This window comes from Cherax quadricarinatus, chromosome 69 (genome assembly GCF_038502225.1).
Source record: "Cherax quadricarinatus isolate ZL_2023a chromosome 69, ASM3850222v1, whole genome shotgun sequence".
NCBI classification, from domain to species: domain Eukaryota; kingdom Metazoa; phylum Arthropoda; class Malacostraca; order Decapoda; family Parastacidae; genus Cherax; species Cherax quadricarinatus.
The window spans coordinates 10402213-10546391 of NC_091360.1; positions in this window are offsets into that span (position 1 = coordinate 10402213).

Consider the following 144179-nt stretch of genomic DNA (forward strand, 5'->3'; position numbering starts at 1 on the left):
GGCTCTGGCAGAAATTTCTTCGAAAATATGGTATTTAAGAGCTCATTAATTTGTGAAACTTAAAAACTCCATAAAGATGCGAGGGTTCAATATTTTTCATCTTATTTTGAAGTTCGTCGATTTATAATTTTATACAATGAAATAAAAAATATTTAATTTGTGCTTTTTAAGACAGTCCAATGACTTTTCTGTACAACTGGTAAAATGGCGCCTACACAGCCAAAATTTAATGAGCACGTTTGTCTAAGACACACCAGTGCTTAATGTTTATAGCCGAGCAGAAGCGGATTTCTCTAGTTATTACACAGGAACCAATTTATGAAAAGTAGCAAATTAAAATTTAGGCAGCTCAAAGTGAATGCCAAACTTCCTTGTAATAAAACACTAATACAAAATTTGATGCCTTTCAGAAGCAACATTAAAGTAATTGCTGTAGAATAAAGCGATTTCAAGTTCAACAATACGAATAAAATGTTAAATTTGCACCTACGCAAACTAGACTTTTGGGTCATCTTTTCAAACGCAAATTAAGACCAATACAGCGCAATGACAACATGATCTTGCCACGCAACGAAACACTAGTGATTTTTTTTATTCCACAAAACTGGATACATCAACAGTGTGCTGTACCATATTCTGCATGACAGTTACACAGTGGGAATAAAGCTGGTTTCTCTCCCTCCCTCTCCAATCGTCATATTCCATCACGCACGCTGGAGCTCATTGAAGATGACTCAAGAAATCGTAATGACACGATTGCAAATAAACCATACCCCCGGCCGGGATTGAACCCGCGGTCATAGAGTCTCAAAACTCCAGCTAACGCGACGGGCTGGAGTTTTGAGACTATGACCGCGGGTTCAATCCCGGCCGGGGGTATGGCTCATTGAAGAGGATTTACGTTACCCTGACCTGGGAGACTTCAATAGGGCAATGAAGATATCGTCAAGTTTTTCATTAAAGATTCATCAATGACGGGAATTTCAAAAGTTTCGTGACTGAATAGTTGGTGTTACCGTCTCTCAGTATAGCCTATCCCAAGCAAGGGAGAAACGCAGTTTTTACGAAAACATCTCAACCATCCCAGAGCGTTGGCAAGATAACTTATACATAGGAAACGGGAGAGAGGGAGAGGGACTTGGAGAGAAAGAGAAATCTGGACTCACGAAATCGTAATGACACGATTGCAAACAAACCAATCCGCGAGTTCTTACCGCACCCGTGGTATGGTTAGAAATTTGGAAATCATATTATATCTAATTATAGAGAACGAAGAACATTAGTTACTATACCGTGACTAGAACAATACATAAATAATCCACACATGGGAGAAACTTAGGATGATGTTTCGGCCCGACTTCAACCATTAACTGAAGTTAATGCCAAAATCGGTCCGAAACGTCGTCCTACGTTTCTTAAGGCCCACGTCAGGAAACACTTGTCCTTTTTCCTGACGATCCTTACCTAACCACTATTACTTGACTATAACCACCACTACAAGTACTACCAGCAATTCAACAACGGCTACAACTTCGTATAGTAACATTGCAACAACCATGACAATTATCATTAATACAAACACTGCTTCTACCGTCAATACCACTACAACCACGACCACTAACACTACTAGTGTGATACATACTACTTGCCTTTCTCAGGTATGAACGTGTATGACACGCATCATGCACGCATCCTTCAGTGTTCCTTCATAAATATATAAATAATAAAATAAATTTCGAAAGGTAACCATAAATTTTAAAGGGATGGACTGGCAAGCCATTGGAACACCTCGGCCATATGGCCAAAAGCCGAGTCATCATGTGACTAAAACCCATATCAGGAGACATTTGGTCATTTTCCTGACTAATCTTATATAACATAACTACTGAATGCCATGAGTGTAATAGCAATCGAGTACCCCTAACGGAGTTCTTTCAGCTCTTTGCTGAGAGACATCCGTCATATGCCCCCCCCCCTCTCACACACACACAATTGTGTGGCACATCCGACATGTGCCACACATTTATTTTCCTGTATGTGGTCTTGGCGAGCGAAGTGAACACTCGCCAGGGCTAGGATGAGTGCACCTTCCTGGTATGGTGTGACTAACAAGGTACGTAGGGTGATCTGACGCTTCAGAGGAAGAGTGGAATGGCATAAAGTAGGTTACCATGATTTTAGGAATACCTAAAACTATCAGATCCTCTTAAGTGTTTGATGGGCACCTCCATAACAGTTCTATATTCCTTATTGGTAGGCTATAGCTACATAGCCAGTGTTCCTTTACTCTCATCAAAATTCTATTCATTATTAGGTTTAACTAGCCCCTGAATTCTGAACATAGCTGTAAGTAGCCTGTACATAAGCTGAAGCGGTAGAAACACATGTTAACCAAAAATTATTCTGTTTATGTTACTGCTCAGTTTTGATAAAAATTTGACTGCGCTAAAAAACACTACGTGTAATCTTCAGATTAAGTACTTTCACATTCTCCGTGCGTCATTAGGAGCTATGCAATGTTGCAAGAGTAACAACAGGAAAAATGAGGTGAAGTTTTCTCACAGAAGGGCAGGGCGGTGACACCAGCTACTGCTGAGAGTCGCTGTACCTGGTGTCCCTTCTCTGCCCTACTCTGAGACAGCTTCATTTATATATAAAATGGCAAAATTATTATTAAATATGATAAAACAAATCTATAATATTTCATGGCTTGAAAACTTTTTTATTACTCCTAGCGAAAAAAGGGCATTTATATTTTTTTGCATTTCATAACAAACAAGATTAAAAGAATCAGGATGAATCTGTACAAAAAACAACTTTTATTGTCTCTTTGTGGAAATAAAGAGCTCAGAGAGGAGGAAATAAGAAGCACGAGGGGAATCTAATAAAGAGAAGGTAATTAAGTTTGTGGAGTGTGTAAAGTTTTGGAGAGGGAGTTGCCCGACGAGGGAGTTGCAGCCTGCCCACCTGCATACCTGAGACGTTGCTACCATGTACTACCACCACCACTCATCCACCAGGACTACCACCCTATCCTCGTTACAGTCACCTTCAACACTACTACCATCACCAATACCACCCAAAACCACCACAGACAATTAACCACCAACACAACTACCACTACTAAGATTATTAACATTACCACCACCGCCTCCATTTTCACCGCCCCCACTATCAGTACTTTCCCTCCCCCCACCACCACCAAAACTAAGACTCAACCATCACTTACCTACCCTCCATCACCCTCATCACCAATCTTCATTACTACCATTACCACCAGTTTCTACAACCAGTACAGCCACCACGACCCTCGACATCGCCACCAACAAGAGCCAATAAGACCATTTTTCTCGTAAATGTTAGCAGAATATCCGAGACCATAATAATAACAATAATAGAAGTAGTACTAGCATAGCAGTAATAGTAAAAGTATAGGGGTAATAGTAGTAATAGTATAGTAAGAACAGCATAGTACATAGCAATAAGCAGTAGCAATACAGCAGCATAGCAACAGCATGTACAGCATGCAGTAGCAACAGTACAACAGCAGCAGTACAGCAAGCAGCAGCAACAGCAGCAGCAGCACAGCACAGCAGCAGCACAGCAAACAGCAGCATAGAAACAGCAGCAGCATAGCAACAGCAGTAGCAACAGCAGCAGCATAGCAACAGCAGCATGCATAGCACGGCAGCAGCAACAGCAGCAGTACAAAGCAAGGCAGCATACAGCAGTACAGCACAGCACAGCAGCAGCAGCAGCATAGCAACAGTAGCAGCAGTACAGCAATGGCAGTAGCACAGCAACAGCAGCAGTACAGCAACAGCAGCAGCACAGCAACAGCAGCAGCATACAACAGCAGCACAGCAGCAGCATAGCACCAGCAAGCAGCATAGCAAATCAGCAGCAACATGGCAGCAGTACAGCATGCAGTAGCATAGCAACAGCAGTAGCATAGCAACAGCAGTAGCAGCATACAGCAGCAGCATAGCAATAGCAGCATAGCACAGCGGTAGCATGCAATAGCAGCAGCATAGCAATGGCAGTAGCATAGCAATGGCAGCAGTACAGTAATGGCAGCAGCATAGCAAGGCAGTAGCATAGCAAGGCAGCAGTATAGTAAATGGCAGCAGTAGCAATAACAGCAGCATAGCAACGCAGCAGCATAGTGTACAAGGCAGTGCAGTATAGCATGCAGTAGCATATAGTAATGGCAGTATAGCAGCAACGGCAGTAGCATAGCATGCAGCATAGCAACGGCATAGCAATGGCAGTAGTATAGCAATGGCAGCATAGCAACGCAGCAGTGCAGTATAGCAACAGCAGTACAGCAACAGCAGCAGCATAGTAACAGAACAGCAGCATAGCAACGGCAGTAGCATAGCAATGGCAGCAGCATAGCAATGGCAGCATTAGCAGCAATAGCAGTAGAACAAGGCAGCAGTATAGCACGCAAGCAGTACAGCAACAGCACGCAGCAGCAAGCATGCAGTAGCAAGGCAGTATAGCAAATGGCAGAGTGAAGCATAGCAATGGCAGTAGCAGCATGCAACAGCAGTACAGCAATAGCAAGCAGCATGCAACAGCAACAGCAGCAGTACAGCAACAGCAGCAGTATAACGGGCACAGCAGCAGTAACAGCAGTACAAGCAACAGCAGTACAGCAACAGCAGCAGCATAGCAAAAGTACAGCAACAGCAGCACAGCAACAGCAGCAGCATAGTAACAGCAGCAGCACAGCAACAGCAGCAGACAGAACAAGCAGCAGCAATAGCATAGACAGCAGCATACAGCAGTAGCAAGCAATAGCAGCAGCATAGCAAAAGCAGAGCAAATAGCAGCAGTACAGCAACAGCAGCAGTACAGAATAAGCAGCACAGCAACAGCCAGATAGCAACAAGCAGCATAGCACAGCAGATAGCAACAGCAGCAGCACAGCATACAGTACAGACAGTAGCATAGCAACAGCAGTAGCATAGCAACAGCAGCAGTACAGCAACAGCAGCAGCATAGCAACAGTAGCAGTATACAATAGCAGCAGTACAAGCAACAGCAGTATGCAGCAGTAGCAACAGCAGCAGTATAAACACAGTAGCATAGCAACAGCACAGCAATAGCTAACAGCAGTACAGCAACAGCAGCAGACAGAGCATGTACAGCAACAGCAGCATAGCAACAGCAGCATAGCAACAGCAGCAGCATAGCAACAGTAGCAGTACAGCAACAGCAGCATAGCAACAGCAGCATGACATAGCAACAGCAGCAGCACAGCAACAGCAGCAGCACAGCAACAGCAGAATAGCACAGCAATAGCAGCAGCAGCAACAGCACAGCACAGCAACAGCAGCAGCAGTGAACAGCAGCAGCATACAACAGCAGCAGCACAGCAACAGCAGCAGCACAGCAACAGCAGCATAGCAACAGCAGCAGTAACAGCAGCAGCATAGCATAGCAACAGCATAGCATAATAGTAATAGCAGTAGTATAGTAATAGCAGTAGTATAGTAATGGCAGTAGTATAGTAATGGCAGTAGTATAGTAATGGCAGTAGTATAGTAATGGCAGTAGTATAGTAATGGCAGTAGTATAGTAATGGCAGTAGTATAGTAATAGCAGTAGTATAGTAATAGCAGTAGTATAGTAATAGCAGTAGTATAGTAATAGTAGTATAGCAGTAGTATAGTAATAGCAGTAGTATAGTAATAGCAGTAGTATAGTAATAGCAGTAGTATAGTAATAGCAGTAGTATAGTAATAGCAGTAGTATAGTAATAGCAGTAGTATAGTAATAGCAGTAGTATAGTAATAGCAGTAGTATAGTAATAGCAGTAGTATAGTAATAGCAGTAGTATAGTAATAGCAGTAGTATAGTAATAGCAGTAGTATAGTAATAGCAGTAGTATAGCAGTAGTATAGCAATAGCAGTATAGTAATAGCAGTAGTATAGCAATAGCAGTAGTATAGCAATAGCAGTAGTATAGCAATAGCAGTAGTATAGTAATAGCAGTAGTATAGTAATAGCAGTAGTATAGCAATAGCAGTAGTATAGCAATAGCAGTAGTATAGCAATAGCAGTAGTATAGCAATAGCAGTAGTATAGCAATAGCAGTAGTATAGCAATAGCAGTAGTATAGCAATAGCAGTAGTATAGCAATAGTAGTAGTATAGCAATAGTAGTAGTAGTATAGCAATAGTAGTAGTAGTATAGCAATAGTAGTAGTATAGCAATAGTAGTAGTATAGCAATAGTAGTAGTATAGCAATAGTAGTAGTAGTATAGCAATAGTAGTAGTAGTATAGCAATAGTAGTAGTATAGCAATAGTAGTAGTATAGCAATAGTAGTATAGCAATAGTAGTAGTATAGCAATAGTAGTAGTATAGCAATAGTAGTAGTATAGCAATAGTAGTAGTATAGTAGTATAGTAATGGCAGTAGTATAGTAATAGCAGTAGTATAGTAATAGCAGTAGTATAGTAATAGCAGTAGTATAGTAATAGCAGTAGTATAGTAATAGCAGTAGTATAGTAATAGCAGTAGTATAGTAATAGCAGTAGTAGTATAGTAGCAGTAGTAAAATTCGTGGGGATTCACTCAGTATGGGTGTTGTGATGCCTGAGATGCGAGAGAATCATGTTTGATCCACGAAAGGGATGGGCAGTTCTTATTTACACGAGTTCTTGACTGCCATCACAGCACCACGTTGGTGGGGCCCAATCTCAGAGAGCAGCCCATCTCTGAGTAGCACTTCTAGCGGCCCATCTCTCCAGATTAATGTTAGGAGGATCGAGTCTTCACCACACCTTACGATGAATTACCACAGCTGGTCAGTGGTTGGTCAAACAGTAATAGCTATACATATTCATGAGGAAGCGTTAAACCCGTAGAGATCTATGGAATGGGAGATAATCAAACTAAGTTGCCTGGCCCCAATTCCTTGGATCAAAAGTGTTTTCCAAGCACCGAGGTAACATCAGTAAAGGTTATGTTAATATTATACGTTATGTTACTATTGTTTAAATGCAATATATTTTATGTGACTATTTGCATTCCTGATTAAATCCTCCATTAAATTAATATGTTTAAATACTCCTATTTTACCTGGCTTTTTTTGCTTTATTGGATTATTCCAAATTTATTACCAATGAAGTCTTCACTGGAAGAATTATTTAATAATTCAGGAGAAACCTGCTTGAGAAAGTATGGTTAATGCCTCGTGATTAACGGACGTAGTATCGAGCCTCCACCATTGTGGTGAATAACCCACACTTGTTTACAGCATCAAATAAATATAATAATAATTATAGCTATTCATAAATGGATTTCAGAATATCATAGTAGAACTCCAAACAGGTTTTTGTAAAATGTATTTTGGTCACTTGTTCGGTCTTGATGGGCGAGTCTTGACGTTGTAATTTTTCACATGTTAACATGCGAGTCGCTCTTGTTAATTCCTCCTCAGATGGGCCTTAGTGCCTGCATACGACTTAATCGAGCACCAACAGCCTAATAAATAGGGACTGGGATGAGGGGGCTATGACTCCAGAATCCATTATAGGTATAAGGAACACACGGGCTTTTAAAAGGCCTGCTTTCAAAGCAGTCAAATGTCAGTCAAATAATGAAAAATAAAAGCAAACGCAGAGGAAATACTTTTCGTTTAACGTATATTCCGACCACCAGACGTATGTACAATTATATACACTACGTACTCAGTTCACTAATCAGTTAAACCTGATAGTTGATAAGTTTGGACAGAGAGAATGAAAACTCTTGTTGTTGATGTGCTAGACAATCTAAGGCAGGAGAGGGTCTGACTTTCTGGACTCTTACTAGAAGTAGAGAAACCTCACTCAGACAATACATCAATCTCTATGAAACGGCAAATATCCCTAACACCTAGTTAACCACCTCGTAAGAGGATAGTGCACACATCCAGGCAAATAATAAGTAACCGAGTCTGAGGCTGGTTAAGATGACATGCAGGGAAGTGCTTTTATCTGACGTACACAGGTGAATGCCCTCAGACAGAACTGGATTACTTGCATGTCCCCAGAAACACCCGTCAGATGCACTTGGCACGGTTTACAAGAGGTAACTCACAGGCAGAAGATATCTTAGTTGTAAAAAAGCACGTTCAGAAGCCAAATGATTTACAGAGATAATATAAAAAAACTGATTCTATCATGTGTCTGAGATTAATTTCTCTGTTTCTAAAGTGAGACAAACATTCCATATTCAGATGTAATATTTTGGTGTTATTGATGCCTGAGTCGCCATCTTCATATCTAGAAAAAGACTTATCTTCCTGGCCTTGAATCTTTTTAGGTACGTTCCTTGATGTCGGTGAAGGATTTTTAATCGAAGGAGCTGAAACTGTATTCCCTTTCCTGGGATCGAATATGATTGCCTCCCCTTCCAGGCGTTATTTAGCCTCTATTTTGCGTTCTCTCTAAGAGTAATAAAAATAATTCCATTAATGGACAATGCACAAGCTTCTTGTTATTCTCCAATAAATTCACATTATAGTGGCTAGAACAATTGACCAAAATCCCTCGCTTAGATGAGGAATCCTATGACGAAATTTCGGTCCTCCCTGGACCGGTGAGTTGTGACTTGACAATAGTCCTAAGGTTAATCCCCTAAGTGCGCAGTTTTGGTGAATCCATCATTAGCGAGTTTCCAAGAATCAGGCCTATATTTTTTCTTCTGCATTACTGGTTACTGTGTCTACAGTACATATAATCATACTTTTACCTCCACTGACTTCACCACCGCTTGTCTAGAAAATAGGATGCTTGTATGCTTCATAAAGCGGCATACTTTACTTAGAACCCCATAGATGTAAAGTCGTATAATAAAGTTTTCCCCTGTTAAAAATTATCTTTAAAATGCCTTCAGCATTATGTATCGATCATAAACGAGGGCTAATGATTGTATCGCTCTCTCATTCCCCTACCAAGAACTCAACAGGTACGTATAGCTAGCAGGTTATTTTTACAGTGCATCTATCATTTAGAAGCACAATGTGCACTAATTAGCTACGTACTGGTGTTCCCACAATGTATCAATCACATAGAATATCCCACAAAGCAACTACATACTGTGGGTGTTCCCACAAAGTGTCAGTCATATATAGTGTACTCCTAATCCCTAACACTGCTAGATTTATTACCAAATGCAATAAAACGCCAATACCTATATAATGGGAAAAGGCTCATACAGCCTGGTTCACTGAATGCCACCACCACCAGGATGGTCACCACCACCACCAGAATGGTGCTCTCTATCACCAGAACCACCACAAATAGGCCAATGCTCTCCACTATCCCCACCACTTCTGGTAGGTCAGTCGTCTCCACTCTCCCCCCCCTTTCCTCCCCACACACCACTTCCAGTGGTCAATCTTTACCACCACCACTAGGTCAGCCCTCTCCACCATCACGAGTAGGTCAGTCCTCTCCATCCTCACGAGTAGGTCAGTTCTCTCCTCCATCACCACCACGACCATTAGGTCAGTCAGGGCCTCTCCAGCACTGACCCAAAGAAACTCCATAACCTTGCTGGACTCTTGTGTTTAGAGACCTGGAACTTTAAGAGATGCAGCGAGCTGAGAGAGTCTTCAGTGATCCCTGGAGCGGCCAGCGGTACGGCATCCACTGCTTTATTCAGTACCTCCAGCCTCCCGGGGCCGCCGCCGCCGCCGCCTCCTCCACCCTTCCTTCAGCCACTCTCCTTCAGTGCCTTGATGCTGAAGTGCTCTTTATCCAAAGAGTTGGAGCTACTCTTCTTCTTGGAGTGAAATGGCAAATAATACTGGTACGATGGGAAAACAGACGCTAATGCAGAATAATATGATCTTTATTGATGACGTTTCGTCCACTCACTGGGTATTATCACGTCAGAAACAATATCACGTCATGTTTCGCTTACCGTATAGGTGAAACATCGTCAGTAAAGGATAGCATTTTACTACATTTGTCATTTTTTCTGCTCTTTTTTCTTTGCCTTTATTATCTTCCCATTTTCCATCTACATGACCCTCTAAGTTCAGCACCTCCCCATGAGCAGAATAATTAAAAAATCTTGTTTCTCTTTATTATGAAATTTTATTCAGTGCAAAACTTTGTACAAATAAAGGTTTGTTCTGCTACATGTATTATTGTCTTCATTCCTCTCGACTTTGCTACTTTAGAAAACCAATATATTATTCTCAGTGCCTCGTCTACTCCTGCCTCCTCCAGCCTTGCATCCTTCCCTTGTTTACCCTCGCTCTACCTTCTCTTCGACGATGCCTCATCTACCCCTGCCTCCTCCAGCTTCCCCCAGTAATGCTCTGCCTTTGTTTACCTCCACCCCTCCCCTCCTCCGATGCCTCTTGTACGCCTGCCTCCTCCAGCAATGTTCTGCCTTTGTTTACTTTTACTCTCTCTTCCCTCCCCCGATGCCTCTCCTACTCCTGCCTCCTCTAGCAATACTCTTCCTTTGTTTACCTTCACTCTTCCATTCCCTCCCCGGATGCCTCTCCTACCCATGCCTCATCCGGCCTCTCGGCCTTTGTTTAGATGCACCCTTCCTACCCACACTGAAGCCTCTGCTACCCTTGCCACCTAATGTTTATGCCAGAAGCGTAATTCTACCAGCTGCGACTTGGGTATTGCAATATTTAAAGAGGAAACGCAGAGAGTTGCTTTCCTCAGGGCTGTTGCTACTTCCAAATTTAGTCAGAAGGTCTCGTCTTGACCACCGTACCTAGCTTATTTGCATTAATATCTTGCTGCAAAGAGGGTTAAATGGCAATTACACGGGTTCCCAGCTTGTTAAGGATTTTATTAGTAAAGATTTTCAGCTGGCTACTGAGCCAGGAAGCCTAAGTGAGAAGTCTTTTTTGCGGTAAAGCTCTCGCATCACACACGGAGGGCCCGGGTTCGATTCCCGCCGGGGTGAAAACATTTCGACGCGTTTCCTTACACCTGCTGTCCTATTCACCTAGCAGCAAATAGGTGCCTGGGTGTTAGTCGACTGGTGTGGGTCACATCCTGGGAGACAAGACTGAAGACCCCACTGGAAATAACAGTCCTCGATGACATATTGCCTTTCATGGGTTATGTTGGGTGACTAACCTTCAGGGATTAAAAATCCGAACCAAATCTTATACTTGCAGTTTTACGGAGGAGACTTTCTCCACGAGTGGCTTCTCCAGTCTTAAGCCACTCGTGACGAGCGCATATCCTGACTATATTTCTTTCCCATTTAATAACAAGTTAGGCCAGGGTGGGTCAGCTAAAAGGATTTCTCGTTGCCTTGATATGGAGACTGAAGCACTTTGAGAAGAAACGGTATAAAATACGAACACAATAGAAAAAAAGAGAAACGCATCAAAATGCAATCCTTTATTGACAACGTTTCGCCCACACAGCGGGTTTTGACAAGTCACAAACACTTTCTCTCTCTCTCTCTCTCTCAGCTGATCTGCTTGTGACTTAATAAAGCCCATTGTGTGGGCGAAACATCATCAACCAAGGACTGAATAGTTTATCTGTACCTCCATTGACACATTGTCTGAACTGCATCCCACTAGGAAGGTACCTCAGTGCCGGCAAAGAGCTCTTGTTCCAAGGAATTCGACTTATCTTTTCCTCAAACTATGGAATGAGCCCGAGTACCTCCCATTTCCCAGCTATTGTACAGCCCTACGTACCTAGCGGCTCCACATGATAATAATAATGGCAATAATAGTTATAACAATATAATGCTTATAATAATAATGCTTATAATAAGGATTATGATAATAAATCAAACTGTACTCACGCGCCTCAGTGTAAATAAACAGATGTGAATCACAGAATGGTTATTGATCATAATAAGAAATACTAATTCTTCTGATTAACATCGTTGAATTCATAGGTTTTGAGTTGCAATCTTCGACTCGTTTCAATGCCCAGTACTGTGTGGTCCTTGCCACCGGCCTGCAGGAGGCGACCCACAACAGCCTACCGACATATAAACACAGGAAATGACAAGCACTGCAGCAGGACTATTAGCCTGTGCTAGGTAAGTCCTCCTCAAACTCCGGCGTCTGTTTACTTCCATTTGAACTTGGGGGGTAGATATCAAAAGCGTTCTTCATACTTCTTGCCCACCTTACGAAAATGATCTGGGTCCTTCACTCCTACTGCAACTCCTACTACTACAACAACTCCTACTACTCCTACTATTACTATAAGCTAGGGTAAAAGTCTCTGAGTCCATGTCGGAGTTCATTGATTTGAACCTATAGCGTTTCACATACAACTGCTACAAGCACTACTATTACTACTACTAGTACCGCTACTACTACTAATAATACCAATAATAATACAATCAAAAATAGATGTAAAGCAGTTCAAAAAATTGTTTTTACTATTTTCTGCGCTCATCCCATTTTTGCTTCACTTACATCCTACCATAAACATTTTCCATCTTTATTTATCTTTATCCCTTTTCATAATTCTTCTCTCTCAAGTTCTCTCCCATCTCCAACTTTTTACTATCATTAACTATATTTTTCTTTATTCTTTACTCTCTTTCCTATCTCTCTTGCTCTTTTACGCATTTCTCTAACGTTTCTACAGCTCTTCCCAAGCTATAACTCTTCTCTCTTCCTCGTTCTCCGCTCTCAATCTCTCTCCAATCTATATTTTCCTCCCCTCTCGATCTCTCTTCTCTGGTTCTCTTCAAATTATTTCTAATATATCCCTATCTCTCTTCCTTCTCCCCATCTCTTCCATATCGAAGAGTAATCGCCAACGCTTCCCATCAAATGAATCAAAAGTCTGGTAAGGTATGAGCAGCCTACTGAGAACACTTGGGAAGTCCTGCTACTGCCGAAGGAATATATCTGGCGGACGCCACCTCTGCAACTCCCTAAAGTGACTCACTAGATCTTTTACGAGGTTCTTTTTCTCTCTTGGGTGTAGCAAATCGTGGCCCCTCGACTCCACCCTTAAAGAAGTGTGTGTGTGTGTGTGTGTGTGTGTGTGTGTGTGTGTGTGTGTGTGTGTGTGTGTGTGTGTGTGTGTGTGTGTGTGTGTGTGTGTGTGTGTGTACTCACGAATTTGTGGTTGCAGGGGTCGATTCGTAGCTCCTGGCTCCTCTTCACCGATCGCTATTAGGTCCTCTCTCTCCCTGCTCCATGAACTTCATCAAACCTCTTCTTAAAACTATGTATGGTTCCTGCCTCCACTTTGTCACTTTCCGGACTATTTCACTTCTTGACAACTCTATGACTAAAGAAATACTTCCTAACATCCCTTTGGCTCATCTGAAGCTTCAACTTCCAATTGTGGCCCCTTGTTTCTGTGTCCCATCTCTGGAACATCCTGTTTGTCTACCTTGTCAATTCCTCGCAGTATTTTATATGCCTTTATGTCTCCCCGAAACCTCCTGTCCTCCAATGTCGTCCGGCTGATTTGCCTTAATCCACTGGACCACACAATCCTTAAGAGTAGCGCATCCACCAGAACTGGATGTTTTACTCGCTACCCAAGGACCTACGGTGGTGTGGATGACTCTAGAATGACCCTAGGATAAAGGGGTGGGGTGAAACGGGAAGGAATGAAAGAGGGAGGAGTGGGGTGAAGGTAGAGGGAGGAGTTGGGGCGAGGTTGGAAAGTGGCGGGAGATCGTGAAGAATGTCTCCTGGTGGGAGTATTTACTTGAAGATAAACTTAATGGTCAACTTAACCTTCGTAAAATAAGTTGTGTGTATGGTGCTGGTTTTGGTTGTGTTGATAACGGTAGAACAGATGGCTGTTGTACATGTGGTTGTGGAATTGTGTTGGTACTGGTAGTGCTGGAGGTGCTAGTAGTTGCTGATGTAGTAGTGGTTGTAGTTTAGTGCTGGTGGTGTTGGTGGTTGTTGCAGATGAAGTATTGTTAATGGTTGTCTCCAGTGAATAGTAGTGTTCCATGAAGAATTTTTCAGCAGTTGTACCGTCATGTTAAGTGCTGGAGGAAGATAGAAAGGAAATACTGTTTCCTAGAGAGGAAAAAACAGGATTCATTCATGCATGAAATGAAAAATGTTGAGAAAGAGACAGCTGAAGATGATGAAGGTTGAAGACAAAGCAGATGAGACTGTCAACTTCTCCAAATATTACCAGACGAATGTGGTTTAGCCACTGAAGACAATGAAACCCAATGAAAATCAACTAATGAAAAATATTCATGTAGTTGGGGATTTGCAGATTAAATTTGTGTACTGGTCTTTAAAGAGAGAGAGAGAGAGAGAGAGAGAGAGAGAGAGAGAGAGAGAGAGAGAGAGAGAGAGAGGAAATGTTTGCCTTAGGGTGGTATAGAGAATATAGTTAGTAAAGGAAATATGACTGAATAAGAACATCCCAATAATCCGTCCAGTTTCCGGAACGAATTAGATAAGAACGAAGGGCTTGAGCCCAATTAGATGTAATTTTATGTCATAGAGGAGTCGAGATCAAGTGATTTTATAGGGATAGTGGTGTTAGCTGCTGGTTTACCTATTACTACAGAAAAATTGCAGTACCATTCAATAACTAGGTCCACTTAAACTGTGGTATGAGTGATATGTATGCCATGGATAGGGCGCCTTCATCTAAGGTGTGTATAGCAGTATTAGATAATTCAGTCGGGGAGGCCATTGTTGCAGTGTGTTCACCTTTAAACTGAAAAAAAGTTTGAAGCGTGCGTGTGTAGTGTGTGTGTGTGTGTGTGTGTGTGTGTGTGTGTGTGTGTGTGTGTGTGTGTGTGTGTGTGTGTGTGTGTGTGTGTGTACACTTGCCTAACTGTGGTTGCAGGAAGAGTCTCAGCTCCTGACCCCGCCTCTCTGCTGGCCGTTATCGATTATTTTCCTGGCTGCGTGAGCCCTGTCATAATTCTCAAAGTTAAATGTCTATTTTGCCTATGCGTGCGCGCGCGCGCGAGCCTGTGTAAAGAGGAAAATATGGCACCATGAATTCAAAAATAATTATACAAGTTAGAGAAACATTTAATAATATCTTTATTTACTACAAGCATTTCGGGCAAATTAGGTCAGTATCCCAGGATGCGACCCACATCAGTCGACTAACACCCAGGTACCTATTTTACTGATGGGTGAACATAGACAACCGATGCAAGGAAACAGGCCCAATGTTTCCACTCCTTCGCCGGGAATCGAACCCGGACCCTCCCTGTGTGAGGCGAGAGCTTTTGCCACCAGGCCACGGGGCACGGTAGATTTAATACAATGTCAAGACATTAGGAAACAACTGAAAAAACATTAATTACGGATAAAGAAAACTAAATCTGAGGATAAACGAGAGGAAAATAGAGAAGAAAGACTTTCTTAGCATCTATTATACAAATATATGTAGCAATAGAAACATAATAAATAGAGGTTTAATTGCATTTGCAAGAAACGTCGATAATTTTGAAAAACGGAAACAGATTAATTTGACGAGTTAAATCATAACTAAGTCACATGAACGACGGTGATACCGAGCCTTCTAGGTACTATATAAATTAAACATTAAGAAATCCACAATTCTAGCTGAAATTACAGCTGGAATTTATTCCACACGGTGGCAAGAATGCAAGAAAATACAGGATGTTTCAAAAGGATGGACCCAATTTCAAAATAGTACATACTAAAATTGGGTCCATCTTTTTGTAACACCCAGTCTATGTGGGAGCGACGACCTGGGACTCGCCAGTGTCAATGGGCAGAAATGTATCTGCCTTACACTGACACTGTGAATAATACATTTGCTTTTCAGAGGATTAGCTACGACAACTTAATGCGATGGAATGATACTAAATTTATTATCAAGGAGGATGATTTACTTAAACGACGACGTTGTTGAGAGATCATTTGTCTAGACAACAGAGTTTATAACAAAGGAAGGGTTAACTTCTCCATCACTGACAATACTGTGCACCTCACCTGCACTTCAACTCGCCTCCACTCTACAATATATTATATATTGCACTGTTTTTCTATCTAAATTGAATTGCAAAAATCATAAGCTCGTATTTGTGTGTCAGTAGTAGTACCAGCTAACAATGGCACTGCAGTCTACTCTCAGTACTTTTTCCATCCACTAATTAGCACCAATTCCTCAGGACAACTATTCATTGATGGGGTGGTAGTCGTGACTTACACAAATAACCCACACATAGAAGAGAGGAACTAACTATACCATGTTGACGGCTTTGAGGGGACTTGAGCTAGAGTTCGTCACGGCCACGCTAGCTGGAGATTCGTCTGTAAAAACTTGCATTTGTGGTCACAGAGGTGCCTATGCTAACTTTCCTGTGGTGTAGAAATATACCTAGTTGGACGAATCTTATTGTGGCTAGCTGGTCCAGTGGCTAACGCGACGGTCTGGAGTTTCGAGACTCTCTGATCGCGGGTTCTATCCCCACCCGTGATATGGTTTGTTTGCAATCTTGTCATTACGATTTCGTGAGTCTGAGAGGAACTTACTACGAAGTTTCGGTCCGACTTGGACTATTTACAAAGTCAGTGTGACTTTGTAATGGGTTCAAGTCGGATTGAAACGTTATTGTAAGCTGCTCTCTCCTATGTGCGGGTTATTTGTGTATTGTTCAAGTCATGGCATTGTGGCCTTTTGTTCCTTGTTGTGACTGCCTGGAGTGGTGGCGATAACGATACTGCCTTGTTTATTCTTACTTCAATAACTTTTCTTCTTTTCTCACTATGCTGACAGTATTGAGAAGTACCTCGGTGATATCTTAAGATGTCAAAAGTCTTTTTGAAATCTAAAACCATTGCGAGAAACTATGGCGAGGCAATAACCCTAGCGAGGCACTACAACACCAGCGAGGCACTATAGCCATAAGGAGGCACTACAGTCATAGCGAGGCACTACAGTCATAGCGAGGCACTACAACCCCAGCGAGGCACTACAACCACAGTGAAGTACTACAACCACAGCGAGGTACAACCACAGCGAGGCACTACAGCCACAGCGAGGTACAACCACAGCGAGGCACTACAGCCACAGCGAGGCACTACAGCCACAGCGAGGCACTACTGACATAGCAAGACACTACAGACACAGCAAGGCACTACAGACACAGCAAGGTACTACAGACACAGCAAGGCACTACAGACACAGCAAGGCACTACAGACACAGCAAGGCACTACAACACTAACGAAGCACTATTACCCCAGCGAGGCACTACAACGTGGCACAAACACAGTGAGGCACAACAACCACAGTGAGGCACTACAGCCACAACGAGGCACCTCGATATTCGACAACAATTGCTAACACATAAACATAACTCAGCTACAGATTCTGGACACAAGTCTGGACTTCATCTTCTGATCTCCATTAAAAACTTCCATCATGGAGGAAAGTACACAAAAATCCAAGTGATTATTTTTTATTGCCTGGTTATTCCACTGTGGCAGAGTGATGAAAGATATTTTTGAGTCAAAAAGCATGTCCCGCTCTGCCTTAATTTATATGATCAAGACAGTGATGGAGCGAGTGTTGGTGAAAGCGTTTCTTCTTTGGGTCACCTGCCTCGGCAGGAGACGACCTGTTTGTTAAAACTAGGGATTAATCTTACGCAGATACAAATAAACAAATATTTAACCAAACTAAACATTACCTAATCATATTTTTTTCCGTTGTATCTATTGGGTAGAATTCAGTGAAAGTAATATATGAAAAAAAATCATCTGTCATCTGCCCTTTTTGGAGGAAACGTTGAACAACGGCATGAAGCTATCAGCGTAGGCATTCAGTTCTCGGGCTGCCAATACAGCCTGGATATAACAGATCCTGGTAAACGCAACAGCTGAATGATGCATTCTCATGCTTCAAGCGCCTGGGAAAGGGGACGGGAAAGTCGTGAGGCAGAATAGACGTTGTTAGCGACAGGGAACGAGCAACAGTGCGAGGCGTGTAAGGTAAACTATACAATAGAGCCACACTAATAACAGCATTCACCCGGCGCTGCACCAGCTCAGGGAAGTCTTAAACACCTTACACATCCACGCCAGCCAAGCCTTAACCTCCTGTCGCCTAGTGCAAGTCTCTCTTTCACGTACATCTTCTGTTATTGATTTAGTCTTGAGGGAAAATGATCTGACACGGCTCTCATTGGTCTACCGTTCACTGGTGCAGGCCCTATAGTGGAAGTGCAACTATACTGTTTCAAAGAACACTCATCAAGTTGTTTGCTTTTATGGCATGCCAAGGCAAAACCACTATTAGATTACCAATTAAAATCAGCGATATCAGAATCCTGCTTATATAGCGGATTGTAAATTCTTGCAATACAAATATTGAAATATATACATAATTGGGCTTCGTTGGAATGTATTTCATTATCAGCCTCCGACCATTCTGGCCCCTCTGCCTGAACACGTCTAATCTATAGTGTCTGGTTGCGACATAAAACATTCACTGTTAACTTAGCTAGGTTTTGCCTTAGAATAATCAGATACCCACAAACATTGTTCTCCAAAATTGGCAACAATAGTAATCTGTCCCTGTGCTTGGCGCAAGGTGTGGGCGGAGATGGACCTAGTGAAAGGGAGTCATATCTGAAACACAATTTGCATGCTATATGTAACCTGGATGAGTGTGTGCAGGAGATAATGGGGGACACAGTGCCTCCTCCATCCTAGCCACCTCGCCTCGCCGTCAACGACCAGGAAGAACTTATTCTACTTTACGACGTTTTAATGGCTCATTACCTGGTTAATTGGTGCACAGTTTGTGGCGTCGGCTGCTCCTCTCCCCGCAGAAATGAAAACAAACTGGCCATCAGCGTCTCTTTCGTTGCGCCACTTGTCTGTGAGCGCGAGAAGACTAAACAATTTGAAAGTGTTAAAGACAAAATAAAAATATATAGTGGATCTAATACTGTCCTGTGTGTGTCTCCGGAAACACGCATCCCTTTATGCCGAGTGAATATTTGTTTGTAACCATGGTAAGATTTTGCTATTAATAAAAGAACACGTTTGTTGCGTTTAAGAGAATAGCAGGTGGCATACATTTGTGGTTTTGCTGGTTTAAAGCCTCACTGAGAGCGAGGATAAAATAGTTCAAAATAACTGTGATAATCAAGAGAGGTTGGAGATACAACTTCTTAGATACAGAAGATTAATATATTCGTCCCAAACTTCATAGAAAATGGAGAGAGAGAATTAAATGAAACGAATGGTAAATGATGGAATAAAAAAAATCAATTGAAGATTTGCAAAGGTAACGAAACAGCTGTTTATATAACAAATTCATTTTATAACTGACTTTGTAAATGGTCTAAGTTGGACCGAAACGTCCTCGTAAGCTCCTCTCTTCTATGTGCGGGTTATTTGTGCAAAATCCATTTTGCCATCTCTCATGAGGAATGTGGTTTAGCAACAGAGATGGACACATGGATAAGAAAAAACAGCGAAGTTAAGAATTTTTTCATTATGTGGTTTTCTAAGGTTTGATATCCCCTCAAGCGAGGTTCCTTGACGCTGGTGAGGGGCTCTTGACCTAGGGAATTGGATCTGTGCTCCAGTTCCCTGAATTGAGCCTGAATACCTTCAATCCCTCCCCCCACATGCGCTGTATAATCCTACGGGTTTAGCGCTCCCCCGTGATTATAATAACCCAGGTTTAATACATGGACAGGGTTTTTCAGTAGCAAAGGTAGGAAGAGGCAGAGTTTTTTTTCTATTGGGTAGGAAAGATTTAGTTAGCAAATTAGGATTTTTTACAACAAAAATTAGACACAACATCATGCTATCTTATTCTATATCATTGTTACACAGTGGTGACACAGTATGTTAGACTTACCTGTAACCTAAGATGGTGATCATGAAATGTGTTGAAATCTGCCAGCTGAGGTTAGGTTAGGTAAGGTCTGTTAGGTTAGGCTAGGTAAGGTCTGTTAGGTTAGGCTAGGTAAGGTCTGTTAGGTTAGGCTGGGTAAGGTCTGTTAGGTTAGGCTAGGTAAGGTCTGTTAGGTTAGGCTAGGTAAGGTCTGTTAGGTTAGGCTAGGTAAGGTCTGTTAGGTTAGGCTAGGTAAGGTCTGTTAGGTTAGGCTAGGCTAGGTAAGGCCTGTTAGGTTAGGCTAAGTAAGGTCTGTTAGGTTAGGTAAGGCCTACTAGGCTAAGTAAGGTCTGTTAGGTTAGGTAATGCCTGTTAGGTTAGGCTAGGTAAGGTCTGTTAGGAAACAGGGTAAGTGTTTCCTCACGCGGGTCTTAGTCATATGATAAATGACAGCTGAAGCTTCTGGACTACATACCGAAGCCTTCCGCTGGCTTATCCCTGCACTCCCTTAAAAATTATGGTTATGATTATAACTATTATGTGTCAGCCAGGACTGATATACTTCAGTAGGTCAATGAGGATATCGTCAAGTATTCCAGAAAGGGATCATCAGCCACAGCAGCTTCAGAAGTTTCATTCCAGCAGAGCTGAATTACTATCACTTGGAAACTACCATCTCAGGATAGTAAATCCAGTACACAATGCAAATGGATTTTTTTTACGATATCTCCAGCCCAAATTGAAAGCAAGAGAAAGTATATGTGGGATACAGAGGAAAGAGGAAGGAAGAGGAACATGACTATCAAAATAGAGTATATCTTACTAAAAGATAAAGCTGAAATTAAATATAGAGGAAATTTCGATATTATTGCAGAACAACGATATGATTTAATGTGAAGAGCAGAGAAATACTTTTCATATACAACGTACAAAGGTTTAAATAATTTCAAATTAATGCAAATAAGAGGCTGGGCTGCGTTATGACAGAACATTTTAAGTGCTGCAAATAGAATTTATATATCTGAAATTTCTTGAAGGATGTGAACAGCTCATTTTATTGATGCCAGAGAGGAGCTCTTGCCCTTTCTTGGATCAAATCTGATTGCCTTCAATTCTCATTCCTCTATGGGTTTAGTGCTTCTTCTGATTATAATGACTGAAGAATGCTATACTGATCTGTGAGTTTAGACAGCGACCAAGGTTAAGGTTTCAAGACGTGGGGAAGCACTATACCCGTAGGTGTGATACAGAGTTCAGGAGGAAATGGAAGGCATTCAGGTTCACTCCAAGGAAGCGCAAGTTCAGTTCCAAAGATCAAGAGACATTATCTAATGTTAATTCAAAGAAATTTTAATTACAGTTACATTGGCTGGAACTGAATCCAGAATCCAATGACTCTCAAAAGGCTTCCAGGGATTACTGTTTTAAAGCTGAGCGTGAGAGCAATAGCTAGACGAAATAACCTGATTGACTTGGCTCTAGTAAATGATTATATCAGCTAAAATAATCTAGAGCTCAAAGAAGAGCTTGCACAGGTGATAAATCTATTGTGAATTAAACGAAAGTATAAAGGATATTAAGGATAATGTAATTGTAGCTGATGATTCAGATGGCAATGCCACAGATTTCGCACGAATAAGACAGTCAACCCTCTGCAACAAACTCAGACTTATGGTAACACACTGGATTACCATTCATGAAGATTACCTCGATTCCCATCAAGTTTCACACGAATATATTACACGTACAAAAATTCTGGCCACAAAATAGGGCGAAAAACCAACGTCAAAGACCTGGGAGTGATCATGTCGGAGGATCTCACCTTCAAGAACCATAACATCGTATCAATCGCATCTGCTAGAAAAATGACAGGATGGATAATGAGAACCTTCAAAACTAGGGATGCAAAGCCCATGATGACACTCTTCAGGTCACTTGTTCTATCTAGGCTGGAATATTGCTGCACACTAACAGCACCTTTCAAGGCAGGTGAAATTGCTGACCTAGAAAATGTACAGAGAACCTTCAAGGCGCGCATAACGGAGATAAAACACCTCAATTACTGGGAGCGCTTGAGGTTCCTGAACCTGTATTCCCTGGAACGCAGGCGGGAGAGATACATGATTATATACACCTGGAAAATCCTAGAGGGACTAGTACCGAACTTGCACACGAAAATCACTCACTACGAAAGCAAAAGACTTGGCAGACGATGCAACATCCCCCCCCCCCCAATGAAAAGCAGGGGTGTCACTAGCACGTTAAGAGACCATACAATAAGTGTCAGGGGCCCGAGACTGTTCAACTGCCTCCCAGCATACATAATGGGGATTACCAACAGACCCCTGGCAGTCTTCAAGCTGGCACTGGACAAGCACCTAAAGTCGGTTCCTGATCAGCCGGGCTGTGGCTAGTACGTTGGTTTGCGTGCAGCCAGCAGTAACAGCCTGGTTGATCAAGCTCTGATCCACCAGGAGGCCTGGTCACAGACCGGGCCGCGGGGGCGCTGACCCCCGGAACTCTCTCCAGGTAAACTCCAGGTAAACGTTAACATTTACATATTATGTATATATTATCAACATTATATATATATTAATACATACATATCAAGGTAGTATGATGTGGAACCTGTAATTATTTTACACAATGGGAGGAATGCTAGAGTCTGTCTGCCTCATAAACATGCAAGAAAACAGGTACGTCTTGCTACTTCCACATAAGTCACACTACATGTACATGCACACGTATATGTATACATACTGATTTGAATTTTCTCTTATTATTCTAAATAGTTCTTGTTCTTATATTCCTTTCATCTCCATGGAAAAGTGGAAAAGAATCTTTCCTCTGTAAGCCATACGTGTGTTAAGAGGCTACTAAAATGTTGGGAGCAATGGGCTAGTAACTATTTTTTTTTTATTATCACACTGGCCGATTCCCACCAAGGCAGGGTGGCCCGAAAAAGAAAAACTTTCACCATCATTCACTCCATCACTGTCTTGCCAGAAGGGTGCTTTACACTACAGTTTTTAAGCTGCAACATTAACACCCCTCCTTCAGAGTGCAGGCACTGTACTTCCCATCTCCAGGACTCAAGTCCGGCCTGCCGGTTTCCCTGAACCCCTTCATAAATGTTACTTTGCTCACACTCCAACAGCACGTCAAGTATTAAAAACCATTTGTCTCCATTCACTCCTATCAAACACGCTCATGCATACCTGCTGGAAGTCCAAGCCCCTCGCGCACAAAACCTCCTTTACCCCCTCTCTCCATCCTTTCCTAGGCCGACCCCTACCCCGCCTTCCTTCCACTACAGACTGATACACTCTTGAAGTCATTCTGTTTCGCTCCATTCTCTCTACATGTCCGAACCACCTCAACAACCCTTCCTCAGCCCTCTGGACAACAGTTTTGGTAATCCCGCACCTCCTCCTAACTTCCAAACTACGAATTCTCTGCATTATATTCACACCACACATTGCCCTCAGACATGACATCTCCACTGCCTCCAGCCTTCTCCTCGCTGCAACATTCATCACCCATGCTTCACACCCATATAAGAGCGTTGGTAAAACTATACTCTCATACATTCCCCTCTTTGCCTCCAAGGACAAAGTTCTTTGTCTCCACAGACTCCTAAGTGCACCACTCACTCTTTTTCCCTCATCAATTCTATGATTCACCTCATCTTTCATAGACCCATCCGCTGACACGTCCACTCCCAAATATCTGAATACATTCACCTCCTCCATACTCTCTCCCTCCAATCTGATATTCAATCTTTCATCACCTAATCTTTTTGTTATCCTCATAACCTTACTCTTTCCTGTATTCACCTTTAATTTTCTTCTTTTGCACACCCTACCAAATTCATCCACCAATCTCTGCAACTTCTCTTCAGAATCTCCCATGAGCACAGTGTCATCAGCAAAGAGCAGCTGTGACAACTCCCACTTTGTGTGTGATTCTTTATCTTTTAACTCCACGCCTCTTGTCAAGACCCTCGCATTTACTTCTCTTACATCCCCATCTATAAATATATTAAACAACCACGGTGACATCACACATCCTTGTCTAAGGCCTACTTTTACTGGGAAATAAATTACTAAAAATAAGAAGAAAACCTTTATGAAGCTGGAATGTTTGAATGTGCGTGGATGCAATGCAGATAATAGGAAAGAGATGATTGCCAATGTTATGAATGATAAGTTGAATGTCCTGGCTCAAAGTGAAAGCTGCAGGGTGGGGAGGGGGTAGGAGTGTTTCAGTGGGGAGAAATAAATAGGATTAAGTCGGGAGTATCAGAGAGTTAGATCTAAGGAAGAGATATCAATAATGATGAAGGATCAAATTTGGAAGGAGAAGAAATATAAATGTATAAATTCAAGGATTATGTGGATTATATTAAGGGTCGGATGTAAAAAAGTGGGTTATAATAAGTGTGCATGTACCTGGAGATAAGAGGAATGCAGAGAGAGAGAGAGAGAGAGAGAGAGAGAGAGAGAGAGAGAGAGAGAGAGAGAGAGAGAGAGAGAGATTGATTTTGGGAGATGTTAAGTGTTCAGGAACTTTTGAATTAAGTGAGAGAGAAACTGTGATAGGGGACCTAAATACTAAGTGGGAGAAACGGTTAGAGAGTGTGGCAGGTAAGTTTCTGGTGGCCAGGTCTAAATGATAAAGGGGGGGGGGGGGCCTTGATTGATAAGCATACAACATATGATATAATAACAGTAGTTTGTTGGACTATGTATTGGTAGATAGGAGGAGCCAGAGATATATCAGATCATTTTTAAGATGTAGCTAGAGAGTTAAAGGTAGATGGGATACAGGGAGAATGGTATCAGCTAGTAAGAGCGAGGTGAATGTTTGTAACTAAAGGAGGTAATTAGGGTTAGATATGAATAACTACTGAAAGGAAGATGGGCTAGTGAGAGTACAGACAATGAGATCGAAGAAGTATGCAGTAGATTTGAGAATGTGGTGTTAGTGTGTTCAGCAGAAGTTTGTGGTTACAGGATAGTGGGTGCGAGAGGGAAGAAGAGCGATTGGTGAAAAGATGGAAAGAGTAGCAAGAGAGAAAAACTTAGCGTATGAGAGGATTTACAAAGCAAAAGTGATACAAGGAGGGAGGAGTATATGGAGAGAAAAAAAAAGAGGTTGAGAGAGTCGTGAACGAAGAGCAAATAAGAGTGGGTGAGATACTACCAACAAATTTTGAGAATAAAAAAAACTTATGGAGTGAGATTAATAAGCTGAGAAAGCCTAGTGAACGGATGGATTTGACAGTTAAAAATAGGAGAGAAAAAAGTTATTAGATACAGAGTTAGAGGTATTGGGAAGATGGAGTAATTATTTTGAGAAACTGTTGAATGTTGAGGAAAAGGAAGCTGTGATTTTGTGCATTGGGCAGGGAGGTATAACATCTTGTAGGAGTGAGAAACAGCTAGTTTTGAGTGTAGGGGAGGTATGTGAGGCAGTGGGTAGAATAAAAGGGAGTAAAGCAGCTGGGATTGATGGGAAAAAGACAAATGTTAAAACCATTTAGAGATATAGTTTTGGAGGGGTTAGTGCTTTTATTTAATAAATGTATGGAACAGGGTAAGGTACCTAGGAATTAACATAGTTCCTTTGTATAAAGACATAGGGGAGAAAAAAAAGTGTAGATATTATAAGGGAATAAGCTTGTTGAATGTACGTGGAAAAGTATATGGTAGAGCTATTATTGAAAGAATTAAAAATAAGATGGAGAGCAGGATAGCACATATACAAGGAAGCTTTAGGAAGGGTAGGGGTGTGTGGACCAAGTGTTTACAGTGAAACATATAGGTGAACAGTATTTAGATAAGAGTATTTATGGATTTGAAACACGCGTATGATAGAGAGGAAATGTGGTAGATGTTGCAAATGTATGGAATATGAGGTAGGTTACAAAGCAGTGAAGAGTTTTTGCGAGGATTGTGAGGCTCAGGTTAGAGTATATAGGAGAGAGGGAAATTATTTTTCAGTAAAAGTAGGGCTTAGACAAGGATGTGTAATGTCACCATTTTTATTCAATATATTTATAGAGTGGAGTTGTAAGAGAAGTGAATGCTCGGGTGTTGTCACGTGGTGTCGGATTACAAAATAATCTAACACATAGTGGGAGTTGTCACAGTTTCTTCTTGCTGATGACACTACTTTTGCGAGATTTTGAACAGTCGTTTCAGAAACTGGTGGAAGAGCTTGGTAGGGTATTTAAAAGGAAATTAAAGGTGAACATAGGAAATAGTATGGTGATGAGAATAACAAAAAAACTTTAGGTTATAAAAGATTGGATATCAGATTGGAGGAAGTGAGAGTATTCAGATATTTGGGAGTGGTTTTGTCAGCAGATGGATCTATGAAAGATGAGGTGAATCATAGAACTGACGAGGGGAAAAAGGTGAGTGGTGCACTGAGGAGCCTGTGGAGATAAAGAACGTTATCCATGGAAGCAAAGAGGGGAATGTTTGAGATATAGTTACACCAATGCTCTTATATGCATGCGAAGCATGGGTGGTGAATGTTGCGAGAAGGCGGCTGGAGGGAGATGTGTCTAAAGGCAATGTGAGGTCTGAATATGATGCAGAGAATCCGTAGTTCGGAAATTAGAGGTGCGGGGTTACTAAAAGTATTATCCAGAGAGCTGAGGAGGAGTTGTTGAAGTGGTTCGGACATTTAGAGAGGTTGGAACGAAATAGGATGACTTGGTGAGCATATAAATCTGTAATGGAAGGAAGGAAGGCAGGGTGGGGGCCGGCCTAGGAAAGGTTGGAGTTAGGGGGTAAAGGAAGTTTCGTGTGCGAGGGGCTTGGACTTCCAGCAAACATGCGTGAGCGTGTTAGATAAAAGCGAGTGGAGACAAGTAGTTTTTGTGATTTGACATGCTGTTGGAGTGTCAGCAAGGTAACATTTATGAAGGGATTCAAGGAAACCGGTAGGCCGGACTCGAGTCCTGGATGTTGCACTCTGAAGGAGGGTTGTTGTTGTTGTAGTTTTTTTAACTGTAGTGTAGGCACACCTCTGCCAAAACAGTGGAGTGAATATTGATTAAAGTGTTTCTTCTATTCCGAGTCACCCTGCCTTTGTGGGAAACGGCCAGTGTGTTATGCATATATGTATATATTTGTACTATCAACCCTCAAAAACTAAAATAAGTTGCAAATAGAAAGACAGTCTAGGTGCTAGTTCCAGAAGAACAAAATTTTGACCAGGGAGAATTTCATTGCACATCCGTGAATTTTTGAAGAGATCTATGACGACTGCCTTGACGAAGGGTGGTAGTACTTCCTCCGTCCAGCGACATTTCCTCTCCTTTCATGCAGAATTTGCGACTGAGTTTCAAATGTTAACTTTTTTATTTTCGGTAATTTTAATTTAGTCCTTGGAATTTACACATTTAAGGACCTTTTAATGTTCTTGTAAAAAGTTAAATTTCAATTTTTTTTCAAGTCTTTCATTTACACTCCCTATTTTTCCCTCACTTTTAGCTTTCCTACGAGTTATTTGACCATTGATCTTTCAGTCATTGGTCTCACTCGCCCCTCCATTATTAACTTCTAGATCCCTTTATCAGGTACTTTCGATATTTTAAGTTGTATTTTTACGACCTATTTTCGCTTTCTCCCTTTGCTATATATTAAATACTAAATAAGGGCTAGTACCGAGCCCTGTGGCACCGCGATAGTGGCATAACTCAACATAGACACTTTTCCTCTCATTGATGGCATTTCTCTCTCCAAAACTTCATTTTTCCTAATAATTTGATTTTTATTCATTGTACTCGGAGCAGTTTCAAAATTAGTCTCTCAGTTGGAACCCTTGTCATTATTTCATCCACCATGACCACTAAGCCCGTTGGGATCATACAGCGTCTGTGAGAATATGAGAGACTTAAATTCGAACCATTCTTTCTTCAAAAATTTTCATAACTCTTTCATAATGTCGTAAGTGATTTAAAATACTTGAATTTGTATAAATAAAATGTTTATCCATGGGTGTGTGTGAGAGAGTGAGAGAGAGAGAGAGAGAGAGAGAGAGAGACGCAGAAAGACACAGAAAGTGCGCGTGCGCGCGCGTGTGTGTGTGTGTGTGTGTGTGTGTGTGTGTGTGTGTGTGTGTGTGTGTGTGTGTGTGTGTGTGTGTGTGTGTGTGTGTGTGTAAAGGAATCTCTGGAACACTAGGCAAGAGCGGCGCCACACCACCAAGATCCAGGGATACTCGAGCCTCGGCAGATTAGCCACTATGAAAAGAAAGAGGAAGAGATCGAGGCCCAGGCCAAGCCTATAAGCTCTCGCAGCTCTCAACAGAGGAAAAAGAATATCTGGAACTTAGACACTGGAAACTATAGCCAGAGGCAGCGGCTTTTACCCCTCTGACCTCAGGACAAGGAAGGAGATGGTTATTCAGGATATCTTTCAGTAAGATTTTTTAGGGGATAAAAATTATATATATATATATATATATATATATATATATATATATATATATATAATATAATAATTTTTTTACAAAATACATAGCACTTTTCTAACAAAATACCCAGTACCTCTCTATGAAAGTACTCCACTTCCTCTAGGAAAATACACAGCATTTTCCAAAGAAAATACCCAGTATTTTGCTAAAAAAATACCCAGTATTTTCCTAAGATAATACCCAGTATTTTCCTATGATAATACCCAGTATTTTCCTAAGATAATACCCAGTATTTTCCTATGATAATACCCAGTATTTTCCTATGATAATACCCAGTATTTCACAAAGAAAATGTATTGTGTACTATTTAGAAATCGTTTTCCTGGTGGGTGACTTTTATCGAACTGGAAATTTTCCTTGAAATATAATTATGAAGCCCTAAACCCGTGGGGATCCTGCAGCGCCTGAGGAATAATTAAGTTTGATCCGTGGAAGGGTATTGAATCTAGGTACTGGATCATGATCCCATCACTGGTCATCTAGGTACCGCCACAGTACTGAAGGTTCATCAGGGTAATAATTATTATAATCATAACTAAGCGCTAAACCCACAAGGGTTACACACCGCTGCACTAAGTTACTAAGCTTAGGGACTGATTATCGTATTTCGCGGCTAATTAGAAGATCAATGACGGGAGCTACAAGTCTTGGGTGGGGGTGGGGGGTTGCAGCTCTCCCTGTTACGTCCGATGCCGAGTCACTGAGATTAAAACAAGTCTTGTAAGCCGCGAAATACAGTACCTCATCTTTCTACAGTCTCCTGTACATGCCTCTCTTTTGTATTGAAAGTAGCCACTGCCTGGCGAAACGTCTGTAAAAATTAAGATACCCAGGTGTTGCACAGGAGCAAGTTAAATTACGCAGGTTTCACCCCGATTTACCCAGGTACAAAAAATTCGTAGTTATTAATTGTGAGGTTGACGGTAATTAACCTGTAATTACGAATGGTTAACAAACAACGAATTTATTCAAACGAGGTATTTATTCCTGTCAGCGCCAGACAAATTATAGAGTCTTAGTTTTAGCAGAGGTCAGTCATGAGGGGCGAGATGACAGCAGAGGTCAGTCATGAGGGGCGAGATGACAGCAGAGGTCAGTCATGAGGGGCGAGATGACAGCAGAGGTCAGTCATGAGGGGCGAGATGACAGCAGAGGTCAGTCATGAGGGGCGAGATGACAGCAGAGGTCAGTCATGAGGGGCGAGATGACAGCAGAGGTCAGTCATGAGGGGCGAGATGACAGCAGAGGTCAGTCATGAGGGGGCGAGATGACAGCATAGGTCAGTCATGAGGGGCGAGATGACAGCAGAGGTCAGTCATGAGAGGCGAGATGACAGCAGAGGTCAGTCATGAGGGGGCGAGATGACAGCAGAGGTCAGTCATGAGGGGGCGAGATGACAGCAGAGGTCAGTCATGAGGGGGCGAGATGACAGCATAGGTCAGTCATGAGAGGCGAGATGACAGCAGAGGTCAGTCATGAGGGGCGAGATGACAGCAGAGGTCAGTCATGAGGGGCGAGATGACAGCAGAGGTCAGTCATGAGGGGCGAGATGACAGCAGAGGTCAGTCATGAGGGGCGAGATGACAGCAGAGGTCAGTCATGAGGGGCGAGATGACAGCAGAGGTCAGTCATGAGGGGCGAGATGACAGCAGAGGTCAGTCATGAGGGGCGAGATGACAGCAGAGGTCAGTCATGAGGGGCGAGATGACAGCAGAGGTCAGTCATGAGGGGCGAGATGACAGCAGAGGTCAGTCATGAGAGGCGAGATGACAGCAGAGGTCAGTCATGAGGGGCGAGATGACAGCAGAGGTCAGTCATGAGAGGCGAGATGACAGCAGAGGTCAGTCATGAGAGGCGAGATAACAGCCAAGGTCAATCAGACAGGCGATGACAACCAGGGTCAGGCCAAGTCATTATATGTGAGGAGACAATCCAGGTCAAGTCATGAGAGGTGAAGAGATAATGTCACTTAATGACAGAAGACGTGCCGAGGTCAAATACGGTAGCAATGATGATATACAACACAGAGATGAATACGACACATGTACAACACCTGGATATCTTCATTATGAAGACATTTCTGCAGTCACTGGCTTTATCAGTTCAGTACCAATGCTATTTGAAAGTTTTTATTCCATAAATGGTTCAGAAAACTGACACACTGATGGATGAGACACTTGTGTATCATTACTGTGGAAACGTTTCGACAGCCAGTGGCCTCATTAGCATAAATAGAGAAAAGAACAGTGGAAGAGGAGGAGCTTGAGGAAATCAGTCCCCCAATCTAGAGTCGATATGATCAGCCCATCAGCCTTGATGAAAGCTCACTACATGTACTTTTCTCTCATTCATCATTATTTTAAGGTGTTGAAATTGGAGACAGTAGAGGCCAAGGTAATCAGTCCATGAGCCTAAATGAAGGCATACATCATTGTAGTCATCAAAGATGAGGTGAAAACTAATGCGAATACAGGCGCACACAGGTCAGTGATCCCTAGCTCAGTGATAGTTTGCCTGTTGCTTGTAAACTAAGTAAAGAGATGTCACTCACTGATGTTTGTTTTTTGAGTAACCATATATTTCCACCACAAATATCAGATACAAATATGTATAATAGAAGGAAAGAAAGAAATAGCCAGGATAATGAATATCATCTCCTTGGTGATCACTAGAAGCAAAATTGGTTGTAATGCGAGGTGCTCCAGATGTAATCAGATTTTAGAATAATTACTACATTTGAAGAACTTAGCAGATACCATACCCTTAGTATCTCGTAGCTCGTACGCTAGTGCACTCAGCTCACACACTGGTCCCCGGGTCGATCCCCGATACGGCTGGAAACTTTAGGACGTGTTTCCGTAAAGACACCTGCTGTCCAATGCTCATCCATCCGTAAAATGGCTACCTGTATGTTAGCCGAAATGCTCTGCATAACAAGGGGCTTTCTAAGTAGTAGTATGTCACTGATGTCAGCTAGGCCTGTATACCTTATACATGTACTTGTAGAAATAATTATTATTATTATACTTGTGAGAAAAGTAATGAAGAGTAAGAAGCAAACGCTCTGTGCCTATGGGTCGTTTACAAACAGGGGGAGAGCCTTAAGCTAGAGAGAGACTGATCTCCGAACCTGGAAGTGTGTATGAAGTTAATTAGCTCGGAGTTCAACCCCTCTCTGACTGGCTGACGCTTGTAACTGGTATTATATCCTTGGTATTGGCGCTGGGCCCTGTCACATCACAGCTATAACTACCGGACTTTGATATGATGGTGTGTGATGTGTTTGATTGTACGAGGTACACCGAATGAAAATGACATACTTTGTGCACGACAAAACCAAGGTCAGATCATGGGAAACGAGTTGACACCTATCTTTAGGTCATGAGGAGTGAGGTAACAAGGTCAGGTCATGAGGGGTGCGTTGACAAGGTCAGGTTATGAAAAGTGTGGTGACATGCTAGGTCAGACCTTGAGAGACGAGGTGGCAGCCAAGGTTAGGTTAAGAGAGGTGGGTCCAGCTGGTGTGACAACTAATCATGAGAAGTAGGGTGACAAGAAAGGTCAAATTATGAGAGAGAGGATGATAAAGGTCAGGTTATGAACAGTGAGGGGATAAATAAGATCATGTCATGAAAATGAAATGACAAATAAGGTCATGTCACGAGTGTCCCTGAGTTGTGGGTTGGTAGGGAAGACTCGATTAATTTTATAATTGTAACCGCAGTGTCGAGAGAGAGAGAGAGAGAGAGAGAGAGAGAGAGAGAGAGAGAGAGAGAGAGAGAGAGAGAGAGAGTACTCACCTATTTGTACTCACTGATTTGTGGTTGCAGGGGTCGAGACTCAGCTCTTGGCCCCGCTTCTTCACTGAAAGCTAGTAGGTCCTCTCTCTTCCTGCTCCATGAGCTTTATCATACCTCGTCTTTAAACTATGTATGGTTCCTGCCTCCACTACATTTATTATAATCAAGGGGGAAGCGCTAAACCCGGAGGATTATACAGCGCCTGGGGGGGGGATGTGGAAGGCATTCAGGCTTAATTCGGGGAACTGGAGCACAGATCCAATTCCCTAAATCAAGAGCCCCTCACCAACATCAAGGAACCTTCCTTGAGGGGCCCTCCACTACATCACTTGCCAGACTATTCCACTTCCTGACAACTCTATGACTGAAGAAATACTTCTTAACATCCCTGTGACTCATCCGAGTCTTCAACTTCCAATTGTGACCCCTTGTTTCTGTGTCCCATCTCTGGAACATCCTGTCTCTGTCCACCTTTATGTGTGTGTGTGTGTGTGTGTGTGTGTGTGTGTGTCAATGTATTTGAAAGGTATAGATGACGAAATTGTGTCCTGGAAGAAACAAGTAAAGTCTTACCATCTCATACCTATCCTAATAAATGCTATTTTGGTCATTACTGTATACAGATACTTCGCATTATAAATAGCATAGACCAGCGCATTCTTAGCTACTTAACGATCATAAGCGAATGATCGTGTCAGGAGACACTGTCCTCTTTCCTGACGAACAAAACACCACCACCATCAACAATACTTATCGACAGTTACTAGATTGTGAAGGCTTACTCAGCCCTGTAACAACTTCAGACAGTATTACCCAGACTGGCTCCTTCTCAGGAAAATTAATGAATAGAAAAAGAAATAATAGACAAACATAAACACTTTATTATATAGAAAATATAAAATATAAAACACTTAAATATGAAATATTAATCCTACATTAAAGAAAATGAAAAATGAAAAATATAAATGATAACTGAATTCAACGCTAATATAAAACTTGGGTGTCTGGTGTTGGTGACACTGTGTTGTTGAAATCGTAGCCGTTGCTGATGATGGGGGGGGGAGGCAGGTGTTGGTTACAAACCACCGGTTCGTTCTTCACAGTATAGCCGTGAGTATTATATCCCGATGACAGAAAAGCAGGTTCTTTACCGCTGCAATGATGAGGGGTTACGTCCTGCAATTTCATACAGGTGCACAGGTAATTAAATCCAAAAAGGGGAAGTCTCAGGACGTTAGTCCATCTCCATCAGTTCTACTCGTTGATTGGCAGGTGACCCTCTCTGTCATCCAAGCTGGAAAGATAGACAGGTTACCCACTGCTTAAGAAATCACTCTCCATGATAAGTACAATACCTAAAAGATGTGGTGATTATTACAACGGTCAACCTAGAGCAAGACTGAAAGGACTAAGTTTATTATTGGTCAAAAGTGAAGCTTTCAACCAATAAATCCACTAGAATACAAGGCAGGCATGCACTTACAGTAGTGCTGGGAGCTGTGAGTCTAGTGATTACTGTTTGGACCGGAGCCCCACACGTCACCTTTGGGGGGGGGAGGAGGGGAAGGGATAGCGGGAGCTTGACTTACCCTACCTTAACAAGCAGCCGGCAATGAAACTATTGTTACTATATACTCCCTCACTACTCCTATCTATTGAACTTTTCCCTCACAAGATATAACTCATCAACTCTTTCTTGTCATTACATGGATCTATGACCTCACTAGAACGTGTCATGAAAAATAAAACAATAGCAAAATGCAGCGCATACTAATGGCATTTTTGCCTATTATATGTAAACTGCATTATCTGTATATTACAGAAAATAAACTATTTGTGTATGGAGGAATCTGCCCAAAACCCGCACAAAACCTTTATGACGACGTTTCGGTGCGTCTGAGCAACTTGTAACCAAACAGCGCTCAAGAAGGGACAAAAACATCGTTATGAATTCCTCATTTGAGTGCTGGTTTTTGGTAGATAGTTCATTAATATTCCAGAAACTTGTTAATTTCCTGGTCTTTCTAATCAAAGCTATAAGGGCTCTATGTATCGCGACCAACAGACGGAGTATGGAGCCTCCACTACCTGCACTGACTTGACCTCGCATGTCCAGTGTTTCACACATCTGCATTGATTTCACTGAGGGAAACGTGCGTCGTATTCATCCAACTCTCTGACCCTGCCTTTTAAGGTGTCAAACTTTAGAAAAGAAAACATGAGATTAGTTCCTGAAGTTGACGTGAGAGCTGGGGCACGCCATACCTTGCCACATGTAACCATGCCCTTCGATACGCCAACAGTGCCATGAAACTCCCCAGTTAAAGTTGCCACTCCCCCAACTGAGTGCCACGCCCCGAGCTGTGGGTGCCATGCCCCAATTGTTGGTGCCACGTGTGGGAAATTAAAGGAGTGTCCACTAGGGTGAGAGGAGAGAGAGCGAGCCGCACTCAGAGCCTCAGTGACCGTGTCTGGATGATCTGAGGAGCCACTGAGTGAGGTTTCGTGAGTAGATCTATCCCCACCTAGCAGTGTCCTGGCTACGTCTATCAGTTTCTCGTAGTGACCTGGCTGGGGCTATTCCCACCTAGCAGTGACCTAGCTACGTCTATCCCCACATAGCAGTGATCTGGCTAGGTCTATCCTCACCTAGCAATGGTCTGGCTAGGCCTATCCCCACCTAGCAGTGGCCTGGCTACACCTATCCCCACCCAGCAGTGGCCTGGTTACATCTATCCCCACCTAGCAGTGGCCTGGCTACATCTATCCCCACCTAGCAGTGGCCTGGCTACATCTATCCCCACCTAGCAGTGGCCTGGCTACATCTATCCCCACCTAGCAGTGGCCTGGCTACATCTATCCCCACCTAGCAGTGGCCTGGCTACATCTATCCCCACCTAGCAGTGGCCTGGCTACATCTATCCCCACCTAGCAGTGGCCTGGCTACATCTATCCCCACCTAGCAGTGGCCTGGCTACATCTATCCCCACCTAGCAGTGGCCTGGCTACATCTATCCCCACCTAAGAGTGGCCTGGCTACATCTATTCCCACCTAGCAGTGGCCTGACTTCGTTTGGGTAAGTCTCTCTTCTTCTCACGATTAACAAGATACGTTTCTCCTTCAGTGTGGAAGGCGCTGGAACAGGACAAAGGAAACGGGGCAGAGAGAAGGAAACAACTGATATTATATTCTGTCAGCTAATTAAACCTAAGAAAACCATACTACTGAGACAGCCTTTATAATGTACTAAATAAAACCTTGAATATCGGGAAATACAAGAACAATACCAGAAGAAAACAAGAGTAATACCTTGGAATTAAGCAAATACCAGAGAAAAACCAGGGTAATACTTTTAGTTTACCAGGGAATAACATGAATAATGGAATTATCAGCAGATTACCTTCGTTATATCACGATAGCCCAAAGAAATACACAGGAATTATCATTGGAAAACATGGGTAATACCGTAATTGCTTTGAAACACCATAAATGCCAGTATCATTCTAGGTAAAGATCAGCGGAATTCTAGGAAAGGGGAATTCTAGGCAAATGAGTGGAAAAAGAGAATTACGACGGAAATGCTAAGGTAATATAAAGGAATAATGAAATGTTAATGTAACACGAGGGTAATAAGAGAAAGTGGTGATAACCAATCGATAAAGAGCAGGAAAAGAATACAAATACGAGAAATGAACAGTGATATATATATATATATATATATATATATATATATATATATATATATATATATATATATATATATATATATATATATAAATGTCGTGCCGAATAGGCAGAACTTGCGATCTTGGCTTAAATAGCAACGCTCATCTTGCCATATAGGACAAGCGAAAATTTGTGTATGTAATAATTTCGTCATAATCATTCTGAACCTAACGAAAAAAATATACTTCACTGTGTTCTTGTTATAAGGTTAGGTAAGTTTTCTAAGATTCTTTTGTAGCAAAATTAAAAAAATTTCAACTAACATTAATGAAAAAATATACCTTCAAACGTATAAGAGAAAATTTTAGAAAGGATTTAATTTTAAAAGAGTTCTTGTTAATTGACCAGTTTTACATATTCGCCACGACATTATATATATATATATATATATATATATATATATATATATATATATATATATATATATATATATATATATATATATATATATAATATATATATATATTAGTGCTCGTCACGGCATTATGCCGGGTTAGCGCCACCGCATAATGCTGTGACGAAAATCAAAGGCCTACCATACAGGGGGATCTTTTTTCGTCAGTGCATTTTGCTTCTTTAACACAGTTAAGCGACGAACAGATGTCTTCTTGGAGGGGCCAGGCCGAGGTTTGGCAGACCAGCCTTGAAACGCTGCACCCAGTTCATCACTGAACGCTCACACACACTAACATTCTCCACTATTTCTTTCGTCTGGTGCCCAGCTTCGTGAAGCCCTATGATTTTAGCTACAGTTTCAGGTGTTAAAGACTTCCTTTACCCATATTCAAACATGTACAGCCTCAAAACCAAAAGGAACACCGGGCAAAAGATGAGGCGGATGAGGGACAACAGTGCAACACTCCCTCTCACCACGGCAACCACGTGAGCAATGAGAAGTCACTGTGAAGTGTGGCGGCAAGCCAAGACATACTAATGGCTGCTATCCAGCAGAATGCACTGATGAAAAATGACCCCCTGTATTGTAGGCCTTTAATTTTCGTCACGGCATAATGCCTTGACGATCACTGAAATTATATATATGTCGTTCCGAATAGGTAAAACTTGTCAATTAGCAAGAATTCATTTATAATTAAGTTCTTTCTAAAAATTTCTTTTATACGCTTAAAGACTGTTTTTTCATTTATGTTAAAGTAAAAATTAATAATTTTGTACCAAAAGTACCTTTGAAAACTTACCTAACTTTGAAATAACAAGCGCAGTTTAATTTATCCTATTCGAACTAAATATCTTTTAGATAAGTTTACAATAGTTTAATAATAAACAAACACAATGACATTTTATTCGTTAGGTTCAGAATGATTTTTGCGAAATTACTACATACACAGATTTTCGCTTGCCTAATTCAGCAAGAAGAGAGTTGCTCTTTAAGCCAAAATACCAAGTTTCACCTATTCGGCACGACATGTATAACTACAGAGGGGGGGGAGGGGGGGAGGGGGGGAGGGGGGGAGGGGGGGAGGGAGAGAGGGAGCGAGGGAGAGAGAGAGAGAGAGAGAGAGAGAGAGAGAGAGAGAGAGAGAGAGAGAGAGCAAGAGAGAGAGAGCAAGAGAGAAAGGGGAAGATAATAGGATGGAAATAAGAATCACAAAGGGTGGTGAGAGAAGAAGTGAGAAGTATAGTGTTGAAAGATTAGAATGAAGAGGAGAGAATAACAGAGGCAATCAGTGGGTAGAAAAGAAAATAACATGATGAATTACGTATTAAAAAAAGCACCTGTCAATTATATAAAGACGTACAAAGATAATAGAGAGGGAGTGTGGGAAAATAATGATTAGTAACTGAGGGAAGAACACACTAAAGAGGAAAAAAAATGTAATGCTGAAGAGGTACAAGAAAGATAATAACCAATACATTAGATGAGATAGGGCAATGATATGGAAGAGAAGACTGAGTAAACAATGAGGTAAGAGAAGACTGAGTAAACAATGAGGTAAGAGAAGACTGAGTAAACAATGAGGTAAGAGAAGACTGAGTAAACAATGAGGTAAGAGAAGACTGAGCAAACAATGAGGTACATTGAAATACAAGGGCATGCATCTGAGCACATGAGAGCACTTCTGAGAACACATGGCAGTACACCTGAGAGAACATGGGAGTATATCAGAGCACATGGAATGGGCAAATAGCATAAATCCTTACAATAGCCATCCAGACTATCTGCTGAGAAAGACTAACTACATCCTGTTTATCAGTACTTGTGTCCAGCTTCTTGATGGAGGGATGATATAGCTTATGACTTTCCTTCCCTTCTGCTTGCTTGAAATAGATATTATAAAGTAACTCATGCTGCATTAAAAAAAAAAACATTGTAATACGAAAAACGACAATAGAGATGTCGACAAAAACGTGAAATAGAGATGCCGAAAAAAGAAGACACATCGGGAAGCGAGAGCTGAGAAGATATCAACTGTTATAAATACCACTACTGTTGCTACTATTACAACTACCACTATTACTATTAATTATACTACCACCAGTACTATGCCGTAAATACTTCATGTTCATCCAGTATCACTGAAATAATTACTGCTCTGACGGAATGGTTCTAATGTCCACATCACTGTATCCTATTACCTCTTCCTTTATCTGTCCATCCCTTGTATTGCATCCAGTCAGCCCCTGCATTACATCTAGCCAAATTTGATATTTTCAATGAGCTTGCCGACCCTGTTTGCAATATAATAAATTATGTAAGTACTTTTATCTACAGAGAGAAGCCTGTTTCACTTTTCTGTGAGACAGTACGAGTGCTATCTCAACCAAATAACCATATCACAGACATTATCACGGGGGAGCGCTAAACATGTAGGGTTTATACAGCACCTGTGGGAAGGGGGGTATTCATGTTTAATTCAGGGAATTGGAGCACAGATCCAATTCCCTAGGTCAAGAGCCCCTCACTAGCATCAAGGAACCTCCCTCATGGGGTCTATAATAGAAAAATAACAGATATTCACATGTTTAATAAATCTTGAAGTAAAAGACAAAATCATGTGTTTTAATGAGAAAAGTTGGATGGAAAAATCTAGTGGTAAAGTAAGAGCGAGGTAAGCAGGTGTGTCAGACGCCGCCTCATCTCTCTAATGCAAGTTAACGTCGTTATTCTCCCTTCACAGTAACTCTTCAACGGAGGCGCTTTGATGCAGTGAAGGGACCATTATTCACTGAGTGAGAACTTCCTCCTTTTTTTCGGATCAAACCCGATTACCTGCAGTTCCCATGGCACTGTACGAGCTTGGTAAACAACCTTCTGGAACAGTAATAACGAAAGTAATATGGCCATTGTCTACATTTTTGGGTTCAAATGTGATAATTATATTCGAGATCAATGAACTACTATGGGAGGAAATTGTTAAGGCCACAAGGCACGATAATGTAGTAATTCTAGGAGACTTTAACTTTAGTCATGTTGATTGGAATTTCTTGACTGGGAATTTAGAATCGTACGACTTCTTAGAAGTATTTCAGGATTGTTTTTTGAAGCAGTTTGTGACAGAACCTACAAGGGGAAATAACCTGCTTGACTTAGTTATGGCAAACAATGAATCCCTTGTTAATAATTTAGAAATTTCAGAGGAACTGGGTGCTAGCGACCACAAATCAATTACATTTAGCATTGAATGGAAGTACGATAGTAGCGATAACTCAGTAACAGTCCCAGATTTTCGCTTAGCAGATTACGATGGGCTTAGAGAACACTTATCATCTGTTGACTGGGGTAACGAAGAGAGCTATCAATATGACAGTTTTCTGAACACTATACATGCTGCTCAAAGAGCGTTTATCCCATATAAAGAAATTAGATCAAATAGAAATGACCCAAAATGGATGAATAATAGGCTCAAATATCTACTAGGGCATAAGAAAGGAATTTATAGGCGTATCAAAAGAGGTGAGGGTCATCTTATGAATCAGTATATTGACATTAAGAGGGACATTAAAAAGGGGATAAGAAAAGCTAAAAGGGACTATGAAATTAAAGTTGCTAGGGATTCTAAAACTAACCCAAAAAGTTTTTTCCAGGTCTATAGAACAAAAGTTAGAGATAAGATAGGTCCCCTTAAAAATAACTATGGGCACCTTACTGACAATGAGAATGAAATGTGCTTGATTTTAAATAATTATTTTCTCTCAGTTTTTACACAGGAAGACACTAACAATATTCCAGTAATTAATTTTTACAGTGGGCTAGAAGAAGATAAATTATGTAACATCACAGTCACTAGTGAGATGGTTGTGAGGCAGATAGACAGACTGAAGCAAAATAAGTCGCCGGGTCCTGATGAGGTTTTTTCAAGGGTTCTTAAGGAATGCAAAATGGAACTCTGTGAACCATTAACTAATATTTTTAATTTATCTCTTCAAACAGGTGTAGTGTCTGATATGTGGAAGATGGCTAATGTAATTCCTATTTTTAAAACAGGGGACAAGTCGTTACCGTCAAATTACCGCCCAATAAGCCTGACCTCAATTGTAGGCAAATTACTAGAGTCAATTATAGCTGAGATTATAAGAAGCCATCTCGATAAGCATAGCTTGATTAATGATACTCAGCATGGATTCACAAGAGGCCGGTCTTGTCTAACTAATTTATTAACTTTCTTCAGTAAAGCTTTTGAGGCTGTTGACCACAATAAAGAATTTGATATTATTTACTTAGATTTTAGTAAGGCTTTTGATAGAGTTCCGCACCATAGACTGTTAAAGAAAGTGGCAGCTCATGGCATTGGGGGAAAAGTGCTCTCGTGGATCGAGTCATGGCTCACTGACAGGAAGCAGAGAGTGTCCATAAATGGGGTTAAATCCGAGTGGGGATCTGTAACAAGTGGCGTTCCACAGGGATCAGTCTTGGGCCCGTTGTTATTTATAATATATATCAATGATCTTGATGAGGGAATTACTAGTGATATGAGCAAATTCGCCGATGACACAAAGATAGGTAGGATAATTGATTCAAACGTAGATGTTAGGGAACTTCAGGAGGATTTAAACAAACTCTATTCTTGGTCAGAAAAGTGGCAGATGCAGTTCAATGTAGATAAATGCAAGGTTCTGAAGCTTGGGAGTGCCCATAACCCTAGTACTTATAAATTAAATGATGTAGAACTTAGCCATACAGATTACGAAAAGGACTTGGGGGTTATGGTGAGCAGCAACCTTAAACCAAGACAGCAATGCCTAAGCGTACGTAATAAGGCAAATAGATTACTGGGATTTATATCAAGAAGTGTAAGCAACAGAAGTCCAGAGGTCATACTGCAGCTTTATACATCATTAGTAAGGCCTCACCTTGATTATGCAGCTCAGTTCTGGTCTCCGTATTACAAAATGGACATAAATTCGTTAGAAAACATTCAGCGTAGGATGACTAAATTAATACATAGCATCAGAAATCTTCCTTATGAAGAAAGATTGAAGACTCTTAAGTTACATTCACTTGTTAGACGAAGAATGAGAGGAGACCTGATCGAAGTGTATAAGTGGAAGATAGGTATTAATAAAGGGGATATTAATAAGGTCTTGAGGATGTCTCTCCAAGAGAGAACGCGCAGTAATGGATTTAAATTAGATAAGTTTAGATTTAGAAAGGACATCGGAAAGTATTGGTTTGGAAATAGGGTAGTTGATGAGTGGAACAGTCTACCTAGTTGGGTTATTGAGGCTGGGACTTTGGGTAGTTTCAAATCTAGGTTGGATAAGTACATGAGTGGGATGGGTTGGATTTGAGTGGGACTTTCACATCAGAGCTTATTTCTTGGGTGGCATTGAAAATTGGGTAGGGCAAATGTTTTGTTAGTGGGATGAATTGTAAAGGACCTGCCTAGTATGGGCCAGCAGGCCTCCTGCAGTGTTCCTCCTTTCTTATGTTCTTATGTTGAACCCTTGAAGACCAGGAGGTATACAGGTCTGATCCAAGGAAGAGGACAGTATTATTACATTTATGAGGGGAGTGTTAGACTCGTAGAGGTCATACAGCTCCTGGGGGAATAGGAGGCATTCAGATAATGAGCTCCTCACCAGCATGAAGTTAAGAGCGAGCGAAGACGAAGAGAAGGGAAGGAGAAAACAGGAGGGGGGGGGGTGAACAAATAATGACTACTAACATCCGTTACTTTCCTGTATGTAGAAGGATAGTGAAGGTTATGAGAGAGGACAAAATAACGGAGGCAATTGTCTTTCACCAGACTTTCTGTAGTCTGATACTTCATTGTACCTACATGGCTCCCATATTCATGAACTTGATACGGTCAGATTTCCCGGCCTTCTGTTTCATCGCCGGCTGTCCTGGAAACCTCACATTACCTTTCTGAAAGCAACTTGCCCTAACCGGCTGAACCTCATTAAAACCTTCGCTCATCCTTCCGTGGGTTGGAGGGGGGAGGGTTGGATCATCGGTCAAGGATGGAACAGTCGCCTCTGCATATAGGCTCTCGACAGGGAAGAAAAGAAAAGCACCTAGACATAAACGTAATCTTTGATGATGGATGGCATAAAGTCCAGAAAGAATTGCAGGAGAGGCCGCAGAATATATATGGTTGCTATAGTCTAGTATCAACAAAATTAGGGCTGATCGTAGTGGAAGGAGAGTTCGATGATCCAAGCTCTTCTCCCCAACCCACGAAAGGATAAGGGAGGGTTTTGAGGTGGTTCAGCCGGTTAGGGCAAGTTGCTTTCAGAAAGGTAATGTGAGGTTTACAGGACAGCCGGCGATGAAACAGAAGGCCGGGAAATCTGACCGTATCACGTTCAGGAATATGGGAGCCATATAGGTACAATGGAGTATCAGAGACAACAGAAAGTCTGGTGAAAGAAATTAGGTCGTTTTAGCACCAGAAGGTTTAAACCCATGAGTAGTGGACTAATGGGAAACACGATTGATAGCTTTCTGGAGTGCGGCTGCTACTAGGTGACAGGCAGCACCTGCACAAACTATAGCAGCCATCGGCACTTTATGACCAAATATTAGAAAGGTGAACAGAGGCCGGATTATTTATAGCAAGTACACACACTCAGCTTGGACACATTCAGCTTGGACAAAGTCCGGGAAAGCAAACAAGTTTTTCAGGAATAGTGGTACATGACCTCAGAGGCCTCAGGAATGACCTTTGGCCAAGTAGTGTCATATGCCTTCCCAAGATCAAAACAGACTGCAATAACTGTGGTTACTAGCAAAGGCATTACGAACATACATATCTAAGCGGAGTACATAGTCAATAACAGAGCGGCCCTTACGAAAGCCAAATTGACTAGTGGAGAGACTATTGTGTGTTTAAACACCACACCAAACATCTATTTACTAGATGTTCCATTAACTTGCAAACTGCACTGGTAAGAGCAATGCGACTGCAGTGCGAGGCATCATGGCCCGCAGTACCTGGTTTACGAAAAGGCAGAGAAACGACAGTTTTCCACAGCTGGGGAAGAACCCTTTGCGACCTAATAAGATGAAAAAGATGAGGACTGCGAGGGCTGACTGATGTAAATGCTGAAGTATAAGAATATGAATGTCACGAGGCCCAGCTGCCGACGATCGGCAAGCGGAAAATGTTGACTAGTTCTTGAAGAGTAAAAGGCACATTATAAGACTCCTCTGCTAGAAGAAACGTCTAAAGGCACTAACTCTCTGGCAGGCGTGAAGGAAAGAAACGAGGGGCATAGATGCAGCCCCCGAGAGATACGGAAATGATTTCCACTTTCTGTGGTAACTTTAAGTGTTTACTATTCTCACATTAGCAAACCCTAAGAACCGGATTCGGGTCTGGAGAGTATCTGCCATTCATTTTCGGTACTTTTTTTCAAACTGTACTCATAGAGGAAGTCGAAGTGACTGTAGAAATATAATCCTGCCAACAAGTACGTCTAACTTCTCGGATGACACTTCAAACAATCGCCCTCGCTGCTTGATTTCGGACCCAAGCAGCACGTAAGGTTTAAGGGATTGCATTCGAGGATGTGGTTAAAAACCGACAAAAATAGTTCACTAAAAAATAAACTGACGAGAGTAAATGGTCCAATTCACCTGTTCTAGCTACTAAAGTTGACTACTAAGTCGAAAATATTTGTGAGAAGTAAATAAGACAGGAAAATGGTTGCTGTCATGTACATCATGAGCCCTGACTCGATAAAGTCGAGTGCAGTTGAGGAGCAAATTGAGAGATTATGCAAGAGTGAGTACGACTACCCGAATTTAAAAAATGGAGGGGAACAGAATTTAGAGGAGACTAACTGATCCCTCCCTCCCAGAGGAAATGATGAGCATTAAAATCTCTTAATAAGAGAAGAGGAGGAGGTAGGGAAGAAATCAGATGTCACATCCGGAGTAGATAATGGCTTAGAAGGAGAAGGATATGAAGATGAGACTGTTTACCACTTGTCCAGGTAGATGCAGACTGCAGTGTAATGCAGCGAAGTACGGACGAGGACCCGAGAATGTGGTATACCGTGACGCACGGGAAGTGCCCTTTCATTAAGAGTCCCCATTGGGAAAAGGATCCGTTGAATGTAATAAGATATAGCCCGAGATGGGACGGAAAACAGCGGAACTGGGAGAGCAATTCCTGAAGCTCTCCCCGATTACCCTTCAGGCCTCGAATATTCCACTATAAATAAGCCATGATCGGCTAAGAGACAGTAACAGTAACATTTTGCAGGTATTTATGGACCAAGAGGGTCACTAAAGTCAACATGCGTGGGCAATGGGAATCTAGTAAGGAGTGAAGTACTGGGATGAAGGAAGGGGGTGTAAAGAAAGGCGCGGAAAGTGAGAATGAAGTGACACAGGGTAAGCCAGTGTCCACCATAGGTGTTGTCTCTTCAATAAACGCGGAGATGGCTTCAATGCTCTCGGTGAAAGAGGAGAAAGCTTGGCGGGGGGAGGGAGATGTAGTTTAGGTAAACAGTAGAGACACAACGGAAAACACCAAAAAAGAGGTAGAAGTGTCATGGCAGGCAGAAATTTCCGGAGGGACATGCGAAGGAGCAACTGCACTTAGGGGGTGGATGAACCTCCACTTGATTTAGAGGCAGGGAGAGAAGAAAGTTTGGGAATGTCATATGGTTTATGGGTTGGAGATTTTGACGAAAATAAAGATGAAGACTTTGGAGAAGGTATATGTAGCGTTGATTTAGACTGGAGGGGGAGCTGAGACGTTGGAATATGTGAGTGGGAAGTTGAAGTAAAGACTTTAATAGATGATGAGGATGAAACCAAGACCGTAAAAGGACTGGGCACTGAGTTGACAGCGGAATTATAGGACACAGAAGCAACTGTGTAAGCAGGCACCACCAAAGACTGTGGCCGTCTAGCAACAGTGGAATAAGAGAACCGTGGGAGTCTTCCTTGGAGGAAGAGACGGGAAACTGCCAGGGCGCAAGAGAAGCCCTCTTTCTCTTTAAGAAAACGGATCGCCCTTTCCCTTATGAAAATCGGGCAGCTGGGAGAATAGGCAGGGTGCGCCTCTTTGCAGTTAAGGCAAGAGGGAGAGTGACTGCAGGATGGACTGCTATGGTTTTCAGCACCTCAGACAGGCTATTCTGCCTCTGACTTGCAATATTTCGCAGGGTGGCCGAAGCGGCAGCTTTTTTGACATTGTGTCAAAAATGATTTTGAAAACAGACAGGTTGAAGATTGAGACACTTAAGCAACATATGAGAAACTTCTGTTTCCAAAACCGTTTATCACATCTGTCAAACGCTGCAACATCATGGGAACTTGATACAAGGAATTCTTCAATACTTGTCCAAACTTTGAACGAAGACCTACCTACACTAGTGGATGGTTCCACTGTGATCCCGCTTCCTCCTGCTTCGACTCCTGTCTACAGTATATAAGCTACTTTTCCGGCTATATGATGTACTTTCTACAAAAGTGATGAATTGAACACATCCCTTCTAGGCTGAGGGGCTGATTACCTCAAACTCTTTCTCTCCTTACCCCTTTCTGCTTTGTATTGGACTGATGAAGCCACTGTATGGTGAAACGTTTCCTAAGTAAAGATTCCCATATGTTGTTTAAGTGTCATTTTTTAACATTGTTGTGGGGGTAGAGATCACATCCCGCACTTTCAGGCGTTGTCGCGCTATGTAAATGGTGGCAGTTCACGGCTGTCAAAAGTAAGCCTCTCTATACTGGAATAATAGCTACTCCGCCCCAGGCAGGGAGTACGTGTCAACTTTAATGATAGGGAGATTCTGAAACTCAAGTTGCTCCAGAACGTCATTATGAGCATGAAAGTCGCGTTGTACGATCGTAGGTGGAAGTACAGAATTTAAGGAGATGTACTTGCGAAACGTAACTGCTGTGTTGTCAGCAACATCAAGAAGTAAAAGATTATGTCCGTACACTGCATTTTGAACTGACAACGCGTGTGCCACTCTTAAGAAGGTGGAAGGAAATGGTCTGCCCAACATGGCGAAGGAGTGCCTTGCTGATGCTGTGATCGGAAAGACAGTAGGAGAAGTTGGTTAAGTGCAAAGAATTTTGTCCAAGGACCTCGAAACAGAGCGTAAGGGAAGGAATTGCTTAGCTGGACGTTTCTTAGAAGCATGGAAGGTTAGAGACGGGCCGTTTAGAGTCGTGTGTACGATCCGAAAATCAACGCATTGTATGTGGAGAAGCCAGGATCATTGTCAAAGCCTAGAGGTCAGACGTGTCTGAAGGGTCGCTGGGAACTGTGGTACCAAAGGACTGTAGGGGATCGTTACTCGGAGGGAGTATCGGGTTGGAGAAGCTCGAAGGAGTGCCAGAAACTGTAGGGAGGTACTGTAGGGAGGTGCTGCAGGAAAGGGCATGGGAGGGGTAAAGTCATGGTTATAGGTCCGTGATAAGTTTCACCCTTTATTTAAAAAAAGGATGAAAGAGGGTGGGAGGAATGTGGAGGGTAGCACCCAAGAAAATGAAAGGGATTGTATATCCCCCTTCGCTCCCAAAGGGCCCACAGTGCAGCCAGCAGTGTATATATTACGTGGGACCCGTGTCATAGCCTACCCTTCATGTTAGTAATCCGGCAATCCAGGATAGCAACCTCATATGCCGAGTAACCTCGGCGGAAATCCGCCACAAAGCATACCTCCATCGGCCACCACCTCCCGGAACCTAACGGCAGCCTCCAGTGATACACACGTCACGCAGTCTCTTAGCCTTTAGGCATGTAGCCAGAGACTTTTATACTAATAAGTTTGGGGCTTGTAGCCATGAGAAGAGTCCTCATACTTCCAGACCAGTGAACACACTTCACCAGACCACGCACTGTTAATAATATTCAGATTTAACTAGAAATAATACTAAAACCAAATTAAGTTCTAAACGAGAAATATAATTGGATATCTCTTACTAAGCGCACTTGGCTTCACAAGCGAGTGGGGTCACTAGAGGAAGCAGAAGATAAACACATCAAAATTACCCCTCCACTTCTACGGTTGCCTGTAGTGAAATCACAACGTTATTCAATATTTGTAATACTTTCAATAAAAATGTATAGTTTTTTAAACATCTCTTAATATTGTCAAGCTGGGAATCCTCCACTGATACCTGACACACTGTAAAACAGAATACACCTCACTGGAAAATTTCAGAAGCACTGATATGGACAATTCCTGGTTCTGGTTCCCATGCAGTAACTTGAAAAAAACCTCTTCTGATTGTCTTCAAACTTCCAACACTGTCGTTTGTTACCTGGAGGAAGACTGAATATTGTAGAAGTATGTTGGTGTCAGTTTGTAAACTTTACTATTAAAATGATGACTTTTTCCCCGCTGAAAAATTTTTCAACTATACCTCATCTAAACGTATTCATCTATTAGCGGCTGATGCGTCATGAGGAAGTTTTGGCTCCTCACATGCAAATTTGCCAATGTACTAACAAAGTTAAAAAAAATCTTGGAAACTTTGGAATTCAAGCGATAACTGAAAAATGCCTCTTCTGGTCTGCTTCGAAAGTTTAGTGTTAGTGTGTTTTCCTCAATGGAAGGCTCGTGTTGTCATTAAACTACACGAGTCCTAATTGACCCATTTTTGTTTAAAACCCTGCAGTATTGATTTTCTTTCAACAACTGGCCAATGCCTCTTCTGATGGGCTTCAAATTTTTAATGCCGATACATATATTTTGCGAGAAGGATGATACACTATATTTAAGCTGTGTAGGTGATCAAATCCCAGTACTGAAACCGCTTTCTAACAAACGTAAATAGCTTAAGGAATTGGTAAGTCAACCCCATGTCTAGACAGTTCTCAGACTTCCGGGCTTAAGCGAGCTTAGTAAGATTCATCCAAATATATTGTCGTTAGAGAGTTTTAATACTGTGTGGTCTGGTGGCGAGGGTTCACTGCCCTGGAAGTCTGAGGACTGTTTAGTTATTTGTTCAAGTTCCCACTCTCTCCCCGAGTCACAGCTTTATCAAGCAAAAGAAAACATCGAAACACTTGTGTTATTTGTAATGAAATTTATGTATACTAAAGTTTTAAACCTTCAAAAATAACAATACAGTTAATACAGTTATTAAATCACTACTACTGTTGAGGAAGAACAAGTGTCATCCTGTTTAGTAACATATCTCACTGCAAAAGAGAAAGGGCGCCATACAGTTGCTAAACAACTTGTTCTCTCAGCCACTATTTGGTAAGTACAATGCGCGACAATATGCTTGCAGACAAGTTTAAAAATGTACCTCTCAGTGACAGCACAGTGTCTGTTGAAATATTTGCGGAGGACCCTTTATCGCGCAGATCCGAAAATTTTATACCTAGTTTCACGTCTACTTCCAGCTGAAGAATTTAGTACCAACTTGATGAGATCACTATTTCTAATTGGGTAATATTTTCATTCCATAAGCAAGATGCATAGTAAAAGAGGTAATTTTTGGAAGACCAAATGTGTTGCCTGACTACCAATAAATACATCAGGGTCACATATACAGAAAGTGCTGCTGATTGTACCTATAGAAAATACAAATGGGACTAGGTTAATTTTAAGTAATAAAAAATTTTGCAGATTTTCTTAATACTCACAAGTGGCTAATGACGATATCATATTTGGCATAAATTTTTTTCCACATCTAAATGAACTTTACTTGAATTATTATAATCAAAGAAAGCGCTAAACCAACAAGGGTCATGCAGTACTGTGGGGCAGAAAATAGTGCTGGGGCTATAAACAGCTAGGTGGAGAGGGGATCAGAGGTGAGGAGATAAAACGGCTGGGTGGAACGCTAAGGGCAATGTTTCAAAGTTCGTATAAAAAAGCAGTTGATGACAAGTCAAAAAGTGATTGTAAATCAAAGGCAGGACCGTCTGCAAGAAGGGAAGATAAGGTAAGAGCAGTAGGGCGGCAGCATCAGTGGAGGTAAATCCTGCGAGCTCGCTGGTACACCGAACAATCCACAAGGTGAAGAACCGAAATAGGGAACCGACAAACCTCTCAGAGAGGAATAGGGTGCCACTTCATGAGATGCCCATGGGTAAGGCGAGTATGGCCGATGCGGACAAGGGAGAGTGCTGTCTCCCGAGTACGGCAACGGTGGTAAGAAGATGGCCACAAACCTAAAAGCGGTTTAATAGGCGACAGTCAGTGCCTGCGTAGCTATAACAAAGTCTATTCACCAATCGTTCCATCACCTTGCAGACTACACTGGTCAGAACAATGGGACGATGGCGAGAGGTATCAAGCCCAGAGGTGCCTTGTTTGTGACACTGTAGTACACTGGCAGATTTCCATTGTTGAGGGAGAACCCCTCGTGTCCAAATAAGATTGAAAAGACGCAAAAGGACTGTAAGGACTGTAGAATGCAGATGTAGCATACGGATTCTAATATAAGGCCCAGCTGCAGATGAATGGCAAGCCTAAAACATTGACTCTAGCTCTAGGAGAGCCAAAGGTACGTTATACGTCTCCATTCCATTAGAAGAGAAATCCAAGGGCAATTGCTCCATGGCAGATTTAGAAGCGAGAAACGAGGGACAGAGGTGAAGACCTTGGGAGACACGGATAAGATAGTTCCAAATTTCTGTGGCAACTTCAAAAGGTTCTGCAACACTAACACCAGCAACCCGTAGAACGGAGGCTGGGTCCGGAGCATTCTTGCCACAAAACTTCCGTACCTTCTTCCAAACCGTACACATACGGGTAGTCGAGGCAATGGTACACACGTAGTCTTGCCAACAAGTGCGTTTTGCGTTGCGTATGACTCTGCGAGCGCCTGCCCTTGCCCGCTTATAATCCAAAAGATTTGAGGTCCGATTATATCGATAACGGCCTCGCGCAGCACGTTTCAAGCACACTGCACGGGCACATGCAGGAGACCACCAAGGCACGCATGTCTGAGATTGCCTGTCTGAGGTTTGAGGAATAGAACGTGACGCTGTAGTCAAAACTAAGGTCGAAAACTGGTGCACCAGCTCATCTACAGAGGACGAAGAAGGGGCCCCATAAAAAGCTGTAAGATGAGAGTGTAAGTCCCAATTCACTTGTCCAAATTGCCAACGGGGGCTACAAGTCGGTCGTGAATACGTAGAAGTAAGAAGAATAGCAAAGTGATCACTGTCGTGCAAATCCGGGAGAACAGACCAAGCGTAATCCAGTGCAAATGGAGAAGAGCAGATAGAAAGATCAATGTAAGACAGAGACTGAGTGCGAGTCAAAATGGGTGAGAGCACCTGCACTTGAAACAAAGAGGATGAGAAGTGAGAAATCTCTCCAACTGAGAGTCGGTAGGACCCTCCCCAAAGATGGTGTGCATTAAAATCATCTAACACGATGGGTTGATAGAAAAGAGATCAAGAACCCAACATCAGAGATACAGAATGCACGGGAAGAGGAGAGATATAGAGAGCAAACTGTATACCATCTGTGCAAATAAATACGGGCTGCAGTATAATGTAGCAAAGAACGAACAAAGACCTGTTGGTGCTGTATACCAACGCGCACTAGAAGCGCTCTCATTAAATGATTCATCAGGAAAGGGATCAGAATAATGCAACAGCACATAGCCCGAAATGGGACGAATAACAGCTGAACGAATGCTGGGCTTTTATAACCCAACACACACTGGGGAAAACTGGGAAAGCAACACCTGGAGCTATCCCGGATTACCCGAGGCCACAAATATTCCACTGTAAATAAGTCATTATTCACAAACACTGGTATGTCAACAATGAGAAGTGATAAAATCTACGGGCTAGTAGGGTCAGTGAGGTCAATGTGTGGAAGCAATGAAAAGCGTGCAAGCAATGAGGAATCAAAATGCTGTGAAGGAAAAGATTTCAGCAAGGGTCGTGAAAAATAAGAATGGGTAGGAGGAGGCACGCCAGTGTCCATCGAAAGTTTTGTCAATGCAATATAGTCGGAGATACCGTCAAGTGTCTCAGTGGATAAAGAAGATGCATAAGAACATAAGAACATAAGAAAGGAGGAACACTGCAGGAGGCCTGTTGGCCCATACTAGGCAGGACCTTTACAATTCATCCCGGAAATATAAACACAGATGCAGTATGTGATCCTTTATTGACAACGTTTCACCCACACAGTGGGCTTTTTCAAGTCACACACGGATCTACCTGGGGTTGGAAGGTAGATCCGTGTGTGACTTGAAAAAGCCCACTGTGTGGGTGAAACGTTGTCAATAAAGGATCACATTATACTGCATCTCTGTTTATATTTCCATTGTGTCGGTATTTTATACCATTTATTTCCACAATTCATCCCACTAACAAAACATTTGCCCAACCCAATTTTCAATGCCACCCAAGAAATAAGCTCTGATGTGAAAGTCCCACTCAAATCCAACCCCTCCCACTCATGTACTTATCCAACCTAAATTTGAAACTACCCAAAGTCCCAGCCTCAATAACCCAACTAGGTAGACTGTTCCACTCATCAACTACCCTATTTCCAAACCAATACTTTCCTATGTCCTTTCTAAATCTAAACTTATCTAATTTAAATCCATTACTGCGGGTTCTCTCTTGGAGAAACATCCTCAAGACCTTATTAATATCCCCTTTATTAATACCTATGTTCCACTTATACACTTCGATCAGGTCTCCCCTCATTCTTCGTCTAACAAGTGAATGTAACTTAAGAGTCTTCAATCTTTCTTCATAAGGAAGATTTCTAATGCTATGTATTAATTTAGTCATCCTACGCTGAATGTTTTCTAACGAATTTATGTTCATTCTGTAATATGGAGACCAGAACTGAGCTGCATAATCTAGGAGAGGCCTTACTAATGATGTATATTATTATTATTATAATCAAAAAGAAGCGCTAAGCCACAAGGGCTATACAGCGCTGCAGGGTAGGGAAGGAAGCAAGGGAATTGGATGGCAGAAGGGAGGGGGGATGATCAGCAGGTTACAGAAAACAGCGGGGCAGGGGATAGTACGGGGGTATAGGGTAGCAAGAGATTGAAGTAGAAAGGGCTGAAGGTATCAGAATTTGTGAAGTAAGTCAGTTGTTGTCAAAAAGTCAATGAGAGAGTCCGGATGAAAGGTGGGTCCATCAGCGAGAAGGGAAGGTCAAGAGAGAGCAGCAGAGCGAAGACGACGACAGAGGTAAATTCTGCGTGCTCGTTGATAAAGTGGGCAGTCCAACAGAATGTGGCTGACTGATAATGGAGCTTGGCAATTCTCACAGAGAGGAGCAAGACGCCTCTCCATGAGATATCCACGAGTAAGACGAGTATGGCCAATGTGAAGACGGGAGAGAGTAGTCTCCCAACCTCAACACTGGTGATAAGAAGACGGCCAGTAACCTATACTCGGTTTAATAGATTGAAGTTTGTTGCCGAGCATAGTAGACCAACGTTGGTGCCAACGGGTGTGAAGTTGGGAAGATATTGCAGCAAAATAGTCCGTAAATGGAATACCTCTATAAGAAACTGGTAGGTCATGTACTGCTGACTGCACAGCAGTGTCTGCCTGTTCATTGCCCTGTACGTCAACATGACCAGGGACCCAACAAAAAACAATATCTTTATGCTTGGTAAAGATGCGGCGTAGCCAAAGTTGGATACGGAGGACTAAGGGGTGAGGTGTATCAAATTTTTGTATAGCCTGTAAAGCACTAAGGGAGTCTGAGACAACCACAAATGATGACACAGGCATAGATGCAATACGGATAAGTGCTGTAAGGATGGCATATAATTCAGCAGTAAAAATACTAGCCGAAGAGAGTAAATGCCCTTGTACGACGCTGTCCGGAAACACTGCTGCGAATCCTACGCCGTCAGAAGACTTGGAGCCATCTGTGTACACAGCAATGGCATGAGAATGAGAGTGAAAGTGGTCAAGAAAAAGAGAGCGGGAAGTGACCGTAGACAGTTGGGCTTTCGAGCAAGGGAGGGAGAAAGAACAGACTCGAACAGCTGGAACTTCCCAGGGGGGTAGGGAAAAGTGAGATGCTACATGTACATAGAAAGGTGGTAGTTGAAGAGAAGACGAGCGAATGAAGGCGAAGAGAGAAGGGGCGGAGTAAACAGGGGCGGCGAACAAATAAAGAATGCCTACTAATATCAGTGACCATTCTATAAATGGAAGGATTGTGGAGATCATGAGAGCTTACATAGTGGCGCAGGCAATGGGCATCACGGCGATCGGATAAGGATGGAACGTTCGCTTCTGCATAGAGGCTCTCGACAGGGGAAGAACGAAAAGCACCAAGGCATAAACGTAATCCTTGGTGATGAATGGGGTTAAGGCTAGAGAGAGTAGCAGGAGATGCCGCTGAATAGATCTGGTCACCATAATCAAGTTTCGATAAAATAAGGGTGGAATGTAGGCGAAGGAGGGTTCGACGATCAGCTCCCCATGAAAGATGAGCAAGGGTTTTAAGAAGGTTCAGCCGGCTGTGACAAGTTGCCTTCAGAGAGGTAATGTGAGGTTTCCAGGATAACCTACGATCAAAGAGGAGGCCTAGAAACTTGACTGTATAACGTTCAGGGATACGGGAGCCATAGAGGTACAAAGGATGATCGGAGATGACAGAGCGTCTAGTGAAAGTGATTTGGTGGGTTTTAGTGCTGGAAAATTTAAACCCACGTGTGGTGGCCCAATTGGAAACACGGTCGACTGCATGTTGGAGAGAAACTGTAATGAGGTGACAGTCAGCGCCTGCACAGGCAATAGCGAAGTCATCAACATAGAGTGATGACCAAATATTTGATGGAAGACTAGAGGCCAAATCATTAATAGCAAGGAGAAAAAGTGTTGTGCTCAGAACACATCCCTGGGGGACACCTTCAGCTTGGATAAAGTCCGGGGAGAGCACATTATTAACCCGAACACGGAAATGCCTGTCAGTTAAAAAGTTCTTAAGGAAGGATGGTAGATTGCCTCGAAGGCCTAAGGAGTGGGCTTGGGCTAAAATATTATACCTCCAAGTTGTGTCATATGCCTTCTCAAGGTCAAAAAATATGGCAATAACTGAGTGGTTATTCGCAAAGGCATTACGAACATACGTATCCAAGCGTAGTAAGGGGTCTATGGTAGAACGTCCCTTACGAAAGCCATACTGACGAGTGGAGAGACTGTTGTGGGTCTCTAAATACCACACTAAACGTCTATTTACTAGGCGTTCCATTACTTTGCAAACTGCACTGGTAAGAGCAATGGGACGATAGTGGGAGGTTTCATGTCCCGTAGTGCCTGGTTTGCGGAAAGGGAGAACAATGGCGGATTTCCACAGCTGTGGAAGAACTCCTTGTGACCAAATAAGATTGTAAAGGCGTAATAGGACTGCAAGGGCTGACTGATGTAAATGTTGTAGCATACGAATATGAATGTCGTCGGGCCCAGCTGCCGATGATCGACAAGCTCTGTGGTTCTATTGTACCGGTACCTGCCCCATGCAGCGCGTTTCAAATGTACTGCACGAGCACAAGCAGGAGACCACCAAGGCACGCATTTCTGAGAATGCCTGCCCGAAGTTTGGGGTATAGAATGAGAAGCTGCAGTGAAAACGGAGGACGAGAAGAGGTGTAAAAGCTCATCGATGGAGGACGAAGAAGGAACCTCTTTAAAAACAGTTAGGTGTGAGTAAAGGTTCCAATTTGCCCGATTAAATTGCCAGCGTGGGGTGCGAAGAGGTGGCGAATATGAAGGGGAAGTAAGAATGATTGGGAAATGATCACTGTCATGTAAGTCCGGGAGAACAGACCAAGTGAAGTCTAATGCGGCGGAGGAAGAGCAGACTGAGAGATCGATGCAAGAGAGAGTGAGTCCGAGGATCAAAATGGGTGCGAGTACCTGTATTTAAAACATGGAGGGGGTGGGTGGCAAGAAAAGCCTCTAACTGAATTCCACGGGAATCACAGTGAGACCCCCCCCCCCCAGAGGAAATGGTGGGCATTAAAATCACCAAGTAACAGAATCGGTGGCGGTAATGACGAAACAAGGCAAAATCCGGAATAGATAATGCTCGAGAAGGAGAGAGATATAAAGAACAGAGCGTATACCACCTATGTAAGTGGATATGGGCTGCTGTGTAATGCAGCGAAGTATGAACAAATAGCTGATGGTACGGAATATCAGTGCGTAGAAGAAGGGCACTTTCATTAAAGGTCCCATCAGGAAAAGGATCTGAAGAATACAATAAATTATAGCCTGAGATGTGAGAAATAACAGCAGAGTGTAATTTTGGTTCCTGTAAGCAAACACCAACAGGGGCAAACTGGGAGAGTAACATCTGAAGCTCACCCCGATTACCCCTGAGGCCGTGTATATTCCACTGTAAATAGGCCATGATTGGCAATGATAAAGATACTTGAAATCCGCAGGTAAGGGTTCCTACGGACTAAAGGGGTTAGAAAAGTCCACATGCGGAGGCAGTGGAAAATGTTCAAGCAGCGAAGGAACGGTGCGCTGTGAAGAAAGGAGTTGCGCAGATGGAGCAGAGGAGAGAGAAAGAGCGGAAGGTGGATCAGTGTCCATTGATGGTTTGGTCTCTGCAATATATTCAGAGATTGCTTCAAGTGTTTCGGAATTCAGAGATGTCGTATGGGAGACAATATTGGGAATGGTAGGGGGAGGATGAGTAAAGATTGGAACTGTATTGGACTGTACCAAGGTAGGGGGGGGCGAAAGGGTGGAGGGAACTGGAGAAGCATGGCAGGGGACAGAAGAGGCAGGAACCTGGGAGGTGGCAGAAGAGGAAGAAACTTGGGAGGGAACAGGGGAGGAAGGTACAGTACGAGGAGGAGAGTGAACCTCTACACTTGTAACTGAGCCAGTGAGAGGGGAAGAACCAGGGACAGAGACAGGGAGGGTAAAATGAGGTGAAAGATGGGTAGGAGGTGTTAACGGACCTTTTTTTGACTTTTGAGAAGTAGAGGGACGATTGGGAGGAGGTGTCGTACGAGGTCTCGTCGATACTGAAGCTTGTGAGAGAGAACTCGAAGAAGCGAGATTAGACTGAGGCGTTGAAGTAGGGACGTCTGAGCCGAGGACAGCAAAAGGATTAGATACAGGAGTGATTATGGGAGAGGTAACCACAGAGGTGGGTGTAGAAGATGGGATACCAGAAGTGGGGGGACGTTTTGAAACACGGGAATAAGAAACATGTGGGAGTCTCCCTTGGAGGCAGAGATGAGAAACTGCCATGGCATAAGGGAGACCTTCTGTCTCTGAGGTAACGGATTTCCCGCTCGTTTAAATAGACTTGACAACGGCGAGAGTACGAAGGGTGAGCCTCATGACAGTTAAGGCAAGAGGGAGATCGATTGCAAGACGTATTAGAATGGTCATCGGCACCACAGACTGGGCATTCAGCGATAGATCTGCAATATTTCGCTGGATGGCCAAATCGCCAGCAATTTCTACACTGTTGTGGTGTAGGGATCACCTTTCGAACTTGTAACCGATGTTCTGCTATATAAACTGAGGATGGGAGTTCTCGGCTGTCAAAAGTTAAACGAACCACATTGCTAGGGTATCGTCTCCGCCCACGGGCAGGAAGAACGTAAGTGTCTACCTTGAGGATTGGGAGATCTTGGAGTTCCAGCTGTTCAAGAATGTCAGTGCCACATGTCTGGAAATTTTGTTGAACTATGGTATGGGGCAGAATGACGGTACCACTACAAGAATTGAGGGAATGATGTTTTTCAAGAGTGACAGGAACAGTATCGATATGGGAAAGACGAGAGAGCTCATGAGCCTGGGTAGCATTCTGTATGGTAATGATGCACATACCGCTCTTAAGAGCATGAAAAGAAATATCTTTACCAACATGGCGTAGGAGTGCCTTGCCAATACTATGGTCAGAAAGATAGGCAGTAGAGGAAGTTGGTCGTAAAGTGAAGAATTTAGTCCATTGTTCAGTCTGAAACTGAGCATGGAAAGGTAGTGAAGGACGTGTCGATCGTTTCTGAGAAGAACGAGAAGGTGGAGAAGTATCATCAGCAGGTAATTGTCGTTGGCGTTTAGGCGTGGGACCAGAGTTGGTCCGACGTGGAATGGGTCGGCGATTTGAAAATTGCCGCACCGTAGAGGGAGAGGCTGGAAGCATAGTCAGAGGAGAGCGAAGGTCCGATAAATCGAAGGAGTCAGTCGAGGCCTCAGTACCTGAAGCGGGTGAGGAAACAGCACCGGCAATAGGTACAGAGGCATGAGGAATGTCTGAAGAGTGGTCCAAAGACGAGGCAGGGTCAGAACGGGGTGTGGTATCAAGAAGGGGCCCGGGGGTACCAGGTTCATGGACTAGGGCTGCCATGGTTAGGTTACTTTTCTTTTTGTTTTTAAGAAAAAAAAAGAAAGAAATGAAAATAAAAATAAAAAAAAGAATAAAAAAAGGGGGGACCGGGGAGGGATAGTTCCTAGGAGGAATGAAAGGGCTAGAAATCTCCCTCCGCGCCCAAGAGGACCTCAGCACCGCAAGTAGCGCAGATGCAGCATGGAACCCGTGCCATACCCTACCCATCATGCTAGTAAACTAACAATCCGGGATAGCAACCTCACATCTGCCGAGCTACCTCGGTGGACAAAAGAGGGCGGCCGGATATCCGCCACAAAGCAAACCTCATTCGGCCACCACCCCCGGAATCCGAAAGGTGGCTTCCAGAGATACACTCGTCGCCCGAAAGACACCCAAAGCTACTCCGGGATACCGGAGAGGGATCGGGACATCCCCAGGCGATCCAGATTCCACGGCAAACTATGCCACCGCTAAGAACCTCAACGGAATGGGATGGACCCCGGTATCCTTTCCTCTACCTAGGAACTAGCACGCCTGTGGGAGAAATCCCAAAGGACAAAAAGAGGAAGGGCAAAAGGGAGGGGTGGGGAGGAGGAGGAGGAAAGGAAAGAGGGGAGGATGGGATAGGGGAGGGGAGATTGGGGGGTAATTAGGTTCGGTCTGAGGAAGAAGACCGATAGGTCTAATTCCTCAGACCAAGAGCCTCTTCACCACGCCAAGGAGCCCCCCTTGAAGAGGACTAATGATGTATAAAGCTGCAGTATGACCTCTGGACTTCTGTTGCTTACACTTCTTGATATAAATCCCAGTAATCTATTTGCCTTATTACGTATGCTTAGGCATTGCTGTCTTGGTTTAAGGTTGCTGCTCACCATAACCCCCAAGTCCTTTTCGCAATCTGTATGGCTAAGTTCTACATCATTTAATTTATAAGTACTAGGGTTATGGGCACTCCCAAGCTTCAGAACCTTGCATTTATCTACATTGAACTGCATCTGCCACTTTTCTGACCAAGAATAGAGTTTGTTTAAATCCTCCTGAAGTTCCATAACATCTACGTTTGAATCAATTATCCTACCTATCTGTGTCATCGGCGAATTTGCTCATATCACTAGTAATTCCCTCATCAAGATCATTGACATATATTATAAACAACAACGGGCCCAAGACTGATACCTGTGGAACGCCACTTGTTACAGATCCCCACTCGGATTTAACCCCATTTATGGAGACTCTGCTTCCTGTCAGTGAGCCATGACTCGATCCACGAGAGCACTTTTCCCCCAATGCCATGAGCTGCCACTTTCTTTAACAGTCTATGGTGCGGAACTCTATCAAAATCCTTACTAAAATCTAAGTAAATAATATCAAATTCCCTATCGTGGTCAACAGCCTCAAAAGCTTTACTGAAGAAAGTTAATAAATTAGTTAGACAAGACCGGCCTCTTGTGAATCCATGACCTCAGAGACAGGTGAGGTAGAGCAAGTAGAGATCGGGGAGAGACTGGCGGGAACCAAAGAGGTTTGAGAGGGGAGTGGAGTATGAACCTGGAGAGATGCGCTGGCGGGGACAGAAGAGTCCTGCGATAGAACAGGAGAGGAAGGAGGCTGGAAGGTAACTAGGGAAGATGTCTGGGGGTTAACAGGAGAAGAGGGAACCACACGAGGGGGGTGAACCTCCACGTTCGTGTGAGAGTTAGAAAGTGGGTGAGAACTAGGCACCGAGGCCGAAAACAAACTGTTGGGGAACTGTAAGCACCGGAGGAATGCGAAGAGACTTGGGTTTATGAGACAGGTTCAACTTCGCAGGTGATAGGCGCGAAGAAAATGCAGGCATATGAGGCCTCGCAGACTGAGAAACTAGCGGGCAAAAAGAAGTACGGGTAGGAATAGGTAAGGGGGCGAGGGTTTCAGAGGGTAAAACTGCAAAAGAATTAGAGACGGGAGTGACCCCGGAAGACAACACCGGAGGAGCTGGCAGGTGGGGGGACCGCTAAGGTTGGAGGTCTCCTAGCTACTCGAGAATAAGGGACACGAGGAAGATTTCCCTGAAGGTGGAGCCGAGAGACAGCCATAGCATAAGGTTTTTGCTCTCCTTTATACAACTAATTTCTCGTTCATTAAGATAGACCTGACATCGGCGGGAAAAAGAAGGATGAGGTTCATTGCAATTGAGACAAGTGGGGGGAAGACTACAAGATGTATCAGCATGATCCGTGGCACCGCAGACCAGACACCCCGCCGTAGATCTGCAGTATTTAGCGGGGTGTCCGAAGCGCCAGGAATTTCGGCACTGTTGGGGAGTAGGGACCACTTTATGAACCTCTAGGCGATGGCTTGCGATATAAACGGAGGACGGGAGTTCACAGCAAAGGTTAAGCGGGCGATGTTACTGGGAAAGCGCCTCCGCCCGCGAGCGGGCTGGACATGTGCATCCACTTTGAGAATTGGAAGGTCCGAAAGAGCTAATTGCTCCAAAATATCACCGCAAGACAGAAAATCACACTGTACAATGGTACACGGTAAAACCACCATACCTCTGCATGAATCGAAAGTAGCGTGCTTGTGAACTGTGATTGGAATGTTATCAATGGAAGTAAGATGGGAAAGATCATGAGCATGATCTGCATTCTGAACTGTAACGATGCACGCACCTCTTCGAAGAGCGCGAAAGGATATATTCTGGCCAATGTGTCGTAAAAGAGCTTTTCCAATACTATGGTCTGAAAGATAATCAGTTGGAGATGTCGGTTGGAGGGATAAGAATTTAGTCCACTTTGTACCTGTAAACATGTGTAATGGAAGATTGTGTCACGTAAGACGTTTCTGGGTAGAATGAGCAAACATTGAAGAACTGTCGTCAGCAAATGGTTTGGCACGTTTAAGTGTAGTTCCGCTTGCGGCCTGACGTGAGGTAGGTGGGCGATCCGAAAACTATCGCACCGTATTCGGGAAAGCCGGACGCATAAAGGCGTGCAAGAGGCAGAGGCACTAGAAGAAACGGGAGGAGACTCAGCACCTGGAGCAGGTGATGAAGCGTCACCAGCAGAAGGTACAGGGGTATGGGAAAAGTCTGGAGAATGGTCCAATAACGAAGCCGGGTTAGAACAAAATACGGTAATAAAAAGGGGCCTGAGAGAAGTGTTGTCACTGAACGAAGACTCCATGATGGTACTTCTTTCTTATTATTAAGAAAAAGAAAGGAAAGAAAAAAATGAGGGACAGCGGAGGAACAGCCACTAGAAGGCATGAAAGGACCGTAAGTTCCCCACTCTCATCCGAGAGGACCTCAAGACTGCGAGAAGTGCAGATGCACCGTGGAACCCGTGCCATACCCTACCCTTCACGCCAGTAAACCAGTGCTTCGGGATAGCAACCTCACATCTACCAGTCACCTCGGCAGACAAAAGAAAGGGCGGTCGGAAAACCTCCATAAAGCATATCTCCTTCGGCTGCCACCTCCCAGAACCGACAGGCGGTCTCTGGAGATAAACCTGTCACCTGCAAGACACCCCGACCACCTCTCGGAAATCCAGGAAGGAAGCTGGGCGCCTCCAGATTATCCAGATTCCAAGGCAAACTACACCATACCCGAGGAACCTCATGGAGTGAGATGAGCCTCGGCATACTTCCCTCTACCTAGAAACCGTATTGCCAGACGGGAGGACCCCAGAGGCTACAAATGGGACGGGGAAAAAGGAGGGTTGAGAGGAGGGAGGAAAGCGAAAAGGGGGGGATGGAGAGGATGGGATAGGGAAGGGAGGACTGGGGGGTAATTAGGTTCGGTCTGAAGAAGGAAACCAAAGAGTCTAATTTCTTAGACCAAGAACCTCTTTGCCACGTCAAGGAGCCCCTCCCCTTTCGAAAAAGTGAAGCTGCAAAGAAAATAGAATCGAGTGTTCTCACTCGTACAAGGTCAAAGCATTTTAACTAAATCACTAATACTGTAGCAAGCCAGATTTAAGTTAAACACCCTGACTACAGCATATTCTCAACACTTTTGTGTTACAATGATGTAAACAGCATTACTGCAGAAATTTTAAATAAACTGATCTGGGCGTCTACTTTGCCAATCTTGGTCACTTTTTTCTAGAAGAAAAGTTTGAATTTTTGATGGAAAAATACGGATAAAAAAATATTCTTTTTCTTTGGAGGTGCTCGAATCAATCGAAGATTTGAATTTGACACCTGAACAAGAAAATGAGCTGTTCCATCTCACTTCTGACAATGCATAAAAAGCGTAATTTTGGCTATTTTCAAAAGAATACATGAACTCCTCAACAAGATGAGTATGATTATGTTTCATGATTGTTTGACAAGTTTCATGTGTCAAGATGGATTTTTTACCGTGGAAAAGTTAAAGGCAGGGGGACAATAGCTTTAACAGTGCTGGGAATGTGTGTAGCACTCATTATAAAGGTCAGCTGTAAGCCAGTGAAAGGTCTCGGTCAGATGACTTCAAGCTCCAGTGACGAGTCATCATATGACCAAGATCCATCATAAGACCAAGATCCATTTTCCTGACGAACTTACTTAACCTAACAACTCTTATCTTGAGAACGAGACTGCACCAAACAGTCAGGTACATTATTCACATCGAACAAATAAATTTATAGCGGATTTATCAATTTTATTTGTGGTATATTCTTTTTAGTATAAAATCTAAAAATTAAACATAATTTGACTAACGAGTCAAAAGATTTAAATTATCTCATCTGTTATTCTATTCTAGATTCCATGCAGTTCATTTTATTAAACCAAACTCGGGACTGGGTCACGAGATGTAAAATTACTGAACAAGTCGGGGGGAATATAAGGTTGAGGAACACTGCTATAAAGATATAAACCAGAGATTCCAAACTCAGGGTCGTTACCAGCAGTTGCGTTGAGAGGGACTTCTGATAGGTTTCTGATAACCTTAAGATCCAAAATGTAAAATCATAAATTTTCAATATTAACAAGAAATGTAATGATAGTCCAACAACAGAGATAAAAATAAGTTATAAAAAGGTTGCATTCTGATTTTTATCTTGTTCGTACAGCGTGTTTTTACACAGTAATGTATTCAAACATTGACAGTTTTCCCAATTCTCACAAATCCTAGCGTTTGAGATGAGGTTTACAACGCAAAAATGTTTTACTCCAGGAAATTTTGTCTAGATTTCTTAAATTTTTCGGGAATCTCATATTTGCCTTTGAAGACACTTATTCAGAAACAAATCTGGGGTAAAATTAACTAATTTTATGAATAATGCGCTTTTTACATATATTGGAAAAAAATGTGGGTGCTTATCTGCGCGGCGCGTCACCCGACGATGATTTAGTTGGGTTGGTAGGGAAGTACATGTACTGTTGTGTCGTACGGCGAATGTTATTTGAAATTTCGGGCAATGAAGAAAAACTATTTGGAACCACTTTCCTAAAAGGGATGTAATGTACAGATAACCACAGCCAAATCTTACCAAAATAAGGACATGGGGTCCTATGTGTCCAAGTTTATTTGAAAAGAAAGTAGGGGGTTCTGATGATCTAATATTTATATACGAGCTTAATCATGTATAGATGTTACTTAATTTAAAAGAGAAAAAGTCAGCTACATTTGTTGTATATGATCGTACCTTACTGATGTGTTAACTCTTCCATGATGAGACGTTCATGTTCACTTACCTGTAGGATAAATGAAAACACTTATTAATAAATTGTTCCCACCCGTAGTTACACTTTCAGTCTGCACGTTCTACAAATACAAGGTGTTTCACTCGTAGGAGGCCTCGAGTTGGTACTCCCGTAGTTGCAACCATCTTGTTTGTATGTCTGTAGTAAATGATAACGCGGGGCCACCTGAGAGTAATTGGCGCCGAGTTAATATTTGCTACAGATATTATACAAGCAAAACTGTTACAACCACGGGAGTACCACCACGGTGCCTCCTACGAGTGAAACAAGCTATGTTTGTAATTATATTCTTGACTCTCTACCTTCAGTAACTGTTCCCTATTATGCCCGTTAGCCTTCACCAAATGGAAGTATCCCCAATTATATTCTTTCTCTGCATCTTCTGAAAGTATATCCACTTATACTCTTCAGCCTACACCTTCAGGAAGAATACTTAGTTATGTTAAACAGCATCTCGTGTATCCTTAAGAAATATTAAAAAAAAAATTAATCTACTATATGGTAAAGATAAATAATTCTTATGGAACAGTAGCATTAAGATTATTTTCCAATTGTTTATAATGAAACTCACCTTCTTATGATGCTATACAATACATAGTGTCCTGCCTGTACTAACTGGCGCTGGAGCCTTGGTTCTTCTTCAACACTTATCGTTATATATTTTATCTATGAACGCTATTTGAGGTCTTTACGAGCCAAAAAAAATAGCTTACTTCGACTGTAATCGGGACAACAGTATTTACGAACATTTGTGACACTAGCACTTGATCACAACTCACTTGCCTCACTAACACCTGAAACACATGCACGAGCCAGGGTTATATTTCACCAACTTGTACGTCAGATATTTACACAAACTGACTTTACTCACTTTTTAAGGAGTTAAAGTGTCTGCGGGTAGTTAAATTATTAGGGTTTACTAGTATGTTGTATGTCACCTGTATATCAGTAGTTAAATATATTTATTACCAAAAATGGAAATTCTCTTAAACTCAAGAGAGAATATTCGGAGAGATGCACCTCTCGATGTATGTAACCTTTCTTGTTTATGTACAGCAGGGAGCGCACTGCTGACTCTCCCTCAGTGTACGGTCCGCCAGACACACTGACGTCAGTAATATTCCACTTGCCAGTTCTGAAGCTATGAATGAACTATTGCTGCTTGAGTCGAGACCTCGACCTCTCTCGTGACACTTGTCAAAAATTATTAGTTTTAGGCAAGTATTCATCTATCCGTCATTCATATATATATGCAGTATGACTGCAGCGTAAGACACTACACGAGGCCATCCTGATGAGTTTGTTATTTATTGGTATTTTATATGCTCCACTAGGTAATAGTTTAAAGTATTTCATTCCAGACCAGTGGTGCTGGTGCTGGACTTATAACTGAAGCTTTAAATATAATTTCGCTATATTTTCTGCCTCAGAAAATTTTCCAGTTTATTAAACAAAAGTGTTCGTCAAATGAATGTCGTATTACATTGTTATCTGGGTGAGTGGGGGGGGGAGGGGCGGGTTAGAGTAGGGGTGTCGGCGGGGAGGATGGGGGAGGTGTGGGGATGTAGGCAGGGTAGGACAAAACGACATATTTTTCCCACATTTTTGTAGTGAAGAGATGTCATATGCAAAGTCCTCTCCATTTTCTTTGAGGATTGTTTACAATCAGAAGTGTCCAAAACTGAGTAGATTTCAGATTTCGAGCATTTAGGTAAATGCACGTTTATAATCTTTATCACCATGAAAAGAAATATTGCAACCTCGTCGTTATAAATTTAATGACATAAATTGTTTAATTTATGCCATTAAATTGTTAAATAATACCTTATGGACGTTCAAAAAGCCCATAAGATTGTTGAATCTTAAGACCACGTACTTATGGAAACCTAAATTTTAGTTTAAGCCTAATTCCTTTACCTCTAGCCGTCAGTGAGTAAAGATCGCTGCCATTGCCAGAGGTGTGACACACTGCTGCACACTGCAGCTTTAAGGGCAGACATTACAAAAAACTTAAATTATCATAATTTCTAGAACCTGAACAATCTTACATGAAGCATCACAGTGTTACAACAGTAGAAGAGAATAGGGAAATTTGTTAATGTAACTTAATTCAGGTCTGCATAAGCATCTCATTATGATTGTTATCAGGTCATGAACCCCGAAATAGTTCATTAGCACTGTAACTTGCTTAGCTTACAAAACAATAGGGCCCAATCCCTGGACCCATAATCTTTTCCCTACCACCTATAGCATGGGTATGGGGTGCACGATAATGCCATTTAACTAACTCCATGAGGCACCTGATTTCCCTAGTGAAAATGTCGTTTCATTTACCGCCTGTCTCACATGTTAGCGCTTCTGACGTTAAACCAACTTTGCCTGTTTGTAGTGTTATGTTGACAAGACTAGCCAGTGGTTTGCTAAGGTCCTTCTTATATTCCTTTATAACTCTGGAGAACAGTTCATCAGGGACCAGGGATTTGTTAAGTTTTATATCTGTCTGAGAATCATGTCATTAACGACTGTGATCGTGCATGATTTATTCTCGTCTTGATCAAGAGAATTTACTATTTCTGGAATTTCTCTAGTGTCTTCGTAAAAACTGAGAGGAAATAAGTGTTGAAGACTGTACACATTTCTTGGTCACTGTCAATGAGCTGACCTGAGGAACTTTTAAGTGGTCCTATCTTGTTCTTGATCTTACTCCTATAAACCTGAAAGAAACTTTAGGATTAATCATCGAATTCCTTGCGAGTTTAATTTCATAATCTCTTTTGATTTTTCCTATTATTTTTATATTTCTCGTGATAATAAAACATATCGATTACTTAACTTCAACTTCAAATGCCCCTCTCTTTTGATCTATGAAATTTTTAATCTATTGTATATCCATTTAGGTAATTTTTATTTGATCTAATTTCCCAATTTACAACATAAATAGCCTGGGCGCCCTGAATTCACAGAATAAAGTGAATCATAGGATATTGGTCGCCACTACACACATATCACTCCTAAACACACAACAAAGAACTACCTGACTGTTCTCAAGTGAGAAGAGGAAGAGCCAGTTGTTCTGAAGACGGAAGGGAAAAACATGACATGTCATGCATGGAGAGAAAGACGACTCGACTCACAAAGTATTGAAAATGAGGAAGACTCGATAATCCTGAAGGGAGAATAACAATGACTTGTCACATAAAGTATTTAAATGGAGGAAGATTCCATTGTTCTGAAGGGAGAAAAAGAAGACTCAACTCATATAAAGTATCAAAAGAAATTCCTGACTCTCCTGAAGTGAGAGGAGTAAGTTATACGAATATTATTCCTTGGAGAAGGTGTGATGGAGGTCTTGTGTCAATATTACTGTTCTTGAGGACTTATGCTGGAGCACCAGAGACAATATTACTTGCAGAAACTGCGACAATATTGCAGTGTTGCAGATCTCCTGTTGGAGAGCATGTGTCAATATTACTACCCTGCCTGACTTGCAACAGTGTTGAAGATATTGTACTCACCTGGATGTGTGTGCAGGGGTTTAGTCATTGCCACTGTTTATCCCCATACTACGGAAGACAATATCTGACTAACAAATCTAATATACAGCCAAATAAAACTTTAAAGTTTTTACTTCATTTGTCTAGAATAAATTTATTAGTATTCTGGTTGGTATTTCAATAAGAATGAGAGAGAGAGAGAGAGAGAGAGAGAGAGAGAGAGAGAGAGAGAGAGGTCTCGTACTGGTACTCATCATTGGGCAACTTGTCTCCTCCCAGCATCCTCTCCTCAACTTGTAGCGTCACGAGTGGCCAATATCCCCAAACTTTTGTCTTTTTGGTCACCCTCACTTTGACCCAAAGTCAGACATCCGCTGTTCTCCCTTCTTCTCACTCTTTCTCTTATATATATATATAAATATATATATATATATATATATATATATATATATATATATATATATATATATATATATATATATACATATAGTGCCGAATAGGCAGAACTTGCGATCTTGGCCTAAATAGCAAAGCTCATCTTGCCATATAGGACAAGTGAAAATTTGTGTATGCAATAATTTCGCCAAAAACATTCTGAACCTAACGAAAAAAATATATTTCACTGTGTTTGTTTAGTATTAAATTATTGTAAACAAATCTAAAATATATTTAGTTGTGTTAGGCTAAAATAAATTGCGCTTGTTATAATAAGGTTAGGTAAGTTTTCTAAGTTTCTTTCGGTGCAAAATTATAAATTTTTACACCAATATTAATGAAAAAAATATATATTTAAACGTATAAAAGAAAATTTTAGAAAGGACTTTATTTTAAATGAGTTCTTGCGAATTGACCAGTTTTACATATTTGGCACGATCTATATATATATATATATATATATATATACACATATATATATATATATACACATATATATATATATATATACACATATAGGTAGGTTGGTAGGTTGGTAGACAGCAACCGCCCAGGGAGGTACTACCGTCCTGCCAAGTGAGTGTAAAACGAAAGCCTGTAATTGTTTTACATGATGGTAAGATTGCTGGTGTCCTTTTTCTGGTCTCATAAACATGCAAGATTTCAGGCACGTCTTGCTACTTCTATTTACACTTAGGTCACACTGCACATACATGTACAAGCATATATATACACACCCCTCTTGGTATTCTTCTATTTTCTTTCTAGTTCTTGTTCTTGTTTATTTCCTCTTATCTCCATGGGGAAGTGGAACAGAATTCTTCCTCCGTAAGCCATGCGTGTTGTAAGAGGCAACTAAAATGCCGGGAGCAAGGGGCTAGTAACCCCTTCTCCTGTATAAATTACTAAATTTAAAAGAGAAGCTTTCGTTTTTCTTTTAGGGCCACCCTGCCTTAGTGGGATACGGCCGGTGTGTTGAAAGAAGAAAGATATATATATATATATATATATATATATATATATATATATATATATATATATATATATATATATATATATATATATGCAATAACATCACAGTAAACAGGTGATTTTCGAAATATGCAAAACAACCACTCTGAAAGAATAGAGAAATTCCAAGCGCTTTCGTAACTACTCACATTATCAAGGAACTATATATATAGTTCCTTGATAATGTGGGTAGTCACGAAAGCGCTTGGAATTTCTCTATTCTTTCAGAGTGGTTGTTTTGCATATTTCGAAAATCACCTGTTTACTGTGATGTTATTGCATATATATATATATATATATATATATATATATATATATATATATATATATATATATATATATATATATATATATATATATATATATATATATATAGAAAGGTACCACCTCTATAACTGGACTGGGGACCCTCATCTTCAGAGAAGACAATAAACGTACCTCAGGGAAAACTCAAGGTTCTCCCCGGAGCTGTTTGAATATATATACATGACGATATTTATTGAATCACTAAGCTACTTAAATTTATGACCAACAGAATCTTGTGATGAGAAAAACTGAGAGGACGAAGATACTAAACATTGAGGTCGAAATGGACAGAAAACAAAAGACAGTTCTGAAAATAACAGTGAAAACAGATTACATTGAAACCCAACAAAACCATTATGAATACTAGATCCAACAAAGGACAACCAGATTATTGTTTTGAGACTCACAGACTATCCCTCTAGCTGTATCCTTCTCTCACTTACTCTCTCACTCACTCGCTGTCTCACTCTTTTGCTCTCTCATTCGCGCTCTCCCTGAATCGCTCGCTCTCTCACTCGCACTCTCACTCATTGGCTTGCTCTCTCTTGCTCGTCGGCTCCTGTGCTCACTAGCTCTCTTGCTCGCTAGTTCTCTATTACACACTTTCTCTTTTACTCACTGGCTCTTTCGATTGCTCACTTTCGTTCTCTATTACACATTTAGTGACCCTACGGATCGTTTATTGGCTTTTTTTCTCACTCGCTCTTTCTTAATCGCTCTCTCTGTCTCACTCCCTCTGTCAATCATTCAATCCTGAACGGTAAGTGTGTAATGGGAAATACAGACACAGGAAGAAAATAAATGAGAGTGGTGTACACTGGGATATACAGAGAACGATAAACAATTATTACAAAAGTGAGGAGAAAAAATATTATCATAAATTGAATATTATATTGCCTGTTGTGTAAATAAAAAAGAAGGAAAGAATAACTGTGATGGATGTTTAAAGGCATAAAAATGGGCATGTGTGATGACTGGTACTGGTACTGGTACTGGTACTGGTACTGGTACTGGTACTGGTACTGGGACCAATAATGTTTTATGTGTTTGTAAACGACAGGGCAGAAGAAATTGTGCCAGAAGTGATAATATCTGACACGATTTATTAATCTTTGTAGCACGATGAAAGTGATTTTTAGATGTGTAGAGATACAATGGATTCACAGGGAGAGAATTACCCTTACAGTCGTGTAGTTGGAAACGTAGACACAGGAAGAGGATTATAAAAGGTGTGTAATATTACCTACACAGGCAGAGTTATTAAACTGAGTGGAAAAAAGTTATTAACGAAATGTTATCACAGAATTTTGTGTGTGAAAACCAGCTCTTTGGAACTTACGATCACTGGGATCGACTCTTTTAGCTGAATTTCCATTCCACCGATAAAAGAACATTTACCCTCACGTTTCTAGACGTGACGGTAAGTGGACAAGATATGTTGGTCACTTAACACAGGAACACGAGTATCCTTTTATTATTGTATACAATACCGAGAAGTTAATGGATAAGACACATGAGCATCTTTATTGCCGGTAATAAAGACGGTCATTTGTTGTACATGTCTCTCATTCATCATAAAAACCTAAAAACGGAGAAGACTTTTCACAGGCTTTCTGCCATTACTGCTACTACTACAACTATTACTACTACTGCTACTTCTGCTACCTTCTTATTTCTACTTCTACCACTGCTGCACTAGTACTACTACTGCTCCTACTACTTCTACCACTATTTCCACTTACAATACTACTACTACTACTACTACTACTACTACTACAGAACAAAAAGACAAAATACCGTGACTTGAACAATCACAAATAACTTGCACAGAGGAGAGACAAGTTTACGACTTGTGACTTTGTAAATGGGTTAAGTCAGACCGATACGTCGTGGTAAGCTTCTCTTTCCTTTGTGCTCATTATTTGAGTACTACTACTACTACTACTACTACTACTACTACTACTACTACTACTACTGCTACTGTAGTTGCGGCTGCCGCTACTACCTTTACTTTTACTATTGCAGGTATTCTATGCCCTCCACCAACACTACTACTACTACTCATACTACTACTACTACTACTACTAGTACCTCTACTTCCACTTCCGTTACCTCTACCTTCTTCCCTCGCCCCCTCTCTGACATAGTTTGGCCTTCTTCCCTTCTCGCTCCAGTGTGATTAGTCAGTAGTAAGTCGGACTGAAACATCGCCATTATTTATCCTCTCCTAAGTGTGGGTTATTTGTGAGTGCTGGTTATTTATGTTCCCACCTGGTGCTCCTAAAGACAGTCCTGTTATCTGCACAGAGCTGGAATAATAATAACAATAATAATAATAATAATAATAATAATAATAATAATAAAAATAATAATAATAATAAAATAATAATAATAATAATAATAATAATAATAATAATAATATTATTATTATTATTATTATTATTATTATTGGTATTATTATTATCACTATTAGTAGTAATAACAGTAGCAGCTGTAGTATTACTACTAGCAGCAGCAACAGTAGTAATATTATTAGTAGTAAAATAAAAACGCCATTGATTCAGACAATTCACCAAAAGTTCCACATGTAGGATGTTCTGTTCTAATTACAAATTTTCAAAAAAAATATATATATATATATATAGTTTTCCGTACTTTGAGATAAATAAAAAAAAAAACTCAAAGATCACTTCGCCTGGATGTTAATTACGACAAAAATTTAAATTATTGAAGAGTTTCTAGGCCCTTTAATCTACCCTGATTATCTCCCTCTAATTATACATTTTATTTTTTTCCATGTTAGAATTTTATAGCATTTTTTCCTAAATTGCATTTAACATTAATAGTAACCTGATTATAATTTTAATTATTGTTACTTTAGAAATTATTCTTGCTAATGTTTCTATTAATATCTAATTATTATTACTAATATAATTTATTATTTTTGCTGTATTTTTTAACCTAATTAAAATTTTATTTTTATTTTTATTTTTAGTATTATTTTATTTATTATTATTATTATTATTATTATTAGTAGTAGTAGTAGTAGTAGTAGTAGTAGCAGTAGTAGTAGTAGTAGTAGTAGTAGTAGTAGCAGTAGCAGTAGTAGTAGTAGTAGTAGTAGTAGTAGTAGTAGTAGCAGTAGTAGTAGTAGTAGTAATAGTAGTAGTCGTAGTAGTAGTCGTAGTAGAAGTAGTAGAAGTTGTAGTAGTAGTAGTAGTAGTAGTAGTAGTTGTAGTAGTAGTAGTAGTAGTAGTAATAGTAGCAGTGGTATTATTAGTTTTATTACTATTATTTTGGTTCTTTCTATAGCATTATCTTTTTATCATCGTTATCGTTATCTTTAAAATTCTGAATAAATAAAAAATATAAATTAAATAATGATTAATTATTGATATAATCTCTTAAGTTAATAATAATTTCATTACTTTATAATTTAATTATAACTTGCATATCTATATTAAACACTGAATAATTTGTCAAATATAATATAATTATTAATAATTTAAAAAAATAATCGTTATGAAATATTTCCATGTATCACACTTATCATTACATTCTCGTTATCATTCATTATACACAGAATACATATACACCACGATGTATATGCCTCTCAGTGTATATATACTGATTTTTTTTAACCCCTATATTAGGGATTACAATTTTTCATGTCTGGTGGTGAAAAGTTTAAGAGCAACCATAATGACTGTGGTGTAGTCGATAGGCTTCAAACCTCCATTAACCAACTACTCTCGTCTACAGAATGTTTTTACGGGAGTTAAAGTTGTCATTTTTGACCAGTTCCAAGTCACCGAATACGGAAATGAAGCTTAAAATTGCAAATAAACTCTATAAAGATATGGACTGAGGCTGGATGGTGTTATCTCTGACCTGGGTACGGAGGAGGGAGCATAAACTATAGAGAGGAATGATTCGAATTCGTAATACGTAGTTGTATATATACAGTTTACTATAGCTACTGTATGTAGTTCATTGTAGTTCATTAAACAATATTTACAGATTCTTGTAGATAGGTCATTAAACCATATATACAGTGTTAGTTTCATATACATACAATACGTAGTTGTTTAAACCATGTATACAGTTTCCTATAGCAAATATACATTACTTTTAAAAAACTACTTACAGTTATCTCTAGCCAATAAATTGTTGATCACATTCGTTCTCATTATCTCCCCAAAAACCGAAGAGAAATAAATTTTCCCATCAGAAGCTCGGAATTAAAAAAAAAATATGTGCAGACCAGTGTTATCAATATACACTCTGTGTATTTTCTGAAGTGTATACCTCTCTGGATATATGTACTCTGAGAGGATCATTATATGTACCTGAGGAGGCGCACTTATCTCAGAGTACATGCATGCGGAGATTACTTTCACCCTAATAAGAGAATGTTTGGGATCAAAATATTTTTTTAACGGATGAATTGGTGACAAGCTGCCTCACTGACCTTCGTGTCACAGGCTTTAAGCTTAATTAACGAAAGAACCATCAATATGCGTTGTTATTTTGAATATGATGATTATCACATAATCACTTCAATGTAATCGAGTTATCATAACTTTTTTTCTGAATTGCAATTAGCAAAGAATTATCACTGAAATATAATTCAGTAGTTGAGAGGTGTGGAGGGAAGGTAACTGGTTGTGGTGGAGAGGTGTGGTGTGAAGGTAAGTGGTGGTGGAGAAATGTGGAGGGAGGGTAAGCGGTGGTTGAGAGGTGTGGAGGGACGGTAAGTGGCAGAGGGTCGTGGAGGGAGGGTAAGTAGTGGAGGATCGAGGTTGGAATTTAAGTGGTGGAGGGCCGTGGAGGGGAGAGTGGTGGTAGTGAAGGAGAGGTGTAGAGGGACTGAGAGCTACTCAATAACTTCCCCAGCAAACTTTTGATTAATACTGAGCGTCACGACAAACTTGTTGTGGTACTGGTGAGTCTGTTGGTGAGAGAGAGAGAGAGAGAGAGAGAGAGAGAGAGAGAGAGAGAGAGAGAGAGAGAGAGAGAAACCTTCATCCACATACAATAATATAATGATCTTAAAGGCTTGTGTATGGCTGCATCTCCTAATTACGGTTGTTGATGAGAAGAGCTTCCAGGAGTCAGCCAATCATTAACATTGATACAAAGCCTTGAATCCGCATGTGTTATTCACAGCTTGTGTTACGACAGGAAACCTCGAGCCAATCACTACTCTGGCAACCAAGTTTTATTCCCATTGTGTCTGTGCCTTTGTTTCTCTGCCTTTCAGTTCATCAATTAAGCAAATAACCTAAACCTAATTTCTGTAAAAATTTATACATTTGAAGCCTAAATAAATAAAAGCTCTTTCTCCCCCCCCCCCATCTCTATCACTACTACTTGATAATGTGAGAAGTCACGAAAGCGCTAGGGAATTCGCTATTTTTTCACTGTAGTTGCTATGAATATTGTGGTATCACCTGTTTTCTGTGATCTTATTGCGAATATATATATATATATATATATATATATATATATATATATATATATATATATATATATATATATATATATATATATATGTCGTGCCGAATAGGCAGAACTTGCGATCTTGGCTTAAATAGCAACGCTCATCTTGCCATATAGGACAAGTGAAAATTTGTGTATGCAATAATTTCGCCAAAATCATTCTGAATCTAACGAAAAAAATATATTTCACTGTGTTTGTTTAGTATTAAATTATTGGAAACAAATCTAAAATATATTTAGTTGGGTAAGGCTAAAATAAATTGCTCTTGTTATAATAAGGTTAGGTAAGTTTTCTAAGATTCTTTTGGAGCAAAATGAAAATTTTTTACATTAACATTAATGAAAAAAATGTATCTTTAAACGTATAAGAGAAAATTTCACAAAGGACTTAATTTTAAATGAGTTCTTGCTAATTGACCAGTAAACAGGTGATTTCAAAATTTGCGATAAAGTTTATTACGGTCAAACTGGTAAAAATCTCGAACTAAGATTAAAACAACATAAATATAGCATTAGAACTGGACAAGATTCCAATGCTCTATTTATTCATGTAAGAGATTTTAACCATCCAATTGAATTTCAAAAAGTTGAGAAAGTAGTATCTAGCAAGTCCATGGTCGACAGGAATATAATTGAATCTTGTTTCATAAAAAGCAGTTTTGACAATAATATGAATATTTCCTTTGGTTTATATAAATTAGATCCATTTATAATTAATAGAATTTGGGAAGAATTTAATAATACACTGGACAAATAATTTTAAAATTTTCTTGGGTTGAATAGTTTGGGGGTGAGTTTTGCAAAGGACCTATCCAAGTTGGCTCGCCGCGCGTCACGTGTTTAACCGTTGTGGGATCTGATAGTGAGGTGCTGGCCGGACCCCTTATATAGCTTCCTTGGATGCTTCACTTTCATAGTTCCTTGATAATGTGAGTAGTCACGAAAGCGCTTGGAATTTCTCTATTCTTTCAGAGTGGTTGTTTTGCATATATATATATATATATATATATATATATATATATATATATATATATATATATATATATATATATATATATATATATATATATGTCGTGCCGAATATGTAAAACTGGTCAAATAGCAAGAACTCATTTAAAATTAAGTCTTTTCTGAAATTTTCTCTTATACGTTTAAAGCTATATTTTTTTCATTAATATTAATGTATAAATTTTTAATTTTGCACCAAAAGAATCTTAGAAAACTTACCTAACCTTATTATAACAAGAGCAATTTATTTTAGCCTAACCCAACTAAATATATTTTAAATACGTTTACAATAATTTAGTACTTAACAAACACAATCAAATATATTTTTTTCGTTAGGTTCAGAATGATTTTGGCGAAATTATTGCATACACAAATTTTCACTTGTCCTATATGGCAAGATGAGCGTTGCTATTTAAGCCAAGATCGCAAGTTCTGCCTATTCGGCACGACATATATATATATATATATATATATATATATATATATATATATATATATATATATATATATATATATATATATATATATATATATACGCTTGCCGGCGTGGAGGGAGGGAGCCAGTTTGTGATGCTCCATACATTTTGTGTGTAAACCTAGAACCAACATGGTTTACATGGGCCAGTTTTGGCAGACATCATCATGAGTATCCACCGGAGATTACAGAGTTGTGACAATCCTCTGCATTAGACCTTTGCTTCTGTATTAGTGAAAGTGCAGTGTACATGTTGGAAATTGGGGAGTAACGATGGTTAGGGGATCCTGCCAGCGGTGGTGTGGAGGAGGTTTTGTTTACCTCTGTGTCCGGCTGGGGTCGGGGGTTGGGGGAGGAAGTAGCCGCTCACGACACCGTCATTGGATGCTGAACAGAAGAACATCTCGGTTAATAATGAGAGCATGGTGATTAGTGTGCCAAATGGCGAGGTTTTTTTCTAAATGGAATAATAAGTGTATAACAATTAGCAAAAGTTAGTCAGTGATAAGCATCATTGCCGAACACACAGGGCCACTCCCTCCGTCCCCCATCCCTGATCCCCTCCCCTCATTCCAGCCTAGGCCCCCTGACTTCCCGACCAAGGGTGTTGCCGTTTAGTGTCTCCAATTACAAGTTCTGCCCCTCGCTACTCCCCCACCCTCATCTCCCATGCATCCATGCTGTCCTTCATCCGTCACCCCACAGCTGGCGCCCTCCCACCCCCACGATATGAGCAATGTCACAAGTAGTCGTGGGTTCCCAGGAATCTTCACGGCAGAGCCAAAGCCGTCGTTCACGTAGCATCTGCCGGGTGTGCTACAGGGAATGTGCACTCAATCCTTCAACTGGCAACATCCATGCACACAATGGATGCCTAGGCTCCAGGAGAGCTCCAAATAAGAACAACCAACAGCCCCTCCCAGCAGACAGTGCTGACAGCTACCATGACTTCACCTCTACAGATGACCTCAAATCTGCAATCAAATTAACATCCACCAGGACTCTGACACATCCCCAAAGCAGCTCGCCCTCAAGCTGCTAGCAAATTCACTGACCTGAAGAAAGTCAACGATGCTCCTTCAAACAACAGATCCTGGCACAACCTGCTGCTTTTTGGCAATGCCTGTTTGGCTGTCCCACCAAGGAGGGACAAGTCACTAGCAACACATGTTATTAGGGCAATAAATGCATTCCCAAGGGATGACAACCTCGTCCGTCTCTCCCCTAGGGCGACACACACCCGCCGGGCAAATGCCAACAACAGGACACCCGAAGCCTCAAAAATCAGAGCCCAAATCAGCAAAAAAATAGAAGAGGGTAACACTATTGGAGCACTGAGTCTTATAACCAGTGAGGATACCATCGCTCCCAAGGGCGTCATCACTGCGCAAGCTCTGAAGGACAAACATCCACCCAGGGCTCCCAGTACCAACATTGACCTCCCTGACATTGCAGCAGGCGAAGAACATCTAACCTTACAGGATGCTGATGTGTATAAAGCTGCTCTGTCATTTCTACAGGGCTCAGCAGGAGGTTTCACAGGTTTAAGGCCTCAACACTTAAAACAAATACTCAATCCAGCACTTGGTGAGGTTTCAGGGAGGCTGCTGTCTGAACTCGCCAAATTTTCCAACCTATGCCTGGTTGGCAGTGTCCCAGAGACCATCAGACCCCTTTTCTTTGGTGCCTCATTGTGTGCCCTCCGGAAAAAGGATGGTGGAATCAGGCCCATTGCAGTGAGCAACACCCTTTGGCGCCTAGTCGCCAAGGCTGCAGTAAGAAGGGTGAGTCAAGAGGCTGCTGCAATGCTGAAACCAACTCAGCTCGGTTTCGGCGTTCAACAGGGCTGTGAAGCAACTGCCCACACAGCACGAGCATATATCAAAAACATGTCCGATGAAAAAGCCTTGGTCAAATTGGACTTTGCCAACGCTTTCAACTCAGTCAGAAGGGATGCTGCAATTCAAGCAGTTTATAGAAACTTTCCTTTCCTTTATTTCTTCATAGAATCGTGTTATAGTGTGACTTCCAAACTATTGTTTGGGGACCATGAAATTGACACATGTGAGGGCGTGCAACAAGGATACCCTCTCGCCCCCTTTCTATTCTGTTTGGTCATCAAGGAAGTCACAGAAGCACTCTCCAGTGAACTCAATATCTGGTTCCTGGATGATGGTACCCTAGCTGGCACAACAGAATCTCTCCTAGAGGACATCAGTAAAATTAAAGACATGGGAGAAAGCCTGATCCTATCTTTAAACTTCACCAAATGTGAAATAGTTTCTACCAATCAACAGATTCAAATTCAAATTCAAAGTTTATTCTCTATAAGGATTACAATGCTGAGTTTACAGAATTTGGTTATTGTGTGGTTTACATGTAGTAAAATAATAGTTACAGAGTGTACCACTAGAACACCTAGCATGGTTTGGCATCTCGGGCAGACTTAGATTAATTCTTAAATTTAAAATATTACAAATTATGAGGTAAGTTGGTATTATGGCTAAGTGACTAAATACTAGTTTGTGAGTTTAGCAATGTGAATGTTTTTGTTTTGGCACAATACATAGTTTCAGTATTGGAGTATCACAGGCCAACTTATAACTAGCTAGGATTCATTATTTTAAGATTGAGATTGATATTTCTGTTTATGGTCAAATGGGTGAGTGAAAGTGTGAACCACCAGGTGGTATTCATGTAATTAGTTGACGGGGTGTATCAGGGAGATAAGATGTTTTCTAATGGTAGTTTTGAAGGTGATGAATGTGTCTGCAGTTCTAGAGTTTTCAGGAAGGGTGTTCCAGATTTTAGGGCCTTTGACATACATTGAATATTTGTAAAGGTTTAGTCGGACACGGGGAATGTTATAGAGATGTTTGTGTCTGGTGTTATGCCTGTGGGTTCTGTCACAACTATCAAGAAAGCGTTTTAGGTCAAGGTTAATATTGGAATTTAAGGTCCTGTAGATGTAGATTGCACAGTAGTAAGTGTGGATGTACTGAACAGGGAGTAAGTTTATATCTATGAAGAGTGGGGGGTGTGTTGCCAGGGATGGGATTTAGCGATTATTCTTACTGCGGCTTTTTGTTGGGTTATTATTGGCTTTAGGTGTGTTCCTGCAGTTGATCCCCAAGCACAAATAGCATAGGTGAGGTATGGATAAATAAGTGAGTGGTATAGTATGAGAAGGGCATTTTGCAGCACGTAGTATCGTATCTTGGAGAGGATCCCAACCGTTTTGGATACTTTTTTGATTATGTGTTAGATATGGGTGCTGAAATTCAGGTTGTTGTCGAGATATAGGCCTAGGAATTTGCCCTCATTATGTCTGGCAATTAGAGTGTTGTCGATCTTAATGTTAATTTGCGCAACTCCTGCTCTGCTACCAAACATAATGTAGTAGGTTTTGTCAGTGTTAAGGGTAAGTTTATTGGTTGTCATCCAAGTCGATATTTTGATCAGCTCCTCGTTAACAATGGTGCTGAGGGTGGCAAGATTAGGGTGAGAGATGACATAAGTCGTGTCGTCAGCAAAGAGAATGGGGGTTCAGGTGTTGGGATACGTTTGGAAGATCGTTTATGTATATGAGGAAGAGCAGGTGACCAAGGACACTTCCCTGCGAAACTCCAGTATCAAGTGGCTGTATTGTTGATGCTGTGTCTTTAATTGTGACATACTGATACCTATTAGTAAGGTAAGATTTGAAATATGCAAGCGCATGGCCTCTTATACCATAATGGTAAAGTTTGTGGAGTAGGATGCCGTGGTCTACTGTGTCAAAAGCTTTTCTTAGGTGAATAAAAATTCTTAGTGGATATTCCGTATTTTCCAATGCTGTGCAAAGCAGATCTAGCATTTTTATGATCGCATCATTAGTGCTTTTATTTTTCCTGAATCCAAACTGGCAGGGGTTGAGTATGTTTTGTGACGTTATAAATGAATATAGTCTCCTGTGCACGAGTTTCTCAAAGATTTTGGATAGCAATGGTAAGTTTGATATTGTCCTATAGTTGTTTAAATCTGTAGGGTCACCACCTTTATGTACTGGTGTAACCCTTGTCGTCTTGAGTAGTTTCGGGAAGGTGCTAGTTTCTAGTGACTTGTTAAAAAGTAATGAAATAGCATGCGAAAGGACATGGGCCGCTCGCTTGTACAATAATGGTGGGACATGAGACAGATTCCCCGAGTTATTTTTAAGTGACTTTATAATCTCGGTGACTTCCGTGGGCTCAGTTGGTGCAAGATAGAAGGAATTTGGGAAATTCCCATCTAGGTAGCCCCCGGCATGGGCATTAGTACGTGGGATTTTATTGGCGAGATTAGATCCAGAATATTAGCGCCATTTTACCAGGAGCACGAACCATTGATCCAGCCAATAGCACTCTCCTTGGTGCTCCTCTTGGGTCCAGTGCCATCGACCTGATCCTAGAAGAAAAAGTCTCAGACCTCCGGACGATGGAAAGCAGGATGAAAGACATTGACACACATGATGTCTTCTACCTACTCACCAGGAGCCTGTCAATCCCAAAACTTTCCTACTTTCTGAGATGCTCCCCAGCCTTCAGCAGTCCAAAACTCAAGGAATATGACTCTCTCCTTAATACCATGCTAGAAAGTGTATGGAATCTTTCCCTTGAAGATGGTTGCAAGCCTCACTTCCGGTCAGGCTTGGGGGACTGGGAGTACGCAGATCCTCCCAGATTGCTCTACCAGCTTTTCTATCCTCTTCCATAGCATCAAACGAGTTGATAAAACAAATTCTTCCTGATAACCTCAGTGACTCAGCAGGAATACAGGACCCTAGCTATGACAGTGCCATCACTGAATGGGAGACTCTTGCTGCTCCAGCACCAAACCCTAGTGCAGCACTGGCTCACAGTCAAGCTGGGATGGCCCGATCGCTGAAAAGGTGCTTGCCAATATGCTCAGGGCTGCAACATCAGATAGGGAGACTTCCCGTCTCCAGGCTGTGAGCGCACTTCACTCCGGGGACTTTGTCCAAACAGTTCCCATATCGGCAATGGGAACGCGACTCGACCCTAAGACCCTCCGAACTGCAGTGGCTCTGCACCTTGCTGTCCCAATTCACACAGAATATACGTGTATTTGATACGAAGTGCAAGCAGACCAATAAGGTCTACATTCTCTTAACTGTTACAAACCAAGGGCTGGCATGCAAGACACAATGAGGTCAACGACATCATAAAGAGAACCCTTGCTACAGCTGGATGCCCAATCGAGAGGGAGCCCCGATCATTAGCAGCCAACAATACCCACAACCCAGCAAACCGCCCCGACGGGATCACCAGCTATCCTTGGAAGAATGGCAAGCTTTTAGCATGGGGCTATACCTGTGTGTCCACACTGGCTGACACCTATATCCATCACAGTGTCGGGCGAAAGGGAGGAGCTGCTGACCACAAGGAGGAGTACAAGATAAGCTAGTACAGAGACATAAGCCACCAGTATCAGTTTTTCCAAGTGGGATCAGAGACCTTGGGATCATGGGGAAAAAATGCCACACGTTTCCTTAAAGAATTGGATTCCAGACTCATTGACACCACCAGGGACAAAAGGGCAGCCAATTTCATGTTCCAGCGCCTCAGCGTGGCCATCCAGAGGGGAAATGCTTGCTGCTTACTTGGTTTGCGTTCGGCTTTGGAGGAGCAGGAGAAAATTCATGATCTTAAATACATTGTACCAGTGTATTCATGTTTGTATTTTCTGTAAATGTACTCTGTTTATTAATAAATGTTCACATAGAATATAAAATATAGGGGGTAGTAGGAGAAGAAAATATTCAAACAGCTCCGGGGGGAACCTTGAGTTTATCCTGAGGTACGTTTATTGTCTTCTCTGAGGATGAGGGTCCCCAGTTCAGCTATAGAGGTGGTGATCGCTTCTAGGTCACTCTCCCTGAACCGTGAGCTTTATCATACCTCTGCTTAAAGCTATGTATGGACCCTGCCTCCACTACATCGCTTCCCAAACTATTCCACTTCCTGACTACTCTGTGGCTGAAGAAATTCCCTGTGATTCATCTGTGCCTTCAACTTCCAACTGTGTTCCCTTGTTGCTGTGTTCCATCTCTTGAACATTCAGTCTTTGTCCACCTTGTCAATTCCTCTCAGTATTTTGTATGTCGTTATCATGTCCCACCTATCTCTCCTGTCCTCCAGTGTCATCAGGTCGATTTCCCTTAACCTCTCCTCGTAGGACATACCCCTTAGCTCTGGGACTAGTCTTGTTGCAAACCTTTGCACTTTCTCTAGTTTCTTTACGTGCTTGGCTAGGTGTGGGTTCCAAACTGGTGCCGCACACTCCAATATAGGCCTGAGGTTTGCTACGCGCCCATATGCTGCAGCAGTTATTTGGTTGATGTGTGCCTCAGGAGATGCGCCTGATGCTATACTCACCCCAAGAACTTTTTCCTTGAGTGAGGTTTGTAGTGTCTGGCCCCCTAGACTGTACTCCGTCTGCGGTCTTTTTTGCCCTTCACCAATCTTCATGACTTTGCACTTGGTGGGGTTGAACTCCAGGAGCCAGTTGCTGGACCAGGTCCGCACCCTGTCCAGATCCCTTTGTAGTTCAGCCTGGTCTTCGACCGCATGAATTCTTCTCATCAACTTCACGTCATCTGAAAACAGGGACACTTCGGAGTCTATTCCTTTCGTCATGTCGTTCACAAATACCAGAAACAGCATTGGTCCTAGGACTGACCCCTGTGGAACCCCGCTGGTCACAGGCGCCCACTCTGACATCTTGCTACGTACCATGACTCGATGCTGTCTTCCTGACAAGTATTCCATGATCCATTGTAGTGCCTTCCCTGTTATCCCTGCGTGTGTGTGTATGTGTGTGAGTGTGTTTGTGTGTGTGTGTGTGTGTGTACTCACCTAGTTGAGGTTGCGGGGGTCGAGTCCGAGCTCCTGGCCCCGCCTCTTCACTGTGTGTGTGTGTGTGTGTGTGTGTGTGTGTGTGGTGCAGAATAGGCAAAATTTGCGATTTTGGCTTAAATAGCAACACTCTTCTTGCCGAATAAGGCAAGCAAAAATTTGTGTATGAAATAATTTAGCAAAAATCATTCTGGACCTAACGAAAAAAAAGTATATTTCATTGTGAATGTTTTCAGATATTTGGGAGTTGACGTGTCAGCGGATGAATTTATGAAGGATGAGATTAACCATAGAATTGATGAAGGAAAAAATGTGAGTGGTGCGTTGAGGTATATGTGGAGACAAAGAATGGAATGTATGAAAGTATAGTGGTACCAACACTCTTATATGGGTGTGAAGCTTGGGTTGTAAATGCAGCAGCGAGGAGGCGGTTGGAGGCGTCGGAGATGTCCTGTCTAAGGGCAATGTGTGGTGTAAATATTTTGCTGAGAATTCGGAGTGTGGAAATTAGGAGAAAGTGTGGAGTTAATAAAAGTATTAGTCAGAGGGCTGAAGAGGGGTTGTTGAGGTGGTTTGGTCATTTAGAGAGAATGGATCAAAGTAAACTGACATGGAGAGCGTATAAATGTGTAGGGGAAGGAAGGCGGTGTAGGGGTTGTCCTCGAAAAGGTTGGAGGAAGGGGGTAAAGGAGGTTTTTGTGGGCGAGGGGCTTGTACTTCCAGCAAGGCTGCGTGAGCGTGTTAGGAGTGAATGGAGACGAATGGTATTTGGGACCTGCCGAGCTGTTGGAGTGTGAGCAGGGTAATATTAGTGAAGGGATTCAGGGAAACCGGTTATTTTTATATGGCCGGACTTGAGTCCTGGAAATGGAAAGTACTATGCCTGCAATTTAAAGAAGGGGTTTGGGATATTGACAATTCGGAGGGATATGTTGTGTATTTTCATACGTATATGCTTCTAAACTGTTGTGTTCTGGTCTGGTCACCTCTGCAAAAACAGTGATTATGTATGAGTGAGGGATGCCTCGGTGGGAGATGGCCAACTTGTTGAATATATATATATATATATATATATATATATATATATATATATATATATATATATATATATATATATATATATATATATATATATATATATATATATATATATATATATATATATATATGTTTTACATGATGGTAGGATTGCTGGTGTCCTTTTTTCTGTCTCATGAACATGCAAGATTTCAGGTACGTCTTGCTACTTCTACTTACACTTAGGTCACACTACACATACATGTACAAGCACATATATACACACCCCTCTGGGTTTTCTTCTATTTTCTTTCTAGTTCTTATTCTTGTTTATTTCCTCTTATCTCCATGGGGAAGTGGAACAGAATTCTTCCTCCGTAAGCCATGCGTGTTGTAAGAGGCGACTAAAATGCCGGGAGCAAGGGGCTAGTAACCTCTTCTCTTGTATATATTACTAAATGTAAAAGGAGAAACTTTCGTTTTTCCTTTTGGGCCACCCCGCCTCGGTGGGATACAGCCGGTGTGTTGAAAGAAAGAAAGATATATATATATATAATTCATAATCCATTGGTATCTAATATTCACGAACTGATGATTAAGTTGCAATGGGAATCTAAAACATGCATTGACCTATGGGATACATTAGAGGTCATGAGGGAAAAGATGAAGAATAAATGGAGGAATAAGGAAGAAGCAAGTTAGTACGTAATATGGAATATTCCGTGGAAGGGAAGAGGTGAAACATGCTTTCATAATGATTGCTTGGAGTAACACTGGAAGAACAAGGGGAGAAGAGGAGAGAAGAAGGAGGAGACGAGCGACGAATTATGGGAAGAATGAGGGAAGATCTGGTGTAGGAAGAGAAAGGAATGATGGAGAGACTGCGAGGGGAGAGATGGAAGGAGGGGGTGAAAGAGAAAGGAAGAAATTGAGTGGCGAAAGTAGAGAAGAGAGGATGGTAGGAGGGAAGGAACAAATGGGAACAAAAAGAACAAATAATAAAATTAGCTAAAGTGAGTGAGAAGAGAAATTTTTAATAACATATTTAAATATATTCGCAGTGTGCGGTTACTTCATCAGTATTATAGGGAAAAAACTACTGTTCCCATTTTTCTTAAATTTTCTTGTCGTATTCCATCACACAAGATGGGTTCCTTGTCATATTCCATCACACAAGATGGATAGCTTGTCATATTCCATCACACAAGATGGGTTCCTTGCCATATTCCATCACACAAGATGGGTTCCTTGTCATTTTCCATCACACAGGATAGGTACCTTGTCATATTCGATCACAAACGATGGGTCTATTTTCCATCGTTCAGGATGAGTTCCTTGTTATTTTCCATTGAACACTATGAGTTCCTTGTCGTTTTCCATTGAACACTGTGAGTTCCTTTTCATTTTCCATTGACCACTATGAGTTCCTTGTCATGTTCCACCTTATGGGCTAGATAGATTGTTATATTTCTCCACACAAGATGGGTTCCTTCTTATATTCCATCACAGACGATGGGTTCCTTGTTATATTCCGTCACGCAAAATTGCCTGCTTGTCATACTCCATCACACAAGATGGGTTCCTTGTCATATTCCATCGCACAAAACAGGCTCCTTGTCATATTCCATCACAAAAGATGGCTTCCTAGTCATTCTCTATCACTCGGGAAGGTTTTCACACATGAAGGGAGGAAATGACAAGCATTGCACTAAGGGTTCCGTTGCTGCATCACTTTCGTTCCAACACAGTCGTGGTACCTATTGCATGGAAGTTTCCAGCTCTCATGTTGGACTGTTCACACACTAAGTAAAACGGAATGCTTGAAGATATCTCCCAAAAAATTTAAATTGTAAGAAGTGAGGAAGCTATTACTGTCTTTCTATACGAGTTTGAAACGGAAACTTGTTTAATTTTTTTTCGCAATGTGGATGGATGGATGGTTAACCATATTTTTCCACATTATGAGATTATTTAAGTTGACGGGTAAATCGTACAGAGGTTTACTAATATTCGCTACACACTTGTAAATGTCCCAACAGTTTTTATTCCTCTAATAAAATAAAACACGTGATTACAAATGTGTAAAAATACCACAGTGAAAATAGGAAATAAAACCTAAGCGATTTCATGTGCTTGCACACATATCTTCAGAGGAATAAGAAGACGAGACAAGAGAATCAGATTTTAAATGTTAGACACTGAGGTAACACCTCACTCAGAGAAGGTGATAATTCCTCATATAAACCCGTCCTGTGCATACATTTATCCAAAATCAAGTCATAGTGGTCGTAAGACAAAGAACAGACTATTTTTGCTTCAAATTCCTTTCCTAAAGCGGAGAAGCCATCGTAATGCGCATCATAAAGAGCGACTAGGCTGCTGACAACAAAGGAATGGTAATAAAGGTAGAATTACCGACACTATGTTAGGTCTCCAGGAACTTTGTCAAGCTTGACAAAGCTCCTGGAGAGCGAAGCGTTCCAAGAATAAATGTCACATTAGTTACACATGTGTTCTTTTACCTAACAACAAAGGACTATTACACTTTTTCTGCATGATTATTAAAAGAAATGAAAAGTCAGCGGAGACTTGTAGTTTTTAAGGATTTAACGTGATGTTGGAGAGTATATTCAACATTTATGAAGGAATTCAGAAAAACCGGTTAAGTGGACTCGAGTCTTGGAGGTGAGAAGTAGAGTTGAACAATGAGATACTGGTGCATCATGTGTGAGTCTTTATTGTGGAAAAGTTTAACCAGACAGCGGCTTCTTTTCTGCATCGGACTGAAGAAGCCACTGGCTGACGAAACGTATCCACAGTATAGATTCCTAAATAATGCACAAGTATCTCGTTCTTCACAACATTGTCTTGCTTTCAAGGGCAAGTGGTTTCAGAATACTTATTGAATATCTGGAATTCCAAAGCATGGCCTTCGTTGATCCATTAAAGAACTCAGCTTCTAATGACGGATCTGAGCAGAAAGTGCTACCTCCATTCCACCCCTATGGCAGTATTACATTTATTTATCACATGTCAATGAACTGGAAATTCGCAATTCACAAATGTAACACTTCGGTGAAGTGGTTGAGCCTCGAACCGATAGTTAGGTTATTCAGAGATTTGTCAGTCCATTTCCTACCGCCCAATAGGTTATGAGAATTCTCCAGTAAGAACAATGTGATCAACCACATTTTTAAAAGTTACCTAAAACCATCATGAATAATATTCCATTGAGAGCCATCATCTACAATAAGCGATCTGTTATTGTTGAAAACTTGGTTAAATAGCAAAGGGAACAATCATTACCTGACAAAAGTTCTCTTAGTCACATATGAAGTGGTCAGAAGACTTTATTGGGAATACTAAATACGTTATTCTCCGAAACAAACATATGCTAAACCTAGTCATGAACTTTTTATTAACAAAAGTTCCCGTCGAGAATTTTCTGAGTATTCTCACTACGAAGTTACTTTCGTATCACAAAAAAAGAACTTCCTCTTCTCGTCGAGAAAATTATATAAATACATACAGGAGGACTCACGTGTTCGTAAGGGAAACAGATGATGGCATGTGAAAATTTGTCAGTGACAGGAAATAAGAACTGCAGCAAGGGTGGAATTAGGAAGAAGAAGGTGGAGAAGGGAGACGGGAAGAGTATGGAACATTCAGCGTCCATAAATCTCTCAAAGTTCATCCAGTACCCATCATTCAGAAGGCCCATTTCAAGACCATCCTTGTTTACCCTAACAGAACAAGTACTCTAGGCATCTTTCTAAGCAATCCAAGGCATCATACCTTTTACAATAAAAGTAGCTACTAATGCCTGCTGCAACCTGGCATCATCCTTAATCTATCAGCAATAAAAACAAACTAGCGTTAACTGAGTTCAGTAATCTGGCACCGTCTTCGGGGGAAACCGAAACAACAGATTATTCTTCGAAATCTTGGAATGGTGAAAGAATCAAACAATATCGTTGCAAAGACCAGTCACCGATAAAATGGTCGAAACATTAAGATTGGGACGAATTGGACTGACAAAGATAAAAGCGACGCCACCTGACTTAGCAGGTAACCGTGGGAGCTATACTGTTGCTGCTATTTTGAGGGCATAATACCAGTGACTACCCGGGCACTTGTTTGTGAGAACACGAGCGAGATGAGAGATGCCATGGACATAAGCTAGCAACATTCATCCTAGCCTCCTAAAAATTGCATCATATAATATAATGTTACTTTAATATCTCAAATATTACCACTGAGTCCTACAGTGTGGAACTGACCTATGTATCATTGTGCCTAGGGCACCCATACATACAATAGTCCCACTAATGTTGCCCATACATATTACACAAGCACTGAAAATTTGATGTTGATGAAATAAGACGTTCTCAATTAATGATACAACAAACGTAAATGTTCCTGAGAATGTTCAGAAGTCGAGAAAGCACAACTGGAAGTTAAAGACATTTCATTCACTGGGAAGTCTGAAAAGAATATCTCAGACTCAGGTTGGACAAGAAGAGAAATGACCTGAACGAAATACTAGTGATGACAGGCTTCGTATGTGGTTTGAAGAATAGGCGAGACAAGGTCCACGAGGCTAGAAAAGAACAAAACTCCAAGCTTTATAAAAGCAAGGCAAAAAACCTAGACTCGTCCCCTAGAATCACAAATATGTGAATACAAATTGGTAAATACACCCACACACACACATACAAACACACACACACGCACACACACACACACACACACACACACACACACACACACACACACACACACACACACACACACACACATCAAAGAATCTCACTCAGAATACAAGCTATAAAGATTCTTTAGATGTTGCCCCCGGCACTATTAAGACGATAATGATCCTAATTGTTGGATGTCTGTCGTGTCTATGTCATTATTGAGTGCCTTGTACAGCTGGAAGTGACTCAGGGTGGAAATAGGAGCTCTACTTGTTGTTATTTTCTTACAATTTAGTCTGAGCTTGTAAGATAGCGATGCAATAACTGAAACATGACTAATGAACTTTCGTAAAGTCTATTTATGACTATTTATGCTCGCGTTATCAGTATTTATTTATTTATTTATTCATTTTTCTATTTTTTTCTCCCTCACTATTAACGTAGTACCTGAAAGGAGATTACTTAGTAACCTAGGCGCTTACGTCATAGGGAACATTCTCCAGAACTGAATCACTGATAGATTCTGACAGGAAACTTTGAGTAGTATTTATTAGCGATTTGTCTGAGTGGAGAAACGTGAAGAGAGGGGTTCTCCAGGGGTAGGTAATTATACTGCCTTGCTCTTAATGATGTAAAATTGTGGTGTACGGCCGAAATTGCAAAGTTTGTACAAGACAAGAAATTAACATATGCGTCATCCTTGACGGACTGTCACAGGAGCCAGATGGATCTAGAGAGGCTGTTCAAGTGGTCAGAAAAGAATGGGGCACTAATTTCAATACTGACAAGTGCAAGTTTATTCAGGAAGTTGAAAGGTATACTAATCCCATCTAAATGGATGAAAGGACACAGTGCATACACTTATATAATCTTTTTTGGAAATGTGTCATTCCAAATCAAGTAAATAAATTCCCAGGACGGAAACCATATATTAAAGATGTCCTAATTATTTCCACTTGCTGTTCTTTCTTCCACAGGGTTTACATTTTTTTTAACAAGTCGGCCGTCTCCCACCGAGGCAGGGTGACCCAAAAAAGGAAAGAAAATCCCCAAAAAGAAAATACTTTCATCATCATTCAACACTTTCACCACACTCACACATAATCACTGTTTTTGCAGAGGTGCTCAGAACACAACAGCTTAGAAGGGTTTACATACTTTGAATATAATAAGCAGGTGGCATTAGAGCTCCACAAATAGCCGTAATAAAAGTAGTACTTACGTAGCAGAGGTAATTTCAGCCTATGCATTCCGTCTTTTAATTTCACTTATAAAAAATTCACTATTTTTTTCAAATACTGTATTATATGTTTTCCTCTGTGTTTCATGCCAACATTATCTAGGGGGAAGGAAGGGTGACAAGAGAGCCTTCTGCTTTACTATCCTTGCCTCACTCATCTGGATAATAGCGAATAGTGATTAATAGAGATACTAATAGATAGTTCTTCTCAGCGGTGTGTGGATGATATCCTCCTAATAGCACTTACGAGGATCATCATCACCGATCTTAAGCAAACTAAGCACAGCTGCATCGTCCATTAAATTCACGCTTGATGAAGGATGTGAAGACAAAGTTACCCAACCTCGCCGTGTTCCCGTGTTGACCTAGCCACAAACTGTTTTTCAAAGTGCCCCAGGAACCAGGTAATAAGGAGGGTTTGATGTATTTTCATTCGGTTAATGATGATAAGACGAAACGTGGAGTTGCCACATGAATGTATCCGAGGATTACAGAGTATGTAGCCGCGAATATCTTGAGGATAAATGAGACTACATTTACCAAGTCATCTCTAAACTACACTTCTCATTTCGCCAAGTATAAGCTTGGCAAAATAATAATAACCTTAATTTTTAAAAGGGTGGACCGGTAGCCAGCTGAAGACTTCAGTCAGATGGCCTAAAGCTCCAGCTGCGGATCATCATATGACTAAGACCTGCGTCAGGAAACACTTGTCCTGTTTCTTGACAAACCTTACCTAACCTAACCCCATTTCGTCAATGACTCTAGGCATCGTGCTCAACAGATCACTACCCCCAAGCGTGACAAATCTCCGGAAATATTTGTCATCTTTCCCAAAAATAAAATAGGCGACAAATTTCCCACTGTCTTCAATATATGCCAACTTAGAGAAGCCGCTACCACCTGCACAACCATCAGAGCCTCAACCCACAATTCTAATTGGAATTAAAGCTGAAATTTATGTCATGCCAAGAAGAGAAAGTGAGGAAAATTTATGTGAGACACCTAGAGTCTTACACATTCGTGTCAATGAGCATAAACTCCCCTGCCATATTACAATGTTAGTAATGTCTGTGTTACTCAGATAGTCAACCACATCGCTTCATGAAGTGAGGTAATCACATATTTGTAATCCCCTCCCCCCAAAGAAAAAAAGATTTACACAAATGCAGTTGCTTAGAACCTGGGATCATTTATCTTGGCAATATACTTGTACAGAACATGGGAAGCTACAGTTGATTCTAGGCAGTCAGGACACAACCATCAGGTGGCGTCATTATTTCGTACACCCCGCCTATACTGCAGATAATCTCCACGCCCCTACATTTTGATATTTTTTCTGTCTGTTTTATTAATCAAGCTTAGGTGGGGCGAAAAGGTTAAACAATAAATTTTAATAACGTTGCAAGCTTCTTTTATAACATTTCTTGGTATTATATATCTTGCTTGTAATAATATACTACATCTTAAATCGATTGAGAAAAAGACCTACAAGTTCTTATTAGATGAAATCTAAAGGTAACAAACTTCTTGGCTTCACATCAAGATCTTTAACTAACAGAAATTTAAAAGGTAAACATCAACTTAACGTATTATTGGTAAGGACTCTACAGCAGCTGCTGATTTCTGGTCTCCGAATTAAATTATGGATATTAATGAGCTGGAAAACATTCAGTTATTCCACGTAAAAAAAAAACGCTGCTAAGAAAGGCGTAGAATTTGGGAAAATGTCTAAAGCGTACAGGTGAAAAAAAAAACTAAATAAAATGAGAGGCAAATAAAGCTCTGAAAATATCTTAATGGATTGGCAACAATGGATTCAATTTTGGTAAGTTAAATTTAGTAAGGTTTAGCATGTGCGTTGTGGATGAGTAGAACAGAACTCGTTGTTAGGTAAGACACATATGCAACAGTTAGACAACTTTATTCCGAAACGTTTCGCCTACACAGTAGGCTTCTTCAGTCGAATACAGAAAGTAGGCAGGAACAGTAGAGATGTGAAGACGATGTAATCAGTCCATCACCCTTAAAGTCGTAGAATTTGAGGTTGTCAGTCCCTCGGCCTGGAGAAGTTCAGTTCCATAGTCAGGAACTATCTGAAGATCAAGCGACAGTGCGGAGACTTAAATACTGTCGGAAGGAGAGGTGCAGGGTAGTAGTAGTAGTAGTAGTAGTAGTAGTAGTAGTAGTGAGAGGCAACTGAGAGGTCATGTCCCTCTCAGATCCAACCCTTCTCACTTGAAAAGCTTGTCCAAGGTGTTTTCTGTACCAAGATGCCACGTGTTGCAGTGTCTGACAAGATGAACATAAAAATGGTATACAATACCGACAGGTTGTTAGGTAAGACACATATGCAACAGTTAGACAACTTTATTCCGATGGTACAGAAAACACCTTGGACAAGCTTTTCCAGTGAGAAGGGTTGGATCTGAGAGGGACATGACCTCTCAGTTGCCTCTCACTACTACTACTACTACTACTACTACTACTACTACTACCCTGCACCTCTCCTTCCGACAGTATTTAAGTCTCCGCACTGTCGCTTGATCTTCAGATAGTTCCTGACTATGGAACTGAACTTCTCCAGGCCGAGGGACTGACAACCTCAAATTCTACGACTTTAAGGGTGATGGACTGATTACATCGTCTTCACATCTCTACTGTTCCTGCCTACTTTCTGTATTCGACTGAAGAAGCCTACTGTGTAGGCGAAACGTTTCGGAATAAAGTTGTCTAACTGTTGCATATGTGTCTTACCTAACAACCTGTCGGTATTGTATACCATTTTTATGTTCAGAACAGAACTCCCTAGAAACGTCAATAAACGGAAAACTTTATGTAGCTTTATAAGAACGTTTGACATTTGCATGAGTCAGAGTAACTCGGTGTGTTGGGACCTGCCTGACCAGCAGACCTACGGCAGTGCTGGGTAGCAGCTGCCATAAAATACCAGTAATTGTAATATAAGACTCGTGAACATTCTTAGGATATTTACTGAGGAAACGTTTCACCACAAATAACTTCTCCATTCCCGAAGCCATTCGTGGCGAAACGTTTCCTCAATAAATACTCTAGTATTGCACACATGTGTCTTATATATAGCTACAGTGCTTCTTTCTGCTTTTGTAATTCTTACCAGCTGTATTTTTCCACAGTAATTACACTACGTAATTACTTTTTTTAACAGCCCTGCAACTAATTTAAGTAACTTTCCCTATACCATAGCCTTTGTAACTACATTATGTAACTTCTTGCTGTATCTACCATTTGTAACTACACTACATAAATACTCAAAATACTTCATAAACTCTTATCTGAAGCTATATCTATCTGGTATGAACCTTGTCACTCACGCCTCACTCTCCGCCTATCTATACTGTATTTTTAACCTCTGTAAGTTAGAAGTGATCAAGGTCACAAGACCGAAGCGTTTTCTAATAAATATGTCCAAGTGTTGGTTTTAAAAACTATTTCTATTTACTCTAATACCTTGACAATTTTACCTCTTTAACTTTTACCAGCAACTACACTAACTATCATTTGAAATTTACCTTATTAACTACCCCTGGCATTATCGTTTCTTTGTATTCTAAGCAAATACACTGATAAATTCCCTTCTTTAACTATTATCTTTAACTACTCTGTTTAACTACCCACCAAAACTGTTCCCAGTTGTTACCCCTCTTGTCCAATTACAGTGTGTGTCAATGTAATCGCAATTAAATTTCGGTGCATTCCAATTATTTTCTAATTGGGAGGTGATTACATTACCACAACAGGAGTAATCCAATCACATAGCGGTCAGATGGATCAAGAATCCACCGAGCAATAAAGGGGGTTGGATTGCAAGTGGATTGAATTCCAACCCTGAGGAAATAAATACCGCATGCTAATGAACAGCAAACAGACTGCATATTGAAATTGAATCTCTTTGTTGGTCGTCACTGGTATTGAATAGCTAGAGAGAGAGAGAGAGAGAGAGAGAGAGAGAGAGAGAGCGAGAGAGAGAGAGAGAGAGAGAGAGAGAGAGAGAGAGAGAGAGAGAGAGAGAGAGAGAGAGAGAGAACGAGAGGTAGTTTTGTGCCTCATACAAGACCACAAAGCTACATCCCAGCAGCGGCCCCGGTGGTCTACCTGTCTCAAGGGCAGGCATCATACGCACCTACCAACTCAAGCTGAACACAGTCATGAGAAGCCAGTCTATCGGCATCCTGTTGGCCAACATTAGAGGCTTCATTACCAAAGCTGGAGAGCTCACGCACAGTTTTGTGAAAACTCGACGTTCTGAAGAGCAGAGCGGAAATCTGCAACTACAGATCAGTGTCACTTCTGTCAATCACCGGCGAGATTCTTTAGACAATATTCTCATGGCAGATAACAGAGTTTTTCGACTACCGCTCACTTCTTTGTGACCGTCAACATGGTTTCAGAAAAGGTTACTCTGCTGCTTACCTGTTGTTAATTAAACCTTTCCACTAAGTGGCACCAAACACTGGATGAATCCAAAGTCAGCTGTTTAATAGCACTGGAGGTTGCTGGTGCTTTCGACTGAGTATGGCACAAGGGATTTTGGCACAACTGCAAGAACTTGGAAATGCAGGCTCTACAATATGTCTCCTCAGTGATTACCTTCAAAGTTCTCAATGAGACAGAATCAACAAGACACCCTATTGGTGCAAACATTCCCACAGAAAAGTGTGCTTGGGTCATTCTTATGGAATGTCTACTTCAATGACCTTCATCTCGTCCCAGAATCCCATGCATATGCAGACGACTGTACTCCGACATTTACTTATCCAAGAAAGGAAATGTTAGCTGCTCTAAGTTACATCAATCACTAGTATCATTAGCTCCTAAGAAAATACAAATGATGATGGTCTCTAGGCACCATGATGATAATGCTGGAGCAGCTGTAAGAATGAATGGGAGAGTGTTGGTACCCTGGGAAAAAGTTGATATCCTTGGTGTAAAATTTGGTCCCAAACTAAACATGAAGAACCACGTTGTAAATCTTGCAAACAAGGCGGCCAGGTAGCTTACAGCACTTCGACGTATCTCGCATCTGCTCGACAGTAGAGGCTGCAAGATTGTGTACCAGGCACAAGTATGCTCACACCTTAAATATGTTTCACTTTCTTGGATTGGCTGTCATCCGTATCGTCTGCGACTTCATGAGAGAACAGAAAGCAAAGCAAAACGGTTCATCTCTCGCTTGACCCAACCTGAATATATCTGTCCTTTCAGCAGAGCCTTCAGCATCTGAGGGACGTGGGTGAACTTACTGTTAAGTACAGGGCCAATACCCGCAAAGTACCATACTTGGCCCCATTCCGAGGACAGCTAGAAGTGAGCTTCCACACAGGAAGACGGGCAGAAAGCAGCAGCTTCACTCTGTACTCTACTCCAGAACATCACTTGATCTGAGATCATTTATTCCTGGAATGACTCGAGTCTGGAACATGTTCGTACAGCATAATGATGTCAACGAAATGAAGTCAGTTGATCAAATGAAAATGCTGGCCCACAGATGGCTCCAATTTCATCCTGTTCCCTATTTGTATATCTCATATTAATAAAAAGACTTTCAAATGAGCTGATGGAGGAAACAGCTTTTAGCTAGTAAATAAAGTTAGAACATTAACCTAACTTTGTAAAACCCTGTGTAAAAGAAAATAGAGTGAATGAGAGAGAGAGAGAGAGAGAGAGAGAGAGAGAGAGAGAGAGAGAGAGAGAGAGAGAGAGAGAGAGAGAGAGAGAAGGCATCTGTTACAACCCCTGATGACTGCCGTCAGAAGCTTCACCCTGGCCGTACTCTTCTCCAGAACTTCCTCCATCAATGACCATTAACCGCGATATCAAAGTGCTTAAAGGACAGCTCATAATTAACCCACACTTTGACGAGTAAACTTCAGACGACGTTTCGGTCCGTTTTGGACCATTATGAAGACCACAGCACGAAAATACGATAATGACTTAAAAAATAACGAAATCGTCATAACACGATTGCTGACAAACCACGGTACCAGTGTCCCAGTGGGTTAGGCACTGACCTGGAATTTTACGATTTACTTTGCCAAGGGTTCTAACCCCACTCGTATGGTGGTTTTCGTGACAATAATGATCCAGAACTGGCTGAGTGCCATTTGAAGATTCCTTTAAAAAAGGTGGATTATTTGTGAGGATTGTGAGATTGTGGATTTGTGAGGATTATTTGTAGGAGGCCTGGTCACAGACCGAACCGCGGGGGCGTTGACCCCCGGAACTCTCTCCAGGTAAACTCCAGGTATAAGACTGTGACTTTTATTCCTCATACGAAAGCTCTTGTTCTTAAGTGCAATATTCACCGGTAATTTCACTCCACATTAGTAATTTGGCTAAGGCAAAGTTTAGGCTTTTAGAACAAATGCAAGAACTCTGTAATCCTGTAACTTGTTGGTTCCTTAAACAGTTGGGTATCTTTATTACTGAAACGTTTCGCCTGCGCAGTAGGCTTCATCAACGTTTCGGTAGTTTATATCATTTTCTATAAATCTTCCTTAAACACTGACAAGGGCAACAAAGAATGAGATATACAGAAAGGAAGACAAAGAAATAAAAGGAAGATTTGCATTACACATTCAGCTAAAAACACTGGATTTCAATTAAGATAATCGCACCGAAGCTGTGAGTATAAAGACCTTTGATGCTCTGGGTCGCTGAACCTTCTAAAGACTAATTAATCTTAAAAAAAAAAGGTCAGCCCAAGTGTGTTTCTCGACCCGTGGGGAGAGAGCACTAAACTTCCTCTGTGATTACCTGTTTGTAGCTAAAGTGCAGAACTAAGCTGGTGGCGACTGGGACAGCAAGCGTTCCTTGACCCGTGAGGAGAGGGCACTAAGCTTGCTTCGTGATTACCTGTTTGTAGCTAAAGTGCAGAGCTAAGCTGGTGGTGACTGGGTCAGCAAGCCAGAATGTTTTTGTCAGCTTGTTGCCCAAGCTCTTTATCAAGTACTCACACTTCATAAAGTTCAATTCTTAGTAAAACGGTGCATATATTTATTGCTTGGAAATTCTTGGATAACAAACCACGGTACGGGTGAGGTTAGAACCCATGGCGTGTGGGTCTTGAAACTCCAGGTAAGTGCGTTAGCCTTTTGGCCAGCTGGCTACAACAGTGGCTTCTGTACTGGCCTGGAGTTTTACGACTCACTCGCCATGGGTTCAAACCACACCCATACCGTAGTTTGCTTGCAATCGTGTTATTACTGCATTTTCTTCAACTTAACTCTGCCTCGTTAACGTTAAACAACTTAATCAGCAGCGTAATTTTTCCTTTTCCCAAACTCAGCAGGAAAATTTCCTACTAAAGTAAAGGCTCTGCTTACGGTGTCTTTATGTCCACTACACTTACGTTATTCTGTTTTAAGTATTAAGTCTATCATAAAGTTTATGAAATGGTTGCAGTACTTACTGCCTCCTCCTGTTAAACATTAAATTACTGTGTGATGAATGGTTTGAAAAACCGACAAGTTGAAGATTGAGACAATTATGCAGCATATGGGAATCTTTATTCAGGAAACGTTTCGCCACACAGTGGCTTCATCAGTCCAATACAAAGAGGAAGGCGTAAGGAGAGGAGGAGTATGAGGTAATCAGTCCCTCAACACCTGAACACATCGACTCCAGGCTGAGGGACTGATTACCTCATACTCCTCCTCTCCTTACGCCTTCCTCTTTGTATTGGACTGATGAAGCCACAGTGTGGCGAAACGTTTCCTGAATAAAGATTCCCATATGCTGCATAAGTGTCTCAATCTTCATTAAATTACTATACTGATCCATTTTGCGAAGATAAACCTGACTGTAAAGTTTCGGAAGCTCTTTGCTCTTACCGTGTAGTTATGGCTTCTCGTTATGCCAGGTGATAGGGATACAAATTCTTCCTTCATAATTCTTAATTTTCATTTTATAATCAGGTCTTCTCATTTCCTCCTACAAGGCAAAGACGTCATATACAGTGCTTTCATCTTTTATTCATATTCCATATTTTCTAGCTAAGTGAGCTTTATCACAACTCTTTTCACGACCTTTTCTAGCTTGTTGACATTTTTTAAGAGACGAAAGCAATAAAAAACTGAATATAAATTTTTCATTTAATCGTTCGTTGTTTACAGCTGCCTGATCCATATAGCTCAAGTTTGTTTTGAAGATGATCAGTGTTGTATTGAAGCCTCTCTCTATTTAATTTAAAATAATCCTATGGTGGTGATACAGTATTTTGTTAGTTGTCTCCTATATTCTTCTCTTTCACTATGTGTGTGTGTGTGTGTGTGTGTGTGTGTGTGTGTGTGTGTGTGTGTGTGTGTGTGTGTTATTGATGTTTCTTACTAAGTTTTTTTTTTAATTTAAGATAAATACTCAAACATTATTTTTAACATAATATACATACAGCGCATGTATTATATGAATGTATTGTATATACATGCAAAAATCATAAGGTATTAGGTTAAAACTTCCCGTTTTAGGCTACTGTGTTTTGTCAATGTATTTTGTTACTTTACTGTTTTATATTATTATTGTATCATAGTTCTGTGGTATCGTAATGTGGTATTGTGTTCTACAATTGTTTTGTGGGATTGAATTGTGAAATTGTGTTACTTATAACCACTAACTAATAATGTGCATCAGGAAAGATATAAAAACGCATTTACCACAAATTCCATAAAGATTAATATACAGATTTTAACGGCATTTAGAGTGACAAAAATCTAAAAATCTTCTCAAAGTGAACAATACCAAAATTCTTGATGAACATCAAAATGGTATACAATACCGACAGGTTGTTAGGTAAGACACATATGCAACAGTTAGACAACTTTATTCAGAAACGTTTCGCCTACACAGTAGGCTTCTTCAGTCGAATACAGAAAGTAGGCAGAGACAGTAGAGATGTGAAGACGATGTAATCAGTCCATCACTTTAAGGGTGATGGACTGATTACATCGTCTTCACTTCTCTACTGTTCCTGCCTACTTTCTGTATTCGACTGAAGAAGCCTACTGTGTAGGCGAAACGTTTCTGAATAAAGTTGTCTAACTGTTGCATATGTGTCTTACCTAACAACCAAAATTCTTAGACAAACATAGACACAATGCCACTATTAGGTAAGACATTTAGCCACCACTATTAGAACTACTATAACCCACCAGGCATCTATCACTACTCTAGCATGTAACTACTACTAGCTAATTAAAACTACTCAACATCTTTTGGCCACCGATACTCACCCTGCATCTAATAACCACGATATAACTACAACTACCCACCTGACATTTAATTTTCACTACCCACCCAGGCAGCTAACTACAAAACTCTACTGTTCCTACGATGCTAATAAGAATACTATTGGTAAAAACAACGAATAGTTTTGTATTTTTAAACCTTTATATATCAGAAAAGTTATGTTGCATGACTCATGCCTGGCAAAAATATATAAACAAGAGAATTTGTAAACAACAAAAAAATGACCAACGTGGTATTATTTAATTTTTCCATTCAGAGATTGCGTATTTTATTTTGTAAGCCCCTGGATTTTAATTCTCCCTAAGCGTATTTCAAAGCTTAGCAGAGTATGTGCACTGAGAGGTGTGCATCTCTCGGCGTATATGCACCGAGAGGCGTGTATCTCTTAGGGGAGACTGAACATATATACCTAGGGATGAAAGTATTTTTGACTGGTGGTTAACAGACACATGCAGCCTTAGTGTCTCTTTTGTAGTGCGATCATCTGTTAGTCAGTATACACTGAAGTGTATATTTATCGCTGTGTATAACTGTATATACACCGAGAGGTGTGGAACAGTCAGTGTTATGAATACAGAGAGATATGCATTTCCCAGTGCATGCATTGAGGGAAATATCCCGCTGTGTATATATAATCACAGAAGTGCATCTCTCATTGGATGTTAACGAGTAAATTATCTATTTCTCAGTGTATATAAAGTACACATAAAGATGTCTATCTCTATGTACATACACACCGAGTTTGGTGTATTTTTTCACTGATACGTACTGAGATGTGTGTGTATATACATCTAGGGGCGCTTGTCAGTTAGGGTATATACACCGAGATATGAGTATCTGTATGTGTATAATTACCGAGCGGTTTATATGTCTCACTGTATATACACAGAGAAGTGAAAGGTGCACTTCTCTGAGTATTCACATTAAGAGATGTACATACCTGTGTATATACACCAGTTAGTGGGAAGATATTACTGTATAAAACCAGGAGGTGTGCATCTTTCAGAGTATACACACAGAGTTGTGTATATCTCTCAGCACATATACTCCGGTTAATGTGTGTCTCTAAGAGTGTATAAATCGAGAGATGAGTATCTTTTAGTTTCTACATACAGAGATGTGGATTTTTCTGGATATATATTTACACGTACGTAACATCTCAGTGTATATATACAGAGAGGAATGTTTCAACCAGAGTATATCCACGAAGAAGCGTATATCTTGCTATGTATACACCGTACACATAGTGTATGTCTCTCTGTATATATCAAGAAAGGTGTATCTCTCTCAATATTTATGCAGCAAGTGATGTGAATATATCAGTGTTTATACACCAAGGGTGCAATTATATGTACGCAACTGTATGTACATCAATGTACATATAAAGAGTGATGTGTATATCTCAGTGCATATATGCAGAAAAGTGTACATTTCATTGCTTACACACAAAGAATTTATCTTAGTGTATACACTATGTCACAGTGTATATATTCCTACATGTATTTCTCAGAGTATATGCACCAAGAGATGCTTAACTCTCTGTACATCGTGAAATGTATATCTCTCAGTATAAACATCCAGAGAGATTTATGTCTGCCAGTACTTGTAGACAGAGAGATGTGTATTAGTATACATATTCCAGGAAGTGTAAATTTTAGTATATTTTCCTAGATGTGAGAATATTTTTTTTTCAATGTAAAGATTCACAGAGGAACGCATATATATATATATATATATATATATATATATATATATATATATATATGCAAGACAAGCCACGGGGGGATGGAAATCTTTAGTTCAAGTACTTTCGCACTTCTCAGTGCGTCATCAGGAACTGTGCAATGTTGTAAGGGAGCAACCACAACAGGGAGAGAGGTCTCAGTGTAGCGTAGGTGTCACAGGCCACGGTTACCCTTAGACCCCCGCTTAGACTCTCTCCGCTGGAACATGAAAGTGGCTGCCAAGGGCAGCCGCTTTCATGTTCCAGCGCCTCAGCGTGGCCATCCGGAGGGGAAATGCATGCTGCATACTGGGCTCGTGTCCGGCTTCGGAGGAGCTGGAGGAGATTCATAACCTTTGATATATTGTACCAATGTACTCATGTTTGTGTTTTCTATCAATGTATTCTGTCTATTAATAAAGTACATTATACAATATAAATTATAAGGGGTGGTAGGAGAAAAAAAAATATTCATACAGCTCTCTGAGGATGAGGGTCCCCAGTAAAGTTCTAGAGGTGGTACCTCCCTTTCTTATATATATATATATATATATATATATATATATATATATATATATATATATATATATATATATATATATATATATTTCTGGGCTGCTGGTCTTGTACGGTGCATTCTCTGCCTCTTCCTTTACGCTAGATATTGTAAATACCAACTTGTCTATTTGTTGAAGGAAATACAAGTCATATACTGCTAGTGAGTTTTGCTTGCTCCATTATTTGTTCAATTACGGCAAGATGTGCAGGCCATTCTACACCTGTGTTCGTAACACCCAGGAACTTATTTGCTATCAGGAGAAAAGGTAAAGCAGGTATGAGGAGGTTCGTCAAATTTCGTCCTGTCAACGATAAGCCTCCAGAACCTAGATGGTGTAAACTATAGGGTGTGACCTTTGACTGAGAGGTCACCCAAGTCTTATGACCTGCTTTGAGATCAGAAGTAGTTCACCTGATTTCATAAATAACCCGACTTTTTCGAGAAGACATTAAAGACAACGTTTCGGTTCTCTCTGATCATAGGGTACCTACGTTATAGTGACTTACTGTCCACTGAGCTGACGTGGCAAGTGTTGACGTATATAAGCTATCATGATGATAATAATAAATATGATGATGATAATGTTGCTGTTGTTATTGATGTCGCTCTTGTTGCTTTATTATCGTAAAATCTCTTACTATATTCATGGCGAAGCACTGAAGACACCTGAATCAAAGAGTACCTATTGAATGGGAGAAAATCAAGTTTGATCCTAATAAGGGTATATTAAACCCTAATAAGATAGCCGACATTCTTGGTGGCTTTCAAAAACAGAGCCTCGTTTCAAATAATATTTTTCCGACATTATACTTCTCCAGCACTGGAAAATACGACAAGTGGAACGTTTAATTACACAAGAGAGAAATTTTACCGTTGTCTGTGGAGAAGAAAAAGGCCTGTGTTGTGGGTTGCTGAGGGACATCAAACGACAGCCGGATGTTGGTAGCGACGTCACCCGGACTTGAGCGAGGGGATAATATCCGGCATGGCCGGAGAGCTCAGTGGCCGTATCTTGTCTCGCCCGTCATATACCCTCGAAGACAACACAAACAGGTGGTCGAGCTTTTTAGATGCATTTTGTCTGTGTGCTCGTGGGCCTCGCGCCTACACAACAGCCACCCATTTTATTGTTCCCCCTTATATATCTGTCCAAACTTTATGTTTTTTTTTCTAGGTTACTTTAAGATTTCTTGTATTCACTTATAATGAAAAAAACTGCTTTCTAAATTCACTCCATTTCACATCTTCACCCAAGCACTACAGCTTGTCTTAAGACACACACACACACACACACACACACACACACACACACACACACACACGCACACACACACACACGCACATACACACACACACACATACACACACACACACACATACACACACACATACACACACACACACACACTGAAAGCATAATTCCAATATTTAAGAAAAAGGACAAAAAGGTAGCATTAAACTACAGGATAGTACCATTGATATGCATTCTACGTAAAGTAAGAAAAGAGCATGTAGAGGGATGGTTGAAATGCATTTTCACTGAATATAAGAAGGCGTTTGATACAGTACCGAACAAGGGACTGAGACAGTGGCTGGAGGATCAGGCAGAAATAACTGAGGAAAACACTTCCATGGATCAATTAATATTTAGCGGGAAGAAAACAGTATTTGTCTACGAAGTTACATCAAAATGGGTAAATGTGCGAAGAGGGGTTCCCCATGAATTTGTACTAGACCAATACTGTTATTTAAGTATGTGAAAAACATACTGCAAGATATGTAGAATTAATCACTGAAGATTTGAAACCAATGGCGAGGAATATATACTTCATTCGGTATCCCCAATCTAGCACGCCAGTTATACCTACTCAAAAAGATGTGTGTAGACCAAGCACTTACTATTTAGTTTTCTAAGTAATTCTCCTTCCTCCTCACTCGGAGGCTGAAGAAGTACTTCCTGACAACCCTGTAATTCGTGTGTGTTTCTATGTTTCAGCTGGACTTTCGTTTATCTGTTTCCAGACTTTCGAATAGCTTGCTTCTGTCTACCCTATCAGTTTCTCTGGATATTTATTGTACATCAGTATTATGTCTTTCATGGTCCTTCTGTCATCTAATATTATATGATTAAATTCTTCTCTCTTAGTTTGGGTTTAGATCGTTACAGACCTCTTACATTTTTTACAGTTTCTTGACATGCTAGATCAAGTATGAGGTTCGTCTAGTGTTGATATTTCAAGCTAGGACTGACATATGTCTTGTACATTATGCCGCAACTAACTCTATGTTGAGAGTTCTAAGAGTTAACTTTAGATTTGCCAAATGCTATGACATATGTTGCAGACGTTATTCAGTTGTTAGATGACTCAGGCGATAAGTTCAGTGCTATGTTTACCCCGAGGTCCTTCTCTATGAAGGAGGATTATGGTCTGTCCTCAAGCCTTGTACTCCATTTCCGATCTTTAGTCTGCATCGATCTAAACCCTAAGCTAAGGAAGAATGAGCTAAATAATGTGATATTAGTGGACAGAAGTACCATGAAAGATATGATACTGATGTAAAAAAAATACCCAGAGAAATGGCAAACCATTCGAAAGTTCAGAAACAGATACTCGAGAGCCCAACTCGGAAATAAAGCACATATGAATTACAGGGTAGTCAAGAAGTATTTCTTCAGCCTCAGAGTGGTGAGGAAGAATGATCTAGAAAAGTAAGTAGTAAGTGCATGGTCTACTCACAGGTTTTTGAGCAGGTATGACAGGTGTGCTAGAATGACGATGCTTAGTGAATTAGCCTTGCCAAATATCGTAGCAATAACTGTGCACACCGTGGCTATAACTGTACACACCGTGGCTATAACTGTGCACACCGTGGCTATAACTGTATACACCGTGATTATAAATGTACACACCCTGGTTATAACTGGTCATACCTTGGCTATAACAGTACAAACCATTGCTATACGTACACACACCGTAGCACTAAATGTACACCCCATAGCAATAACTGTACAACCTTTTGCTATAACTGTACACCCCGTGGTAATAACTGTACACCCCGTGGCAATAATTATACACCCCGTAGTAATAGCTGTACACCCCTTTGCTATAACTGTACACCCCGTGGTAATAACTGTACACCCCGTGGTAATAACTGTACACCCCGTGGTAATAACTGTACACCCCGTGGCAATAATTATACACCCCGTGGTAATAATTGTACACCCCTTTGCTATAACTGTGCACCCCGTGGTAATAACTGTACACCCCGTTGCTATAACTGTGCACCCCGTGGTAATAACTGTACACCCCGTTGCTATAAGTAGACATATTGTGGAAATAAATATTCACACCGCGTAAATAACAGTATGCAGTGTTAAATAAAGTATAAACACCGTGGTGATAAAAGTAGGTATCCGATGCAATAACCTGTCCTCTGGTTTTATATTCAACCTTGGTTAGAGGATATATACAGCCAGTAGATACACTGCCCGCTGTTTAAGTGATGTAGTTTATGTATGTGCAGGTATATATATATATATATATATATATATATATATATATATATATATATATATATATATATATCCCTTTCTCGCAACACCGGTGATAAAGGCTTAAATTTGAACGTTTCCTCGTTTTCTACGATCACTTCGTTGCCAGACCTGCAGGAGAAGTGTTTGTGTTTATTTTGCGTATGGATGGTTAATTTTTTTATAATGTTTATTAATATGCCCTAACTCAACTACAAGGAACATGATACTACTTCCGAGTAGGGTAATAGAGATTAGAACCCTGGGAAGCTTTAAAAAGAAAGTGGTAAAATATATGAGTGGGAGGGGCTGGGTGTGATTTGTGTCGTCATGCGGGAGTAAATTCTTGGGTAGCTTTGAGAAGGGGTGGTTTTAGATTGTGTATTTTTGGATTGGGATGAATTGTGAAGGATCTGCCTTGAATGGGCCAGTAGGCCTTCTGCAATGTTCCTCCTTTCTTATATTCTTATGATAGGGACCTGCCTTGTATGGGCCAGTAGGCCTTTCGCAATGTTCCTCCGTTCTTACGTTCTTACGTTACTTATGTTACCAAAGCCTAATATAGCTCAACCTAAGCTAACCTAACCTAACCTGAGTACATTTAACCGAGCCAATGCTCCTTTACTATACATGTGAGATGCAGTTGAGTTTGGTGCATTTCTGTTATATAAGTTCCTTTTTGAGAGACCACAAGAACGCCAGAATTTTATAATATTTTATTTTAGTGTATCTTATTCTAATCTAATATAGCTTATCCAAGGGTAACCTACGCTATCCTAACCTATTCTAAACTAAGTTATCCAAACACAACCTAATTTATCCTAACTTTAGGCTTTCCTTCACCTCTTAGACTGTCTTTCCTTCCGTTTCCTTGCGCAGGGAACTTTTTTTTTTTACATGAAAATTCTCATTTCTCTATATTCTCCTATTTTACTGTCTGGCTTTTTGTGTTCTTTGTTTTCACCAATCGTACCTCCTAGAGGTATTCTAAACTCAATTTCGCCTTATGCTTTCTTATACAATGAATATTAAGACAATTTTTACCGGCGTATCCCTTATTCTCATTCTTGAAGTTTCGTTCATATGTTGCCTCATGAAGTTTTCAGTGTTGCTTTCATTAAAATGACTCTCAGTGTGTTTGGCTATCCACCTGGGTCCCAGTATTCGCAGTCTGTTTGTGCATGGTTGAAATCCTCTATGATCAGTAGCTCTGATTTTAACTTACTTTCTCTCTACTCCTACTTCCTGTTGCTCAGTGGAAGGTTGTATATTATTGCTATTATCACTTTGGGCTCACCTGTTGGTGTTCTTACTATGTGCAGTCTTTAATCTCCCAGGAGTTTAATTTTGTTTTCTCTTAAAATCTCTATTTCTTAGCACAGATGCATTAATTATTATCCCAATGAACTTCCTCTCCGTGAGGGCTACAATTTTTGGTTGATCTTTTGATAGTCTCTTATTTCTCCACATAGTTTACTGATACCAACCACAACTGAGAATCACACTCATGTTATTGCATCTCTGTTTATTGGCTACTTTGCTTTTGTCTTTTAATTTGGTTTTAGCAGATGATGGGTGCAAGCGTTTCAGTGGGACACTGAGAATTCATGGGTTAGTAGTACGTAGTTACCTCCATTCGTTGTTGTCCACTGCCACTTACCCCACTGGCGATTTTTAATCCCATGCAGGCGGGTTAAACATGCCGCCATTCTTTCTCTCCTCACATCCATTCTCCTCTCCCATTCCATTATTCCTCTATTTCTCTTACGTTCGTACATCCTGCAAGAAGACTTATCGAATCTGTGTGCTCATTTCAAATTCGATTTCCTTAAAAAAATAATATTTCTAGTTTCTGTCTCCAGAAAGTGCTCTTTAAATATATTTCATTTGTCATTCCCATACATCCAAACTAGAAAATATATATATTATTCCATAATATTATATATTTCTTCTCTTCATTCGCCTTTTTCATCTTCATCCTATGTTCATGCTTTTGCATATCTGTTCTGCTCTACCAGGACAAAATAGTTAAGTTCTTTTGCCTCTCTTTTCTTCCATTTGTCGAGAGATTATCTATCTTTCCTCTATAGTAGATATTACAACCCAGGAGTCCAAATGGCCTGTTATCCTGGGTGTAAAGGGAGCAAAATAAACACAGCAGAAAAGTTTTGACCAATTTAGAACAGCAATATGTACACTATATACATTATGTACAGTGATAGGTATTAGTGGACTCCACGGTAAGCAAGGCAGAATAGAAGCCACTAGAGAGCAGACCGTGCTTCAACCAGCTCTAGAATGGGAATGACAAGGGCAGACAGGAGAGTGGTACCCACATAACCTCTGCGATTGCCAAAACCATCTTCTTATTGGCTGGAACCTGGTTACTGGTTGAACGACGGGGCCCCATCGTCAACCCTCAGTTACCTGGTTCGCTGGTTGGGGGAGATAGCCTGTAAATGAGGGTGTGTACATGCGCCGAATAAAGGTTACGTACTCTTTGCATGCCACAGTAGACAATTCTTACATAGCCCGTCTTTCACGAAACTCTCAAGCCCTTTTTCTTGAACTGTTCACTATATGACTCCTGGGTTTCCACGTGTCCTGTCTCTAATCCTTGTGCTCTTATCTCTCTCTTTAGCTTCTCCACCTCTTTTCTTAGCAATCTTATTTCTTTTGCCAAGTCCTTCTCCCTCCTCTCTTCCTAATATGGTAATTATCTTTGTCTTCTAAGTTTGGGTCTTCTCCCTGTTCCCATCCTCCAGTCTAATTACAATAATTATTTCCTTCATTCTCACCTCTGTTTCTTTTCGGATTCATTCTTCCTTTACTGTTAATATATCTCTTCATATATTCCAACTTTCCTCGTTTCCCGTAACTGTATCCATTATTTATATTGATTTAAACAGCTGTGTGTATTTGTACTCACCTATTTGTGGTTGCAGGGGTCGTGTCATAGCTCCTGGCCCCGCCTCTTCACTGATTGCTACTAGGTCCTCTCTCTCCCTGCTCCATGAGCTTTATCATACCTCGCCTTAAAACTATGTATGGTTCCCGCCTCCACTACTTCACTTTCTTGGCTATTCCACGGCTTGACTACTCTATGACTGAAGAAATACTTCCTAACATCCCTTTGATTCATCTGAGTCTTCAACTTCCAATTGTGACCTCTTGTGTTTGTGTCCCATCTCTGGAACATCCCGTCTTTGTCCACCTCGTCCATTCCGCGCAGTATTTTATATGTCGTTATCATGTCTCCTCTGACCCTTCTGGCCTCCAGTGTCGTCAGGCCGATTTCCCTCAACCTTTCTTCGTAGGACAATCCCCGTAGCTCTGGGACTAGTCTTGTTGCAAACCTTTGCACTTTCTCTAATTTCTTGACGTGCTTGACTAGGTGTGGATTCCAAACTGGTGTGTGTGTGTGTGTGTGTGTGTGTGTCCTCACCTATATGTGGTTGCACTGGTCGAGTCACAGCTCCCGGCCCCGCCTCTTCACTGGTCGATACTAAGTCATTCTCTCTTTGCTCCATGAGTTTTATCATACCTCCTCTTAAAGCTACATATGGAAATTGCCTACACTACTTCACTCTCCAGATTATTCCACTTCCTGACAACTCTAAGGCTAAAGAAATACTTCCTAACATCCCTATGACTCATCTGGGTCTTCAACTTGCAATTGTGCAACCTCGTTCTTGTGTCCCATCTCTGAAACATTCGAGCCCTGTCCACCTTGTTAGTTTCTCTCAGTATTTTATACGTCGTTGTCTTGTCTCCCCTATCCCTCCTATCTAGTGTCAACATGTTGAATTCCCTTAACCTCTTCTCATAAGACATACCCTTCAATTTCGGGACTAAACTTGCTGCAAACTTTTGCACTTTCTCCAATTTCTTGACGTGTTTGACTAGGTGTGGATTCCATACGGGTGCTGCATACGCAGTATAGACCTGACGTACACGGTGTAGTGTCGTGAATGACTTCTTACTCAGATGTTGAAATGCTATTTTCATATTTGCCAAGCGCCCATATGCTGCAGCAGTTATTTGATTGATGTTTCCCTCAGGGGACATGCTCGTTATAATGCTTTCCCCAAGATTCTTTTCTTTAAGTGAAGTTTGCAGCCTTTGATCCCCTAACCTGTACTCCGTCCGCGGTCATGACTTTACACTTGCTCGGGTTAAACTCTAGGAGCCATTTGTCGGACCAGACTTGTAGCCTATCCAGATCCCCTTTAAATCTTATCTGATCCTCGCCCGCTTGTATACTCCTCATCAGTTGCACATCTTCAGTGAACAACGACATTTCTGAATCTCTTCCTTTTAACATATCATTCAAGTATACAGGAAACAGCACCGGACCTAGGACTCACCTTTGTGGAACCCCACTCGACACATGCGCCCACTCTGACACTTCATCACGAACCAACAATCGTTGTTTCCTTCCTGTCAGATATTCCCTGATCCACTGCAGTACTTTCCCTACTATTCCTGCCAGCTCTAATTTTTGAACCAGTCTTGTGTGGCACTGTGTCAAAAGCTTTCTTCCAGTCCAAAAATATGCAGTCTATCTATCCCTCTTTTTCCTATCTTACTTCTGTTATCTTATCGTAGAGCTAAAATAGATTTGTGACACAGGATTTCCCATTCCTGAATCCATGCTGAGTGTCATGAGCTCAGTCCTTTCAATGTGCTCCACCATTCTTCTCATGATAACCTTTCTCATGGTCTGTAGTTTAACGCTGCCTGTCTGCCTGCTTTCTGAAAAATTAGAGCTACATTTGCTGTTTTGCACGCCTCAGGGAATTGCCCAGTTTCGATAGATTTATTGGTTATGTGAACTGTGTCCAGCACCTGCTGGTGCACCCTACCTCCACGATATGCTGGAAGTATATCTGTCTCTAATGTGAATACTTATCTAATTCTTGTGTTAAATTCATCACATATTTCCTGATCACTCTTTGGGAGCTCACTTCCTTCTTTCCTCAGCCTGATTACATGGTTCTTGACTGTTGTTTTTCCTCCTAATGTGATTGTATAACAACTTTGGTTCATATCTGGCTTTTGATGCTTTGTTATTCTCGAATTGCCTCTGGGCTTCTCTCCTTATCCCTGCATATTCGTTTATGGTACTTCTGCTAAACCTTTTGTTTTCTTGAGTCCTTTACCTTCTACAATTTTTCCATGCTCTAGTACACTTGGCTCTGGCCTCTTTACACCACCAGTTAAACCACGGGCTCACTTTGGTCTTACCATTTTTCCTGTTACCCTTTGGTATGAACTCCTGTGCCTCCCTGCACTTAGTGATCACTAGTTCCATGATATCATTTAATGTCTTTCCCTCTAGTTCTCTTTCCCACTGCACTTCATGCAGGAATCTTCTAGTGCTTATAAGTGTGTGTGTGTGTGTGTGTGTGTGTGTGTGTGTGTGTGTGTGTGTGTGTGTGTGTGTGTGTGTGTGTGTGTGTGTGTGTCTGTCTGTCTGTCTGTCTGTCTGTCTGTCTGTCTACAAAATAACCACTGCAAAAAATATTGAATGTTGGAAATTCAATATTTTCTCTCAAAAGTTATTTTGCAGTTTGGAAAAAACAAAGACATGTTCATAGGACATGTGTTGTCAAACATTTCACTTCCTATTGTCAGCCTTATTTAGTTGTAGCTTTGACGTTGAGTTCTTATTTACCAATTTTTCACTAAAACAGACAGTGGACAGCTGTACTAATGGTTTATCTAAACCTTACACTAACCCAGAGTCAGCATTAAGTTTAAAAGAAATAGAATTTAAAAGTGAATTTAGCTGGCAGTTAATGAAGCTTTCTCAATTTTTAATTATAAGCAGTATACACAAATAGATAGAAGAGTAATGGGATCTCTATTAAAACTAAGACTTGCAAATATATTTCTAGGTTTGAATCAAAAGATTTGCCTTGATAAATATCCTCTTGATTTTAAAGAAAGTTTTATTGTGGATATGTGGATCATACATAGTTACTCTCTGACAGCCACTCTCAGTTAGACTAAGGTATTATTTGCATTCAAGGTACAACGATATTTTATTCACAATTATATGCACATCGGATAAGGAAAATAATATGTTATCATTTCTTGATGCTAATGTTGAACATGTTAATGATAGCTTCCTTAGTACAATGTTTATCTGGAGTTTATCTGGAGAGAGTTCCGGGGGTCATCGCCCCCGCGGCCCGGTCTGTGACCAGGCCTCCTTAGGTCAGTGTCCCAGGATGCGACCCACACCAGTCGACTAACACCCAGGTACCCATTTTACTGATGGGGAACATAGACAACAGGTGGAAAGAAACACGTCCAATGTTTCTACTCTGACTGGGAATCGAACCCAGGCCCTCGACGTGTGAAGCGAGAGCGTTAACCACCAGGCCACCAGAGCCAGAATTTACTGGATTTAATCTACACTTATATCTGATATTTCCTTAAGTAATATATTATAGCTGAGATTTCCTTAAGTAATAGCTATCCCCTGCCAATATTTAAGAAAATATTGAAATAATCCATAGAAAACCAATTCTCTCTCAAAATACCTTTTGATGTTCGCTACATTAACGGTCTATTTTATGGACATCTGGGTTATATTATAAGGAAACCTTGTTCAAAATTACTACAAGCTAAATTTAAATTAATTTTCGCAAACCCACTAATTATTAGTAGCGCCTCCGTTCTCAAATGCAGTTTACTTTTTCATTTCTTTTAATTTTATTATTAAATAAATAAAAAGTAGTTTCCAAAATTTTAAGAATAGAGTATGTGAACATACAGAATTATCATTTACGATTATTATTATTATAATCAAGGGGAAGCGCTAAACCCAGAGGATTATACAGCGCCTGGGGGGGGGATGTGGAAGGCATTCAGGCTTAATTCGGGGAACTGGAGAACAGATCCAATTCCCTAAATCAAGAGCCCCTCACCAACATCAAGGAACCTTCCTTGAGGGGTATCATTTACGAGACTTACATCAAAAAACATACCACTTCACTCTACTATCAGGTTTCATTCTGAGTGTAATTACCATGCATTGTGCCCTGATGAGCTTAGCTTAAAAGTATATTAATTAAAAGTATAATTCAGCCGTTAACACGTTTGTTTAAGAATCTTAGAATGATTGCATATTAAATAAGTTAATACTGGAGCAATGATAATGATTCTGCAATTAACTTTTTCACTATTATACAATTATAATTTACCCCATTTGGTGGGCTTAATTTTCTGTTTATATTCAATGTTGTAGTTTATCTTGGAGAGAGTAACTGCAATATTCATGCAGAATATATAACGATATCTAATTACAGGTTTGTTTACCTAATATTTCAAAAATCTGTCATGCGTTGCTTATGTGTAATTATGTTAACTATTATATATATCACGTATTTACATTATTATGAAACGTTCTATAACATGATTCCAAATGAAGGTGAACTGATCACCAAAACTTTAACTTACTCTTAAAATCCTTTCTAAAATTTTCTCTTATACGCTTTAAGATATATTTTTTTTTCATTTATGTTAATGTAAAAATTAATAAGTTTGTTCCAAAAACACCTTACAAAACTTACCTAACCTTATTATAAAAAGCGCAACTTAATTTAGCCTAATCCAACTAAATATATTTTAGATAAATTTACAATTATTCAGTAATAAACAAACACAATGAAATATATTTTTATCGTTAGGATCTGAATGATTTTTACGAAATTACTGCATACACAAATATTTACTTGCCTCATTCGGCAAGAAGAGCTTTGCTATTTAAGCCAAAATCGTAAGTTTTACTTATTCTGCACGACATACATATATATATATATATACATATATATATATATATATATATATATATATATATATATATATATATATATATATATATATATATATATATTTATTTATTTATTTATTTATTTATTAAGATATCGACCGATTCCCACCAAGGCAGGCTGGCCCGAAAAAGAAAAAAAATCATCATTCACTCCATCACTGTCTTGCCAGAGGAGTGCTTTGCACTACAGTTTATAAAACTGCAACATTAACATTCTTTATAGGTAGTAGGCTGGTAGACAGCAACCACCCAGGGAAGTACTACCGTCCTGCCAGGTGACTGTGAAACAGAAACCTGTAACTGGTTTACATGACGGTAGGATTGATGGTGTCTTTTTCTGTCTCATAAACCTGCTGGAAAACAGGTATGTCTTGCTACTTCTACTTGCACTTAGGTGACACTACACAGGCACGCACATGCGTATATGTACATACACACATCTAAGTTTTTCTTCTTTTTTTCTAAATAGCTCTTGTTCTTCTTTAATTCCTCTACTGTCCATGTGGAAGTGGAAATGAATCTTTCCTCTGTAAGCCATGCGTGTCGTATGAGGCGACTAAATGCCGGGAGCAATGGGCTAGTGGCATGCCTCTATATCTATATATATATATATATATATATATATATATATATATATATATATATATATATATATATATATATATATATATATATATATATATATATACATGTGTGGAGAAATTTTCTCCAGGAGGGGGGTATCAGCCCCCTTCAGCCCTTCAGCCCTTTCAGCCCCTTTCAGCCCTGAGTGGCCAAGCCACTCAGAAGGGGCGAGCGTCTTGTTTACTGCTAGAGTGAGTAATTGATCACAGATGCTATGCCACGTAATCAAGTGACCTCTGCTCCTTGCAGCAGTGTTGCAAAGTGTATTTTTATAAGAGACAGTACATCTCTTACTTAGCAGGACAATTAAGGAAAATCCTGCTCCCACTTTATTACCATAGTAAAAATATTGTTGTCTATGCTTAAGACAGCAAGAAACAAACATTCTGCTTTGCTTCATCGAGGAGGTGACAAGGATGCAAGGTACTAGGTCAGCGTTTTTTTTTTTTTTGTGCTGGGGGCAGTGACTAGATCGGGGGATTGCGCAATTCTTGAGTCACAAGGAGTTTGTAATCAACCTATAATCGGCAGTAAGGTGTGGACTTTTGAGTCCAAACAAGTAAGTATTTCGTCAGCCATCATCGAATGAAATATGCTGACATAACACCCCCTAGGGGTAATTTATACTTACAAATTGTATCTCTTGACAGCCCACTGTTGTGATGGTTTCGACAGCTTCTAGACCTCGTCTGCAGGGGCGGCTGTGTAGACGATTTGCTGTCATTTATCAGCTAAGTGTTCATTATATATAGTTATAATAAACACAGCAGGTAAGGCCAAAATTCTCAACAGAGTTTTGGTCGTGCTCGAACCGGATAAAGACCACACTGTGGTCCAAATATGTTGTACTACAGTGTACAAATAACCTATGAGCCAAGGTCCTTCGAAAAAAGCTGTAAAACTAGCGTTTTACAATATAAATCAGTATAAATGAGTCCCTCCAGACTCAATCACAGAGAATGGGCAGCCAAAAGAAAACGGGCGCTCACCCAGCGTTCACCCAACGAAAACGGGAGCTGGGTGACTCACCCAACAAGAAGACGGGGGATGGTATCCTGCACCCTCCATCAACTGCTCCAATCTGGCGAAATCGCTGATTAAGACAACACCCAAGTGATGTTGTTTGTCTGAGTGTATATATACACATAGTGTTTATAATGTTTATAGACAGAAATTAAGAGACAAGATTGTGTTAAAGTTTGTTTCTTATAGGTCTACCTGTTATATTAAAGGAACTTATATATAAAGTGTAAGCTTTCAAATATATATTAACAGTGAAATTTATATATGTGTAAGTAATATTCACGTGTGATTACAGTTATACAGTGACATTTATAGTGTATAGTGAATGAAGTGTATAACATCGTTATTTACGATTAATCATCATGGTCAGGCTGACACAGCACACAAGCCATAAACACCAGCCACATGTATGCTGTACCCTTCATGGTCATTGACCCTGAGGTTAAGCTTAGTGGGTCAGTAGTGTCTGACTCGATTATTGCTGACTTAAGCATAACAAAAACTCAGCTGTCTATAGCAGTACAGTGTTTTATAAACACTCTAAGTGTGGTGCTAGAATTTTCAGTATACCATTAAAATGGCTTGTTTGAAAACTCAGTTTCAGTCTTTACAGACTAAGATTACACAATTAGAAAATCTAATTTCAGTCTGTCTAGGATTAACTCAAGATACAAACATAGATTTTGATGATCTTGAGGTCAAGTTTGAATTATTTACACAACGTCTGGAAATAATTAATTCAGACTATACAGATTATGAAAATAAATTTCTTGAATCAGATCCATCTGAGGATGAAATTAAAAATGTTTTGGATACTTTTAGTGATCAACAATTAAGGTGGACAGGAGTACAGGCTCTCTTCCGTAAAACTCTGTCACAGAGACCTACTATAACTAGTGGGCAACCACCTGTTACACCTGTAACAACAACAAGTGTCCCATTACCAAGCTTACCTACATTGTCATTACCTATTTTCCAAGGTCATAATTATGAAGAATTCATTAGTGGTTTTCAATCCATAGTAAATTCACGAACTGACATAGATGAGATTGCTAAGTTCAATTATCTTAAATGTCTTGTGAAGGGAGAACCCTATGAACTGATTAAGTCATTTCCGGTGATTAAAGGTAATTATCAAATAGCCTTACGTGTCTTGGCAGACAATTACTTCGATGCTGACAAGGCTAGAGTTAGACATGCAGTCTTAATATCAAGCTTGAAGCCACCCAAACATTGTTTTTCAGACTTACAGGCATTTAGAATTACATTAGACAATAGTCTCAGATCTCTAGATGCTAAATATGACCTAAGGCAATGTGATTGGTTTATCAGTGGTATTGTACAAGATAAGTTGTCACCACAAACTATTGAACGATTAAATATTATGTTCAATAAACGCTATTTCACTTGTGAGGAAATTAGCAATGGTTTACAAACAATAGTTTCATGCATGCAAGCAACGAGACAAGATGAAAAATTCACAAATCCAATGGATAATAAACCTTCAACTCAGTATAGAAAGAGTATACCTACTCCCACTAAACCACATAATGGGAAATCCCACATAGGCATTTATCAAGCTGTGAATACAATCGACAGTAAACAGACTGTCATACATAAACGTACTCCAAAATGTGTACTTTGTGATGGAACACATTGGGCACAGTATTGTAGTCAATATACATCAATGGAGGCACGTAAACAACGTGTTCATCAGCTGAAAAGATGCATCAAGTGTTTAGGTGAACACAAGGGAGGAAAATGCTCACTGAAGAAGTGTTTTAAATGCAAGGGTATGCATCATTCAGCATTATGCCCAAATACTTTTGATGAACAGCAGCAGACTTCCACAGAATCAGGAAGTCAACAAGCAACAGCATTAAATGTGAGAGATAAGTTTAAAGCAACTGCTCTCCCGATAGCTCGAGTTGAGTTATCTAATAAATTACACAAAACCAATGTGCTAACACTATTTGATCAAGGCTCACAAAGGTCCTTCATAAGAAGAACAGTGTTGCAGAAACTGAATAAACAACCCTATGCCAAAATACAGTTAGATATAGCTGGTTTTTTCCACAATTCTGGTAAACAGACATATGACCTAGCCAGAATCACTGTTGGTCTAGGAAACAGGAAAAAGACAGTAGAAGCTGTGGTAGTAGATGATTTGCCTAAGTCTGTGCAGATCCAGGGATTAAAAGAAACAGTTGCAGCACTGAAAGCAGCTAAGGTCAAGTTAGCCTGTCCTGACATACAGACGGACACAATTAGTCCAATTGATTTAATCATTGGAAGTGATTATTATCACTGTTTTGTGCAAAATATAGTAAGTAAACATGATGTTCACTTGCTGAAAACAGCAGGAGGCCACATGATACGTGGTCCCATTCCCTCTCAAAGTGGGAAAGAAGCTGATATTGATTCAGTGGAAAATGTACTAGTTACGAGAATAACCGCTGATCATATAGCACAGCAAAAATTATCATTACTGGAAGAAATGAATGAACCAGTTGATAAGTTGTGGGATCTAGATGCGATAGGTATTGATGTAAATAAACCAAGCCCACAAGAGTCTCAGACTTATAACCAATATTTGGACACTGTCAAATATAAAGATGGACAGTATTGGGTTAGGTTACCATGGAAATTAAATCCACCACATCTGCCTAGCAATTATCGCATGGCTTTCGGACAGATGAAAGCACAAATACATGAGCTCAGGAAGAATCCAGAGCTACTGACTGTCTATGATAATATCATACAAGAACAGTTGGACAATAAATTCATTGAGGAAATAGTCGAAGATAAGTTGAAGACAGAAGCTCATTATCTCCCGCACCATGGAGTCAGAAAAGATTCTGAAACCACTCCACTACGTGTTGTATATAATTGCAGCGCACGTGCAAATAAAGATGTAGCAAGTCTTAATGACTGTCTGATGACCGGACCCTCACTAACTGAGAAGCTTGGAGACGTGCTTATGAAATTTCGCACAAACCCATATGCCTACACGGCTGATATTTCCAAGGCTTTCTTAAGAGTAGGACTACAAGAAATAGATAGAGATTATACTCGATTCTTGTGGCCTGAAAATCCACATGATCCTCAAAGTCCTGTGAAAACTTATCGTTTTAAATCAGTATTATTTGGTGCAACATCCTCTCCATTCTTACTAGAAGCTACTCTAAATACACATTTGAAGAAATCTGAAAGTCCCTTCAAAGAAGTCTTAAAGAAAAGTTTCTATGTGGACAATCTTCAAGGTACTGTGAATAAAGAGGAGGATTTGAAATCCTTATACAGAGAAGCTAACAAGGAGATGAAAGAAGCAAACATGCCTCTAAGGATGTGGAATACAAATTCAAAGCAATTAAGGGAACTTATCAAAGAAGATCTCCCTGAAACTGAAATTCCTGACTGCAACAATATGCTGGGACTTAATTGGAACACACAGGAAGATACTCTGAGTCTCAAAAAGATAAACAATAAATCATGCAGTACACTCACTAAACGTAGTTTACTGTCAGAGGTATCACAATGTTTTGATCCTCTAGGACTCGTCTCACCAATTACCATAAAAGGTAAAATGCTTATGCAAGATGCATGGAAACTCAAAACTGGATGGGATGAGAACTTGCCTCTAGAAATGAGTCAAGCATGGGATGAAATATCCAAGGAGTTTAAACAACTTCATCAAATTAAATTTCCCAGACAAATAGGTCAAGAGGGAAACAAGTACACATTACATGTGTTCTGTGATGCGTCAACCAGAGGTTATGGCGCTGTAGCTTACATGAGTAATGCTGAAGGAAGTACACTAATTACTTCAAAGGCCAGGGTAGCACCCTTGAAGGTCAGAACAGTACCACAATTGGAACTGACAGCACTCTATGTAGGTACAAAATTAGCTGTCTATCTCAACAAAGTACTTGATCATCTCACTATTGAGAAAACCGTGATCTGGAGTGATAATGAGGCAGTTCTCCAGTGGTTAAGAAATAATAAGAGTAAGTTGGTCTATGTACAGAACAGAGTAGCAGAAATAAAAGAGATGCAGAGAGATTATCTCTTTCTCCACGTCTCTACCCAAGAGAATCCAGCTGACATGTTGTCACGTGGTGTCCCACTCAAGAAATTTGTGGATAATAAATTATGGCTCCACGGACCGAACTGGCTCTCTGATGAAAATAACTGGCCTCAGCAAAAAGCTCACATTATGCCAGAAGAAACAGTCTGCTTGAACACAGCAGAAATAAGTTGTGTAAATACTGCAGACACAACAGAAATAGTCATTGATGGATCTAATTACTCATCTTTGGGTAAACTCTTAAGAGTTACAGCTCTTGTCTTTAAATTCATTAAAGGAATTAAACCTGATTATGAATGTCTTGAACCCATTAAATACTGGGTGAAACTAATACAGAAAGACGTTTTCTCTACAGAATATAAATTTCTAGAAACACAAGATAAATCCCCAAAGAAACCTGCCATGATTAATTCTTTAGGACTTTATCTCGACTCAGAAAAGATTATAAGATGTCGAGGAAGAATTCATAATTCTTCACTACCTAAAGAAGCCATACATCCAATATTGATCCCCAAGAATCATTGGCTAACAAAACTGATTGTGCAAAACGCCCACAGTAACGTGTTACATGGTGGGGTAGCTGACACACTTTGTCATATACGACAATCCTACTGGATACCTCAAGGTCGACAAAGTGTGAAAAAACAAATAAAGGACTGTATTACTTGTCATCACTACGATATGCGAGTATGTCAATATCCAGGTCCACCTCCATATCCCTCTGAAAGAGTTTGTCATATCACTCCATTTGAGGTGACAGGTGTAGATTACACTGGACCAATAATTTTAACCAAAACAGTTGACAAAGTTCCCATCAAGGTGTACATCTGTTTGTTCACTTGTGCTACAACTAGAGCAGTACATCTAGAAGTAGCCACTGACATGTCTGCTGAAACTTTTATCAAATTATTCAGAAGGTTTGCAGCCAGAAGGGCATGTCCCAGACTGATGATTTCAGATAATGCAACGAACTTTGTTGCTGGTGCTGCTTATATAAGCAAGATCTTTGATCAACCAGAAGTACAACAGATGCTGAATCAACGCAGATGTCGTTGGAGATACATTCCTCCTAAATCTCCATGGCACGGCGGATTTTATGAAAGAATGATCGGCATTGTAAAGCGTTGTTTAAGGAAGACTCTTCATCGTCAGAGAATAGACTTAGAAGAATTCTGATAAATGACAGCAAATCGTCTACACAGCCGCCCCTGCAGACGAGGTCTAGAAGCTGTCGAAACCATCACAACAGTGGGCTGTCAAGAGATACAATTTGTAAGTATAAATTACCCCTAGGGGGTGTTATGTCAGCATATTTCATTCGATGATGGCTGACGAAATACTTACTTGTTTGGACTCAAAAGTCCACACCTTACTGCCGATAATAGGTTGATTACAAACTCCTTGTGACTCAAGAATTGCGCAATCCCCCGATCTACAAGAAATTCGTAACATACCTTGCTATATATACATGCTAGGAATTCGCAAGAACAGGAGAAATATTCACCAACACTGATCTCTGGCCGAAGGAGACTCGAACCTACGAACCTTGGAACAAAGCACGCAGTGCTTTATCATCCATACCACACTGGACCAGTACCTTGGCGCCCAGCTCACGCTAGACGTTTTGATCCAAGGCAGCCATCTTTCATGCAGGAGGCCTACAGCTTTCCATCTCATCCCCTGCATGCATCGACCGACTAGAGATTTCAGTTGTATAAAATTCTTATATAATTTCTACACATACAGATTTCGTAATAAAATAATATAAAATCAATATAATTTTATCAATTTTTTATCCTTAATTTTTAGGGGTAGATGGGAGCATATCAAAATGCCCAAGAGGTGCAAGGGAACATAATGGTTGGGAATCCCTTTGGCAGACCATGCCATGATCCAATTTTAGTCTACGGATTCATCTTATCACATTGTATCACCCTTCCTTCACGTGTAATGTTCAAAATTTAAGTCTACGGACTAATTATGTCAGACTTTATTACAAAATAGTCCACAGACTAATTTTTTCATATTTTATTGCTCTTGGTTCAGGTATTATCTTCACAATTTAAGTCTACAGACATATTTTTGTCATATTCTATTACTGTACACACAGGAATTATCTTCGCAATGTAACTCTTTGGACTGATTATGTTGTTTTAATACCCCAGTCTCGAGTTATAACTGCATAACTCTAGGACTCTATTTTTGACTAGCGAAGCCTGCTGAGCAGGCGAAAGATTTCGACAATAAGGATTCCCAACTGTTATACATGTATATTACTCATATACGAGTCGACGTTGAAGCATAATTTTACCCAACTCAGAGGGAGAATCTCTACAATTTAATTAATAATAAATCGGATGTATATGCAGTCATCTCTTTTATATTGCTAATCTATAAATTACGATTTTTTATATATAAAATTGAAAAAGTACGTCCATTACTGAATAGCAAATACTTTGAATGCTTTTTTTTTCAAGTGCCATTCAACCTGCATGTACTGTTTGATTTTGAATGCATTTTTTCAACTGTATTCTCAAAAAATCGCACTAAATAGTGAAGCTTTTCAAAAGAGCTGACTCTGTTTTAGTAGAGCTCTGCTCTACCCTGTCTTGTTTCCCTTCGACACACACGAACCACAGACTACCTGACAGCTCACCTGATCTCCATATTCTGTGAGTGTGCATTTATTTGTACACTGTATGCTTACTGACTTATCTGTACATTGTGCCTGTGAATTATCTGTATATTTTTAACGTGTAAACTTTTCTGTAAAGCATGTATTTATTAATTTGTACATTCAGTATGTATACACATCTGCATACTCACTGCCATTGTACATTTCTATATAATCTGTATACGTATGCTACTCTCTATATTCTGTAGCTGTACACTTCTGTGTACACGCTATGTGCACAATTCTCTCTGAATACTTTGCAAGTGTATCTTACTTAATACAATCGTTAAGAGTATACTTTTGTGTACACTGTAAGTGTACACTTCTCTGAATACAGCATCTTTATATTTCTGTATAGTCTTCTATGTGCACACTTCTCTGCACACACTTCAGTGTACTCAGTATAGGTGACCACTTTGTACAGAGCAATTGTATCTTTTTCTGTATACACCTCTTTTAACTCACGGTTAACGTCAGCTCCATTGTTCATGTACTTACATGTGCACTGAGAATCAACATATGGATAAGAGATGGTAATGATATCTTGTACGAAGATGAACATGAAAACTTTTTACCGTAATTATATTAGGACTTGTTGTACGTGGCTAAACTCTCACACTGCACTCTTTTTAAAATAGTTTTTCTTTCACTCTACTTAGTGCATAATGCTGTACTCTCAGTTGTATTTCTAGTACGTGACTACTCTACCGTTCTTCTTGCGTATGCATGTACTCTTTCGTATTACGTGTACATGTTTGTACTCTCACATTCTGCTGTTGAGTGACTGTATGCACCATAATTTGTGGTTCTTCTAGTACTCACACACTATTATCTACGTTTTTCCAAGTTCATACAAATTCGTGTTTTAATAGGTAGATCTGAGTACTTAAAAACGAGGAAATTTGATTCTTTTTTCATCCTCCACATTTTCTCCCATCACTTCTTGTTTTTTTCTCTTTCTTTTCCCTTCCATTCTCCATCTTAATCTCACTCCTGTCCCTCTCTCTTCCTCCTCACCATTTCCCACATTTTCTCTCTTCCTCTCTCTCGCTCTCTCTCTACCCTCATGAAAACCTCATTTTTACCTTCAAACATAAACAATAGTTGTACAACGAACGCCCGACGTATTTACTGCTGAACATGAACGAGGGAACGTGTGGGCAGAATCATGCCTCCCCTTCATTGTCCTCTGTGGCATTAAGCCGCTTCTCTTTTCTAAATAACCCATAAACAGCAACGGACCATGGGCTCTTAGTTTTATGTAAACACCCAACTACCATTTCAAGCCATTACGCCGCAGCTGCGGACGAATTCACTCAAGACTTCTAGTGTTCTTTTATGTTCCACAAGACACCAAGAGTTTTGAAGATGTACTGGGTACTTGTTTTATGGTGGCGATGGACATCCCGACAACGAGCGTTACGACGATACTGCTTTTCATGCATATATGTACCATGAGTCCCATGAGCTAAAGACTAATGCGCATTCGTCTTCACTGGCTCGTTAGGTCTGTTTCCAGAAATACACAAGAATTATGATTCAATGATCTAACGTATGGTGATATCTCCTACCCACTTAATATGGGCTGGTACCCTAGTTTTTATTTATTAAAGTCAGTTCCGTAATAAACATGAGCCTTGTCCTCCTTAGCGAAAATTTGGTGGCGTGCCCAGTTCAATTTGTGTTAGGCTTTCTCATTCGTAAATACGCACGCGTCGTTTAAGATCTGTATTTCACAAGAGTTTCATTGTTCAAAACCTCTTGTGCAGATTCAGGGCTGTTTACCTTATATACATTTTGTCGAACTTTCAGCAGGGATCTTGTAGAAGCTTTCTTCTTTTATTTGTTTTGCCGGACGGTGACTTGCCTGGTTAATTCGCGAAAGGTTCAGAAGTGATGACAACAGTATCTGTGTCACGCTCTTTTAATATATCTCTCATGTTGTTAGCTATATTTCTACTCAGTCGAATAATACCATGTGAGGATTTTATGCCATGGAGTTCTGCAGAATATCTTAGGACAGGGGTTCTGAACCAGGGGGGAATTCAATAAAGTTTGCTAAATATCACAGATTAAATTACAAAATAAAGTAAAATATTTCTCTTTTTATTTGACTTATTCTTGTTTTTTATTCACAGAATTTGAAACCTGTCATGAGTGTCAAAGAAAGACGGTACGATGATTCATACATTCAATATGGATTCACATCCATCCTACATGGAAAAGAAAGGCCTGACTGTATTATCTGTAGCAAAAGTTTTTGAAATGATTTTATTAAACCAACAAAGTTGGAGCATAGAAATGCTCTCAGGAAGATGAACTTGGATTCAACAGCAGTATTCCAAGAAATGAACCAAAAGGTTATTGAAACTTTCTACGTCGTAGCACTGGAGATAGCAAAGTAGAAATAAACATTAAATTGGGGAAATTTTGATCAAACCTTGAGCTCTGAAAATGGTGGAAATTGTGATAGAAATTGGACGGGAAAACACTTGCAGCAGTTTCACTATCAAAGAGTACTGTTCAAAGAAACATCAACGACATGGTCATTGACATCAAGGTTCAAGTTGTACAGGAGATCAAATCTGCAGTATTTGGCTTATTTTGGAAAAACGTTTCATCATTGTTTGAATCAGAAAGTCATTTGTGGGTTAATGTGTGTGGTGCTGTACAGACGGAGCACCAGCTATGTCGGCAACTAAATTTGGATTTCAAGTTTGTGTAAAAAAGAAAACTTCAAAAGTGAAAGGCATTCATTGTATGATCCATAGTCAGGCACTGACCTCAAAAACATTTCCATCTCCACAAGGGAAGGTTTTGGATCATACAATTAAAATTGTGAATTTTCTCAAAAGAGGAGCTCTCAACTCACGACTTTTCAAGCAGTTATGTATTAATATGGATACTGGCCATCATTTGATTATTTTCAATACAAGTGTTCAATGGCTTTCAAAAGGAAATGTAACTGAGTGAGTATTTGAGCTTAGAAATTTGCTCAAATTATTTTTTTAAATTTCTACATAAGACGGAATTTTTCGCCTGGTTTGACGATGAGGAATGGATCATGAGCCTTGCCTGTTTAGCTGACACTTTTGAGCAGTTGAATGAATTGGAACTTCAGATGCAAGGAAGGAATGCAAACATTATAAAATTATTGGATTCCTTGCATGCTTTCATTAGCAACCTGGAAAACTGGAAGAGTAAGGTAAAGATTAAAAATGTTGCACTCTTTGAGAAACTGTCATCAATTCTCTTTGCTGGTGGTGAAGATCAAAAGCTTCCAGAATTTGCAGAATAATGAGATTTTGCAGCATTTGACAGCACTGGAAAATGAATTCAGATGATATTTTCCTGAACTCTGTGATGAGGACTTGAATTTAGTGCGAAATGATATTTGTTAGTTGACATGTTCCTGATGATTTTCATGATGAACTTATGGATTCGAAGACTGATTTGGGAGCAAGAGTTATCAGTCACAGAATTTTTGGCTCTTGACATGCGATTCCTACCGATTCCTACATTGGTGTCGATATATATTTGTGAGTCATGCTTTTCAACTCTGTTGCAAATGGAAACAAGGAATCGAAGCAGAATGGAGGTTGAAAATGAGTTGCTGTGTGCTCTTTCAGCACTTTTCCGCGTATCCAAGAACTGATGAATAAAAAACAATCACAGATTTCTCATTGACTGTAATCTTTATCAGAATAAAACGAATTACAACACCCTGGCATTCTATTGAACTTTTTGTTTATTGAATTATGCTTCAGTAACTTTAATTTGTCAAGTAATTAGTTCTGAATATATAAAAAAAATACTTTTATCCAAGTTATTAAATCAGTCAACTTTTCTGTTGTTATAAAATTTGTAAAAGTCCACTATAAAAATAATCGAAGTAAATGTATATGTACTGATATAGAAAAAAAAACATCGTATTATTTGGAATGCATCTTTGGAACCAGACAATCTTGGGAAGGGGAAAATGACATACTGACGATTGGTGAAAAAGGTGAATAGGGCGAAAAAGGTTTAGAACCACTGCAGTAGATCATTGTCGTAATTCTTGTGCACTTCTGGAAAAAGACCTAAGGTGCCAGCGAAAAAAAATGTGTATTCGCCTTTAGTGCAGAAGACTCATGATATATATATATATATATATATATATATATATATATATATATATATATATATATATATATATATATATATATATATATATGTCGTGCCGAATAGGCAGAACTTGCGATCTTGGCTTAAATAGCAACGCTCATCTTGCCATACAGGACAAGTGAAAATTTGTGTATGCAATAATTTTACCAAAATCCTTCTGAACCTAACGAAAAAAATATATTTCACTGTGTTTGTTTAGTATTAAATTATTGTAAAAAAATCTAAAATATATTTAGTTGGGTTAGGCTAAAATAAATTGTTCTTGTTATAATAAGGTTAGGTAAGTTTTCTAAGATTCTTTTGGAGCAAAATTAAATTTTTTTACATTAACATTAATGAAAAAAATATATATTTAAACGTATAAGAGAAAATTTTAGAAAGGACTTAATTTTAAATGAGTTCTTGCTAATTGACCAGTTTTACATATTCGACACGACATATATATATATATATATATATATATATATATATATATATATATATATATATATATATATATATATATATATATATATGCGCATTAAAATCACAGTAAATAGGTGATTTTAAAATATGCAAAACAACCACTCTGAAAGAGTAGTGAAATTCCAAGCGCTTTCGTGACTACTCGTTATTCCTTGACAATGTGAGTAGTCAGAAAAGCGCTTGGAATTTCACTACTCTTTCACAGTGGTTGTTTTGCATATATATATATATATATATATATATATATATATATATATATATATATATATATATATATATATATATATATATATATATATATATATATATATATATATATATATATATATATATATATATATATATATATATATATATATATATATATATGAAAACCAGGATCGTCGGAACGCTCGTTGCCGGGATATCTATCGCCAACATAAAACAAGTACTCAGTACATCTTCCAGAGTATTCGTGTCTTGTGGGACTTAACAGAACACAACACTGTGAGTTTTGAGCGAACTCGTCCGTAGCTGAAGTGTAATGGCTTGAAATGGTAGTTGGGTGTTTACATAAAACTAAGAGCCCATGGTCCGTTGCTGTTTATGGGTTATTTAGAAGAGAGAAGCGGCTTAATGCCAAAGAAGACAATCAATGAGAGACATGATTCTGCCCACACGTTCCCTCGTTTACGTTCAGCAGGAAATACATCGAGCGTTCATTGTACAACTATTACCCGTGTTTGAATATAAAAATGACCTTTGCATGAGGGTAGAGAGAGGACTAAAGGGAGGGAGAGAGAAAATGATATGGGAAGGGGAACACAAATGGTGAGGAGAAAGAGAAAGGGGACAGAAGTGAGAGTAAGAGGGAGAATGGGAGGGAAAGGAAAGGGAGATGAACAAGGAGTGATGGAAGGAGAGGTGGAGGATGAACAAGGAATCAACTTTCCTCATTTTAAGTTCTCTGATCTACCTTTTAAACGCGAATTGGTATGAACTTGGAAAAACGTAGATAATAGGGTGTGAGCACTAGAAGACCCAAAAATTACAATACAAACAGTCACTCAACAGCAGAAAGTAAGAGTACAAACGCGTACACGTACAAGTAAGCGTAAGAGTACGGGAAGGTACAATTAGAACGTGAGAGTACAGCTAGGTATAGGAAGAACTTGAGAATACAGGCATGATCCACGAGAACTTCACAATACAGTCACGTACTAGAAATACAACAGAGTGTACAGCATCTTTCACTAAGTGCCGAGTGAGAGTAAAATTATTTTTAAAAATTACAGAGTGACACTTTAACCACGTACAACAAGTACAGTGTCAGAATATAATTAGGGTAGGAAGAGTTCGTGTACAACATTGTACAAGATATTTCTGCCATCTCTTATCCATATTTTGATTCGCAGTGTACATTTATAAACATGCACATTGAAACCGACATTTATGCAGTGTAAAGAGAGGAGTACATTTATAGTGTAGACAGAAAACGATACAGTTGCTGTGTACAAGGTGATCACTATATTGTGTTCACTGGAATGGACACTTAAAGAGTGGACAGAGAAGTGTGCACATAGAACAGTATAGAGAAATGTATAGATAATTTTCACAGAGAAGTGTTCATTTACATTGTATACTAAAGTTAACTCTTAAAGAGTGTACACGGAAGCACACACATACAAAGCATTCATAGAAGAATGATTTCATCATATACGGAGAATTGTGCACTTAGTATGTACAAAGAAGTGTACATGTACAGAATACAGAGATTAGCACACGTCAGCAGGTGTACACTGGCAGTGGATACATAGACGTGTGCACATGCAAAATGTATAAATAAACATATACGTGGTATACAGAAAAGTTTACAAGTTAAAAATGTATACCAACATCCTTATTAATCCCTCTTTATTACTCCATCTTTATTACTCCATCTTCATTACTCTGTGAGTGTATATATGCATAACGTACAGACAGTTGTACACGTTAATAATATGCAGATATGTGCATGGACGAAATGTACAAATAAGTCTATAAGTAGAGTGTAAAATTAAATGTACACTGACGGAGTTTACAGATCAGGTGAGCTGTCAGCTCACCTGATCTATTGACAAGAAACGAGAGGAGGAAGAATAGAGCTTTAGTGTAGTAGAGGTCTACTGTAGTTGAGCTCTACAACAGTTGTAGAGCTTTTAATGTAGTAGAGTCAGCTCTCTCATAAAGCTTCACTATTTAATGCGATTTTTTGAGAATGTGACTGAAAACTTTAGAAATGTTAAAATTTAAAATTAAACAGCACATACTGGTTCAGTAGCACTTAAAAAAAGCCTTAGAAGAATTTGCTATTCAATAATGGACTTACGTTTTCAATTTTATTTACCAAAATCGTAATTTATACATTAGCTATATAACAGAGTAGAGAGATTCTCTCTTTGAGTTGGGTAAAATTATGTTGCAAATGTCTCCTCGTATATTACACATATAACCCACACATAGGAGAGAGGAGAGGCTTATTTATGTATTGTTCCAGTCACGGTATTGTGCCTTTTTGTTTCTCGTATATTAGTAAGATATATATATAACGGGTGGGTATCTTTATTGTCGAAATATATTGCCTGTTCAGCAGGCTTCCCTAGTTGAAAATAGTACCAGAGTTATGCAGTTATAACTTCAGGCTGGAGTAATAAAACAACAAAATCAGTCCATGGAGAGTAAGAGTTATAAAATATGACAAAATTAATCCGTAGATTTTATGTTCAGATAATTCCTTAGGGCAGGGTAATGAAGTGTGACAAAATTATTGTGACAGTATTCGACTTTAATTTTGAAGACTATACCTGGGGCAAGGGTAATGGAATATGAAAAGATCATTCATTGGATCGTGGTATCGTCCACCAGTCTATCTGAAGACAAAAAATGAAAAGCACTGTATTAAAATATCGCAGTGTGGGTTCATACACGTATATTACTAAGAATACCAATGAAGTGTGGGAAGATAAGGCTTAAGAAAACTATTTATGTAGAGACAACAGTATCAGTGGAAAGCCTATAAATAACTAGCCCACACACAGGAGAGAGAACACGATGTTTCGGTCCGAATTGAACAATTTACTAGTCACGCTAACACACGAAGGTGAGGGAGCCAATATATGAAAATAGGAGAGATGGACAGGGATAGGAGAAAGAGGAAGAAATGAGGATATGGAAAGTAATGGTAGAGGTAATGTTGGTAGTGCGAGTATTAGTAGTGTTAGCAGTAAATCGGGGAAGAAGTGGTAGAGAGTAAGGGAAGTGAAGCGAGGCAAAAGTAGATGCAGTAGTGGTATTGATAGTGGATGTAGTAATAATGGAGTAATAATAGTAGAAATGGAAGTGGAGTAAGCTGAATAAAATCTTGACTTTAAACTCTTGTTCCGCGACGAACGGATATTAGTCTCGTGTTATGTTAGAAAAAGAGTGAGGCACAGAGATAAGAAACAAAGAAAAAATGGTATACCAAAAAATTGAGAAAAACGAAAAACTGAGACAAAGCATAGATACGCAAATACATGTGTAATTAATCTTCAAAACACAATGACAGAAAATAAGAATAAGAACGTTAATTGAGAAGTGAGAGTAGAGGCCATTCACCTGCCTGCCTGCACGACGTAACAACCACAGTGATGTTGACAAATACATACCATGAATATACCTGGAGGGTATTTCGGGGTCAGCGCCCCCCGCGGCCCGGTCCATGACCTGGCCTCGCGTTGGATAAGGGCATGATCAGCCAGGATGGTACTGCTTGCCACACGCAAACCAGCGTACGAACCACAGCCCTGCTGGTCATGTAGATTGAATACTAAACCTTTATACGCACGTTTCCATCTAATCTAGATCGAAACATTGTCCCAAATGAATATTTTTTCTACATGTGTCTTTGTGTACACAGCTGTCTACTTACCAGACAGCTAACACATTAGCCTAAAGTTACCTTAGTTAGAATGGATATAATCTACCACAATATTTCACATTATGGTCCATCTAATGCTGCCTCCATTCCCTCGCCTTTATCTCCACCTACAGCACTTCTCCAACAAGACGACTTCCATCACCTCCAACACTCCTTCCATAATCCAACCTCCACCACCTCGTCCTCACAAGATTGGAACTAACTTGTAGCTAACCTCATTGTGGTACGCTTAAGGACGTTCCAGAGGCAGAAGTGATGGCAGGTGTTGGCAGGAATTGGTAATTATACTGGCAGTATTGATGGCAGGTGTTTTTTTTTTGTGGTAGCAGTAAGAGTAGTATATAACAGCAGTAATAGTTGCAGATAGTTACAGTAATCGTGGTAGGTAGTAGGTATAATAGTTTGAACATTAAAATGGTATAAAATACCGACAGGTTGTTAGGTAAGACACATATGCAACAGTTAGGTATCTTTATTATGAAACGTTTCGCCTACACAGTAGGCTTCTTCAGTCAAGTACAGAAAAGTTGATAGAAGCAGAAGATACTTGAAGACGATGTAATCAGTCCATCACCCTTAAAGTTTTGAGGTGGTCAGTCCCTCAGTCTGGAGAAGAGCATTGTTCCATAGTATGAAACAATATGGAGAAGAAGTGACAGGATGAAGCTTTTTATAGCGCCAAGAGGTGAGACGTAGGCCACTAGGAGAGGTAAGAACTCAGATGTTGAAAGGTCAGGTCCCCCTCAAATCCAGCCCCTCTCATTAGTGGAAGTTGTCGAAGTTGATTGCAGGTCTGTACCAAGATACCCTTGTGTTGCAGTGTCTGACAGATTGAACATTAAAATGGTATAAAATACCGACAGGTTGTTAGGTAAGACACATATGCAACAGTTAGGTATCTTTATTATGAAACGTTTCGCCTTCACAGTAGGCTTCTTTTCTGTACTTGACTGAAGAAGCCTACTGTGTAGGCGAAACGTTTCATAATAAAGATACCTAACTGTTGCATATGTGTCTTACCTAACAACCTGTCGGTATTTTATACCATTTTAATGTTCAATCTGTCAGACACTGCAACACAAGGGTATCTTGGTACAGACCTGCAATCAACTTCGACAACTTCCACTAATGAGAGGGGCTGGATTTGAGGGGGACCTGACCTTTCAACATCTGAGTTCTTACCTCTCCTAGTGGCCTACGTCTCACCTCTTGGCGCTATAAAAAGCTCCATCCTGTCACTTCTTCTCCATATTGTTTCATACTATGGAACAATGCTCTTCTCCAGACTGAGGGACTGACCACCTCAAAACTTTAAGGGTGATGGACTGATTACATCGTCTTCAAGTATCTTCTGCTTCTATCAACTTTTCTGTACTTGACTGAAGAAGCCTACTGTGTAGGCGAAACGTTTCATAATAAAGATACCTAACTGTTGCATATGTGTCTTACCTAACAACAGGTATAATAGTGGTAGAAAGTAACAGTAATAGAAATAGGGAGTAGCAGTAATTGTGATAGGCAGTGTAAGTTGTAGTGGCAGGCATTAGATAGTAGATAGGAGCAGTAATAATGGTAGATAGCAGCATTTGTGAAAGCAGGTGGTAACAGTATGGAAGGCAGTTGGTGGCAGTAGGAAAGGAAGGTGCTTGCATTAAGGAAAGCAGTTGGTGGCAGAAGGGAGGGCGGATGGTGGCATTAGGAGGGCAGGTGGTGACAGTACGGATTTGAAAAATATTGTAGACGAAGGAGATTGCAGAATAAATCGTTGAATATCCCCGATTCTAGAGATTGAAGAATTAAAAGTCAAATTGAAATTAAGAAATCTGGAGGAAGCCAGAGTATTTAAAAGTTCAGAAGAAAAATATCACCACTTTGGGTCTATAAGTTGACAACAGATGAAGGCAAGAAAAAGGCCGTAGCGTCGAGAAATATGGAGAAAGAATAACTGTCAACAGCTACATTACTGAAAATGTACTAGATAGCGTTGCAAACATTTTTGCATGGCTGGATGTAAACATTGAAGAAAGATATTTGATTAAGCTCTAACCAGAGCGAAACGTCGTCTATAATCATTGCATGCTCTGCAAAATGTGTTTTTGAACTATGTCGGCAATCCCTTGCGTCATTGAGTATAAAGTTACAAATCAAAAGAAAATGAAGCGTTACAGAAGGCCTAGTGGGCCACGTCTCTCCACACACAGATGACTGCGTTAACATTTCAGTCATAGATGGCAGTCTAATTAATACTGAAGTGGTCAGTGATATCTCTCAGTGGTTGATCAAATTTCAAAATAGTGTGTTGCATTATGTGCAGCTAGACCCACATGTCTGGGACAATTGTATAAATTAGATTCGTTAAAAATAAATACTGAATCACTCTCCAGATTTTTTCCTTATGCATTCGTTCATGATGGTGGAGACTACGATTTTTGAAACCCTTTTAACATCATTTTTGCCCTCTTCTGGAAGGTATTTCATATATATATATATATATATATATATATATATATATATATATATATATATATATATATATATATATATATATATATATATATATATATAATATTATGGGGTACCACTTCTGGAACTGTGCTGGGGGCCCTCATTGTCAACAACGCTCTTCTTGCCGAATAAGGCAAGCGAAAATTTGTTAATGCAATAATTTTACAAAAAATCCTTTTGAGCCTAACGAAAAATATATATATTTCATTGTGTGTGTTTATTATTAAATTATTGTAAACTTATCTAAAATATATTTATTTGGATTAGGCTAAATTAAATTATGCTTCTTATAAAAAGATTAGTTAAGTTTTCTGAGTTTCTTTTCGTACAAAATTATTAATTTTTACAAAAAACATAGGTGAAAAAAATATATATGTTTAAACGTATAAGAGAAAATTTTAGAAAGGACTTAATTTTAAATGAGTTCTTGCTAAACGACGAATTTTAAATATTCGGCTGTATATATATATATATATATATATATATATATATATATATATATATATATATATATATATATATATATATATATATATATATATATATATATATATATTATTTTAGATGAGGACAAATGTTTGGTTAAAGATTTTCAATCTTACACAAGCTTGTTACAAGCTTGAAAGCTTGAGGAAAACTACAGAGTTTTTGCAGTTTGTTGACTAGAAACTGTTATCCAATTAAGGACCGGAATTCCCTACATTGTTTGTTTCACACGATCTACCTCAGCCAATCAGAAAACGCAGTACGAATTCTGTGACAGCCATTACTTCCTCAATCATTCAGAAAATATTGTTCTTCGTATTTATTTGTTAGCGTCCATTGTTTATGCCAATCAGGAAACATAATGGTAAATGTTTTTTGAATAATGTTAATATCTCGTAAGATCACCTCCAGAAAAGAAGGAAATCCGATACATTTATTTGACCAAAATGTTCACTAATAAGCAACAGAAGCATGGAAATGGCATGGTACTTGAGGAAGACACAAGAGTAACACCTCGGTTTATTTCTGCATTAAAAATACCAAACGGCTGCGAATGTCTTACTCACACAGGAAATCAACAGAAGTTTTGAAAGAAGATTGACCTAAAGATGTAAGAAAAAACATATTTACGTTAACTAAAGCATTTTATTAAAGGGAACGTTTCGCCATCCAGTGACCTTGTTAGTTTATTGGATTCACAAAGTCCCTGAGTTTGGAAAGCGTTCCCTTATGGTGTTATATACCAAAAAGTATGTTATTAAGACATAATATGGCACATCCTTGAGGAAACGTTTCGCCCACAAGTGGCTTGATCAGTTCTCACGAGAATTAACGAAGTCCCAGGTGGAAGGTACTTTGTCTTACTAACAACGTTTTGCTTATAAAATCTCCTAATAATCGCATATGTGTTTCTCTTTGAACAACAGCGGCCTATCCTCTACCACTGAAGGTTCCATCACCTTGAAACACGTGTCAGCTTTACGTCCAGCTATGTATGTATACTTTGTGTTAGGTTCATGCATGGCTTAACACGCTGAGTCAAGCGATCTCTCTGAACTTTGTTAGTGAGAGTGAGAGGGGACGTGGAGAGTGGGAGTGGAGAAAGGTGATGGAAAAGTATGGAAAGGACAGGGAAAGTTGAAAGGGAAGGGCATGGAGAGAAGAGAGAAAGAGGGAGAGTGGGAGAGTGGGAGAGGAGTGAAGAGGGAAGAGAAAGCATAGCGGAGGGAGAAGGAGTGTGGATTTGAGAAAGGGGATTTGCAGTAAGATCGATGAATAGGTGTGAAGGGTTAGGGGAATTTTGTGGAGAGAAAGGGAATGGAGAGGGTAGATGACTTATACTTCTGGTTACCAACCAGTTTTACCATGACTAACACGACCACCTACTCTGTCCACTACTATTACTACTACTACTACTACTATTAGCTATGTTATATCCTGGTCTTCTGGTCCTTGTGATACAATTGCTGAGCAAACATCAGTTATCTTTTGACCTTCAGACTGACACATCGAAGTATCTAAATCAATCCTATGCATGTCAAGTGTTTCTTCTACCTGGTTTTTGAACGACTTTATTATCTTCCCTCTAACAACATTAGGGGATAGTTTATTTTTTCATCAAATGTTTCTGCTTGCTAAAAAAAACACTTTTCATGCGTTTGTGTCGTGTCTTTTGTCTCGACGTTTCATTTCCTTGTTTCGATTTATGGACTCATTCACTACTTCAAATAGTTCTTCGTGTCTGAGTTATAAGTCATTCAATACTAGAAACGAAGGTGGAGATGAGAGACGAGAGAGAATAGACACAGGGGTTGTGAGGAGGAGTGTAGAGTGGGAAAAAGAAAATGTAAAAAGGGTAGTAAGAAACACGAGGAGTGAAGAATGGAGAATTAAGAAAGGAATATAAAAGAGGGAAGAAGAGAGCTCTGAGAGGAGAATTTGAAGTATGAATTAGGAAGAAGGGAGCCTGGAGAGGAGAATAAGGGGTTTCGAGAGGGAATAAAGATGTGGGGAGAGAAGATAAGATTTTCTTCGGATTTTTAACCCCGGAGGGTTAGCCACCCAGGATTACCCAAGAAGGTCAGTGCGTCATCGAGGACTGTCTAACTTATATCCATTGTGGTCCTCAATCTTGTCCCCCAGGATGCGACCCACACCAGTCGACTAACACCCAGGTACCTATTTGCTGCTAGGTGAACAGGACAACAGGTGTAAAGAAATGCGTCGAAATGTTTCCACCCGTCAGGAATCGAACCCGTGCCCTCCGTGTGTGAAGCGGGAGCTTTAGCCACCAGGTCCGGTGGCCTGGTGGCTAGAGTAATGGAGTGAATACTAAGAAGAGTGGAAAGAAAAAGGACAAAGGGAGCATAGAAGGTTGCGAGATGTGTGTTTACCTGTTAGTGATTATTATGATAGTTGTGTCTCAGCTTCCGTATCTTGAGAGAGAGCAAAAGAGCAAGAGAGAGAGAGAGAGAGAGAGAGACTATGATGTGTGTATGTACTGAGTTAGTTGTTGTGATTGCAGGGGTCGAATCACAGTTCCTGGCACTGCTTCTTCACTGGTCGCTACTAGGTCACTCTTCGTGCTCCATGAGCTTTATCATACCTCTCCTTATAGCTATGTATGAATGCTGTCTCTCCTACATCAGTTCGCAGACTATTCCACTTCCTGACAACTCTATAACTGAAGAAATACTTCACAACATCCCTGTGATCGATCTGAGTCTTCAACTTCCAATTGTGACTCCTTGTTGCTGTGTCCCATCTCTGGAACATCCTGTCTCTGTCCACCTTGTCAATTCCTCTCAGTATTTTATGTGTCGCTATCATATCGCCCCTATCTCTCCTGTCCTCCAGTGTCGACAGGTCTATTTCCCTTAACCTCTCCCCGTAGGACATACTCTTTAGATCCGGGACTAGTAATGTTGCAAGCCTTTTTCACTTTCTCTAATTTCCTTACGTGCTTGGCTAGGTGTGGGTTCCAAACTGTGCTGTACATTCCAATATAGGCCTGACATACACGGTGTACAGGGTCCTGAACTATTAATAACAAAAAAAGGCACAATACCGTGACTGGAACGATACACAAATAACCCGCACATGAAAGAGAGAAGCTTACGACGACGTTTCGGTCCGACTTTGTCAATGGTCCAAGTCGGACCGAAACGTCGTCGTAAGCTTCTCTATTTTATGTGCGGGTTATTTGTGTATCCTGAACTATTCCTTGTTGAGATGACAGAATGTGTGTGTGTGTGTGTGTGTGTGTGTGTGTGTGTGTGTGTGTGTGTGTGTGTGTGTGTGTGTGTGTGTGTGTGTGTGTGTGTGTGTGTGGTAATAAGATTTACTGAGTCAATGGAATAAAATTTTACGTATGTTCTTTAAGAATAAATATTTAGTGCATTAACGACTGTTGTGACTACACCCACACACACGCCAGCGTCCCTGAGCAAACATCTGCTTCACTTTTCTTGATTTATGTTTATTGGTTCACTGCGCCTGTTAGCGTATTTCATATATGACTTAAGGTAGATACACACACACACACACACACATACACACACACGCACACGCACACACACACACACACACAGTGATATGACAGACGGGATAAAGTCAGAGGTATCCCTGTCCCCTGACGACGTGAAACTAATGATAATACAAGCGGACGAGGATCAGGAATGACTACAAAGGGATCTGGACAGGCTGCAAGCCTGGTCCGACAAATACCTCGTTGAGTTTAACCTCACCAAGTGCAAAGTTATGAAGTTTTGAAAAGGACAAAGAAGACTGCATACCGAGTACAGGCTTGGAGCAAAACGTACAAACCTCATCATTTAGAAGGATCTTATGGTGAGTATCATACAGTGCACATTCCTTGTGGCGCATCAACTAAATAACTGCTACCTACCTGGAGTCTACCTGGAGGGAATTCCGATGATCAACGCCCCTGCGGCTCGGTCCATGACCAGGCCTCCTGGTGGATCAGGGCCTGATCAACCAGGCTGTTACTGCGAACCACATCCCGGCTGCAGCAAATGTACATTTAACAAATCTAAGAATAGATTTTCGACATCTAAGTAAAGAGTCATTTGCGACACTGTACACTGTTTACGTCAGGTCTATATTGGAGTATGCAGCACCACTATGGAACCCACACTTGGACTAGCACATCAAGAAACTGGAGAAAATGCAGAAGTTAGCAACAAGACTAGTCCCGGAGTTGAGGGGTATATTCTATTCTAAGAGAGGCTATGGGAACTCAGCCTGATGATACTGGAGGACAGTAGGGATAATACAGGCTATGATAACTACCTACAAAATAATGAGAGGAATTGACAGGGCGAACAGAAACAACATTTTTCAGAGATGGGATAGAGGAACAAATGGGCACAACTCGAAGTTGAAAATTGAGAGGAGTGATACGGATGTTAGGAAGTGTTTCTACAGCTTTAAATTTGTAATGAAGAGGAACAAACACTTGAGAAGCACTGCAGCAGGCAAACTGGACCAGGCTCAGCGACTCCACCCATCATCGTGTTGACATATCCACATCTATTTCGCTGAACGAGCACTTTTCACATTTTTCCGATCCGAATTAATCTAACTTGAATTCATTATTTTCATAAGGGACGGGAAAAGTAACATTCAAGAAGCCCTAGATCAATAATACTTATTTAACTTACATCAAGTTGATTAAGACACACACATTCATTAGATGTTCGATATTCTCGTTTACAGGAATTAAGAACATTACTAAATAATTTCTATTCCTTTACCGTCCTCTGGTATATGCTGTTGTATAACATCAATAGTTTTACGTCACTGAAAATAACTTTATGATTCTCTGTATTTATATGGTAAAACACTTCTCTATTGCTATTACTACAACATTATATTGATTGTTGTATGTGGTGAACCGCTAAGCCAGCGGAAGACGCTGGAGTTTATGGTCAGATGACCAAAACCTCCAGTGGTGGGTGATTGTATGACCCACATCAAGAAACACTTGTCCTGTTTCCTGATTAATCTTACCTAACCTAACTGCTCTATTATTTTCCCCAGATGAAAAAAGTCGATGTTTAATTTTCTCTCTCTTTTTTTTTTTTTTTAGTCGACGCACTACAGTCTAGTAAATGCCAACATTTATCTGGGTATCTTCCTTAATTTTTCTGTTTACAAATATCGTAACGGTAGTTAATGCTAACCTCTTAATGAGAGGTAATTTCTTCTCTAAATTTAAGTTAATCCACGTAAGGAAGAACAATGGAATTTTTAGTTACGTAGTTTTTCTTCTCTTTAGCCCCCAAAAGTTACTTCAGGCCAAGAAATTGGCAGAGTCCATAAAAATCTTAGTCTACCCTAATTTCGAAAATGAGTTATAAATACGTATAAGTAACCTTCTGTTCCAAGAAGCATGATTTGCATTACTCGGTTCGTTCGAAGAAATATTCACAAAGTGACACCACCTTGTGTTCGGGGAGAGTGAGAAGAAGAAAAGGTCCACGGATTACTATCCAAATATAATGTTTTTGTCCCATAAAAGAATCGTCGGGTCGCCATCTGGAGAAGACCTGGGCGGGAAGTACCGGCGAACCTACATGACCATAAAAGAAGGCCCGTTGCTAACACTCCTGCTTACTGGAGTGTCCGAAAAACGAGAGTTAGGTATTATCTATCTATTCAGCTTGAAATATAACATTTCTATTAAACGAACTGTGAGGAACTGTAGAACGTTAACAGATGCCTGAAGAGCATTAACAGATGCCGTTCGAACATTAATAGATGATGGAAGAACAGATAATACATCATCAGTGTACCGCTGCACAGTGACCTAAAGGCGGAAAATTGGTACATGAGCACAGTTGAACATGAAAGACAGAGACGAGTCAGAGGGATGTCAAGAAATATTTTCTTCCGCCTCAGGTTTGCCGGGAATTGGAATAATCTGGACGAAGTGGTAGAGGCAAGCTCCACGCATAGACTTACGGATAGTTGAGTTACAGTCCTCGAGGATAGTAGGAAACGACATCAGTCACAGCCATTGAAGAGACAGGATAGTAACTTTAGACTTTACCTTTACATCCATGGAAAGGACACACACACACACACACACACACACACACACACACACACACACACACACACACACACACACACACACACACACACATACACACAGTGTGTGGTGTGGTGGAGGCAGGATCCATACATATTTTTAAGAAGAGGTATGATAAAGCTCATGGAGCAGGAAGAGTGACCTACGACCCGTGAAGAGGCGGGGCCAAGAGCTGTGACTCCAACCTTGCAACCACAACGAGGTGAGTACAAACACAAACACACACACACTTAAGACATACATGCACACACAACTTGTTGAATGCACCCTTCGAGGATGGCCTTGTCATTACAAATAGATAATACACACTTCAGATTTATGAGTGGTAAGATGATGGAGAAAATGTTTGCGCAATGAGTAGAAAAATATGAATTTTCGGTGACATGTTTCTTTTTCCTAACCCCCCCCCCCCAATGAAGATGAAATAAAGACACAAAAGAAGTTATGAAAAATGCTGGTTTAAAAAAAAAAAAGAGAAAATACTTAATATGGTCAAGTAGAGCTACAGAAGAGAGAGAGAAGACGTGATATCCACATTTGATAATAAAGAAAATGGAGAAGCCATATGTGTAAGACTTGGATATCTTTATTGATGAAGCCTGCACAGGAGGCTTCGAATATAGAGTTATCTATAATACTGGAGATGGAAGAAGAATTGGATAAAATTAAGGTGTTCAGTCCCTAATTCGTGAAGAGATGATATAAAGCGTTCAGCCCCTTAGCTTATTGATGTTGTGTACAGACATTTTTTTATAATAAAGGACAAAAGAAAAGAGGTAAAGAAGTCTTAACAAAACAGTACCTTCCGTCGTGAAGAATATTACTGAAATAGCTCAAAAAACAACAACAGAAGTTATTTATTCACTAATAAAGTGGCGGTTTCATGGAATGAGAAGAAAAATTAAGATAGTTTGTGGTACAATCACTGGAATAAGATTAAACTAGAGGTAGAAGGAGCTACAGCTACAACTAAGAGAGAAATATTATAAGGTCCAATGAAAACTGCAATTATAACCATTGGAAACGCTACAGTACTTTATTATAAATAATTTATATGCCAAAAGCCCTGCTCATTTAGGATAATACGAAGAAGCAAAAGGAAAATGCAGGTAAAAAAGAGAAAGAAATTAACTAGCCTGACCACTTCGGATTTGGTGTTTTAAGAGAGTGCGAGTTACTTTGTGTTTTATGAGTTTGTGTGTTTGTCTTTTAAGAGAATGTGTGTTAGCGTGTGTTTAAGAGAGTGTGTATTGGTTCAGGTGTTGAGAGTGTGTTGGTTTGTATTTAAAGACAACATTATATGTCTGTAGAGTTTACAATACAGTATAAGAAGGTCAAGGTTTGACATAACAAATGATGGTTGCTGTGAAGATGACCTCTTAAATGACTATTACTTTTCCGTTTGTAGGATAAATATTTCCTGACTCTTCTGACAAACTGATCTCCAGTTAAAGATTTGTGTTCCCTTTGAATCACCCTTCGTATCTTTCTGCCCGAGCTAACATTTATTAGAAATTAAATAATGCTGTTTTCAGTTAAGATTGGTTGGGTTCAGTCAGGTTAAGATAAATTAGATAAGGAAAAATAGTTTTACAAATAGTTATAGCAGAGTGGGACTTTTTCAAGGAAAATATAGATTTTTGATGAAATCCAGTGATGGATGAACCGCCATACTCTATAATGATGATTTGTCTTTTTTAACTGTTTGTGAAATTACCACTTAGGCTTCTTAGGCTTCGTTAGATTAGGTTAAGTTTTTTTCAGATTTGGGTAACATATGTTAGCCTACATTTCTGTATAATTTACAGATATTGTAATAGCTCAGAGAAATAGTATTGACACGAGTACTAAGAAAATTAGAGGATGGGATGCTTCTGAACAGCTGGTAAGTCTTACCTGTTTTGGTACTACCACTGCAGCTCAAAGACAAAGGTAAACATTTTCTCTCAAAAGATTCAACCTTGTCTCCCTAGACATGGGTTGGTGAGGGGCTCTTGATTTAGGGAATTGGATCTGTGCTCCAGTTCCCCGAATTAAGCCTGAATGTCCTCCACATCCCCCCCCCAGGCGCTGTATAATCCTCCGGGTTTAGCGCTTCCCCTTGATTATAATAATAATAATAATACCTAGACATGGAAGACGTTTTCATTACATATTCAAAAAAAAAAATTGATTCTGTCAACTCAGACCTCTTAACATTTACTTCCTTACTCATCTTTTCTTCAGTTTCCCAAATACAAAAACTCGACAGCTGCTAAGAGCGCTCGATTCCTACCTAAAGATACCAGCGTCGATTTCCAAGCAGGTTAAACCCCATTGGCAGGTCTCGTCACATCTGCTGCCCTTGCGCACATATCAGTAAATAGGTACCTGAGTGCTGGGTGTTCGCTGATTGTTGTGGGTAGCATATTGGGGGAGATAGTACATTTTGGACTAAGGTTTGACAAACTAGGGTATATATACTCTAGGGGTAAGCGACGGAATTTTCAAAGGGTACGAAAGTGAGTTATAATAATATTTAGTTTCGTTATTTCCCCCCTTGAATTTTAAATATATCTATTTTACATTAAATATTTCCAAAGAACATGACCGTAGATTCTGTTTTGCGCAGCATAAAGACAACATTTTATGTTTGGCCGCGGGGGCCTTTACCCCCCGAACACCCTCCAGGTAGACGACGACCTCAGAGTTTGGAAATATGTCACATGCTCACTGTTAGGATAATTCAGTGAGGAAACATTTTGCAACGAATGAACTGAAGAGTACAATCCCTAAACTAGGAATTAAACTCTCATTATATAGACACTGAGAGGCATGAGTACAACCTCTCTTAATACATATCGTCTCTATAATTGTTCATAATGTCAATTTACTCGCACATAAATTAAAATTTTAGTTCGTAAGCTCATTTTTCTCCCATACTAACCGTATTACTGTAGTATATAGTTAAATCTGTATGTGATGACACTAGACATTATGGAAGGTAATTTTTTCTCATTTCCACACATTAAACATACCACAGTGGAATGAAATATAAACGTGTACACAGTGAAGGTGGCAGACATAACTGTACTAAGGTACGATAGAAGAACAGTAAATATACCTTATGTAAAATGTGTAAGGGGTGGGTGCATAATGGATGTGTATACGATTATGGTAATGATACCAGATTTCAGTTTGTTACAAATGCACTTTGACAGTGTTGACATTGGGTTGCCGAATTTTAGTACAAATGACCCCTTGCCATACACTGATGATTATGATCATTTTATGAAAATAGGCCTTCCCTTTATTCATGTCAACGCATGATCACTTTTCCCAAAATTGGCAGACCAAGACTTGATTTATACTGGAGATTCTATGGTTTGAAGTGTTACTTCCCAAGATCAAACCCATCTTAGTAGGAACTAGTTAAATGACCAGTTCTTAGAAGACTTGTAGAGAGTCTTGTCCGGACTTGAGAACAATTGCGAGACAGTAATACTGGGGGACTTCAATATCTGTTTTCAACAGCAAAATAACGGTCTATGTAAAAGGTATAAACAAATTCTAGGTTTAAATATTTACACTCAACTAATTAATGCACCAATCCGGATCACACATTTCTCAGCCACCCTAATTGACTACATACTTTGTAACCGCTCTGAGAATATTAGTCAGTCAGGCGTCATTACCACAGGTCTTAGTGATCATTTCATAATTTACTGCACCGGGAAAATCACTTGGGAACGCATAGGCCTACACAGGACAATACAAATGAGGTCAACTAGAAGCTACAGTAAAGAAACACTGGTAAATAGGCTACACAATTGTGATTGGACAGTGATAACAAGTTACACGGACGTAAATGATGCCTGGGAAAAATTTAAAACAATTTAAAACACTTCCATTATTATTCCAATATTGCACCAGTGAATGAAGAATTGAACCCTGGATAACTACTGAGATATTAGATAATATGAAATTCAGAGATCAGTTGCTAAAAAGATTTAAGGCAAACAGACAGGATATTGCAGCGCTAAATGAGTTCCAAAGGGTGAGGAACAGAGTGCAGAGGCTTATAAAAGAAGCGAGGGCAAGGCACTATTGCTCAAAAACCGATGAGTACAAGAATAACCCTAGAAAGCTCTAGCAACAACTAAAACAGTTGGGGTATAGCCATAAACCCATAGATGGGTCCAACATAGTAATAAATATCAATAACGAGATATCCCAGGAAACAACTAAAGTGGCAAATTGTTTCAATTTTTACTACACATCTGTCGCATCAACACTAGTAAGTAAACTACCAGCTGCATCAAATACCTTTAACACAGACTCTGATAAGTTTAAAACGTACTATACCAATAAAGGGGTAACCCCAAAAGTTGTCAACTAGTAAATGCATCTCATGACTTCTTGTAAAAAGAACGAAGCAGGTTAAACTCCACTAAGAGCACCGGCCCAGATAACATCCCGTCTAAGTTCCTAAAATTGCCAATCCCCGTTGCTCACATGATAAATTTGTGCATCAACTCTAATACCATACCAGAGGGGTTCAAGAAGGCCAGAGTTACTCCTGTCTTCAAGAAAAATAGTAGGTCTGATGTCAGTAACTATAGGCCTGTAGTATACTCAGTGAAATATTCAAAATTCTAGAGAAAGAGGTGTACTGTCAAGTAGTTAAGTATCTTAATGACAACAATATTCTCCATAGTTACCAATCACGCTTTAGATCTTATTCAACCGACACGTCCCTAATTAATCTGATGGATTACATGAGAACTGTAATGTCGATAGGGAACCTCAGAGGAATAGTAACCTTAGAATTGCTATAGGCCTTCGATACTGTCAACCACAATATATTATGTAAGAAACTTCAAGCTATCGGCATAGTTTCCGTAGACTTGTTTAAGTCCTATCTTAAAACAACAGGAAACAAATTGTTCAGATCAACAAAACAGAATCAGAACCCCTGCAGATGCATATGGAGTTCCCCAAGGTAGTATTCTGGGTCCCTTATTATTCCTATGTTATGTAAACGGCATGCCCATCAGTGTCAAGTGCAAACTCCTGCTGGATGCGGATGACTGCTCTGTTAGTGTCAGGTAAAAACCCACAATAGCTAATGTAATAAAACCGGAACTGCAGTCCTGCAGCAAATGGTTAGTAGACAATAAACTATCTTTACACCTTACTCTTTACGCCTTAATCTGCCACGAAACAAACTGAGAAGGGCAAATAATTTTAATGACCGGTGTAATGGAGAACCCATCATTTCAGTTTCCTCAGTAAAATAACTGGGAATCCCCTTTGACCCATGCATGTCAGGAGAATTGATAGGGAACAGCGTAGTAAATAAAGCGAATGCCAGACAGAAGTTCCTCTACAGACAAACACAGTGTCTACCTACTGAGGGTCGCAGGACCCTATGTCTAGCCCTTATACAATGTCATATGGACTACGCTTGCTCTTCATGGTACTCTGCCTTGACAAAAAAAAACTGAAAGGTAGACTGCAAATCACCCAAAACAAAATAGTAAGATTCATCCTGGACCTGGGTCCAAGAGAGCATGTAGGCCAGGATGAATTACAGCAGTTGGATATGCTGAATGTTGAAGACAGAGTAAAGCAACCAGTTTTGTCAAGGTTGTGAACCAAAGCAATCATAGTACTAGGGGGAGAGAGCACAACTTTGAAGTACCCACAGTCAGTGGCCAGGCTTCAAACACCTTTTAATGTACAGCGATAAAGGAATAGAACAGACTGCCCGCACATGTCAAAGCCAGTCATAGCATGAACCGGTTCAAGAAGAGTGCCAAAAGTTGCCTGATGAATGCAGTGATAGAATGGGAGGAAAATTATTTTTTATTTTTTTAGCTAACACATGTAAATATAAATAATTA